We start from the raw sequence: 144,179 nt of genomic DNA, 5'->3' as shown, positions 1-144,179 counted from the left end.
ACAGATCATTCAAAGGCTGATAACCAAAGAAGCTTGCAACTAGTTCTTCTTGCCTAGTGGGTTAGAAAGTTTTTTCTCATGCTAAACAGAAGCTCTTTGCATTACGTAACAATTAGTTTGTCATATAGCCAAAGGCTTTTCCAATTGGAAAAACTCACAGAGCCTGTCCAAATTCTGTAGGAATCCCTAACCTTTTAGAACCTGTAGGTACCTTTGGAATGCTGACACAATGTGGTAGGCATAACCAGAAAATAGCTGCCTCAGAAGGTGGAGCCAAACAGACAGGGAAAGCCCAAGTGCAGTGGAGAAGAGGGTTAATTTAAAAATACACTGGGAAAGAGCGGCAAACACAGCGGTGGCAGCTGCCACTGCAATAATGTTATTTTAATTTGCATACCAATCATATCTTCAATGTCAAATCAGAAGCTCTGCTGAGCAATAATTCCACCTAGCCCCACCCACTTTCTGCATACACTTGGTGGATGTCAAGAAAGGTGTTGGCAGGCACCATAGCCCCCATGGGCATGATGCTCTGAGGTATGCTGAAAATAGGAATGTACAGTCAGATTATAAGAAAACTGAACTCAAAACAAAAGCACTGGTGTTCTTTAATACATTTAATATATAAAATTGACTGCTCAAAATAATGTGATTTGGAAATTACCATGATGCTGGTATGCAGGCTGCTTCCACACAAGGATATTGAAGAGTCTCCACACAATGCTGAGCTCTTTTTGAGCAGATTCACAAGGCTCCTGGGGCTTTCCTTTATTTGCTCTTTTTGCAGGCCTCCTTTGCTCCAACATAAAGGGGAAAACAGTGTGCCAGCTGCAGGCAGAGGCTTCCCCTTTCCACAGCAAATCCATGGGGAAAGGGACTGGCATTTAGCATTGCCTTCACAATGGCAACACTCAGCTCCAGCATTTCCCCCACTCTTTAGTCCTTTGACAGGACTTTGATTTAAAAAAAAAAAAAGTTGCAGCTCAGTGGTTGGGGGAAGAGGGGCTGCTGATAGGGGTGGTGGTGGTAGGGTTGTGCTAAGGTCCTCTCTTCTCTGCTGATTCTGTGAGGAAGAAGGGAGTGCAAACAGCTGGCACCAGCAGTGGGCAGTGCAATGACAGTATATGTGTATATAGGATGAGGATAATTTGTACACACATTTCTGCTTGTAACATTTCTGCCTTCTGCCAATTATTGCATTGTTGCAAGGGCTTTAATAGAACTTTCTTGATTCTGTACAAGCAACAGTGGCTCATTGAGTCTTTTGCTTTGGTGCTATGTCTGCTATAAAGATACAGATACTTTCCTTGCACTCTCTGGAATACAGGTAGCAATATAGACTTGAGGAAGAAGGACATAATCAGGCCCTACATTTCCTTCACAATGTGTGTCTGCAAAGCTAAGAATCCTTTAAAAAGCTAGGCAAGCTCAAGCAGCTATGTTGTAAACTGGGGAGGAATAAAAACAAATAAATTATGGCTACATAAAATGGTCCTCCCTCCCTCCCTCCCTCCCTCTTTTATTGGGCTTGAATCTTGCTCTTTTACTCCTAACATTTTTTTCACTTTTCCTGGAGAAAATGGTACTTTGGAAGATGGATTGCATGGCATTATACCCTACTAGGGTCCCTCCCATCCCTAAACCCCCACCTCCATGTTCCACCCTGAAATCCCCAGGTATTTTTGGAATTGGCAACCCTAACAAATACCCCCTTCCATACCAAGGAAAGGTAATCACAAAGAGAGCCAGGAAGAGCCAGACGGTATGACACAAGAGATCCATGATGAGGAGAAGGTCTGAGAACTTTCTCTGTGAGAAGTCAGTGATAAAGATCACTCCAGACATCTTTAACTTTATTCAAAAGCAGCTGGAAGGAGCCATTTAAATAGGGTCAAGGTGCTGTACAGCAGGCGAACATGAAGATACCCCTGGATCCCGCCTAGTTATTTATATAACTGTAAGATAGCACCAAATGTATTTTTATGCTTTTATGCTGTTCTTTTATGTTATTATGCTATGTTATTTTTAATGTTTTACACTGCTGTCTGGCTTGTGAACCGCCCTGAGCCTGCTTTGGCAGGAGTCACGGGCTGGGGCCAGGCCAGGCGAAGTCCAGGGGCAGTCCAAGGTCTGTAGCTGGGTAGCAAGGAGGGTCCAAAGCGCCAAAACCGAATCACAGTCCAGGTATCGTAGGTCAGAGGTTCAGAAGCCGAAGTCAGGGGGTCCAGAAGTCAATGCCAGAGTCAGGGGGTCCAGAAGCCGAAGTCAGAAGCCGAAGTGGATGCTAGAACGTCAGGTAAGTGACTAGTTGCTTCCACAAAGCCTTCTCTCAAAGCCCACAGCTATATAGCCCTCTGCTGTCTGTTGCCCATTTGGGCTAATTGCTGACTCAGAGGGCAGCCAGGATCCTGCTGAGACTCAAGCACCCTCACTCCTAGAAGGGCCAGAATCCTTTCAAAACTCAGGGCTCAGGGAGCGTCTTGCTCGTGAGCGTGCCGCCCTCCTTCGATCCCTGAGGTCCTGACGAAGGCGGTCACGCACACGAGCCACCCGAGAGGGCGAGGCAGGGGGGCTTGGATCTTCTCCAGAAGGAAGCAGAGGCACTGGTGCAGGTGGCAGGGGCACAGTTTCTTCTGCAGGCTCGGCTTTTTCTGCAGGGCCCCCAGCACCCATGACACTATCCGCCCCCCAGGGCCCCCCTCCGTCGAAGGGCCTGGGAGGTCGGGGTGGTCGGTGTGGAATTGCTGCACCAAGTCCAGGGCATGAAGGTTGTCCACGGGCTCCCAAGACTGGTCTTCTGGGCCATATCCCTCCCAGTCCACAAGGTACTGGAGGCCTCCATGATGGTACTGGGAGTCCAGGATTTGGCGCACCTCATATTCTTCTTCATCATCCACCAGCACCGGTGGTGGTGGCGGTGGGGAAGGAGGCCGAGCTGGGTCAGGGGGTGCAGCCGGGACAAGGAGGGAGCGATGGAACACAGGGTGAATGCGGAGGTGGGGTGGCAACTGGAGCCTGAAGGCGACGGGGTTTATTTGTTCCATGGCGGGGTAGGGTCCAATGAACCGCGCATCCAGCTTGTGAGACCGAGCAGGCCAGCGCAGGTAGCGATTTGAGAGCCACACATGATCCCCCGGCTGCACTGGAGGGCCCTCTTGCCTCTTCCGGTCCGCAGCCAGTTTATATGCCTCCTTGGCCCACTGTAGCTGCTCTCGGAGCAAGTCTTGGCTGGCACGGAGTTCTTGCAGGTAGGCATAAACGGTGGGGACATTCGTGGGTGGCAGGATCGCTGGGAAGAACCGAGGGTGGTACCCGTAGGTTGCAGCAAACGGGGTCATTTGGGTGGATGAATGGACCACGTTGTTGTACGCAAACTCCACTAGGGGCAACAGGGTGGTCCAGTCATCCTGCTGATGACAGGTGTAACAGCGGAGATATTGCTGTAGCGTGACATTGGTGCGCTCCGTCTGACCATCCGTCTGTGGGTGGTAGGCTGAGGACAGGTGCACTCGAGTACCCAGGCTGGAATGGAGGGCTTGCCAGAACCGAGAGGAGAACTGGGGGCCCCGGTCTGAGATTAGGTGGGCTGGGAGTCCGTGCAGACAAAAGATGTGTTGCAGGTAGAGCTGGGCCGTCTCCTGAGCTGTGGGAAGTTTCGGGCACGGAATGAAGTGGGCCATCTTTGTAAACAGGTCGACGACCACTAAGATACAAGTCTGACCCTTGGATTGCGGAAGTTCTGTGATGAAGTCCATCGAGATGGTATCCCAGGGTCCTGAGGGTGTGGGCAAGGGCTGTAACAATCCTGGGGGTTTGGCTGGGATGTCTTTGGCCCGTCGGCAGACATCACAGGAATTGACATAACGGGCAACATCGGAGCGAACTCGTGGCCACCAGAATTCCCGTGTCAGCAAGTGGGTGGTCTTATGCTGTCCAAAATGCCCAGCGGGTAACGCGTTATGGGTCAGGCGTAGCACTTCTGCCCGCAAGGGCCCGGGCGGCACATAGAGGCGTTCGCGGTGTAGCAAGAGGCCGCCTTGAGTCGTGAACTTGCCTGTTGAGCCATCTTGGAGTGCCTGGAGGTGTTGCTGGACCCAGGGATCATTGACCTGGCTAGCACGAATGTCCTCCACGAGTGCTGGTGAAGTGGAGGTGGCTGCAAACACTGAGGGCGGCAGGATGGGAGCAGCAGGCGCGGTCTCAGTTGAAGCAGGGGCGTATTCCGGTTTCCGCGAGAGCGCATCGGCTTTCCGGTTCTGGGTATGGGGGATGTAGGTGATCCTGAAGTCAAAGCGGGAGAAGAATAGGGACCACCGGATCTGGCGCTGGTTGAAATGGCGGGTGGCCTGGAGATGCTCCAAGTTCCGGTGGTTGGTGAGCACTTGGACAGGGTGGTGAGCCCCTTCAAGGTAATGTCTCCAAACCTCAAAAGCCGCCTTGATCGCGAGCAACTCCCTCTCCCAGATGGTATAGTTCCTCTCTGCAGCAGTGAGCTGGCGCGAGTAATAGGCGCAGGGCTGGAGTGGCTGGGACGGCTCCTCGCGCTGGGACAGCACTGCTCCTAGGGCCACGTTGGAGGCATCAGCTTCCACCGTAAAGGGAAGCTGGGGGTCAGGATATCTCAGGAGTGGCCCGGTGGCGAAGCAGGTCTTCAGGGTGGAGAAGGCGTTATCGGCCTCTGGGGACCAGTGGAAGGGTTCTTTGGGGCGGAGTAGTTGAGTCAGGGGCGTGGTCAGGGATGCATAGGCCGGAATGAATTGCTGATAGTAGTTGGCGAAACCAGGGAACCGCTGCAGGTCCTTGCGATTCTGAGGAGCCTGCCAGGTCAGGACCGCTTCCACTTTTCTGGGGTCCATGAGTATTCCCTGCGGTGACACAATGTGACCAAGGAACTCGATGGAACGCAGGTCAAATTCGCACTTCTCCAGCTTGGCGTAGAGGCCGTGGGCTCGTAGGCGCTGCAGGACCTGGTGAATGTGCTTGGCGTGCTGGGCAGGATTGCAGGAGTAAATCAGGGTGTCATCTAGGTATATGATCGCAAAGCGGTCAAGCAGGTCCTGGAATACATCATTCATGAACCTCTGGAAGACAGCGGGGGCGTGGTCAGTCCGAAGGGCATCACCAGGTGCTCGTACTGCCCGTATCGGGTCCCAAATGCGGTCTTCCACTCATCTCCGGGCCGTATGCGCACCAAATTGTACGCTCCACGGAGGTCCAGCTTGGTGTAGATTTGGGCCCCCTTTAAGCGATCCAAGAGTTCAGGGATCAGTGGTAGAGGGTACCGGTCGCGGATGGTGATCTTGTTCAGGGCCCGGTAGTCATTGCACAGCCGGAGTTCCCCACTTTTCTTCTTCATGAAGAGGACTGGGGCGGACAGGGGAGAGGTTGAGGATCGGATGAATCTGCGTTTCAGGTTCTTGTCCAGGAAGTCTCGCAGAGCTGCCAGCTCAGGCTCCGACATTGGGTACAGACGCCCCACCGGGAGTGGTGCCCCAGGTACCAAATCAATGGCACAGTCATAGGGCCAGTGAGGGGGAAGCTGATCAGCTCCTGTCTCTTCAAAGACATCGGCGAAATCCGCATACTTCTGAGGGAGCTGAGGACCACCACTCAGGATGCCGGCTGCTAGAGTGGTGGGAGGAGTCAGATGGGGGCATGGGTCTCGGAAGCGTAGTTCCTGCTGGGCCCAGTCCACGATGGGGTTGTGCAGCTTCAGCCAGGAAAGACCTAGAATCAGCGGGAAGCGAGGCATGCGGGCGACATCAAACTGCAGCTGTTCTTGGTGCTGCTGGACGTGGAAGGTGATGGGACAGGTCTCCTGGGTGACGGGGCCAGAACGAAGGAGGCGCCCGTCAATAGCCTCCACCAGCGTCGGAATCTCTTTTGTCTGCACTGGGATCTGGTGCTGCTTTACAAAGGCGGCATCTACAAAACAGTGGGTCGCTCCCGAGTCCAGCATGGCATACACGAACAGCCAGCGTCCATCGGGCAGACGGAGTTTGACTGGTAGCAGGAACGGGCCCAGGGTATCAGCCTGCTCTTTGGAGGACCCAGCTAGTCGCCCCAGGCTGGAGGGTCCACTTACGCCTGGGGCTGCCCTTTTGGCGGCGGTGGCAACGAAGTTCCGGGTATCCGACGTTTAGCAGGACAGCCAGAGGCATAGTGGCCTGCCGTGCCGCAGTAGAGGCACAGATTCTGCGTGCAGCGTCTGGCCTTTTCTTCTGGAGTCAGGCGGGGTCAAGCAGCTCCAAGCTGCATAGGCTCACCCTCGTCTCTGGTACTAGCTGGGGATGGAAGAGGAGCCGAGTGGCACGGCGCAGGGAGCTGGCGCCCTCTGGTCTTGGCTTGGCGGCGACTTTCCAGGCGGCCATCGATGCGGAGGCAGAGGGTGATAAGTCCTTGGAGCGTGGGTGGTTGCTTCACCCTGGCCAGTTCGTCCAGGACTTCCTCCGCCAACCCTTCGGTAAACTGGTCTATCTGGGCAGCCTCATTCCACGCCAAGTCTTGGGCCAGGAGCTTGAATTCGGTGGCGTACTGAGCCACTGACGATTTGCCTTGTTTCAGGGCCCTGATTTTCCGGTTGGCTGTAGCTGCTTGAACTGGGTTTGAGAAGGCAGCAGACAGGTGGGCCTCAAACCCCTGGTAATCAGTCAGCAGGGGAGAGGACTCAACCAGTAGGGGTGTGGCCCACTTGGCCACCTGCCCCTTTAACAGACTAATGATGAAACACACCTTTGTTTTGTCATTGGGAAAGTCCCATGCTCTTAGCTTGAAGTATAGCCGACACTGCGCCAGGAAAGCAGGTAATTCTTCTACAGCACCCCCAAATCTGTCAGGTGGGGGAACTGGGCACTTGGCTGGAGCACTGGCCGCAGGTTGTTGCTGCAAGTGCACTACTGCCTGTGTCAGCTGCTGTACCTGGGCTTGGAGAGCAGCCAGTAGTCCTGCGGTTCCACTTGCTTCAGCATCCATCCTGTGGAATGGGTGTTTGTGGGGGTGGAAGCAATCTGTCACGGGCTGGGGCCAGGCCAGGCGAAGTCCAGGGGCAGTCCAAGGTCTGTAGCTGGGTAGCAAGGAGGGTCCAAAGCGCCCAAACCGAATCACAGTCCAGGTATCGTAGGTCAGAGGTTCAGAAGCCGAAGTCAGGGGGTCCAGAAGTCAATGCCAGAGTCAGGGGGTCCAGAAGCCGAAGTGGATGCTAGAACGTCAGGTAAGTGACTAGTTGCTTCCACAAAGCCTTCTCTCAAAGCCCACAGCTATATAGCCCTCTGCTGTCTGTTGCCCATTTGGGCTAATTGCTGACTCGGAGGGCAGCCAGGATCCTGCTGAGACTCAAGCACCCTCACTCCTAGAAGGGCCAGAATCCTTTCAAAACTCAGGGCTCAGGGAGCGTCTTGCTTGTGAGCGTGCCACCCTCCTCGGATCCCTGAGGTCCTGACGAAGGCGGTCACGCACACGAGCCACCTGAGAGGGCGAGGCAGGGGGGCTTGGATCTTCTCCAGCAGGAGGCAGGGGCACTGGTGCAGGTGGCAGGGGCACAGTTTCTTCTGCAGGCTCGGCTTCTTCTGCAGGGCCCCCAGCACCCATGACAGCAGGGAGATCAGGTTATAAATCTAATAAAATAAATAATCTTTGTTTTAGTTCAAATGACAATCTTTGTATATTATTACGCATGAGTCTGTCATACAGACAAAGAGAGCTAAACCTTGCCTTTGCTTATGCCGTACCTTACTGCTCTCTGTTGACTGATTAAGGATGGTTCTTCCAGCCCATTGCCAATAACAGCTGATTTGGAAGAAGAATGGTTAAATCCATCAAGTGAAGCAAGATAAGGGGGCAGGCAGGGGGGCTGAGAACCTGTATGGTGTAATGACATGTCAGACTGGAATTTGAGAGACTCAGGTTCAAACCCCATGCTGCCATGGAGTTTTCTGGGTGACCTTTGGACACAGGGTTGTTGTTGTGAGGACAAAATGGAAGAAAGAAGAATGCAGAAAGCAAGATTTCAGTAGGGCCTTAAAGACCAACATGTTTTCTAGGGCATAAGATTTTGAGAGTCAAAGCTTCCTTGGTCATATATTCTTGAAAGCATATACCTGGGAAACCTTGTTGGTGCTACTGGGCTTAATCTTGCTCTTTTACTGCAGACCAGCTTGACTACCCACTTTAATTTGTCAAGGAGAAAAGTGGTGTAGTTCCCCTTGCCCATGTACCCATTCATGCTCCATGTGAGGACCCTGGGAACAGAGGTAAAACTTGCATGCCAATGTCATCATGTGCCCACTCTACAAAGGAGGAAGTTAATTATCTAAACAAATGAAAAACATTTTGCTATCTGAAATATGGCAAGCATGAGGATCCCTTGGGTGAAGGGGGTAAAATTCCTGAGAATTTCTGTTTCCCTTTGTGTTATGTATGCGGACCAAAGTGAAGACTATTAGTGTGTTCCTGTCTGGCTTATTGGAGCCATTAGGACTGAGGTTGGGACTCAGGAGCAATTGGGCAGCAGGATCCAAATACCTGCTACCCTGCTCCAATCACAGGCCCCCTGATGGTTTGAATAATCCAATAGCCTGCTAGTGCAGGAACCCTGTAGTGTATATAGTTGGCCCTTTTGACCCAGTTCTTCAGTCTTGAGTTCAGCCATCACAATGCTGTACTTGAATAAAAAGCTATGATCACTACTACTTCATCTCTTCCATGCATTGAACCCACTATATTATACTTTGAAATTGGTGAGAACGAGTGAAAAATATAATAAAGAAAATGACTAGGTTCATTAACTATAATCAAGAACAAGAATAAATATTTTGCAGTAACTAAAATGAATTGAAAAATACAAGGAATAAAATGTCAGTGCACATCTCTAACCAAAATTAACTTTTTGATCGCTATAATCGCTCCCAGAGAAGATGCAGCTATGGCAAACATGATTCCTGTCTATGTGTGGAGCAGCTTGTTTCCAGCTCATGGACAGCTTCTCAGAGGCTATGAAAGATTGTTTCCAGGTTTCCCCAGAATCTGATCTATCACTATCCACCAGTGCTCATCAGAGAACCCAAGGATGCACAGCTGAGCTGACTGTAGCATGAATCGATATTGAAAGCATTGTGGGGGGGGGGGGGACACAACCCTGCCACTTCTGGGTTCTCTTCTGCTTCTTGAAACTATTACAAGACTTTTGGAGCCTAATTTTTCTTGAACATTTCTGGTGTATCAGTAATATTGGTTTGACAGAGCTTGATCTTTTCCTAATCCTTTGGATTTAAGTTTATTTATATTTGTTCAAATGTAATACCTTTAGGCAACTGTGTCTTCCTTCTTGTTGTGACATGTGAGGACTCAGCTTTTACTGCATCCTCTTTTTTACCAAACATACTTCTGAAAATACCTTTGCATTTTGAATCCTGTCAATGTCTCTCACATTCACTGTGGCCTGGAAAGAGGAAGTGACTTTGAGGAGTAGATCTTATAGATTTTGATTAGGAATGCACCTATTGAACTGAAAACAGAGGGCTGAAATGACAGACAGGATGAAAAGGGGGAACACACTGTAGTGAGTTATGCCCTGGGTGCGTGGCTGGAAGGGAAGGAAGGGAAAACTGTTCAGAGAATGTGAGGAAGGGGAGTCTGTTGGAGAATGGGATCACAGCAAGAGGCAGTTGGACATGAGGCAGAGGGGGCAGTCAGGGTGGAGAATGGTTTGGGGTTTAGAGAAGGAACTGGTCTTGTATTTGAAATTTCCCATTGCTGGACAATTCCTTTAGGAAAAGAAGGATTTGTGAGATTGCATCCTAAATGACATTGCATTCTAGAGTTGACTCAACTGAATGTTTATTTATCAATGTTAACCATTTATATATGTTTATCCATATTTTTGTGAATAAAACCTGTTAAACTATTAGTAGTCTATTGGATTCATGGAAGAAATGTTCAAATAACCTCTATGAGGTAAAGTGATCAAAACAAGGCTAGTAGAATAGACCCTCACTTGGATTCAGCAGTCATTTACTATTCACATTGGTGCCAAGGCTCTCAGAGTGGTACAAAGCTTCCTAGAGTAGACAGCTCTGAGAGCCAGTTTGGTGTAGCGGTGAAGTGCACGGACTCTTATCTGGGAGAACCAGGTTTGATTCCCCACTCCTCCACTTGCATCTGCTGGAATGGCCTTGGGTCAGCCATAGCTCTGGCAGAGGTTGTCCTTGAAAGAGCAGTTGCTGTGAGAGCTCTCTCAGCCCCACCCACCTCGCAGGGTGTCTGTTGTGGGGGGAGAAGATATAGGAGATTGTAAGCCACTCTGATTCAGAGAGAAGGGTGGGGTATAAATCTGCAGTCTTCTTCTTCTCTATGACAGCAGGTGCCTATCAGAGAGAAGTTAATTTGTCCATGGTTGATTTATATCATTCATTTTACTTCCTAAATGTATAAACAAGTGCAGCTGTAAAACTGTGAGTTTTGTGGAAGGGATTGGTTTTTCATTACCTTTTCTTTCTGCTGTCATAGATGCTGTGATAGCAATCTATGCATTTAAGAGTCAGTTTGGTATAGTGGTTAAGTGTGTGAACTCATATCTGGGAGTACAGGGTTTGATTCCCCACTCCTCCACTTGCAGCTGCTGGAATTGCCTTGGATCAGCCATAGCTCTCATAGGAGTTGTTCTTGAAAGGGCAACTTCTATGAAAGCTCTCTCTCATCCCCACCCCCCTCACAGGGTGTCTGTTGAGGGAGAAGATAAAGAAGATTGTAAGCCACTCTGAGTCTCTGATTCAGACAGAAGGGCGAGGTATAAATCTGCAATTCTTCTTCTTAAAAGTGCCCATTCAACAATTTACCTCTTTAGATAAAAATTTCAGATAACTTTCAAACAAATGCCAATATCCTGACATACCCTAGAGGTATCTGCACAGCTCTAAGGAATGCCTAATACAATCATATCCTCTCAGGCATGAGCCCAGCAGACATTGAAAGAAGAAGAAACTATTCACGGAGCGGCCAGTAGATATTTAAATAAATCAACTAAGTTTTTAATTGTTTGAGTAATTGTTTTAATGAACTGTCCTACTTAATTAATGTATGGTTTTGTTGTTCAATATGTTGTAAGTTGCCCTGAGCCCACTTGCTGGGTAAGGCAGGATAAAAGATTATCCCAACTCTGTGGAAATTGTGTCAGGACTTCCATTACCTGGATACCCTAGCAATTACTTTGCAAGCTCTTCTTCTCCCCTTGATACTCTGCCCTTTGGACCTCTACAGATGTCTTAAGATTGTATATCCCTTTCCTAAAACTTCTCAATGTCCTCTCTCTCATAAGTGTGCCCTCTAGTTGGCGTGTGCATATGTGTGATTACTTAGGGAACTAGTTTTCAGGTGCATAATCTAGGTTCTTTGCATTTTCATTCCTTTCTATTTTGTTTTATATACAATAAAGTTATTTGCTTTTGTTTTGTTTTGTGAGTTTGTTTCTATCATTGAGCCAAACTAACCACACATTGTCAAAATCTTATTTGCCCAGGAATTTTTGAAGTAACAAGTGAGACAGTTGAATATATTCTTTAGAATCTGTTTGTTTGTTTTGACTCTTATAGCCCATTTGTTTTACATATCATTTTAAACATTAAATTGATTTTTATTCCACCAATCAGATGGCAGTCATACCAACCAACACTTAGTATGGGGGAAGAGGTAAGAGTGCCAGCAAGAAGGAAACAATTGCTGCCCTCAGCTAAATGTGTGGCAGAACATCTCTGCCTTACAGCCTGCAGAACTGTATCAATTCCCACAGGGCATGGATGTTACTTGACAGAGAAGTCCACCAGGTTGGAGCCAGGTCACTAAAATCCCTGGCCCCAGTCGAGGACAGCCGGATATCTCTCAGGCTGAAAACCACAAGTAATTTCTTATCAGTGGAGTGGAGTGCTCTCCAGGGGGTATACCAGGAGAGGTGGTCCCAAAAATATGTAGGGCCTGGACCACTAAGGGCCTTAAAGGTAAGCACCAAAACCTTGAACATGATCCAGTGCTCAGCGGTAACCAGTTCAACTGACACAGTACAGGTCGAATATGTTCCATTCACAGGGTCCCTGTAAGGACCTGCGCTGTTGCATTCTGGATTAGCTAAAGTTTCCAGGGCCCATGCAGAGCATGTTACAGGAGCCCAATCTGAAGGTAACCATTGCATGGATTACTGTGGCTCGGTCAGGGTGGGACAGGTAGGGGGCCATTTGACTGTCCTGATGCAGCTGGAAAAATGCCAGTCTGGCAACATTTGAGATCTGGGCCTCCATTGATAAGGAGGCATCCGGAATCATGTCCAAGCTCTTGACAGGTGGCACTGGTGATTTATGATGTAACCCACCCTAAGCCTCTCCGACAGGAAGGGTGGGCTAAAAATCCAATTGAATAAATAAATAAGGGCACACTGTCAATAGCTGGGAGTCAGTACCCCAGCCTGAATTCTCCCTGTCCAGCCTCAGAACCTCCGTCTTAGCAGGATTCAATCTCAGCCAGTTCTGTTTTAACCATAGTGTTTTTGTTGGTTGCTGCAACAGTTTTTGTTATTTAAGATCCTACTTTTCTATATGATAAATGTCCAGAACAGCTACCATGTAAGGAGATCATTAAAAAGCAGGATTTTTAAAATATAGACCTGAGAGCTGGTGGGTAACTGGCTAGCGTTTTCAAATGAATTGGATGTATAAAGCGGACTGAGGTGAGAGCATTTTTGTATATATGTATGCATCTTCCCCTGACTGCAAATAAGTGGTTGACAAAGCAGCTATGAGCATGAATAAAAGTATTGCTTTATTTTAACAGTTTGGCTTCAGCCATTGATAATCTGAAGCTAAAGTCTCTATGGGACAAATCAGGCTGTTGAGTTGTTTACAAGTAATGGGCTATATATTTCCAGTCATGTTCTAGCATCAAGGGTATTAATTCATACAGAAATATAATAAATAAATAAATAAATATTCCCAACAGACTTTATTTCCACATTAAATTAATTTGTATCCTTGGACTTTTTTGTTTAAGTATTTGATGAAATAGCTTCTTGTATATTTGGACAGTCCACAAAGCCTCTTAGGTGCTTTCATTGACCACAGGCACCATTCAGCCAAAATTGGTGGTGGAAAGTACCATCAAGTCACAGCTAATTTATGGCAACCTTGTATGGTTTTCAAGGCCAAAGATGAGCAGAGGTGATTTGCCACTGCCTGCCTCTGCATAGCAGCCCTGGACTTCCTTGGTGGTCTCCAGGCCTCAGATTCAGTTGGAGCTCACAGGAGCACAGCTCCTGAACCTTTCTGAGAGTTCCACCTCCTTGTCCATTGAATAGTATGTGCAGCTATATAACAATCCCTGGATGAGCTCCACCACCTATTTTTCTACAAAATGACCCCTGGTGGTCTCCCATTCAAGCACTAACCTGGGTCAGCCCTGCTTAGATTCTGAGATGTGATGATATCAAGCTAGCCTGAGCCATCCAGTTCAGGCTCAGCCAAAATTAAACAAATGGAAATACCATTTACTTCAATCAGAAAAATCTGAGGCTCTCTTAACAGTGTCTTTGAAATTAGTAGAATTTAAAAGTATTTAATTTTATTTAGATTATCCTTTCTGTATTTTATATGGTTTGTGCTCAAGGCAAATGTATTGCAGATTTCATTTTATCTCTATAAGTTAGTTCCCTACATTTTTCTATCTCTCTTTTGCACAAAACATCTCCAAATATTTTATTCTGGCTTCTGTGAGATGCTTTTTATTCCCTTAAAAAAACCTGCAAAAGCAATGGTGGACAACATGAAACTGCTTCAGGGCACACAAGGAAACCTGTCTTTTCCCATGATTGCAGTTGTCCTACTAGAGCTATGTTGGTAATTCTTCTTCCATTCTTTTGGGGTGACAGAAAAGATGACAAATTTGACAGTGACCTTGTGATAAAATACTCCACAAACTTGTCTGAAACTTCGTAGAGAAAAATAGGAGAGTTACAGAATGGCTTCACACAACTCTTTTGCTTGTTATTTTCTATATCTATCTGATACAGTGATAGAATGAAATTGTTTCTAAAACAGTGGCTAATTTTTATGACAGGACTGTCTCCTGCTGTTAAACATACACCTGCTTTATGCCCCATTGCTTTCTATGAGGGGAAAAACCCCTTTCAGATGTGTTTTAAATAAAATGGCTGAAACTTTATGAAATAGACTCATATCTAAGAAGATTCAGTAAAATAGCAATATGTTCTGTTAGTAGAAAGAAGGATGTATATAAAAAATAATAATGAAGAATATTATGGTCCAATAGGACAAGACCTTAGTATGAAATAAAAGACCCATTGCTGAATCAAAACATGGGTTGATACTGTGATTCAGTAGCCATTGTTCTCAACTGGACTGGACCTAGGGTTGCCAACCTACAGGTGGCGTGTGGAGACTTCTCGCTTTCACAACTGATCTTCTGCTGGCAGAGATCAGCTCCCCTGAAGAAAATGGCTGCTTTGAAGGGGAGACTCTGGCATTGTACCATGCTGAGACCCCTCCCCTCCCCTCCCCAAACCCTGCCCTCTCCCAGATCCACCCCCAAAGTCTCCAGGTATTTTCCAACACAGACCTGGCAGCCCTAACTGGACCACACAGGATAATCAAGTTGCAGATCACTGCTGTTTCACAAGAAGAATGAAATATGTGGATACTGCCAGTCATCAATACATCCAATTCTCAGTGGGGGCAAATATGTGAATAATTAAATCTGGAAACCCCTTTCTTTCCATCCTGCTTGCCATGGTGATGGGCATTTCACTATTTAGAACAGGGGTGTCAAATATGCAGCCCGGGGGCCAAATCAGACCCCTGGAGGGCTTCTATCAGGCCCCCCAGCAACTGGCTGTCATCTGCTTCCTTCTCCCTCTTTTGCTTCCTTCTGCATAACAGCTTGCTTTGCAAGGCTTGCTCAATCGCACAGCAGCTACAGAGGAAAACCTCTATTTTCTCCATTGGCTGAGGCTCCTCCCTTGGGGAGGAAGAGTGGGGAGGCAGAGCTTGCTTTGCCAGGCTCTCTCAACCACACAACAGAGCTACTGAGCCAAGTCTTTCTTCCTTCTATTGGCTGAGGCTCCTGGTCCTCTGGGATGGGAGGGAAAGATCCAGTTCCGTGGATCCCATGGGAGAAATACAAGGACCTTTAAGACTGAGTGCTAGTGTTTTATGCATGTTTTAATTTTTTTAAAAAACAATTTTTGTGTTTATCTGTGTCATTTATAAAGTTTACAAACCTAATCTAAAACAGGTACAAACATGGCTCGGCCCAATAAAGTCTCATTTATGTCAGATCCAGCTCTCATGAGTTCGACACCCTTGATTTAGAATATTAGTGGTCTTTTTTTGTTTGTGGAATTCACTGAAGAATTAATCTATAAACATCTTGAAACTAATACACATTGAACAAATAAAGTTTTATTTTGTTTTATATTAACCTGGAGTCCTATGATATTAAAATATTAGAATCCACAAACCAAAAAAGACCACTAATATTCTAAATCAAGGGTGTCGAACTCCCTTGATTTAGAATATTAGTGGTCTTTTTTTGTTTGTGGATAAAGTTCTATTGAAAGTAGATACACATTTTAATACAGCTGTTATCAAACAATTTCACTAAAAAAATGTGAAAAATGAAGACCTACATGCTCTACTTTGCTCTCCAGTGTTTTTGATTCTTCTTTGGACTTTTAAAAAATGCTTTGTCATTACTTCCTTCTTAATAAAGGTAATGCTGCCACAGGAATTTAATTCCAAACGTCTTATTTAATGTTCACCACTGAATTGTGCCCAAACTCCAAGGCTTTTCATTGAACTATGTGGCCCTGAGAATGAGACTCTGATATTTTAATGTCATAGGACTCCAGGTTAATATAAAACAAAATAAAACTTTATTTGTACAATGTGTATTGGTTTCAAGATGTTTATAGCTTAATTCTTCAGTGAATATTTTGAGGTGCCACACACTTTCACTTACAAAATCCTCACTCTCAAATTCTCCTGTCTCTTCCTAATTCAACTTTTTGACAGCTTCGTTCTCTCACATTCCTATAATACTCTGACAATATTAGGTTTGGAGTCCCTCTCTAGCCCCCAATATGCCATCTAAGTATTTCTCCTTTTCTTCTATAGACAGGGCTGCCAAGCCCCCGGTCTGGGTGGGGGTTCCCCCGCCTGGGAGGTTCCCAACTCACTGGCCCACATTGGGCGGGTGGGGGGATCCTCCCCTGATGAAGTTGGCGCAATGATGGCCACTCTAGGCATTTCTGGGAAAACTCTATGGTTTTCTATATGGTTTTCCCAGACACTCTAGCCATTTTGAAGGGGAAACTCTATGGTGTATCATAGAGTTTTCCCCTCCCAAATGGCTACAGCGCCTGGGAAAACCACAGAGTTTTTCTGGAAGCGGCTAGAGTGGCTGCGAGTGACATTGCCAGTGCAATGATGTCACTTTCAGGTGCCGTCACTGCATTGTGTGCACACTTTGCGTGTGTGCGAAAGTCCCTCACCAGAGAACGCAGGGGACTTGGCAACCCTATCTATAGAGTCTTAATGCTTTTCACAGCCCTATATGGGATTCTAAATAGAAGACTGCTTCTCAGACTCTGTAGACTGCTGTGACGGTAATGAACGGGTTAACAAGAAAACTAAGGACGCATAGAGCCTGCGTCAGGTGACCTGAGGGTGGGGGCCAGAGTGCTCGGAACTCTCAGAGGTGATTGACAGCTAACGGCTGAGGGCAGTTTGTGTCAGACAGAGTCTGAGGGAGGCCGCTGAAGAGAGCAGTTGGTCTGAGAAGGAGCTGAGACAGGAGCTGAGGAGAGTCTTTGAGAGAAGCAAAGCTCACTTTTCACTCTATAAAGACAGCCACAGGGCTGTGTGTGACTAAAGGAGAGTCACAGTAAAAGACCTGAGAGGTTACAGACACAGAGACACTTCTCTTAAGAGCTAAAGAGGTGGTTGAGGGAAAGATGTGGGTCTAGAAGTCTGAAGGGCTGGGAGAAGAGACACCAGTCGACTTAAGGGACTTGGCACATTATACCCAAGAGGTCAACCTAGAATAGTGTTGGAGAGTGAAAGCTGTATGATCTGTGAAACCTGAGAGCCCTAGTGAATTTGATATTATAAAGCCTGTACTACAAAGAAACTGTTAACTGCTTGAGATACAATATAGCCCATGTATATATTTCCCATTCCCCAGTTGAAAAAGGTGTGTGTACATTAATAAATTTCTGTGGTTTACTTTAAAGTTCTCTGGTGCCAGTATATTGGGAAAACTATCAAAGCTGCTGTGGTCCCCTACAAACTGAGTTTATATCCATCTGAAAGCAAAACAAAAACCGAAGAGACTAGTAGTGAGAAATCCATATTACACCCACTCCTTGAGTTTCATAGTCGTGAGGTAAAATTCAAAAGGAAGAACTGAGGCGGAAGAGGGGCTGGGGTAGCCATAAGCTGCATATAGAAGCGATCCAGTGAGACCACGAGGCGCGCTGTTATAACTGCTTACTGACCACAGCTGACCATTAACTGATGACTGACTTCTCTCTCTCCACACATACTTCTTAGCTCCACCTCAGTCACCAATCAATCACCCCACTCACTCATTCCCCCTCTTTCTCTACTGCAACTTACCAGCAATTAAAGGAACACACACATATAAATTCAAATTATTACATGCTTTTTCACCATTCAGCATCTGGCAATTCTGTTTGTGTTTCAAACTTCGTAGGCAGAACAATGAGAGAGTTCCTAAGGAAACCTATAATTCAACAATGCTAACCCCAATGTGTCACAAGCACTATAACAGAATAGTAATACACTGTTTCCCCCCTCCCCCCATCCACATTGGTAAGAATATCTAATTAATTTGGCAGAGTTCTCCAGTCCTCAATTATGACATCTGTTGTGCCACAGAATGATTCAGGGCAACCATCTGTCTTTCTACATGTACAATGAATAGATGAGCAAAGATATAATTTTATTTTAGCAACAGAGAATACACACAAGCATGATACCCAAATTGAAGCTGTGCACTTCAAGTTGTCAAGGTTAATTACCAGAGAAATACACAGAACTGCATACTGGGCTGTGTTAGGCTAGGAACTCATATGCCAAAGCACAGTTGGAGGATGATTAGCAGCAAACAAGTTATCCCAGATCATACAGCTTTCATTATATTGGATATATAAATCTTTTTATCTCTTCCAGCTAATCAGTGCTGCCCACCTGAGGCACTTATTTCTGCCAAGAGTGTCTTGTGTGAAAAGCAAAACAGAACCGCATAAACCACTGCATGTGGATATAAGGCCTGTTTCTTATGACAGCCATTTTGAGTGCCTAGGTGGAGAAATGCAATAGTTTGGTCAAGGTGCTGAAGCACTGTGTGTGTCATATATAAAAAGAGCAATGAATTGGGGAACTCATACAGAAGAGGAAAGTGCACTGAACACCTGTGGCTTCTTCAAGCTGTCTTGAGTAGGATGGGACCAACTATCTGTATGGGCAGGAAGGGGAAACAGAAGGCTGAATTAGATACTTTTTCTCCTTCCACACAGGTGATGGTGTCCAACACAATGTGAATGAAGCTTCAAAACACAATCCTGGTTTTTGAGCTGTTTTTTTTCATGCTTGATATAACATAAACAACCATTAAGATCAAAGCTGTTGTTCCCCACCTTTTCTCCATGGGCTCGGAGGCAGAGAGTCTTTTTCCTCAACAAGAAAAGATGTGATATATGCTCTTGTGAGCTAGAAAGAATTAAAAGGCTTGATTAAAAATGACCTACTTTAGCACGGTAAATATATCTAAAACTATATAACTAGAGTTCTGCTGCTGCCTTCTAGACTAATTCCCCATAATTATTTACATTCAGGGTGCTATATTACAATGTAACTTCCTATCTGTAATTGGCACAGTTGTTATATGTTCACGATATATAGATTGCCAATAGGTACATATCGTGTACAGTATTAAAACATACCTAACAGTGGTAGTGGGTTAGTAGATCTCAGAAACATTAATGTATTATTCAAATTTATGACAGCTTAATATTGAAATGTATTTTCTAATTTGCAAGAAATGATTATTTTCAATCTAATCTTGGTGAAGAATGCTACCAGACTCTGAAGAGGGGTCATTTGGCTTGCTAAAAGCTTGTAATTTTTTTTATTTCTATACCATGCCTATTTAATGCATAACAATATACCTTTTTCCCTCTGCCATATTTGGAGGCTCTGAGAAAACCTAATCTGGCAAAGAAAAAAAGTTGTAGAAAGTCAGAGAAAGCAACAGTGGCATCCTAAGCACAGTTATACCTTCTATATCGATTGAAGTCAGTGGGCTCAGAGGAATGTAACTATGTTGACTATGATAATTAACTATGTTAATCTCATAAATATTGGTTTGCACTGGAACATATGGATATTCTCCCCTCTCATTCTGCTGTGTTTAAAGATGTCGTGTGTTAGCATATGCAATACTTGTCAATTGTCAGTGGGTGTCACTGTAACACAGTTTGTACAACTTAGCCAACTGCAGTTTAATAACTAATGACACAAATAAAGCATTTGGTCACAGAAACACCAAGAATTTGTCCCCCATCACTATCCAACATTCTCTATGAAACTTCACCAGTATTGTAGAACAATTTACTGTGGAACAAACGAGAACCACAGAGAGATGAAATGAGAGATCTTCAGGGGAAAATTGCAATGCGTGGCATGCATTTTGACTAAAATAGCCACCACTCCATCTATGTATCATTCAGTTGGCATGTGTCTTAACTGCACTACTGGTAAAGTAAGATGCTTCTTGTTGACAAAGGTTTGGGGGTTTTTTTCCTGAGAAGCTACATGCCAAAACCATGGTAGAAAAATAATTGATACTCCACATCAGTTATATATTTCTTACCAGTTCCAGTGCTGGTCTAAATCCAGCCTGACATTTCATATTTGGAAAACAAGTTGTCTTCATTACTTTTCAAATCATGGCACTAAGTGACAACCCTGCAGCTGATTAGTAGCTATTCCAGGTGAGTCTTCTCCCAAATTCTGATTAAAAATGTGTAACTCACTGTAGACTGCTTCTGTTGGGCCAACTTGTTTCAAATTCAGGGTACAAGTGAGACATTGCCAATGTCCAATCATGTTCCCAGAAGAAACAGTTGAATTCTGTGAAGGAGGGGGAAAAACGTATATGAGGAAAGCATTATAGCGCAGTGCTTTTAAAGGAATGTAGGGAATTACAGAGTGAAGGATTTTAAAAAATCAGGAAATTCCCCATATAACACAAAATTGTGTAACTGTTAAGCTCCAGAACTAATTCCTTACCCATCTCAACCTGATCCTCAGCAGACTAATACTATAGTACATTGCCCTGGCTACTGAGGTTCACAGACAGGAGTGAGCCAGAGACTGTTCATGAATCCCTGAACTTCAGCAAGTTAATGAATGACAATTATTTCTTTTTTTAAAAAAAATCTGTGACAAAAGGGAGAGCTTAAGGGTCATTAGCACGCCTTTCTCAATTTTCATTCCACATACATACCTGTTCCAGAATACAACCAGAAAGCGATTCTGCTTTCTCCACAATTTAAGAGTCAGGGTGGGGGAGGTATTTCAGATCAGAGGAAAGAAGCACTTTTCCAATCCTAATCACCCTGGAGAAGAATAGATAATTAGGGCTGGGGTACATGAGCCTTATGGTGTCCATCATCTGACCCTAATTTCCTTTCCTGTATACTAAAAAGTGCCAGAGGGGTTTCAAGCAGGTCCATTTCTTCCCTTTTCTGATTTCCTTCTCGTCCTCGATTTTAATTGCTTCTCAGCTCCCCACCCCCCCGTGTCCTGAGGCTCATCAAGAATGCTCCATATTCATCAAGGTATCCTCTTCCTTTTCTCAATTTACAAACTATTTTTTCTGAACACCTGGGGAGTTCTGCTGTGCATGCAGGAAGCCCTCCCTTACCTTGGGTGAGCCCATTTTCCTACCCTATCACAGGAGCTTGACCATCTTCTTCATAAGAACATAAGAGAAGCCATGTTGGATCAGGCCAATGGCCCATCCAGTCCAACACTCTGTGTCACACAGTGGCCAAAATACACACACACACCCTGTGGCTAATAGCCACTGATGGACCTCTGCTCCATATTTTTATCTAACCTTCTATAACCCTCTCTTGAAGCTGGCTATGCTTGTAGCCACCACCACCTCCTGTGGCAGTGAATTTCACATGTTAATCACCCTTTGGGTCAAGAAGTACTTCCTTCTATCCGTTTTAACCTGACTGCTCAGCAATTTCATTGAATGCCCACTTCTTGTATTGTGAGAAAGGGAGAAAAGTACTTATTTCTCCATCCCATGCATAATCTTGTAAACCTCTATCATGTCAACCTGCAGTCGACGTTTCTCCAAGCTAAAGAGCTCCAAGCGTTTTAACCTTTCTTCATAGGGAAAGTGTTCCAAACCTTTAATCATTCTAGTTGCCCTTTTCTGGACTTTTTCCAATGCTATAATATCCTTTTTGAGGTGCGGTGACCAGAATTGTACACAGTATTCCAAATGAGACCACACCATCGATTTATACAGGGGCATTATGATACTGGCTGATTTGTTTTCAATTCCCTTCCTAATAATTCCCAGCATGGCGTTGGTCTTTTTTATTGCAATCACACACTGTTTTGACATTTTCAGTGAGTTATCTACCATGACCCTAAGATCTCTCTCTTGGTCAATCTCTGCCAGTTCACATCCCATCAACTTGTGTTTGTAGCTGGGATTCTTGGCCCCAATGTACATTACTTTGCACTTGGCCACATTGAACCTCATCTGCCACGCTGACGCCCACTCACCCAGCCTCAACAGATCCCTTTGGAGTGTCTCACAATCCTCTCTGGTTCTCACCACCCTGAACAATTTAGTGTCATCTGCAAACTTAGACACTTCACTGCTTACTCCCAACTCCAAATCATTTATGAACAAGTTAAAGATCATGGGACCCAGTACTGAGCCCTGCGGCACCCCACTGTTTACCGTCCTCCACTGCGAAGACTGCCCATTTATACTCACTCTCTGCTTCCTATTAATTAGCCAGTTTTTGATCCACAAGAGGACCTGTCCTTTTACTCCATGACTCTTGAGCTTACTAAGGAGCCTTTGATGAGGAACTTTATCAAAAGCTTTCTGGAAGTCAAGGTAAACAACATCTACTGGGTCTCCTTTGTCCACATGTTTGTTCACCTCCTTAAAGAAATGTAACAGGTTAGTGAACATATGAACATACGAAGCTGCCTTATACTGAATCAGACCCTGGGTCCATCAAAGTCAGTATTGTCTTCTCAGACTGGCAGCGGCTCTCCAGGGTCTCAAGCTGAGTTTTTTCATACCTATTTGCCTGGACCCTTTTTTGGAGATACCAGGGATTGAACCTGGGACCTTCTGCTTCCCAAGCAGATGCTCTACCACTGAGCCACCGTCCCTTCCCCGAGGCAAGATCTTCCCCTTACAGAACCCATGCTGAGTCTTCCTCAATAACTTGTGCTCATCAATGTGTCTACTCATTCTATCATTGATAATGGTTTCTACCAACTTTCCCGGAATTGAAGTCAGACAGACTGGACTGTAATTTCCCAGATCTCTTCTGGAACCCTTTTTAAAGATGGGGGTGACATTTGCTACCTTCCAGTCCCCAGGAACGGAGGCAGATATCAATGAAAGATTATTTTTGTCAGGAGATCCACAAGTTCAACTTTGAGTTCTTTCAGAACTCTTGGATGTATGCTATCCGGACCTGGGGACTTATTAGTTTTTAATTCGTCTATCAGTCTCAGAAGGAGCAAGCTGAAGGAGCAAGAAATCGTAGGAGATAATAAACTATTTGGAAATCCTCATCCCTAAATCTTCTGGATTCTATAAACAGAGACTTGAGATGGCCAAGCTGGTTAATTTTCACGGCTTCCTCTGTTCTTTACTATCTTTACCTCACTCACAACTGCTCCCATCATACCACTCCATTCTATAAATCTATTTTAATGTTTTTGGTGAGGGGGTAATTTATAAAATGCTATTTGTGTTTGTGTATCAAAAGAGTGGGGACGAAGGCAACATGATACAGTCTGATCTCATCAGATCTTGGAAGCTAAGCATGGTCGATACTCAGATGGGAGACTACCAGTGTTCCCTCTAAGCTGAGTGAGTGTGAGCTAGCTCACAGTTTTTTAGCCTCCGGCTCACATATTTCTGTCTTAGCTCAAGAAGGATGGCCCCAGAGCACACTAATTTATGCAGTAGCCAAATCACTCACTCACAATTTTAATGTCAGTAGCTCAAGAAGTAGAATTTTTGCTCACAAGACTCCACAACTTAGAGGGAGTGTTGGAGACCACTGAGGAAGATTCTGTAGAGGAGGCAATGGCGAACCACCTCTGTTTCTCACTTGCCTTGAAACCCCTAAGGAGTTACCATAAGGTGATTGAAACTTGACACACCAGGAGAATCACCTTAATATGTAGAAGCCCTAGCTTGTCTGTGGGTAACCTGGTTTTGCTGCTTTTGTGATGGACACAGGCCAACCACTTAACTATTAGATATGGTAATAATGATCGTATGATTGAAAAGTGTTTTGGCAAGAGTGAGGTGTATATATACACAGATGGCATTATGAACTTCATTAACTTCATGATGAAATCCATACTTGGCAATTAAGAATGTTAAATAGTAATATAACAAAGTGCAGTGTGATGGACAGGTTAGTGAGAGACAATTGGAAAACAGCAGTTGGGAGCTGGCAGCAAGGGAGTTAGAGAGGGAGAGAGCATGTCTGACAAAGTGAAGCTGAGGTGAAGAGCAGGTTAAAGCCAAATGAAAAGTCAATTTGTAACAAAAGATCCCAAATGCTGGAACAGAGAAACAGCTCAAAAGTATGATAGAAAAGAAACATTGTAACCTGCACTTTACTTTCTTCAGTGCCATGTTAAAACTATAAATCAAAGTTAACTCCTTGCTTGTTTAACCCTGTGAGCAGTTTGTCTCAGAGAAAGAAACTCACACAGAGAAGTTAGGATCTTGTTGTATATATATTTTAGAAAATGAAAAATAGTGGTGTAAATGTAAATGGAATAGTGTTTCGAGTCCCCAACTCCAGTAACTGTGGTGTCTGAGGGAGCAAGAGAGAAAACTTGAAGGATGAAATGGTCATGGCCAATGTTCCCTCTAAGGTGAGTTAGTGTGAACTAGCTCACCATTTTTTAGCCTCGGGCGCAAACATTTTTGTCTTACCTCAGGAAAAATGGCCCTAGAGCAAGCTAATTTACACAGTAGCTCACAACTTTAATGTCAGTAGCCAGGGCTTTCTTTGTAGTAAAAGCCCAATGGGAACTCATTTGCATATTAGGCCACACCCCCGATGCCAAGCCAGCTGGAACTGCATTCCTGTGCGTTCCTACTTAAAACAAAAAAACAAAAGAAGCCCTGCCAGTAGCTCACAAAACAGAATTTTTGCTCACAAGACTCCACAGCTTAGAGGGAGAACTGGTCATGGTTGTCTACATATTTTAAAAGAAACAAGGATAGTGATGTGTCATAGTCTGACCTACTTGTAACCATGCACCTGTGGGAGAAATTGTATAGGGTGGTAGGCATGCTGTGTGCATAACAGGAATGTCACATGTAGTTAGCAGTAAACATTCCTGTGCCTATCAAACATACAGGTGTGTATGTTCACAGGTTTTGTTAAAAATTCATGGATTTGGGGGCTTATGTCTTTTATGGATAGCAATGAGCACCTTGGTTTATTGTTTTGAAATACACCAACAGAAGATTTAATGAGCTAGCAATCAGAGAAAACAAACTTTTCAACAAAATGTGACTGTTTGGTCGTTTTCGCACTCACCTTAATCAGCAGCGACGACCCTCTTCACCGCGCAGGATCTGCGCGGATTTCGCACTAATTGCCGCGGAGCACCCAGAAGAGCCGGAAAGTCCCGGCGCTTTTGCGGCGCAAACGTAAACCGCCAAAAACCAGTTTCCGTTTGCGCCGCAAAAGCGCCGGGACTTTCCGGCTCTTCTGGATGCTCCGCGGCAATTAGTGCGAAATCCGCGCAGATCCTGCGCGGTGAAGAGGGTCGTCGCTGCTGATTAAGGTGAGTGCGAAAACGACCTTTGAGATGTTTTTCTTGCTATATTCTGCAAAAACAATAATGCCTTACCTAGGGGTATGCATCTGGATATGCCTGAGTAGAAAATATGACCTAAATTAGCCATTTCAGTTCTGTTCAGAAATACTCAGATGAGAACAAACAACTCTAAAGTAATGAAAGAAATGAAAAGTGATCTTCCAGCATTTCAGGAGTCCCTCCCTAAAATGGCAATTTAATTTATTGAAGTAAAAAATGGGAAGGAAGGCATGTTTAATAGCTCTCCCAGGCTACATTGCAGCTGGTGGCCCTTCCTTCTGTAAGAGACAGAACCCACTTTGGCCCTAGGGTTGCCAACTTTAGGCTGGGAAGTTTCTGGAGATTTGAGAGTAGAGCCTGGGAAGTGTGGGGTTTAGGGTGGAGAAGGACCTCAGCAGTGGGGTTGGCATGTTGGTGCACAACAGATAGATTTCTCTATTTTTGTGGTATGTTCCCCAGCTAGCCGGCTGATCAGTGGTGAGGTGAGGCCTGTCAGCAGGGGATCTCACCAATCTGCCAACATGCACCCAAAGAGCTCCATTGCACCTGACACGCCCAGTGTGATGTCACCAGGGCTTTTTTGTAGGAGCCCAGCAGGAACTCACTTGCATATTAGGCCACATCCCCTGATGCCAGCAATGTTTCACACAGGAATTTTTTGTAGAAAAAGCCCAGCAAAAGCTCATTTGTATATTAGGCCACACCCCCTGACGCCAAGCCAGCCGGAACGCCGTCCCTGTGTGTTGCTGCTCAAAAAAAGCTCTGGATGTCACCCAGAGATAATGTTATCATGCCAGGCATGTTGCATGGAGGATGCTGTATCATTTTGGGAGAAATCTCTATGATGACCATTGTATTTTCTCTCAAATGATAGGGCATCTTCCAGATCTCCCAAGCAACCCTAAATATTAAAATAATAGTATATTGGTATTCCATTATCAATTTTTTTTTGGGGGGGACCCTTGGAGAAAACACATGCATACACTCCACTATAGCATGGGGGGTGGCCACTGTAAAGACTCAGGCAGAGAAAATGCAATGAAAGCTGCCACATGTAGGCCCCATTGCCTCTGTGCTGCAGCTGCAGCAACCCCTAGCCTCCACAGAGAAGCACTGCCATGTAAACAAAGCTAGAATTTGAAGCAGGAGAAGCTGGAAAATATTTCCTTGCCTAATATCCTGGACAGCTGCTGCCAGTCAAAGACAAACAGTACCGAGTCAGAGGGATCAATGGCCTGACATGGTGTAAAGCCTTTTCTTGTTTTCCTCCCGGCTGTCTTCCCTACCTTTGCCCTTGCCTTAGCAGACTCTGGGTTTTGGCTAGGTGCAGGATTGCCATGATAGCAGGAGCAGCTGGCATTTTTTCCCAGGGAGATTTTGCAAAACCAATCATAACATAACAAAGAGACAGGCAAACAGACTGCTAAAGTGTGTGCACTCAGTATCTGAATGACACACATAACAGACATACTCTTATGACACTGCAATCCTATGCAGAGTTACAAGCCCATTGCTTTCAATTAGTTCAGACTGGGCTAACCTGCAGTGGATTGTACTGTTATGCTTGAATTACATTGTACTCTAACTGGCACTGGGAGGGAAGGGCATGGTGGGAAAACAACAGAAAACTCTCTCAAGATGCCTTCAGTAGGCACTCACAGACAAAAAAAACTGCTATGTACAGGACACCACAAATAACTTGTAAATGCATAGTCTCTATGGGAAACATGAGCACAGGCTATAAGAACAGAGAGTTGAGAATTGTATATGGTCAAGAAAACCCTCCCTAACCAGCAATAATTTGAGGGAAAATTGTGAAAAGAAATACCTTTTATGAAACATCTACTGTAAAATCTGAATGACTGATAATTGGAATGCTTAGATATTAGTTTCATTTCTCGTTTTTCTTGCCAGCTCTGTCTAAACTGTGAATTTTCTGAAGAAGCAAAATGAAAATCTGTGGAAATAAAGGAACACAAATGCCATTACAAAACCCTTTTGTTTTAATTGTATGATGGTTGACAGTTAAAAGATGGGTGTTCATTGCATTTCCCCCTCCAGTATAAAAATGCGTGCATACCCCTAGAAGTCATCCTTGTACACCAATTCTTCTCCTGTCTAGCAGCTCTTAAAAGGACACTCAGTGTTCTTACAGAACACAGTGATTTATCCTAGAGTTTCAGAAAAATCTCCTTTTGGTCCAGTTAAATTAAATCAACCCAATGATATCAGAATTGACATCAGCCACTTGCTGGTATAGGGGGAAACAGAAGAGGAGCATATCTGAGACAAAAGGAAGTAGATATATAACACTTGATGCTGTTTGATACCACTGGACAGCCATCCCCCAATTCTAAAATCATCTTGAATAAAGACAACTGTGAAATCTGGATCTAAACCTTTTTTTTTCAGGGCAAAAATCAAGAGGTGGCAGCATGCAGGCTACAGAAGAATAGATGCAAACTAGCACTTGGGACATACATGTTATTTTTATTTAATGGTTGTTTGATTCCTGCCAATAATCTTAGGTCACATTGTACTCACTGATCACCCAGTTTTACTAGGTGAAAGCAAGCATAGAGAGAACATTCTGCACCTTTCAGGGCTGTCTTGGACCTAAACCCATAAACCTTGCTTCAGATTGGAGAGATCAGTCTCAAGCATCAACATCAGGGGGTGCAGCTCTGAAAGAAGAATTCCTTTGTTCTAAATCAGAATTTTAGAACTGTGAATTCCAGAAATGCAACAAAACTGGGGGACTCTATGACTCTCCATTTACCTATCTGCCAAAACACGCCCGTCATAGTTGTAAAATGTCTCCCACAGTCGTTCAAGACAGTATTGTATGGAAAGGAGGACTTCACAAAACCAGTGATTAAACTGGGCCTGGCAAATCTTCTCACACATGATTGATTGTGGCAAATATGTAGAGGTGTGCCTGAGACTTATAATGCTGCAGCTGGGTTTCCAGTGGAGCTGTGTTGGTGAACAAAGATCTTGTGGAATGACCCAAAAGGGGTGGAGAAAGAAGGATAAAACCAAAACTTTGGGAGGAGTTGGAGCCTTTGCATCATGAATAATCACAATACATTCATTGAAGAATTCAAAACTTCTCCCTGGTGTCTATAAAGAAAAAAGGCAAATGCATTCTAATTTTAAGGAAATAGCCCAACTCCATAAAAGCAAGAAAACTTGTCTCCAAATGCAAAAGAAATAGCTTAGATTCTTATAGACATTTATGACAAGGTAGTGAAATATTAGCAAGATACAATTTCCCTCCCTCTTCTCTGGATGGCAGTGTATCTTCACTTAGGACTGTCAGTTACTTAGTGCAATGTTTGAATAGCTAGCAAGAAGTGTGTTTTAAAATATGTAGTTATGTAAGTGTGTTTTAAAATATTGCTGTGAGCATGAAGCCTCATTCCTAGGAGCGTAAGCCAAGCACTAAGCAAAGGGAGAAGTGTCCCTCATGGCAAAGTTATTCTAGAAATGCCTTTTTCTAAGTCTATAAAGTAATTTGAATGCCTTTAATGAAGAAGTATGCAGAAATATGAGGGAGGGGAGGAGAAAATATTGATTGGCTTATTATGATGACAAAAGCCACTCCACAAATGCCAGTGTAGATGTTATTATAGGACTATGTTACATGGTATAGGCCATGCTATACTATTTAATTAACAAATAAATACAGTTGAAAGGGGATTCCCAAGTTTCATCACAGTTGAGCTGCATGTTTTCTATAACATTTGGAAGACATTTGGTTTGCAAGTGAAAAGCCTGTCTTGGTGAATTCATGAGTTAACATACATGGGGTCACATATGGCAAAGAAAGATTTGCTTTGGATCTGCTCGTAAAAAATAAGGGTAGACCAGATTGTACAGAAAATCATTAATTAGCGGCTCTCTTTCAAATTTGCTAGCTCACGTCACATAATGCTCTTGGAATTTCAGACAAACAAGGAACATCTTTGGTGAAAGATTAATCCAAAGTATTTAGGGAATGTTTAATTGGAGGTTTCACCATCTTAAAGCAATCTCATCAAATGCACTCCAAAATGAACATGATTAAAACTTTATAATCCTCAGAAAAGAGTTTTGGGTATCTTTATCATTTTAAATGAACTCTAATTTTAAGATGAGAATGAATGGTAACTGAGGATGCAATCATAAACAGAGTTACTTCCTTTTAAGTGTATTGATTTTAATGGGCTGAGAAGTAACTACTTAGGATTGTATTGTGTTTTACTTCTTTAAGGGAATTAACTAAAGTAAGTGATATAGAAAAGATAGTGGGAACACATATATAACTCCTGCTGGCTGGGAGAAGAAAAAAAATCCCATCTGTGAGTCAGCATGATGTAAGCAGAGGACTGGGAAATCTCAGCTTCAAATCCCTACTCTCTTAAGCACACACTGGGTGCTTTCACACAGCAACTGTTTACAAGTGGATTTTCCTATTCTTACACAGTAAAAATCCAGTTGCAAAGCATGTTATTTAGAGTATGTGAATGCACCTACTGTCTCTCATCTGTAAAACTGAGCCACTCACTCAGTAGGGGCTTAAGTATAACAATACACTTTTTCTTGTTTGCAAGTTAGGGAGAGATATTGCTTGAGAGCTCCATGCTTCCCAGCCCAATTGGAGCCCATCTGGATCAGAAGTGTGGTATGTAGGGAAAAGAGCCTTCCCCCTCATATCATTTTCCTGACCTGAAATGGCCCCAGGGAGTCACTATTTGTATCTTTAGCATAACTTAACATGTACCCTATCATTACAGGTACTTTCCCCCAGTGCAGAAAATAGTAAATCCCCAGGGCCAGTTCAGGTGTAAGGCTTAAACTCCTCTCTGTGTGCCATTGTTCTGATCTGAATCAGGACTCTTATGTTCCTAGGAAGCGTGGAACTCCCAGATCACATTTGTCAACTCTACCCAGGGAAATTAGGGTTGACAACTCTGATTTTTTTACTTTATAAAACATTCCAGATCCTAATCTGATTTTGAGATTTGTCTGATTATACTGTTGTACTGATTACCATGACAGTGAAATCGATGGCCTTGAGCCAGACATCCTGGAGTGTGAACTCAAATGGGCTTTAGAAAGCATTACTAACAACAAAGCAAATGGAGATGATGGTATCCCAGTAGAGCTATTTAAAGTCCTAAAGGATGATGCTGTTAAAGTGATGCACACATTATGTCAACAAATTTGGAAAACACAACAGTGGCCACAGGATTGGAAAAGATCCAATCCCAAAGAAGGGTAATGCCAAGGAATGTTCAAACTATCACACCATTGCACTCATTTCACATGCCAGCAAGGTCATGTTAAAGATCCTACACGCTAGGCTTCACCAGTATGTCAATTGGGAACTACCAGAAGTTCAAGATGGGTTTCGGAGAGGTAGAGGAACTAGAGATCAAATTGCCAACATTCGATGGATTATGAAGAAAGCACGGGAGTAACAGAAAAAAAGTCTATTTCTACTTCATTGACTATGCTAAAGCCTTTGATTGTGTGGATCACAACAAACTGTGGCAAGTCCTTAAAGAGATAGGAGTACCAGACCACCTCACATGTCTCCTGAGAAACCTGTATAAGGGTCAAGAAGCAACTGTCAGAATGGGATATAGAACAACTGATTGGTTTAGAATAGGAAAAGGAGTTCAACAAGGATGTATATTGTCACCCTGCTTATTTAATTTATATGCAGAGTACATCATGCAGAATGCTGGCCTGGATGAAGCACAAACCGGAATTAAGATTACTGGGAAAAACAACAACAACCTCAGATATGCAGACGACACCACTCTAATGGCAGAAAGTGAGGAGGACCTAAAGAACCTCTTGTTGAGGGTGAAAGAGGAGAGCACAAAAGTAGGCTTAAAACTCAACATAAAAAAAATTAAGATCATAGCATCTCGCCCCATCACACCTTGGCAAATAGAAGAGGAAGACATGGAAGTAGTGACAGACTTCACATTCTGGGATCCAAGATCACTGCAGATGGTGACTGTATCCATGAAATTAAAAGACATTTGCTCCTTGGCAGGACAGCTATAGCGAACCTGGGCAGTATAATAAAAAGTAGAGACATCACATGCCAACAAAAGTCCGTATAGTTAAAGCAATGGTATTCCCAATAGTAATGTATGGCTGTGAGAGCTGGACCATAAGGAAGGCCGAGCGCAGAAAAATAGGTGCTTTTGAGCTGTGGTGCTGGAGAAGACTCTTGAGAGTCCCTTGGACTGCAAGAAGATCAAATCAGTCAGTCCTAAGGGAAATCAACTCAGACTGTTCCCTGGAAGGTCAGATGCTGAAGCTGAAGCTCAAATACTTTGGCCACCAAATGAGAAAGGAGCACTCCCTGGAGAAGATCCTGATGCTAGGAAAGATAGAAGGCAAAAGAAGAAGGGATGGCAAAAGATGAGATGGCTGGACAGTGTTACTGATGTAACAAACACGAATTTGAGCAGACTTCGAAGGATGATGGAAGACAGGAGGGCCTGGAGTAACTTTGTCCACGGGGTTGCAAAGAGTCAGAATCGACTGTGCAACTGAACAACAAAAACTGATTTTTTAATTGGTGCCTGAAATCTGTCCTAGCTTTGGTCTATGTTGCTTTGAAGTTTCTGATTGTGAGTGGAAAAGCAATTTGTCAGTGTTTAAAATACAGAACATTGAAAAGGGGGTGAAATAGGGTTGCCAAGTCCAATTCAAGAAATATCTGGGGACTTTGGGGGTGGAGCCAGGAGACTTTGGGGGTGGAGCCAGGAGACATTAGGGGTGGAGCCAAGATCAAGGCTGTGACAAGCAAAATTGAATTCCAAAGGGAGTTCTGGCCATCACATTTAAAGTGACAGCACACCTTTTCAATTCCTTCCTTCCATAGGAAATAATGAAGGATAGGGGCACCTTCTTTTGGGGCTCATAGAATTGGACCCCCTGGTCCAACCTGCTGTTTTTATACCTTACTTCACATTCAAAATGGCAAAAATAGCTATTAAAATAGTTTCTAGCAATCTTGTGACACTCTATAAAGGAAAAGCTCCTCTACTGTGAATGTGAAACAAGAACTCTGAGGGCACAAAATAGGGCACAGACTATTTTCATATAACTCTTCATTTACATATATGTCAAGCTAAAGTTGCTTATTGCCTATTCTAATGTTAACCCCCCCCCCCGCCCAAATATTAACCAGCAGCTGGCAGAAAACAAACAGCCCTAATCATGCCAGAAAGAAAACATGTTTCCAAATCTAAAACTTAAAATAGCCCTTGGCCTACTATATACAGAAGGAAATATAGGAAGAGAGGCATAGTTAAATTTTAAAAGGCATTGTAGCTTCCAAACAGATCACTATCGTGTAGCACACAGAAAAAACCATAAGAGCTCTGTGTGTGTGTGTGTGTGCTTGCTCTCTTCACATACCCCCATCTAATTTCATCAAGAGACAGGCATCTGTGTTCATGGCTGACAGTCACAGATCCCAGGGACGACTGATTCCACGCTGAGGTGCCGTGGCGAGGGCGACGACTGCGCCGAGGAAGGCGCGGGGAGCCCGGTGGAGGCGAGGAGGGGAAACTTAGGGAGCGGAGGGCGGCGCAGGGAGAGCCACCGCTGAGGAAGCCAGGGAGGCAGGTCATAGCCCCGGGGACTCTGGAACGTCCTGCGGGCGCCGGAGCCGCCACAGACCGAGGCCAGGCAGCCGCGAGCTGGCCGACCCGCCTTCCCTCAGCCTGCGCCTCAACGGCATGGCGCGCTCTCTCGAACAGAGCCTCAGCCACTGCGCATGCGACAGAAACCTGCGCGTGCCGCTTCACACACGCACGCACACCTCTTTCTCAGAACTTCCTTCTGCAGAGTCAGATTCGTTTCTGAATCTGCAGAAGGCGCCGTTTCCCTCCCCTCCCCTCCCCCCGCTGCCGTTTTTGGGGGGAGCGGGGGAAGAGACTGGAAAACCTGGCGTCTCCCGCCAGAGCGGGAGGATTGGGACCCCTAGGGTGAAATCTGGCAAACAAATTCTTTTGCAAATAGCTTATGGACCCCTCTCCTAGCTTTCTTTCAGTTTCCAGCCGCTATGAATTGAAGATTTGAAATATTATTTTCAAATATTATCTGGGATGAAACACAGAATTCAAATTAAACACCTGCTGTGAAAACCATGTAAACATTTTAAAATAACCAGAGTTAGTTCTCATTAACAGTAAATTAGTTTAAGTATCTCTGCCATCTCATTAAAAGCATCTTGTGAATTTTTAAACTGTACCTACCTACCAGAAAATATTGAGTTTATTGTGTGGAGTTAAACCTGGTAATAATAAATCTCAAGTCACAACATTTTAAGTGCTACATTTCCTTGATTTTACCTTATTTATTGAAGATGCACTTGTCCACTTGTCTATAGTCAAACAATGACTGTGTGTGTAGGCAATATTTCTATAAATGGAAGGCCAAAATAAGCGGCATGTCAGTAGTGACTTTAATATAAGGAGAGGTTATACTTTTAGGAAGAGCCCCGTGGTGCAGAGTGTTAAAGGTGCAGTACTGCAGTCCTAAGCTCTGCTCATGACCTGAGTTTGATCCCTGGCAAAAGCTGGGTTTTCAGGTAGCTGGCTCGAGGTTGACTCAGCCTTCCATCCTTCCGAGGTTGGTAAAATGAGTACTCAGCTTGCTGGGGGGAAAGCGTAGACGACTGGGGAAGGCAATGGCAAACCACCCCATAAAAAGTCTGCCGTGAAAATGTCGTGCAACATCACCCCAGAGTCGGAAACAACTGGTGCTTGCACAGGGGACCTTTCCTTTCCTATACTTTTAGAGAGAGCATTTTTATTTTAAAAAGATATTATTTCCCCCACACTAAAGAGACTTACTCCTAAGGTAAAATAAAAAACAGCTTCTGTTGGTTTTCCAGAAGCAACATGGCCCACAATTTGCTGGAGAGACAGAATTAAAATGGGCTTATTGACTACCAAACATCTGAGAGCCACTTCACAGGAGACAATATCATGAATGAATAGCACTCCTGTGCAGGAAAAATAAGCTTATGCCTAAATAAAGTAAACAAAAATAAAGCCACACATGAAGAATGCACACAATTCTACGTTTCTGTCCATACACAAGGCAAAATAGAAATGTGTGTTTGTGACTTTGCCAAATCTCAGAAGCTAAGCAGGGTCCGTGCTCAGAAAGGAGACCACCAAGGAAGACTGCAGAGGAAGGCAATAACAAACTGCCTCTGCTTCTCATTTGTCTTGAAAGCTCCTTGTAAGACAGATGCGACTTGCTGCGCACACAGAGAGTACTGCAGCAAACTTGTATTGTTTATATTGTTGTTCAGTTTAGCCTGCATGACAAAAGAAACAGTAATGTGTCCTAATGACTGTGGGTGTCTCCTTGGTTGAACCTAATTTTGTTAGGAAATTGGCTGTTTAAACAGTTTACCAGGGTTTGGGATGGATGACCTCCTCCTTCTAGGCTGAAAGGAGTGAACAGATGTGTGCCTGGGTAGAAAAGGAAGTGCAGTTCTGATGCTGGAAGTGAGAGGAGCAGATACTGCTGGGAGCCAAGGCTAAATGAGATGTGATGGCATCCAACCTCCTAACACCACCCCTATTTTAAAGCAATGTAAAAATGCCATGAGGACCCAATCACTGCCCCTCCTTGCAAATGTTTTGACATCTGAAAAGGCATTGGGGGTGGGGTGGAGAGGGGAGAACACCTAAGCCTGCCAAATGGCAAGACCCTAAGCCTAAAAAGAAAAAAAAAAAACAGTATGGGATCACAGTTCATAATAGAGAAATAACAAACTACCTTACCAAACAGTGTGATATGCTGGCTAACATATTGTAATTTTTTATCAAAAATATAAAATCATATAAATCTGTTTATCACATAAGAAGGAAGTACAATGTTACAAAAGAGTCCATCCAGTGTAATTTTACTAAAGTGTCCATCCTTTTACTAAAGAGTCCATCCAATGAGTACCTGGTTTAGACTCAATTCATCAAATTCTTTCTCAAGGATGTTTCTGTCCATATCAAGGTTATCAGCCTCTTGCTGTATTTCAGTGTGCCTCTTTATTTCTTTCAAACCTCTTTGTTTCTTTCCAGATTAACATCCTGGAATAAACTATGGCAGTTATAATAAGATACAACATAAAGCTGAATGGAAGTCAGCCCTTCAAAGCAGCCATTTTCTCCAGGAGAACTCATCTCTGTCATCTGGAGATCAGTTGTAATTCTGAGATACCAACAGGCCTCACCTGGACGTTGGCAATCCTGATAGGCCCTCATGACTTCCGGGGCTGGAACATGGTGAGCTGACCTGCTTCTTTCTGGAGGAGCAGACCGGAATCTTTGTTTTGGGCATAAAAGGCATTCTAACGTCTGCTGCCTACATTTTCAAGTAAAGGAATCTATCTAAGACATGCTTGAAAACTTTGAGGGGACTTATTTTGGCTGACGAGAGATCCCAGGAGGGGTTTCTTTTTGGCTTTGAAGAATCCCCAATGAAGAATTGCATTCCATCGTCTACAAAGAATCTCCGGAGTCATTAAATTGACATAAACTCATCAAGATTCCAGCTTTCTATGGACTAAAATAACATCTGAAGGCAACGTGAATGGTGTAAAGAAGAATAGACTTCATTAAGGTAAAAGATTCTTATCCATCACTCCGGGACTAAAATAAGACTGTTAAAACAAAAGATTTAAGATCTGGAACTATTTGCAAGAGCATAAAACCAAAGAGAAGTGTAAGGGGGTAAAAGTGGAATTTTGGCGTTAAGAGCAAGTAGAAAAGTGCAGAAAAATAATTATTTGAAATTCTTGTGGCTTTGAAAAAAAACAAACAGCCATAACACAGCTGCAGACTCTGAATACGAGACAGGAAGTGACGTTTTATAACTATCACAGGATCTACAACCATCAAGAACGAGACTTCACGGCCAGAGAGTCAGGAAGTAAGCACTGAAAGAAGAGGAATCTTTAAGCATCTGGGTCTTCTCTAGAGCCAGGAACCATAGAGAAACATCGGCGGCCATTACAGAAAGGTCAAAGATTTTACATAAAATAAATTGGAACTGGACTTTAAAAATTTACAAAACTGACACAAATCATCCCCAAAAGGTAAAACAGCTTGGACTATATGTTCAAAATAAATAATAAGCCCTAGGGAAAAAAGGAAAACTTTTTGAAAAAGAGGCTTGGAAATATTGCGGCCGCCATTTTGGAAAAATTAGGAACTTTAGAAATTAATATCTGAAGCTAGGAAGCTCAGAAGATGGCGATTTTGGGCTTGCTGGAAAGGGCATGCTCTATTGAAATCTGGCATCAGATTGTGGTTTGGTAAGGTCAGCCTAAGAAGCCATTTTATGCAATGGGAGGACAGTGATGTCTGATCAAAGCTGGAACCAAGGGTTACACATCTAAGAGCAGCCTCGCTGGGAGAAGGGAAAATGGCTAAACAAGTTCAAAAACAACTGGATGCTATGGAGGCAAGATTGGTGAAGGTAATGAAAGATTTAATAACTGGAAGTGAGAAGAAGCTAACTAAAGAAATAAACTCCAGTGCTGAGGAAATCAAGAAAGATTAAAAAAGAGATTGATGATCCCAGAAAAGAGTCTCAAGCAACAGCTAAAAAGTCAGAGGAGATAGAAGTTAAAATTAAAGATCAAGATGCTACTATTAAGAAGATGTACGACAAAGCAATACTACAAGATTGCAAGTTAATGGAGAATATAATTCGCCTAAGGGGAGTGCCTGAAAAAGACCAAGAGGATCTAAAGTAGTACATTGCTACAATCATTGCTGAATTTATGGGACATTTGTGTGACTATGTATACAGGGTCAACTCAGAATTTGCTAGAAAGCGCAAGTTACCAAGGGATGTGGTAGTAAAGTTTACTTCAAGGGACATGGTGGGAAGGATCTGTCAAGCATGCAGTTTCAATGACGAGTTGAAGTTGATACAAAACTACGTTTATTGATAAACTTATACTTTCAGTGTAACAGAAATGTATGGGAAGGTGCTGATTACTTCTTCTCAAATTAGTTTCGTTTCTCTCTACTTCTACTTTGCAAGCAATAAAGCAGGAAGGGGGGAAGGGAAAGAATAACAGAACGAACAGACCTTGGTCCTCCAAGATACTTCACAGACCAGTGTTATGGAGGACCCTAAAACAATCAATTATCAATGGAATTTTACCATGCTTGACAGGATCTTAAGTCAACAATTTGAAAGCCCAATGGTTGTGGAGGAAAGCAGAGTATGGATAATGAAGGAGCTGCTGAGGAAGGTTATTAGTGACAGAAGACAATTCAAGAAATTGACAGACAAGCTAAGAGAGAAGGGAATAAGAGACAGATGGATTTTACCTGGACTTAGCTTTGAGTATAAAAGACTGAGAATGACAATAATAGATCCTCAAGGCATGGAGAAGTTTTTTGCGGACCTTTGTACTGAACCCGGAAGCTGCAGCTGGTGCAGAATGCAGCGGCTAGGCTGTTGTTAGGGTTCCCGAAATGGTTGCGCGAGCTGCACTGGCTGGCAGTTGTGTACCGAGTTCATTACAAAGTGCTGGTTATTACCTTTAAAGCCCTATATGGTCGAGGACCTGCCTACCTGAGGGACCGTCTCTCCCTATATGAACCCCAGAGAGTACTGAGGTCAGCAGGAAAGAACCTGCTGAACATCCCTGGGCCGAAGGAGGCCAAATTGAAGAACACACGGGAACGGGCCTTTTCCATCGCAGCTCCACACCTGTGGAATCAACATCGGGATGAAGTACGGGCCCTGCAGAGTCTAGATCAGTTCCGTAGGGCCTGTGAGACGACTGTTTTTAAGATGGCCTTCGCCGAACATTGTACCAAGATAGATCCACTGTAGACGTATCCGCCATTAAATTTATTAAAGACCTATAATTATAGCACCACAAATGTAATTTTAATAAATGTGGGTTAAATGATGGTTTTATATTGTAGTATTTATTGAATTATATGATTTTATTGTATATTGAATTCATGTTGTAAGCCGCCCTGAGCCTGCTTCGGCAGGGAGGGCGGGATAGAAATAAAATGTATTATTATTATTATTATTATTTGGAGTGGACTCTCGCAGGGAAGCGGATGTGCGCTTGCAACAAGTTGGCTACAATGGAGCGTTCAAACATAGAAAGTACACGCGAGAGTCATTGGAAGCATTCTTATTCCGGATTTAATGTACTATCAAAAAAGTCCGCATCTCAGTCGTGGCAATTCGGGACACAAACAAGCCAACGACCATTGCCAGATGCTGATGTTTGGACAGCCGCATAAAATCCAACATGCATCTGGCTTTCATCCATGCCCATCTCATCAGTTTATGTGCATCTTACCTCGGCCTTTGTATACTTTGTACATAAAGAAAATGCTACAAAAATACTGTAAGTCTCCAGTGATCTCTAATCTAAGGGGCACCAACCCCAGTTAACACCAATCACAGGAACTTCCTACTGCTTGGAGAGATGGGGTTTTCATAACATTATTTACGAGACTCTTAAATCAAAGTAAAAACCAGAATGTACATCTTACTGCCTCTGCTCAGAACAGATTTGTAATTTCACAACTCCTTTCCTCCTACTAACGACTCACCTGTCAGGCACTTAACTGTCCAGCTTCTATAGAGTGTCAGTTGTACTCATACAACTAGTTGCCTGGCAAATTTCATGAGAAGCAGCCTATAAATTAGAATGATGGGGGAGTAGGGCTAAGCTGAATTTTTGTAAGGTTTCTGGGTTTTTTTCTGCAGAAGTTGATGTTTTAGTGAGGGGGAATGAAAATGTTTGCAGAAGTTCTATGCATTTTGCAGGCTTGGTTGTATTCACTTTCTGCCTGATCTGCAACTGGAACTGACAGTTTAAAAAAAACTAGTAAGGCTTTCATTACCTTAATCAATCAGGGTGCATGCAGTGAACATGCTAATACCATAGGACTGTAACCAATCTGAAATGGCTACACACTATTTGGCAATCAAAGACTTCTCATAAGCCTCACTCATAAGCCGACGCGGGGATTCAGGGGCTGGCCTTACAATGGCTTTCCTCTTTCCTTGACGGTCGGGAACAAAGGGTGGCGATTGGGGACGTACTGTCCCGGAGACACACGCTTGATTGCGGAGTGCCTCAAGGGGCGGTACTTTCCCCGATGTTATTTAACATCTATATGCGCCCCCTTGCCCAGATTGCCCGAAGGCATGGGTTGGGCTGTCATCAGTATGCTGATGACACCCAGCTCTATCTACTTATGGACGACCGGCCTGCCTGCGCCCCAGAAAATCTGGACCGGGCGTCACAGGCGGTGGCTAGGTGGCTTAGGCTGAGCAGGCTGAAGCTGAATCCGGCGAAGACAGAGGTCCTTTGCTTGGGTTGTTGTGGCCCGGGAAGGGAAATCCCCCTGCCAGTCTTTGACGGGGCGCCGTTAACAGCGGCGCACAGGGTCAAAAGTCTGGGGGTACTATTGGAGCCTTCATTGACAATGGAGGCTCAGATAGCAGCCACTGCCAACTCTGCATTTTTTCATCTTAGGCGGGCGAGGCAGTTGGCCCCTTTCCTGGAGCACGACGACCTAGCAACGGTAATTCATGCCACGGTCACCTCGAGGTTGGACTACTGTAATGCCCTCTACATGGGGCTACCCCTGTGCCGAACCCGGAAACTGCAGTTAGTGCAGAATGCCGCTGCCCGGCTGTTATTAGGGCTCCCAAGATGGGAGCACATTCGGCCCGGGCTTCGGAATCTGCATTGGCTGCCAATAACATTCCGAGTCCGGTACAAGGTGCTGGTCATTACCTTTAAAGCCCTATATGCCCTAGGATCTGCCTACCTTAGGGACCGTCTCTCCCCACACATTCCCCAGAGAGTACTAAGATCGGGCTCACAAAACCTGCTAGTAATCCCCGGGCCAAAGGAGGCCCGTCTGAAATCCACCAGGGATCAGGCCTTCTCGGTAACAGCGCCTTACTGGTGGAACCAGCTGCCGGAGGAGGTGAGGGCCCTGCGGGACCTAGGCCAGTTCCGCAGGGCCTGTAAGACAGTCCTCTTCCAGCTGGCCTACAACAACTAACTGACACTGAGAATTTCTGGATGGAGCTAGAATGCATTTGACAGACCGCTGGTTTTTATGTTCTATGTTTTATTAATTTATTGTTTTAACTGTTACTATGTAATTGTTTTTAAGCTAAACTTATGTAAGTTTATATGTTGTGAGCTGCCCTGAGCCACTTCGGTGGGAAGGGCGGGATATGAATCGAAATATAAATAAATAAATAAACAAACTAGAGTTGCCCCCATCCAGGTGGGGCCTGGAGCTTTCCCAGAATTAGGACTCATATCCAGATTAGAGAGATCAGTTCCCCAGGAGAAAATGGCAGTTTTGGCGGGTGGACTCTATGGCATCACATTCCTAGTGAGCCCCCTAGCTTTCCTAAACTCTGCTCCCCCAGGCTCCACTCCCAAATTTTATAAGCCAAAATGCCCTCAAAACGAGGTTGGGGAATTAGTTAGGTGGGCACCTGGCTCACTAGGGATCTTTTCCCAATGTATACAAGATCAACCATCCAGAAAGTAATGCACAAGAATGTAAGAATTCTAGCCTTATTTCTTTTATTGAGAAGAATATAGACTTTCATACAAGTAAGATAATCATAGAATCACACATACAGTCCTAAGAAATATAGATAGATCGATAGGGGAACATAAAGGGTAGACGTACAGGGTGATATTTACCTATCGTAGCTTCCAAGGAAGACTCCAATGGCGACAAGCCCGAAACTGATCAGGAATCGGGGATGGATCTATGCAGCGGGAATTGGGGTACTGATAGATACACACACGAGTGAAGTTGGGTCAGAGGTTAAATAAACTATTGCTGACCCTCAGGGGATGGGAGGTACAGGGAGGAGAAAGGGGAGGCTCTGCAATGACCATAAGGGCTGGACTTCTGCAGTAGCCAATGGTGAGTTGATTGGTGACACCTTATTGGATGTTGGTGACTGACCAATGAACTTGCTGGATTGGTTGGTACCTGGTGAGGCTTTCATATTGAAAGTTACCCAGGGGAGGCCCGAAGTGATCGCTGGGAAGAAGAATGGGTACGATGACTGAGTAGAGGGGCTCTTCAGACTAACACTACAGTGACAATAGGTATTCAAATTAGTGCCTAGGTAACACCCGGTTTAGACAAAAGTCTTGGCTCTGGCTGGAGATGGTCGTCCTCTTCTCTAGTCTTCTTCTTGGCACCAGTCTTTGTTCTGGGTTCCATTGATCAAAGGAAGTGACTGCTGAACACTTTAAACAGTCTTTTGGGTTGATGGATTGCAGGTCAGCCAAAGGTGCCATCTGGTGTGTACGAGAGCCTTTGGTATTGCTAGAATGGGAGCGAGCCTGTTGGGAAGATGACTGCATGTGGTGTTAGCCTTCCACGGTGGATTCCATGGTCAGTGCTTCATAACCGTTCGTCTGGACAGCTCCTTGGCGGCGCAGTTTCTTCCGCTCCATGGCTGATACTCTGAACGAAGGGAAGACGTCCTTCTGCTTATAAATACTCTATACCGGTTTGGAATGTCTATTTGACTCATGACTATTTGTACAACACAAGTCTCTTATATTCCCGGTTAGGTGTACCCACACTCCCTGGCCAGACGAGCGTGAGTCACTTCTCCCGGTGCGCTGACACCCATGTTGGTAGCTACGATGTTCATAAAGGGGGCTTTCCCTCACAATTTTCAGGAAGGAGAGAGAGGAATGTTTTCCGCTCACCAAGAACCTCAGATGATGTTCCCTGACTTGTCACACTGCATTGGCAGTAAGACAGTATCGGTGGATGACACCCATATTCACATATACATCTGAATGTGGCTGTCATCCATTTACATACTCACTGAAATCCTGTTCCAATTACTTAATTGAGCATGATTGCAAAAGGTGAGAGTCAAGTCCCGTTATGCCTCAGTAATGAATACACCCTCATTCTGCTTTCAAAAACTTTTTTGCAGTTTTTTAAAAAGTATTTTTGCAAGGGGTATGAAAATTTTCCAAGGAGTGGGGGTGGTCGCATCCTATAGAACTTCTCAAACGCAGTTAACTCTTTTGCCAGGCTTGTTATATTTTTGCAGCCACGGTTAATCTGATGCTTGTAATTGGCCAGTAAATTCAGAACATCTGAGGGCTGGCTGTACACAGCCATTTTCTTATGGACTGAATGAGCACTCCATAGCTGGCCCTTTCTGCATTTGTATTTTGCGTCAGTTTCTGAGCACATCAAAGTCTTCCCTTCTACACTGTATTTCACTTTCACATTTGTCTTGCTGCACTCCATTTCATGTCTTCTTGTTTCCCATCATTCAGACAACTTCCAGCACTCAACTACCCCATGATAAGGAAACTCTTTTTGCTGAGGTTCTTTGTTATCATCCGCTTTTGAATTGCTAATACTTTCTAAAGTAGAATTGTTTCTGTGGGTATTTAAGTGCTGCCCACTGCCCTCCTATTTCTGCCTCTCTCTCTCTTTAGATTGATGCCCCCTCCCTTCTATTTTCTTTCTCTCCTTCTCCAAAGAATAACAGAAGGAGGGAGGGGTTGGGTCTGCAGTTAGAAGTATTGAAAGATGCTTGCCTTTCTCTTTAACTTAGACAAAGCAGCCATTTGCCTCAGTATGTTAAATTTTATAGTCATTATACAAAGGTTGTCTGTTCAAGCCCTGTATTGGACAGATATATTTTGCAAAAAAGCTTAACTCAGGGATCACTGGTGAATTTTTTTTTACTGAACTGCGAGGTCATCAGAGTGACTTCCTGTTTTCCTTTCGTCTTAAAGGTACACTGTCCTATTCTCTGTTCTCATGCCCCATCAGAGGAAAATGCCAGCAACGTTCAACTAGCATCCTCTTGAGCTCTTCTCACCCTCATTAATAGTTTTATTGATGGTTTGTGGGATGTAGGCATAAGGGAACCAGTACAAGAACCATTTGAAAGGAATCAATTGGGTTGCCAATCTCTAGGTGGTTTTTAAAATTGCTCTGCAAGCTAACAGCTGCAGATTGCCCCCCCCCCCAAGATGGGGAGGAAACACAGAAATCATAATCCACAGAGTGATACTCCAGGCATGAAGTACCAAGGCAATTCAGCAGATACAGAATGAAAGCAAATGATCCCAATCAAAGGCATAACAACTCAACTGCTCGGAACTATGGAGTAAAAACAATGCAGAAAGGGCCTCTATCTGACACATACTATCTGACGCTATCCCTGTGTAGAGTAAGTCCAAGGCCTAAATGAGTGTTGTTTCATAGATCTTTGGGAAGTCTCCTGGAGCAGGCTTTAGGCCTCCAGAAAGCAGTTGACAACACTGGAAGAAAGAAACAATCTGTGTTTGGTCAGCCTAATTAGCTGTCCACAAACTATACAGTACAACGATAATGAGCTGTCAAAATGGGAAATGTATTACATTTAAGTTTCTGAACAGCCAAAATTAACTTGGCAAAATGTCCTTTCTTTGTTTGAGGTGAATTGAAGTGTAAATCTCCAAAATGCTGTTTATAGCCCATAAAATTTTAATATTAGCTAAGAAATCTGTTGCTTATAGTTTAGATTCTGAGAAAGTTTATAAAATAATAGTTTTAAGCATCATGGATTAAAAGTAATTCAATTGAGAGTCTCTGAATGAGCAAACAACAGGAGAGGCTTTGCTAGTTAATATGATTTCTTAGCATTCAAATGTGGAATAGCATTTCTCTACTGCATGTTTAACACAAAGCTTTAAAACGTTTAATACTGTGTTATATTTAAGCTAAGGAAATGCATGGTTTAAGCAGTTTAATCATTTAATTCACAAAACTCTATGCTGGTAGCAAGGAATTAAAAACCTGTTGCAATCAGCATTATTGTTTTTAACAAGCAAAGGTGAACCTTGTTATTGGAAAGTATTTTCAGCCAATTAAGCTAGGATAAGATGCCAAGGTCAGTATACTAGAACTTTTGCCAAGCAAAGATACTTCTAATAGAGCAGATGTTTTTAGATTTAGGATTCCTGTCTAGAACTTTTGAACCAGGTGAAAAATAAATTATCAAATGCTGACAATTAATTAGAATAATGAGGAGAAGCAAAAATGATTCCTATACAAAGAGGATCCTCAAGTGGTTAAGAAGAAAAGTGTTTTATTTACATTTTGTATAAGACATAAATGTAAATATTTTGAAAAATAAGATAAAAGCTTCCTGATCAGTTAGAGAATAAACAAGAATATGTATTCAAGAGAGAATTTTTCCATAGTAAATGTTATTTTAAAGCTGAGAAATCCATATAAAAGTTCAATTTTTCTAAGAAATGGCTGATGTGCTATTATTATCAATTATTTTCATATATTTTGTAGGAATACTTAATAAACAAGTGTTTTTATGTCTTTATGTAGGTAGGCCAAGATTATAGCAATATAAAGTTAAGTTTTGCTTGTAATATGAATTTAAGGTTGTAAATTCATAAGAGATGGAACATCTGGGAAAGTAGTCAATTAACAGGAAGGTGAGTGTCTAGAAAGATGTTACATTTCATTAATGAGGAAGTTTTAACAACATACCTGTGGATGAGAAGGTCAGTAACGTTGAAAATAAGCCAGGAACATCTTGTTTGTCAAATGTAAGAATAATGAATGTTAGAGACAAAGAAAATCCGAGAGCGCATGCCTGATGACATCAGATTAATGATGTAAAGCGAAGGCATGATGCAAGGTATAAAAGTTTGAACACAACTGGAGCTCAGTCAACAACTAAGCTGAACCTTTGGCTGTATGTTGTTCCTTAGTCAAATAAAACTTTTGTTACCTCTTTTTACTGTCTGGATTTTGTCTCACTGTGTGACTTTAATTGCCTAGCGCCACAAGTCAAAGAACCTTGGTGCCCTGAGGGCATTGCTTTCACCTGGATTCAGTTCCAAGTTAATTTCTTGCCTATCTACACTATAGGCAGAGAAAAAGGCAGAAACCAGTACAGCCACGCCACAGGCACATTCCACCATGTCACATCATTTCACAACTTGCATAGTTTTCTAAAACATCAAACAACAATCACACAAATCTTCACCTCTATGTGTTCCTCTCCTAGCTTCCTTTACCTTTCTGGCTACATCTGCATCACTGTTACTAAAGAGTTGTGCAAAGACAGCCAAATTCCAGGCTTGATGAAGGTCTAAAGAGACACAGGGACGTAGCCAGGATTTTTTAGGTTGGGGGGACTTTTAGAAAATTCAGGGTGCACTTGAATGTTTAAAAAGCTCCCCCAACCTAAAAGAGCTGGGCCCATAGGCCAAGTATTTCGGCTTCTCACAGCCAGCTGGCTGCAAAAAGCAGAGAGACCACCACAGCCTCTCCCCATCCCCCCTTGCTCCTGAGCAGGAGGGGAAAGAGAGGTGGGGCCAGCAGGCTGGCTCTCTATGCTTCTGGCAGCCAGCCAGCTGTGAGAAGCATGGAGAACTGTGGCCTCTCACTTCCTATTCAACTGAGGGGAAAGAGAAGTGGGGTTGGCAGGCTGGTTCTCCAAGCACCTGGCAGCCAGCTGGCTGCCAGAAGCACAGAGAATGGCTGCCTCTCACTTTCCCTCTGGCTCAGTTGAGAAAAAGGGCAGGAGAGGCAGGGCTGGTGGCTGGCTCTCTGCACTTCTGCCGCCAGCTGGCTACAAGAAATATGGAGAACCGCTTCCTCTCAGTGCTGGCCTGAGGGCACATAGTGCCCTATTCAGGCTTTCTGCCCACCTCCCCCTGCTGCTGCTGCCCTCTGGCCCTTGCCAGTGCTGCAATGCAGCACCGCGCTCTGTCGGCCCCCCTCCCCGCACAATGAGGCTTGGCTCCACTGCTGCCTGCCTTCCCTTCCTCCCCGGCGCTGCCTTCCCTTCCTCCATCACCCACCCCCCTCAGAGCATGCCGCACTGAAGCGTGCCCCACCCACCCCCCCACAGAGCATGCCCTACTGTTTTTGATGTGGCTGGTGCACCATCTGATGCTCTGAAGCCTGTGCAGGAGAAGGCTTCTCCCCCCTCCTTCCTGGAACCGGAAGTGAGGGGGAGTGAAGCCTTCTCCCTCATGGGCTTCAAATCATCAGATTGTACACCGGCTGCATTGAAGCCAGTAGGACCCAGCATCAGTGCGGTACACTCTGATGATTGGGGGGGATGGCAGGGCACAGTGCTGCATTGCAGCCCCGGAGAAGGAGGAAAGGCAGGCAGTGACTGAGGGAGGGCCTCAGAGGGGGGGGCAGACAGGCAAACTAAGCAGTTGTTGTGGGCACCGGGAGGGGGGGGAGCCCAATTTAGTGCCCCTCCTCCTGGCGCTATAGGCAAACACCTAGTTTGCCTAGTGGGCGAGCCAGCTCTGCTCTCACTTTCCTGTCCTGCTTGGCTGAGCAGGAGGGGAAAGAGAGGTGGGGCCAGCAGGCCCGGTCTTCCTGCTTCTTGAGAAGTATGAACACCTGCTGCCTCTCACTCTCTCAGAGGGAAGGGAGAGACACAGGGCTGGCTCGGGGACCCTGAGTTGGGGGGGGGCTACCCTATATGTTGGGGCAGGGCCCCTAGAGGCCCCCCATAGCTATGGGTCTGGAGACACAACAAGAATTAGGTCCCACAACATGTCATCTCTGCTATGAAAGACAGAGCACAAGAAGGTGCCCTTCTCATTGCAGCCTGAATTCACATGACCATTACACCATTTGGGATATGTGACACTTTCCTCAGGTACACATGAACCTACTTATACTGACTGTTAGGCACATCTTTCACTTTACTTACCACTTGAACTTTTCAGCTGGGGATGCCAGAGTTTGAACTTGGGACCTTCTGCATGCAAAACAGATGCTCTACCACTGAGACATGGGCCCTCCTTCCACAAGAAAGGACTGCTGGGGAGGCCTTTGTCTGTTTTTTTAAATCCTTAAAACCTTGCTGCACTCTTCAAACTATTCAAGTATGAATAGAAGCACTGGATCAGATGAGATCCATCTAATCAGTATACTGCTTCCGATTGTGGCTTGCCAGATGCTTCTGGGACTTTCTGCATTCTGCTCGTACACATGCACACTAACAGTCCTAAGTGCGGTCCTAAGCAGAGTTATACCTTGCTAAAGCTCCTTGACTTCAATGGACCTAGGATGGGCCTGTGATGGTGGTGGAAAGTGCCATCAAGTCACAGCCATCTTATGGTGACCCCACAGGGTTTTCAAGGCAAGAGACATTCAGAGGTGGTTTGCCCTTACCTGCTTCTATGTCACAACCTTGGTATTCCCTGGAGATTTCTCATCCAAATACTAGGATGGACCTAGAAGGCTATAATTCTGCCTAGGACTGTACTATAAAACACCATACCAACAGCAGAAATGACTCTCTCAGTGTCTATAAAATGTTACAGAATGTCTACCTACCATTTTCCTGATTTTATGATTGCATAATTCCCATTTTTGTTGCCTGCATTTAGATATTTGGAGCTTGATTTTACAAGACTTGTGACAGTCTGTGGGCAGCTTCACAGAATATACAGTAGCAAATATGTGTCCTCTGTGTGTGTATTAATATTATTATACACATTAAATATTTTGCACACAATTCTCAAAACTATAATGTGTAAAATCATCTTGCACCTTCTGTGAAGTGTGTTTTGAACAGGGAAACACTGTGATCACAACCACTTTACTATACTAGCTTAACAGCCATCACTTTCTGTGTTCTCTCTTGGTCTACAGTGTTCATCCATTCCCATTAATTGATATATCATGAGAAAGTAGTCTCATTCAAATCTATGTGAAAGCACATTTGCCCAATGCTGGAACAAGTGGAAGCATTCCCACTCCAACCACATTGCTGATCACTTTGTCCCACCTTCCTCATTTAGGAGACCTGGCTATCCTATGAACATTGGACACAGGCACAGTAGTGCCATGGGTCCATCCTTCCTCAGACTCCTGCTCCACAAACATTGCCATCATATCTTCCCTTGTCCTTCTTATGCCTCCTATCCAGTAGTGGAATTCTAGCAGGAGCTCCTTTGCATATTGGGCCACAAACCCCTGATGTAGCCAATCTTCCAAGAGCTTATAAAAAAGAACCTTGTAAGCTCTTGGAGGATTGGCTAGATCAGGGGATGCGGCTTAATATGCACAGAAGTTCCTGCTAGAATTCCACCACTGCTCCCATAATACCTTCAAATACCTCATCAGATCCATTTGTTCTGTGAAGTTGTCTTCTTCCATGACTGAAACTAAGGGCCAACCATACTTATGTATAAATTAAATTTATGGATCGCCCAGTCCCTGAGTTCACAGGGCTCTGGGCGACGTACAATAGTAAATAAAATATAATTATTGTGACTTAATGTTTTATTATTCTGACTCAATAGCTGTGTGCTACACAGGCACAACTATTATTTTGGACATCAGATTACTGTATCAAATAATTAAAGAATGTTCTCTCTCTCTCTCTCTCTCTCTCTCTTTTACAAATTGTTTTCAAAGGTATAATTCTGTGCCAGGTCATAAAGGGTAATGATTCTGTCTGGCTATGTAGCATTGGCCTGCCCTGTGAAACACAAGCTATTAATACCAATGGGAGTGCCATGCATTATGCAAACAGAGAATTACAAACCATATAATTAGAAGCTGGAAGTCAGCCACTCATAATTCTATGAATGCTTTAAAGTTTAAAGAGGGAGCTGAGGTGGCAATTTGATCAGTGCCCTTGCTAATCCATGGCATCAGTTCCTTTAGCACCGAAACATACTCTGCCCTTGAAGCCTTGAGGAATAATGGAAAATAGTTTCATAAGGAGAAAAAGTTACAAAAGGATTTTGTGGAGATAAAAGTCCTGTTTACGGTTTGTCACTTTTCAGTAACTCATATGGGGTAATTAAAAACAAGTCACCTTGTCTTCAGGGGGGAAGTCAATGGCACACATTCTCAGTTTAATCTATCTCAAAGTGTTGTGAGGATAAAAAGAAGAGGAGAATTATGTAAGCCACTTTGGGGAGAAAGGCAGGGTATGAATGAAAATAATGAATTAATTAATCAAAGGAATGTTTGCATCCTGTTACAAAGGCATGCAGTCTTTGCTGAAGGATTTCATATCACCAAAAATGAAAATGTTGCAACCAGAATCTAAAGACTAAATAGTCTTCCTAAGCATGGTCAGTAACATTTTGATGAATAACAGGCTCCAGTGCAATATCACAGTTCCCTTTTGAAAACCCTATTTCAGAAGAGGGGCCCTGTCCGTCCATGTTGCCTGAAAAACTGTTGCTTGAGAAACACAGGTTCAAAGTTCCCGGGGGTGGGCAGAACTAGGCCTACAGTCCACAGAATATTCAACTGATTCTATAAAACTAAGGAACACTCTGCTATAGAGCTCTAATTACTAGCTCTTCAATTTTTATGGCTAGTTTTACAAGTTTGGGGCATGATTTAAATATGTTCCTCATAAGATTAAAAAAGAAAACTTGGCAAAGTTTCAGTGCCTCATTTGTGCTATGCTGCAAGTCACGCAGAGCAGCTTCACATGGCTCCTTTGCATGCCAAGGATCCATAGCCCTTATGGATATTGTGCCAGGCACGCTAAGTGAGCCTGTGTAGCTGTTTTGCATAGGGACTTCTGACCCAACTCCGTAGCTAGGAATTTTTCCCCCGGAGGAGCACTGGGGTGCTAGGGGGTATGTGCCAATTAAATTAACGTAAATTAAACCAAACATTTCTACTTCACCTTTTCTGGGCAGTCTACAAAGATACCCCCGTCTACTTTATCCTCACAACATTTTGACTGAAGGCTTTACAAGGCAACAATAATTCACCTTGCAAACAGAGCCAAGGACATGGTTGTAGAACCAGAGCTGCCTGTGTTTTGTGAACCTTGCAAACTGCAAAGCTTCCATTCGGCTGTTCACAAGCTGGATCCAGCGAGTTATGGGGCAGCAGGCAGGATAGGAGGTCCCTGTGTTGCTTCCAGGTTCGCTCTGCCTTCCTTTCTGGCTTTCTGCAGCCTCCCTCCCCCGTGGCAGCCCCGAAGCATGTTTCCTCATCAGCAGCAGTGAGATGGGCTCTGAAAACAGGTGGTTAGCACAGAAGAAGAAATAAACAACACAATCACAGCAACTGCTTGAATGGAGGGGTGCAAACTGCACCAGCTGGAGAAGCAGGAGGCAGTCCAGAAGCCACCAGAGAGGCTGCTTCCAAATCCAGAATGGATGGCCTGGGCTTTGGGCTGGCATGGTAGGGGGTGCTGCAGATTCGATAGCAGGCACCAACCCTGTGCCCCAGCATTGTCTATTGCCCTGTCCTGAGCTGACTTGTGTCTAGGGTTGCCAACTCTGGGTTTGGAAATAGCTAGAGATTTTGGGAGTGGAGCCTGTGGAGCGGAGAAGAACTCAGCAGGGTATAATGTCATAGAGTCCACCCTCCAATGCAGCCATTTTCTCCAGGAAACTTGTCTTGGTCAACTTGAGATCAGCTGTAATAGAGCGAGATCTCCAGGTGCCACCTGGATGTTGGCAATGGCAACCCTGCTTGTGTCATGTGATCGCTGCCCCCCCAAGTCATCTGGCTGTCCTCAACCAGAGTCAGGGCTTTTTTGGTCTGGCTCCAACCTGGTGGAACTCTCTGCAAAATAACACCACGGCCCTGCAGGATTTAATGTAATTCCTCAGGGCCTGTAAAGCAGAGATGTTCTGCCAGGCTTTTGGTTTTCTCCCTACCTGCATGTAAGGTGGCAACACAGTCCAGAATCTGGTTTAAAATTTGATTCATGGACACCATCTGGGAGCTATTTTTAAGACTACATTGAATGATTTTATTATTGTGACTTAATGATGTTAAGTTCCCACTGTCTGGGAACATCCGACAAAGGGAGCTTGGACTCTTGAAAGTTTGTACCTCCAAAATCTTGTTGGTTTCTAAGGTGTTACCAGACTGGAATCTTATTGGGAGCCTCAATATAACTCAAATAGGAAAGTTTTGCCCAGTTCTTTCAAACGTAAAATACACCATGAAACATTAAAATGGTGGCTGGTTTAATTGGATGCTATTTCTTGCATATTTACAGTGCCATTCCAAGCAGAGTTTCAACCTTCTAAGCCTTTTGACTTCAGTGAAGTTAGAAGGGTATAGATCCATTAAGGATTGCACAGCTAATCCTTTGGGGTGTTATGAACAGCAAATCTCTCTCTCTCTTCCATCAAAAAGGAAAGCATTACAGCCAGTACTAAAGCACTCAAATACCATTGGAGAATTGAGCCCTGCCGTGCCACATTCCATATTTTTTTTCAGCAACATATGAATGATTCCTTCCAAACAAGACTACAGCCATTACAAAATATTGGTATATTAGTCAAATAAGGAAGCAACTGCTCTGGGTCTTTATTTTGACATGGACAACAGAACCTGAAAATAGGCATAATTGATCTAGCCAAAACTAAACACTCACTGATTTCCACTGGGGAATGAAATTTATTGTAATTCTCCTCATTGTATTCAACGGGACACTTAAAAATGCTAAAATGTGGCTCTATTGGACCAAGAGTTGTTCAAATATTCTCCCTCTTCATATACAAAAAGAAATCTTGCTTTTCTTCTTCTGCTTTGCAACATCTCAACTAAGCAAATAATCAACAAGCTTAATTTAAACATGATAATCTACTGGCAGTAGCACATAGAATGTAGATATGGCATGTATTTATATAACTGTTTAGCTAAGAATATAATTACTCAGTCATAAAATTAAGAGCAGCAATTCCCAACATCACATGTGCTGATGCCTGCTTGATTCTTGAGTCTTGGGCATAAAAGCCAGAGTCAGAGATGGAGCAGGAAAAAAAGGGGGGATTCAGAGTACTCCCTAGTACCACCTAGAATTACTAGACTGAGTAGGGTTGCCAAGTCTCCTGCTATAGCAATCCCATTTGCTGCCCACTAGCACATAAAGTGTCAGCAGGAGTAAATGGAGGAGGATGGGGGGGGGGTGCACTAGCATTGTACTGGTGCACTGATATCACTTCAGGTGAAAACTGGAAACAACATCATGGGCATTTTAAAAAGTTGCAAAATCTCTATATCAGGGCTCCAGTCCCTACCCCCAATAGCAAAGAACTGACCTCTCTCATCTAGGGACTTCAACTTTCATATGTATTTGGGTTTGGAAGCCCAAGCAATATTTCTTCCAGAAAGCAGAGTAGACCCTGGTTTTCATCTACTTCCTCAATACAGAAGTTGCTTCAGAAAAGCTCAGGGATATTGCTTTTGTGTCTAAAGAGAGCACCCACTGAGAAGCAGCTCCCTCTGTCAGGGGAGGACGCATGGCTTGGAACAGTTCAGAGTTTTGTGATGCATCAGCCCATGTTGCATCTCCTTTGAGATTAGCTCCACTTCATGACAACCATTTTGTGAAAGGCCTTGTTGCAATAAGAAACTAATTTAAGCGCAATCTCCCCCCAGCTTAAGTGGCATCTTGTTCTCAAGAACAAAAAAAAACCGTTCAGTGCTAAACTCCAAGGTATGCCCAATACAATCATCTTCCTTGCTCCAAGGGATACTTCATCAAAGCAATGTGAACAGCTGGGCAACCCTTAAATATTGCTAATTTAATCCAACCATTAATAAAGACTAATATCTGATGAGTGTCATGACTTCTCTCAATATATGTAATGCTGCCACCAGGAATTTAATCCCAAAACACTTAATTGAATTTCCCCACTGAATTGTGCCCAAGCTCTAAGGCAGGGGTGTCGAACTCATTTGCTATGAGGGCTGGATCTGACAATAATGAGACCTTGCGGGCTGAGTCATGTTGTGCCGGACCATGTGTGTACCTATTTAAGATTAGGTAGCAGAGATAGAAACTTTATAAAGGACACAAAGATTTTTTAGAAGCTTAAAATAAAACATGCTTAAAAACATTAGCACTTGTTAGTCTTAAAGGTGCTTTCTTTGTATTTCTTCAGGGAACTGGGCAAAGGAAGCTCTGGCTCTTTCCTTCCTTCCCTGGGGAACCAGGAGGGGGAGGAGCCTCAGCCAATAGAAGGAAGACAGTCTTGGCTCAGTAGCTCTGCTGTGCGATTGAGAGAGACTGGCAAAGCAAGCTATCCCTCCCCCCTTCCTCTCCAAGGGAGGAGCCTCAGTCAATGGAGAAAATAGAATGTTTGCTCTACAGCTCCTGTGTGATTGAGCAAGCCTGGCAAAGCAAGCTGTGATGCAGAAAGAAGCAAGAGAGAGGGAGAAGGAAGCAGACCACAGCCAGTTGCTTGGGGGCCTGATAGGAGCCCTCTGGGGGCCTGATTCAGCCCCAGGCCGCATGTTTGACACCCCTTCTTTGGACTATGTAACCCTGAGTATAAGACTCTTACGTTATACTAATATATGAATCCAGGTTTTAATGGAACTTTGTTTTGTATGAAGTGTATTGGTTTGAGGATGCAAAACTACTTATAATTTCAGTGGAAATTAATAATTGCTAACTGAGGTGACACACTCATTCACTTCACTACCACTCTTCTCTCAATTCCTTCTTAAACTCAAGTTTCTGTCAGCTTCTTTCTCTCACACTCTTATTATACTTTTGGCAGTACTAGGGTTGACTCTCTTTAGTCACTAATATGTCCTCTTAGTATTATCAATCTCTTCTTCAGAAACTTTAAACCCTTTCATAGCTCTAAATGGATTTCTAACCAGAAGACTGTGATTTCAGACTCTATAGGCTGCTGTTTGACAATGGCCGACGCTCAAAACAGCTAACGCTCTGCTGAGAGTTAATTGCTGATCTCTCTCTGGAGAACCAGTTTGGTGTAGTGGTTAAGTGTGCGGACTCTTATCTGGGAGAACCGGGTTTGATTCCCCACTCCTCCACTTGCACCTGCTAGCATGGCCTTGGGTCAGCCATAGCTCTGGCAGAGGTTGTCCTTGAAAGGGCAGCTGCTGTGAGAGCCCTCTCCAGCCCCACCTACCTCACAGGGTGTCTGTTGTGGGGGAGGAAGGTAAAGGAGATTGTGAGCCGCTCTGAGACTCTTCGGAGTGGAGGGTGGGATATAAATCCAATATCATCTTCTTCTCTCTCTCTCCACACACTACTTAGCTCTGCCCACACTCTCTAGTCACCAATCACTCATCCCTCTGCTTCATCCTCTTCCTCTATTGCAACTTTCCAACAATTAAAGAAACGCATATGTAAGTTCAGATCATTACAATGAGCCATCATGAAGACATTTAAACCCATCATTCACACCCAGTTCTTGGACATTCCACCATGGAATGTCAGGTATTTCCCTAAATCTTCCTGCCCAGTTAAATTTAAGCTTAATATCTTGAACCAATCATGTTCCTGGAAAAGTTGGTTCTCATGTCTAGTTATGAGACTCCTCCCTATAAAAAAGAACATCCCAGCTCAGTGAAAAGTGTGTCAGGTTCTCTCTGGACCTCTCCAGACCGCAAGCCCAGGATTTCATGTCATATCTCCCTTCTCTAGAACTTCCCAGTTTCCTCTCTCCTACCTTTTTATAAGTATGCCCCCTTGTTGGTTTGTGTGTGTGGTTTCTTAGGGAATTAGTTCTCAGGTGCTTAGTGTAGGTTCTTTATGTTTTTATTCTTTTTATATTATTTTGTATACAATAAAGCTATTTGTTTGTGTTTACATTCTCTCTTCTCCCCTCCCTTCCCGCCCAAATAATTTTATTTTGGAATATCCTTGCTGAGATCCACCCTGGTATAAGTAGACCTACAAGGACCTGAGTTATTCTTTTCTGGAACCCTTATTAAAGCTATTTTCCCCTTCTCTGGGGATAACACAGTGCACAGGATGTCCTATCCCTGACCTCCAAGCCTTCTGATGGTTGCCAGGCATGGCCTCGCACCCCTATCAGTGGTGGCCTGGGTCTAAAAATATTGGTTGCCAGGAGACAAAGGGGACCCACCCACAACTTTAAGGCTATCATTTAATTTTTATAAGAAATAAAATTTTCAAAAAATACATAAGTGGGAAAAGGTACAATTAAAACTTTTGCAAAATAAATGTATATATATATTTAGTAATTACAGTGTACATATATTGTACATTTTACTGGCAGCATGCAGTAGATATTAAATGTAAATATTTAATATCTACTGTAAATTTTAGTTGCATTAGTTGCATTACAGTATTAATACTGGGATTTCTATTATATTTTCAAGCTACTAAAAAGACATTAACATTTTAAACATATTGTCTAATGTTTAAGGGAGTCCACTTTATCAGGAGCCCACTTGCCATCGGGTAAACTGACACCCTGACCAGTTTGCCACCGACCCCTATCTAGAGGAAATGGCAGCTTTGTAGGGTGGACTGTATGGCATCATTTTCCCCATTCAATTGCCTCCCCTCCATAGGTTTTGCCCTCTCAAGGCCACACTCCCAAATCTCCAGGAGTTTCCCAAGCTTGAGTTGGTAACCCTGTTAATAAAGCGACAGTGCCAGGTTGGGGAATAACTAGAGATTTTGGAGGTGGAGCCTGAAGAGGGTGGCTTTTGGGAGTGGAGAGTACATTGGTATAATGCCATAGACCAGGGGTAGGGAACGTTGGCTCTCTAGATTTTTTTTTGCCTACAACTCCCATAAGTCCCAGCCATTGGTCATGCTGGCTGGGGCTGATGGGAGTTGTGGGCAAAAAACATCTGGAGAGCCAACGTTCCCTACCCCTGCCATAGAATCTACCTTCCAAATAGGGTTGCCAATCCCCAGTTGGGTAACACAACAAAAAATGCAAGCTTGTGACCAATTTACTAAGAAGTATATAGAAATCAGTCCAAATGTCCAAAACATGTATATTCACGTCCCAAAGTAGTGTGGTGACAAGCCAAACGATTAAGTACTTGTTTCTTTCCAGTCTTCATCAGACCTGGGACCACTAACAAAAGAAAATATTATACAAAAATATCAGAAGGACATTCAGACACCACCAACCCTCTTCCAGTGAAAAACTACATCATACTTACATATTGATGCAATTATATAGATTTTTAACACAATTTTCAAAGAAGAGGAACACGGAGCATCTCCAGCAACAATTTCACCTCGGCTACAGCTCAGTATGTGGCTTCTTGTGCACCCTAATGGTGCAACTAACATGTTTAAAAAGGCAAACATCTCATTTACAGCTGCCATTACACAAACCTCTTAAAGGTAAAGTAACATGCTAAAAGACACAAACACCACAAACTATATCACAGCAGATACAACATACAAAGTATTCCATACAAAGAATGTCAAATCCCATAATTTATACAAAATTATGTTATCACACAGGCAAAATATGCACAGCACTCATAATATTATAAAGAAGACCATTCATGTCAAATCATTGGTCATATTCAGTCCATATGGAGAAATGCAATTCAACTGGTGTATCCACTATGCCTCTTTTTGCAGCAGGATCTTGTGCACGTCTTCATTTCTATCTGTTTGTTCATATTTGTATAAGGTGAAAAAACAAAAATCTTCACAGTCATGATTCTTTTGCATAAAATGGCTGACCATAGGAGCTTCAATCACATGGTTCCTAAGTCTGCTCCTGTGTTCCAGAATATGTACTCTAAGGGTTCGAGTAGTGCTGCCAACATACTGTAGGCCACAGCCACAGATGATCAAATACACAACACAGTGGGTAGCACATGTAGAGTAATGATTTAGGCCAAATGGTCTAGTCTTTTCAGCAAAATAATACTCTGACATTCATAGATAAATGACAAATTGCACACCTTTTACAAGCAAAGTGCCCTTTAAGAGTATGCTTGACTGACTGGTATTCTCTAGAGCTTACCAATTTATCCCTGATGGAATAAGTGCAACGCAACCCTATTTGTGGTGGCATTTCACAACCTCCAATATCACTTACAATGTGCCAATGCTTCCTTACCACATTACAAATTCTGCTAGACAATCTGCTAAATTCTAGTCCCCATTGTAATCTAGTACTTATCCTGGGATTCTGTTTTAGTAACTGTGTTCTATCTAGATTAGAAGCCCTTTTTCTAGCCATCCTAACATATTTTTCTGGATAGCCTCTACCAACAAAATGAGATGCCAACTTATCACTATCCTCAGAATAATCAAACATTAGGGTACTATTTCTTCTCAGCCTTACAAACTGGCCATATGGTATATTCTTTTTCAAGGCACGTGGATGGAATGATGAATACTGTAATAAAGCATTCCTATCAGTTGGCTTTCTGTAGGTTTTAGTTGCCAACTTATTCTCAGTAGTTTTGTACACAACTGTATCTAAAAAAGGTACATCATTAGTGCTTTCCTGGTAAGTAAATTCCACCTTGTCATGCATTGTGTTCATCCAGTTCATGAGCTCTGCTACATATTTTGTGTGGCTTATCACAAAGAAACAATCATCTATAAATCTGGTGTAAAAATTATCTCTTTCAAAAGAGGATTGCAATTTTCATTGAAATTTTTTTCCATCTCAAGTTTGTTCATAAAGAGATTTGCTATGCTAGGGGCACAACTTGACCCCATCGCTACCCCAGACACTTGCAAATAAAAAGAATCTCTATATTGGAAATAATTCTTATCCAGGATTATGCCTAGCAGTTCCATAAGGAAATATGTAGGGGGCTCTTTAATTTCCCTCAACTCCAAAGTTTCTTCAACCAACAACCTTGCATCTTCATGTGGTATAATTGTAAAGAGTGATTTTACATCTGCTGTGATCAAGACAGCCTCTTCAAGAACCAATAAATCTTCAATGTTGTTAATAAACTGAGTTGTGTCTTTAGTAAAAGACCACATTCTGAGGACAAAGTGTTGTGGAAAATAATCTAAATACTTTATCAAGGGTTCTAACACTGAGTTTGTGCCTGATAAAATTGGTCTCCCTGGTGGTGGGAGTATCTGTTTATGTATCTTAGGCAAGATGTAAAGGTAAGGAGTCCTGGGAAATTCATTGTATAAGTATTTATGTAACTTATTATGTAATCATTTCAGCTTCATTCAGGACAATTTTAATCAATCTCTGAATGTTCCTTGTTGGATCACTCATCAAGCACTCATAATGTGTGGTAACAGCTAGTTGCTTTTCAGTCTCTTGATGATAGTCATTACTGTTCAGTATCTGTTTATGTATCTTAGGCAAGATGTAAAGGTAAGGAGTTCTGGGAAATTCATTGTATAAGTATTTATGTAACTTATTATGTAATCATTTCAGCTTCATTCAGGACAATTTTAATCAATCTCTGAATGTTCCTTGTTGGATCTCTTGATGAAAGTCATTATTGTTCAAAACCACAATGGCCCCGCCCTTATCAGCGGGCTTCACTATGATAGAATCATCCTGTATCAGCCCTTTAAGAGCTAAAGCCTCCTCTCGAGGCAGATTACTCCAAGGTCGCTCTAAATTGCTTTCCAGCCTTTTAACATCTCTCAAAATTAAACTTTCAAAAGTTACAATTGTTGGATCCTGAATAGAGGGATTAAATGTGGATTTGGGGCAGAACATTTCCCTGTTGCCCTCATCATTGCCAAACAATTTTTTAAGCTTGGTCATTCGGATTAAAAAGATCAATTCTTGTCTGAAAACTGTTGTAATCAGGTACAGGCATAAAACCCAGCCCTCTATTAAGCACCCTACACTCCTCAACTGTCAGTAACCTGTTCGACAAATTTACAACTAAGTCTTCTTGCAGTTCCTTTGGACCTGGCTCTGTCCTAAAAAATCATCAGTTCTCCTATCCCCATCCTTCCTATTGTAGCTCTTAAGAATTCTCTTTGGTTTTACTGGGGCTTTATCCTCCCCTGATGTGGATCCAGAATCAACATCAGAGGAGTCCACATCAGAGTACACCAGTTGGGGGCAGGGGAACCCCTAGTTAAGAGGCCCTCCCTTCTGCTTCAAGGTTATCAGAAAGCAGGGTGGGGGAATGTCTGCTGGGCACTCCATTATTCCCTATGGAGACTGGTTCCCATAGGGTATAATGGAGAATCAATCCATGGATATCTGGGGCTCTGGGAGGGGGGCTAGGTAGAGGCCCCAAATTTTCACCATAGCATCTGGTGCTTCTCCTCAAAATAATCCCCCAAGTTTCAAAAACACTGGACCAGGAGGTCTAATTCTATGAGCTTTCAAAGAAGGTGCCCCATCCTCAATTTTTTTTCAAATGGAGGGAAGGCATTTAAGAGGAGTCTGATGTGATGGCCAGAACTCCGGAGTTCAAACATGCTTGTCACGCCCTTGCTCCTGGCTCCACCCCCAAGTCTCCTGACTCCACCTCCAAAGTCCCCAGATATTTCTTGAATTAGACCCGGCAACCTTATTTCCAAAGCAGAAATATTCTCCTGGGGAACTGATCAGTCACCTCAAGAGCACTTTTTTTATTATTGGTTAAAACAATTTTATTGGTAACATTCATATCTTACATCTTTAAAAACTTTTTATCTACCCCATATATTACTTTCTACCCACCCCTCCCCCGTTACTTGACCCTCGCCAGTGTTATTTACTTAAAAAGCAAATATTTAAAGGTACCCTTAACTATTAAAACAAAAATTTATATTCTTCTTTTTAAAACTTAATCATTATCAAAAATTGTCCAATGTCCTTTTATTTTCCACTCTTTTTCTACATATCTTCTAAACTTTTTCCACTCTGTCTTAAAAACTTCTAAGTCATAGTCTCTTAAAATTCAAGTTCACTTAGGATCCCAGGAGATTGCCAGCCACCACTTGGAGTTTGGCAACACAACACTATGAGGTATGCACCTTTATTTAGAAGTTAGCCCTATTTATTTATTTACTTACTTTATAGTCTGACTTTCTCACTGAGACTCAAGGTGCTATTAGACTGTAGGCACAGAACAGGAGCCCAAATCTTACTTCAGCTGAGAGTATTTCTACTTCTCTAAAGGCTAAAGGGAAATTCTGCTTGCATATGAACTGAACATATACAGAGCCAGACACTGCTGGGGCAACAAAATCAGAGGACACAGGGCACTGGGCCTTCTTTGATCTTTGTCTCTTCCTCCCTAGTTGTTGTCATCTCACTACAGAGTTTGTGCTAATCCTAGCATGAGCCAAAGATCACGTAAAGATGTTTGCTATGATCCTAATCCTACTTTTCTGTAGTAATTAACAGGAGGCTATGAAAAAAACACTGGTAGATAACACTACAATTATGTGTGCTTGATCCACACAATTAACAAACACTTTACATAATATACAAATTAGGTTACCTAGATTCAAGAAACTTGAATAAGGCAACCCCTAGGTGGAGTAAGAATGCCATATCCCACTTTTTTTGTGATTAAAATACAAAAGTATTTTGTATGTTTGTTTTAGAGGCACTTGAAGAATATGATGTGACGTTGGAATTTTTGATAGGTGGCTTCAGCAACTTCTTTTGCCATCAAGACCATTTTTACCATGGCTCTTTTGTCTTTAGGTTGATAATTTAGGGATTGTTGCATTCCTTCAGGACATGTATGGTTCAAGTGCCTTCAGCCGTAGACTGGGTTTTTAAAAAAATGAGTTTTTTCTTTTTCTTAATTAATTATTCTGTCTTCCATTCTTATTGTCTTACGAATTATATGTTTCTGAAGGAGGTGGAACTCTTTGCTTTCATTGCATTTATAGCACTACAAGTGCTCTTCTCCAAGTAAAGGACTCTGCTCTCTGACCCCTTTACAGAATACTTGGCTTCATAGAACTCTTGAGCTCTACCAGTTGGGCTTAGAAGCTGCCTCATTTCTTCTCTTACAGGGAGCAGTAAAAAGATGGAAACAGCCCACACAACAAAGAAAACAAGAAGGCCATGGAAATCATCCTAAGAACAAACTCCAAAATATCTTTTTTATCGGTGCAGGCTCTTAAACGGTTGTGTGACTTTGGAAAGTATATACCTTTGCAGTTTCACTTTCTGCCTTGTTTATAGCTGGAGTCCCCAGCCCTTTGAGCCTGTGGGAAGCTTCTGAATTCTGACACAGGGTGCTGGTCACAACCACAAAATGGCTTCCACAGGAGGCAGAATCAACAAAAAAAATGTAAGGAAGCAAGATTCTGCATAACTCTCATAATAAATCTTCAGCATTTAGGATAGAACCTCTGTTAACAGGATGACTTTTGATCTCCACAGCCAATCAGAAGCCCTGTGGGGCATAAACCCCACCTAATCCTGCCCACTTCCTAAGAGCACTTGATGTGTGCCAGGATACCACAGTGCCTCTGGGCACCATGTTGGGGACCTCTGGTTTATAGCACACTTTGCCTTAGACAATTTGTTATTTGCATTAATTCTGTAATCCTAGTCCTACAGTATCATCCATTGTTTTACGGTATCTGATTGTATTGTTTGAATCCTAATAACATTATGTTGTTCACTGATTGTCTTATGCTGCCTGATTGTATACTTTCATATTCTGTAATACAGTCTGAGTCTAAAAAAGAGAGTGGGCTACAAATACAGTAAGTAAATCTATAAATAAATAGAAGTATATTTCAGGTGACATGAAGCTGCCTTATCCCATGGATTCCTTTAACTCTGTACACTTGAGCACTGCCTCTTAAGGGTTTCAGGCAGAGAAAGGTCACATAAGAAGCTTTTCATCAGAGGAAGAAAACGAAAGGTTGGATTCGATTAGTAAAAAAACCTCCTGGAAGTTCTGTTAGGTTCAAATCCTTTTTACCTTTAGGGATTTGAACCTAACAGAACTTTCAGGGGGATTTGAACCTAACAGAACTTCCAGGGATTTGAACCTAATAAAACTTCCAGAACTTCTAGTCTGCCATGATACCCACTACCTTTCTTCTGTATTTGTTTTTGGTCTGAGATGAAGATATGTGTTCAAAATCCAACCATGAGTTTTCCTTATTCTGCTTTTTATCATTTGTGAGAAAGAGTACAGTAATGCATCATTTATGGTGTTTTACTTCATGAAATAAATTGGTCCAACCTGTCCCCCTATAGCAGCGCCCGCCTCATGGCCTCACTGGATCTCTTTATTTCAGTCTTTTCGGGGTATTTTACTTGTTTATTTGATGGGACCACAGCAGCTTTGTTTGTTCTTCCCACAAAATATAGGCTCTTGAGAACTTTAACTTAAACCACAGATTTATTGTAACACAAAGTTTTAATTTGGGGATATGGGAGATATTTACACAGGCTAACACGTTGCTCAGTTGTTTCAAGCTTTACATTCACTTTGTCTTTTGAGTCTTTCACAGTTACACAGTTCACAGTTTCCTTATAACTCACTCTCCACCTCTAGCCAAGGTCTGGCCTCTTGGGATTGATGTGTCAAGTCTCACCCCTCGACTGGAGTCTCTCCTCTCAGCCCTTCTTGGTGTCTCAGACCCACATCCACTCCCTCAACCACCTCACTAGATCTTCAGAGTCGTCTATAGGTGTTTGTGACCGTTCAGGTCTTAACTGACTCACACACACACAGCCCTCTTGGCTGGTTTTGTCGAGCTTGCAGTCTCTGGAAGACTTCCCCGCATCCGCCTCAAGCTCCTTCACAGGATCAGCTGCCCTCTCAGCCCTTCTGGCAGGCTCGAACTGACCCTCTCAGTCTCTGTCAGGTCCCCACTGACAGACTTCTCTGACAGGCACCTTCTCTGTCAGAAGCCAACTGACTGAACCACTGCCTCAGCAGTTTCTCTCACTCCACTACTTTCCCTCCCTGAGAGCTCTGAGCACTTTCCCCCCACCCTCAGGTCACCTGACGCAGCCCTGTGTGTCTTCAGCTTATGGTTAACCCATTGCTTTCCGTCACACCCCCACATGTCTTCTTTCCAAGCTCAATGCCTAGGGCTGCCAGCTCCACGCTGGGGAAATCCTGGAGTTTTGTGAGTGGAGCCTGAGGGCACGCTTTGGGGAGGTGATGGACCTTACAGGGCTACAGTACTAGAGTCTACTGTCCCAAACAGTCATTTTCTCCAGGGGAAACTGATGTTTATATTCTAGAAATCAGTTGTAATTCCAGGAAATCTTCAGACCTTGCCTGGAGTTTGGCTATCCTACCATGACGCAAAGTATTTTTAGAATGAGTTCTGTGATCTCAGAAAGTCTTTTACATGTTTCTGGAACAGAAATTTCCTCATGCCACAGAATTCTAGGAGCTCGACACCCTAATTTCTATCACTCCTTTCTACATCATAAGATTATTCTCTTTCTGTGCCTATAAAACCACATTCCTCTGAATCCATGTAGTCCAGCATCCTGTCATACAGTGGGCAACCAGTTGCCTAAAGGGCCAAGGGGCAGCGCACAGGAGCCAAGGCATTACCCTAATGTTGCTGCTAGCTCTGGGTTTCAAAGGTTCATGTGTATGTTTTGTGCTTCTGATTTATAGTGACCCTATGAAAATGACCTCCGAAATGACTGTGATGGAGAAAAAATGGTTACTGCTGTAACCTGGTCTGAGAACCTTGAGTGACAGGGATCAAAATGGAATTCTTCAGTTGAGAAAATCAGTTAGGGGTAGCAGTTAAGAAAACAGGGCTGCACTTACCTGTAACTGTTGTTCGTTGTTGTCACTGTGCAGGCACACATGGGTACTGCACACATAGAGGCCAGCCACTGGAAATCTTTTTAGCTAGCAGTGCAACAGAGCAGAACAAACCCATCCCATCTGAAGCCACTAGAGCCATTTTCTGCCTAACAGTCACATGCTCCAGGGAAGGGTTCTGCACACTCCCTCGTTTCTCCTATTCTGCTGCCATGAGAATGACTGCAAGAAAAAAAAAATGTTTTGCTCACAGCGGGAAAGGAGGGAGGGATGTGTGCCTGCACAGTGACAACTTGACAAACAACAATTACAGGCAAGTGCAACCCTGTTTTCATCACTGTTGTCCTGTGCAGTCCTGCATGGGAGACTACCAAGCAGACTTGTTTGATGAAAATGTCCAAAGATGACCAAGTGGCTGCCTTGCAAACTTCCATCAATGGAACATCATGTTGAAGTGTGGCTGAAGCCAAGTATGCTCTTGTTGAATGTGCTGTAATTTAAAAAGGGCATTTGGATGGATGCCAGATAGTAGGTCTTCTTGATCGCTGAAACAATCCATCTGGAAATGGCTTGTGCTAATACTGTGTTCCCCTAGAACAGCCGGCAAAGCAAACAAACAATTGCGCCATTTTCCTGAAATCATGTATTCCTTTAAAATAAAAGTGAACGTTTTACATCTAGAATGTGCAGGGTTTTTTAATTAGCCTCAATGATGGGTGCAGGAAAAAGCAGGCAAGGATATGTCCAGGTTTAAATGAAATTTTGATACTACTTTAGGTAAAATTTTTACACTTGGTCAGAGCACCACCCTCACATGGTGAAACTTTATGAAAGGGTAGTCAAGGCTGTTATCTGTCATGAGCCAGTCTGAGACAAGCACTGCTGGGGACTCCTCAGGAGAATTTTCAGGTGATGAAGAACTTTGTATAACCAGCCCATGCAAAATGAAGAGCTGCAGTCTAATCAAGGCTCACAGCCAGCAGCTGATCCAGAGCCACCAGCACTTTGCCCAAGTGCAGCAAGTGAGACTCAGCTAATTGAGACCAGCCCACCCTTTGAACACCAAAGACAGAGGCTCAGAAGGGAACCACAAATAAGAAGACAGAGTGCGCATCTCCTGCCCCACTGCCAGCTGCTTGCTGACAACCTTTCTAAGGTTACTATAGATGTCTGATATTAGCAGGACAGGACATTTAGGATTTTTAACTTTTATAGACCAAACTGCATACATTATTTAATATTTATATTAATGCAAATATTTTGTTTTTAATATATCTCACAGTTGGTTCAGTTTAGATGGCTTTTATATATAAATGTATCTATTAAATTGTAATTTTAAGTAGTATTTTTCATATTTATGAGAAAAATGAACTAAATAAGCCAGTTTGGTATAGTGGTTAAGTGCGCAGATTCTTATTTGGGAGAACCAGGTTTGATTCCTCACTCCGCCACTTGCAGCTGCTAGAATGGTCTTGGGTCAGCCATAGCTCTCATAGGAGTTGTCCTTGAAAAGGGAAGCTGCTGTAAGAGTTCTCTCAGTCCCACCTACCACACAGGGTGTCTGTTGTGGGGTGGGAAGGTAAATAGATTGTGAACGCTCTGAGATTCAGAGTATAGGGCGGGATATAAATACCTTCTTCTTCTTTATGGAATACTATATATTGATTATTGTTAATGTAACTATTAATTATACTTCAATAAAGAAAATTAATTTGTAAAAAAAACAAACGCAACCCAGCTCTGGGAGTCTGTATGTTGTGGAACCAAGAAATCACCAACCTTGACACCATGATCACAGCTCTGAAACTCTGCTCCTGTGACACTTGGACTAGCTATCGACTCTGACTCTGGAGTCTTCCTCCCTACACTCTTGAATGACCTTGGACTGGAGGATCTTGCTTCCCGAATAAACTGGACTCTGCTTTCTCAATAACTGATCTTTGGATTGGACTCTGGAATTCAGCTTGGACTGACACTAATTCTGACATTATCAATTCAATATCAATTTCATACCTATACTGGCATAAAAAACCCCACTGGTAATTTTCTGACATTATCTCCTTCACTAGTAATTCAGCTTGGTAATAACTTATCACTTGCTCAAGTCTTGTAAACCAAATGTCATGGCTTCCTTTGGAAATTCAATCCATCTTGTGTGCGATCTTCCCCTTTTCCTGCTGCCTTCAGCTTTTCCTAACACTATTGTCTTTTCCAGTGAGTCTTGTCTTCTCATTATGTGAACAAAATATGATAGTTTCAGTTTAGTCATTTTAGCTTCTAGGGGGAGTTCAGGCTTGATTTGATCTAGAACCCACTTATTTGGCCTTTTGGTGATCCATGGTATCCATAAAACTCTCCTCTTAACACCAAAGATTTTTTGTTGTTGTTCAGTTGCACAGTCGAGTTCGACTCATTGCGACCCCATGGACCAAGTCACGCCAGGCACTCAGGTCTTCCACCATCCTCCAAAGTCTGCTCAAATTTGTGTTCGTAACATCAGTAACACTGTCCAGCCATCTCATCTTTTGCTGACCCCTTCTTCTTTTGCCTTCTGTCTTTCCTAGCATCAGGATCTTCTCCAGGCAGTGCTCCCTTCTCATTTGGTGGCCAAAGTATTTGAGCTTCAGCTTTAGCATCTGACCTTCCAGGGAACAGTTTGGGTTGATTTCCCTTAGGACTGACTGATTTGATTTTCCTGCATTCCAAGGGACTCTCAAGATTCTTCTCCAGCAGTTGGAAGGCGGTTTAGACTTCAGGAGGACTCGATTCAATACTTAGGAATACAAATTCCCAATCGAAGTCAAAACTTAGTGGGGATGAATTTTAGAAAGCTCCTGGAGAAAACACAAGCTGACTTCACCCGATGGAAACCCATCCCATTGTCATTGTGGGGTAAAGTGAATGCCCTTAAGATGGTTACATTCCCCCGCTTCTTTTATGTTCTCCGAGGTCTCCATCAGTATATTCCGCAGAAGTGGTTTAAAAGAGTCAATACTCTAATAACAAACTTCTTGTGGGAAGGGAAAAGGCCACGACTTTCCTTGGCTAGGCTCCAGCTCCCAATTGATCAAGGTGGCTTTGGTATGCCAGACTTAAGTGTATACCATAGGGCCTATATGTTGGCAAGTGTTAGTAAGTGGAGGCAAGATGTAGGGAAGGAATCTCCAGACTGGGTGGCCCTCGAGGCTTCAACAGTGGCCCCTCTTTCTACGCTAGAGGTTTTGGGTTCGAAGCACTACCAAGGGGAAGTATTGCTTCCAGCAATTCAGGCCACCAGGCGATTATGGCAGCTAATAGGGTCCAAGCAAGGCTTTAACGCCTTCTTACATGGATCAATGACTCTTTGGGGAAACCCAGAATTGAGGATCGGAGGGTGCCAAGTGGTTTGGAAGGGTTGGATTGAAAAAGGGATAACAACTCTTGATTATCTACGAGACCCAAACAGAGAAGAATTCTGGACATTTAAGGAGCTTCAAGACAAGTATAATCTTGAATCTAACCAATGGCTACATTATTACCAAATAAAGATGGCGCTGACGCAGCTGCTGGGTCCGGATGCCTTGGCTGCCCCTGATCCACCATCCCTTTTAGCTGTATTAAGGCGGACATGGCAGCAAGATAATCCAGTGCAAGCCCTGTACACGTACTTTCGATATGGGACGCAACAACAACAGTTAATTGAAGAATTACGGGTAAAATGGGCAGATGAACTGAACCTTAGTATTCTACCATTCCAATGGTTCACAATCAACAGGGCGATCCGAAAAGTTTCTAAAGACCAACGCTTGATATTAATTCAGCAAAAAATTCATTTCCGTATTTACTGGACACCTGTTCGACTACACAAATTTAACCTCTTGACTTCACCAGCATGTTGGCGATGCCAGGGAGGTGAAGCGGGGCTAAGCCACATGATTTGGTCATGCCCGGTGCTGCTTGATTTCTGGGGCGATATACTCAGGTGGATAAACCGCGTATTGGGAGGTCAGCACAGATTCACAGCCATGCAAGTTCTTTTAAACTACTTCCCGTCAGCATGGGTGTTGTCTCGCCCACAGCGATATTGGGGATTTCGGGCACTGATGACGGCAAAGAGGATAATTATGCAGATGTGGAGAACGGAATTTTCAGGAACCGTAGCGCAATGGCTGGAGGACATGCTGCGATTGGCGGTGGATGAAAGGCTGGTCTACCGACGAATGATGCAACAACAACAATTCGAGGACATTTGGGCACCGTTTTTGGCGGCTGTCAATAATTTACAGGGTCCGGGATGTGAATTTGAACATAGTTCCCTCTAGGCTGTGGGGGCCAAGGTGGTCCAGAGAGCTATATCAAGTATTAGGCATACAATAGGCAGAGATAGATAAGTATGGGCAACAAGGGTGACGGGTCACAGGGTGCTGGATGAGTGGATAATTGTGAACTACGTAATTTTTTGTTTGTTTAATTGTTAAATATTTATTATTACTATGGATCTGTTACATATACTAATTTCAATAAATGATGAATATATAGGGAAAAAAAAAAAAAAAAGATTCTTCTCCAGCACCACAGCTCAAAAGCATCTCTTCTTCTGCACTTGGCCTTCCTTATGGTCCAGCTCTCACAGCCATACATTACTCCTGGGAATATCATCGCTTTGACTGTGTGGACTTTTGTTGGCAGGGTGATGTCTCTACTTTTTATTACACTGTCCAGGTCCACCATAGCTGTCCTCCCAAGGAGCAAACAACTTTTAATTTTATGGCTACAGTCACCATCTGCAGTGATCTTGGATCCCAGAAATGTGAAGTCACTACTTCCATGTCTTCCCTTTCTATTTGCCAAAGTGTGATGGGGCTGGAATGCCATGATCTTAGCTTTTTTGATGTTGAGTTTCAAGCCTACTTTTGTGCTCCCCTCTTTCACTCTCAACAAGAGGTTTTTTAGGTCCTCCCCACTTTCTGCCATTAGAGTGGTGTCATCTGCATATCTGAGGTTGTTGATGTTTTTCTCAGAAATCTTAATTTCGGCTTGTGCTTTATCTAGGCCAGCATTCCATATGATGTACTCTGCGTATAAATTAAATAAGCAGGGTGACAATATACATCCTTGTCGAACTCCCTTTCCTATTCTAAACCAATCAGTTGTTCCATATCCTGTTCTGACAGTTGCTTCTTGACTCTTATACAGGTTTCTCAGGAGACATGTGAGGTGGTCTGGTACTCCCATCTCTTTAAGGATTTGCCACAGTTTGTTGTGATCCACACAATCAAAGGCTTTAGCATAGTCAATGAAATAGAAATAGACTTTTTTCTGTTACTCCCGTGCTTTCTCCATAATCCATCGAATGTTGGCAATTTGATCTCTAGTTCCTCTAGCTCTCTGAAACCCAGCTTGAACTTCTGGTAGTTCCCAATTGACATACTGGTGAAGCCTAGCTTGTAGGATCTTTAACATGACCTTGCTAGCATGTGAAATGAGTGCAATGGTGTGATAGTTTGAACATTCCTTGACATTACCCTTCTTTGAGATTGGAATATAAACTGATCTTTTCCAATCCTGTGGCCACTGTTGCGTTTTCCAGATTTCTTGACATAATGTGTGCATCACTTTAACAGCATCATCTTTTAGAACTTTGAATAGCTCAACTGGGATACCGTCATCTCCACTCGCTTTGTTGTTAGTAATGTTTTCTAAGGCCCATTTGACTTCACACTCCAGAGTGTTTGCTATGACCAGCTTGTTCTCTTGAGAAAACTCTATTAGCCTTTGCCTGGTTTAATTTTGTTCTCCAAGGCCAAACTTGTCAGTTGTTCCGGTTACCTTTTGACTTCCCACGTTGGCATTCCAGTCTCCTATGATGAGGAGGACCTTTTTTTTGGTGTTAATTCTAGAAGGTGTTGTAGATCTTCACAGAGCTGGTCCACTTCAGCCTCTTCTATATCAGTGGTTGGGCATAGACTTTGATTACTGTGATATTGAATGGTTTGCCTTGGATACGGACCGAGATCATTTTGTCATTTTTGAGATTGTATCCCATTACTGCCTTCCTCACTCTCTTGTTAACTATAAAGGCCACACCATTTCTTCTACGGGACTCTTGCCCACAATAATAGATGTAGTGATCCTCGGAGCTGAATTCACCCATTCCCGTCCATTTTAGTTTGCTGATTCCCAAGATGTTGATGATCAGTCTTGCCATCTCTTGTTTGACTACAGCCAGCTTACCTTGATTCATAGATCTTACATTCTACATTCCAATGCAGTATTGTTCTTTGCAGCATTGGAGAGTTCTTTCACCATCAGACACATCCACAGCTGAGCATCCTTTCGGCTTTGGCCCAGCCACTTCACTCTTTCTGTGGTTACCTGGACTTGCCCGCCGCTCTTCCCCAGTAGCATATAATAATAATAATAATAATAAATTTTTATTTGTACCCCGCCCTCCCCTGCCGAAGCAGGCTCAGGGCGGCTAACAATACGGTGACCAATGGTGCACCAACAATAAAACAGCTACATTAGAAACATTAAACATTAATTGACCTTAAAAACCTGATTAAAACAATTAACTAAAACATATTATAACGCTATCCTTGACGCTCTTCTAGTTGATGCTGATGGCGGATTTTCTTCGTTATGAGTATAATTCAGTTATTCATAAGCTAATTTAAAAAGGGTGGTCTTGCAGGCCCTGCGGAACTGATCAAGCACCTTCTGACCTGAGGGGCTCATTCCAGCACCATATCTTTTAGCCTTTTGTTACTGTTCATAGGGTTTTCTTGGCAAGGATACTGGAGTGGGTTGCCATTTCTTTCTCCAGTGGATCACATTTTGTCTGGGTTCTCAGCTGTGGCCTGTCCATCTTGGGTGGCCCTGTATGGCATAGCCCACAGCCTCACTGAACCGCGCAAGCCCTCTTGCTGCGTCAAGGCAGCAATCCATGAGAGGGTTTACTCCCTCTGAATAGGGATGTTCTCTTTACTCACTGTGGCTAGCAACCACTGATGGATCTATCCTCCATGAATCTAATACCTTTCAAAGTCATCTGTGTTAGTGGTCATTACTGCACCTATTGTAAGCAATATTCACAATTTAATTACTTCTTGAGTGAAGGACTTACTTTTGTGCACCCTGAATCTACTGTACACCAACTTCATTGGGTGCATGCAAATTCCAATATTAGGGGGCAGAGACACCCCTCTATATCCATTTTCTCCAGCCCTAGTTTAATTTTATAAACTGGTATAATGTCTCCAGCATGATGAATTGGTTAAGAATGGCAGACTCTAGTCTGGAGAACCAGGTTCAATTCTGCACTCCTCCACATGAAGCTTGCTGGATGAACTTGGGCTAGTCATGGTTCTCTCAGAACTCTCATCCCCACTATAGCAGCGCCCGCCTCACGGCTTCACTGGATCTCTTTCTCTTAGTCTCTTCGGGGTATTTTACTTTATTATCTGATGAAAATATAATTCACTTCATAGGGGACCACAGCAGCTTTATTTGTTTTCCCCAAAAATATAGGCTCTCGAGAACTTTAACTCAAACCACAGATTTATTATAACACAAAGTCTTTAACTTGGGGATATGGGAGATATTTACACAGGCTAACACGTTGTTCAGTTGTTTCAGGCTTTACACAAACTTTTTCTTGCTTTAAGTCTCTCAGTTTCAGTTCACAGTTTCCCTATATCTTGCTCTCTCCACCTCTAGCAAAGGCTGGCCTCTTGGGTATGATGTGCCCAGGTCTCACTAGTCGACTGGAGCCACCACTACCAGCCCTTCAGACTTCTTAGACCCACATCTGCTCCCTTAACCACCTTTCTAGTTCTAGTTTCTAGATGTATATAGGTGTCTGTGACTGTCCAGGTCTTGACTGACTCACACTTGTTCCTCACACACACAGCCCTCTTGGCTGGTTTTGTTGAGCTTGTAGTCTCTGGAAGACTTTCCCGCCACTGTCTCAAGCTCCTTCACAGAATCAGCTGCCCTCTCAGCCTTGGTCAGGCACGAACTGACCCACTCAGTCTCTTTCAGGCTCCAACTCTGACAGACTTCTGACAGGCACCAACTCTGTCAGACACCAACTGACTGAATGACTGCCTCAGCAGTTTCTGTCACTCAACCACTTTCCCTCCCTGAGAGCTCCGAGCACTTTGCCCCCACCCTCAGGTCACCTGACGCAGGCCCTGTGCGTCTTCAGTTTCTGGTTAACCCCTAGCTTTCCGTCACACCCACCTACCTCACAAGGTGACTGTTGTGGGGAAAGGAAGGGAAGGTGATTATAAGTCACTTTGAGACTCTTTAGGGTAGAGAAAATTGGGGTATAAAAACCTACTCCTCTTCTCACCGTAGTCATCTTTTTTTTAATAAAGCAAAAGGTTCCAAATCTTCACGCTCAGTAAGAAGAAATGTAAGAAATGTGCTCTAACCACTTCTCTACATTGTCTCCAGTTTACGATATTGTGGGGTGGGGAGAGGAACAACAAGTAGAAGTGTATATCCCCCCTTGCTATATTCAAGATGGAGCTGGAGCAAAGATTTGGATTTTGTTTTTTGCCTTGATCTCTCTCTTGCTCTCTCGGGTTGACACACAGTTTTTTAGGGTTGACATGCACAGTGTTTCTATGGATGGAAGGACTTCCGTCCATAGAATGTACTTTTTCTGCCTTAAAAAGCAATTTTAAGCTAAGAATCTGAATTGTCTTCATTAAAAAGTAATAAGGTCTGAGGTGAGTTATAGAGGCGGTGTTATTTGTAATGTCTGTATTCATAAACGTGAGTCATTGCTTGATATTGCACTGTGGCAGATTTCAGCATAACAACTAATGTAGTCATTGAAGCAAATAGTACTGGACAATTAAGGGGTGGGGTGATAACTGGTTGTTTGTGTACACAAGAGCTCTTAAAGATCTCAGCTCACGAACTCTGGAAGTTCATGTCTGGATTGAAGTGGCGAGCTGTATCACTATCTGCTACCAATGCAATGAAGATTGTTTAAAAATACCCTACTGCCAACAGGTATGGTTGATACTGAATCTGCTGTTGCTCCCACACTCCTTCTAGAATATATTTAGATGATTAAGCTGTAAAGGTACTTGAAATATAATCCACTTTCTCCAAATATGGGACACTCTTCCATTGAATGTAAGACATTTTATTGAGGTATTGACCATAGATTTTTCTGCATTAGCATAAGAGTCAAAGGGAAGGGGCTGGTATTTATAAACTTTCTTTCAGTGATTACTGTACAGCATGTTGTATGTATGTTGTACATCTTGTTCCACCAGCAAAAAGTGATGATTTTCATAGATCCCCCCCCAGCATTGCAAATCTTTACCTCAGTGCTGTTCCACCAACCCCGGGAGGGGAAGTTCTGGTGGTGGAGCAAGAGGGCAAGGCAGGAACATTTGCTTCTATGAGGACTGTATTGCTTTGCCTGTGCTTGATAGGTTCAAAGCCACTATATCTTTGGTTCTGTGAATGTCTGTATGCCCTCAGTTTATGGCCTGAAGGCACAAAACAGCAGCCCCAGAAATGGTCAATGCCTGGATGGCAGAACATCTAAGAACTTATGTATGTCAGCCTGAGTTCCAAAAATGTCAGGAGATAAATGTAATAAAATAAAATGCAAGTATAAATCATATACCATGTTCCAAGAATTGTAAAATTCAGAAGAGAAGCTATGCTGGGTGCCATTTTTGATTTTCAATTGCTAAACTGTCTTAGGGGTTATGAACTTTACAAAAATATAAGCTTGTTAAAGAGAAACCCACACAACATCCAGCTAGTCTAGGTAGGAGGTAAAACAAGGATATGAAGGATAATAGGACTTTCCTCCTTGCAAAAACTTGGGAACCTTTTGATTGCTAACTCCTCATATCTTTCTGAGTGCTTTTGTTACACCTTGCTAGTAGTAGTAGATTTTATCGTGCCTGAACAAGTCTCAGTTGTTGCCTTCCATGATAGGAGTGGATGCCACCACTCAGTTTCCTACCACATAAAACTGCAACATCTTTGTACAACTTTTCTGTCTGTATTCCCAAGGCATGCTTTGAGGCAGCAGCTTCTCAGAATCTAGGTTGACAAGCTTGTTTTTCCTCTCTTAATGCTCATCATTATAATTTGAGGAAGTATCTGTCATAGGACCTTGAATATGAAACATATGAGAGGAGGAGATGACAATTACTCAAGGTTGTTTTTTTCCCCTTACAACTTCATTACTCCTCCTACCAACCACCTTATCCTGAAACAATCAGGTAATTTAGCATTTCCATTGGGATAGACAAAGCAGTGTTCCTTCTGCTTCCAAGCCTCTCTTTCCATGCTTCTCAGCTGGAGTCTTGTCACTATGCTTGTTCAGGTAAGTTTTTACAAAATAGATTCCATTTATGGTGGATTTGTTTCTCCTGTGAGCAATTTGTCAATCATGGCATGCTAGCAAGAATGAATGAAAATCTTGGCATTCTGTTTGTGCTTTCTTTGTGAGCTGCCATCTGTATTTGTTGAAATGACACTAGCAATTTCTTACTTTTTCCCCAGGGCTTGAAGAACAGGTGTTCAACTCGCTTCAAGCTGTCAAAGCTTGGAAGTAATTTTTGGAAAGGGGAGTTGGTGTTAGGGAGAGAAGAAGCTATTTCTAAATTGAATGTTTCTTATGAGCATTTTGAGAGCCAGTGTGGTGCAGGGATGCGCAAGAAAAGAAACCCTGGTATTTCTCAGATTTGGGGGTGTTTGGACCCTTAAAAATTTGGTATTGTCTTGAAAACCTGAATTCCAATATTGGCATTATATTGGAATTTGGGTGAAATTTGGGAATCCTGATTTTTCCAGCTCCGAACAGTAGAACCCAGTGCCAATGTGGCAGCAGCAGAAATAACCAATGTCCCACCAGCAAATCCCAGCTTGATTTGAAATTTAATTTGGCAGGAATAAGGGCAGTAGAAGTCCGGTAGAAACTCAAAAGTGCATGGTGGGCAAGCACCAAGGCCAGCCCAATACAGAGAAGCCCAGTAAAGTTGAGTTGCCTTTTGCTACAATGGAGACCCTGGAGAGCCGCTGCCAGTCTGAGAAGACAATACTGACTTTGATGGACCAAAGGTCTGATTCAGTATAAGGCAGCTTCATATGTTCATTGGAACTGGGTTCTGCTGCTGGGCATTAGTAAGTTGGCACTGGGTTCTGTTGCTGGCAGTCACTACTGCACTGGTTTTGCTGACCTGCAACACCCCTCTCCCATACTTGGATTCTATGCTGGGCATTAATCCTATTGAGCTGGCCTGGCATTTTCCGCAATGACAGTGGGTTCTGGTGCTGGGCACCAGTAGGTTAGCACTGGGTTCTGCTGCTAAGCACTAGTACATTGCACTGGTTCTGCTGCCCATGCAGAAATGCCACCCCTTCCTTCATAGCTTCTCAGATCTGACCTTAAGTCCTGTTGGGTTTGGGTACACAGGAACGACAGTTTGGTGTAGTGGTTAAATGCGTGGAAGACCTTCCTCTTCCGACTGGCTTTCGCTGACGAAGAAAGAAATTGCTAATGATAACCGCCATCCTAAAAGAACAGTATTAGCATTTTTATTAACTTAATTAACTAATTTTTAAACTTAATCAGAATTTTAATGCTTAAATGTAATTTTGTGTCTTTTGCTTTCTTTGTATAATTGAAATTTGTATGATATTGTTAGCCGCCCTGAGCCTGCTTCGGCGGGGAGGGCGGGATACAAATAAAATTATCTAATCTAATCTAAAGACTCTTAATCTGGGAGAACCGGGTTTGATTCCCCACTCCTCCACTTGCACCTGCTGGAATGGCCTTGGGTTAGCCATAGCTCTGGCAAAGGTGTCCTTGAAAGGGAAGCTGCTGTGAGAGCCCTCTCAGCCCCAGCCACTTCACAGGGTGTCTGTTGTGGGGGGAGAAGATAAAGGAGATTGTAAACCGCTCGGAGTCTCTGATTCAGAGAAAAGGGCAGGGTATAAATCTGTATTTTTTCTTCTTCTTCTGTAGCTACCCTAGCAAACATGCCCCCTCTCCCACCCCTCACTTTCAATTAAAACAATTTTTTATTTAGTAACATATGGTAACAATATCTTATTCCTGCATCATTAATAACTTTTTATCTATCCAATATATTACTTTCTAACCCCCCCTCCCCCGTTACTTGACCCCCGCTGGTGTTATTTACTTATAATACTAATATTAAAAAGTACCCTTAACTAATAATAAAAAAATTCATTCTTCTTCCTTCTAAGACTTAATCATTATCAAAAACTGCCCAATTTCCTTTTATTTTCCACTCTTTTTCTACGCATCTTCTGAACTTCTAAGTCATAGTCTCTTAAAATTCTTGTTAATTTGTCCATTTCACTCCATGTCATAACTTTTACAATCCAATCCCATTTCTCTGGTATTTTTTCTTGCTTCCACAACTGCGCATATAATGTCCTAGCAGCTGAAAGCAAGTACCAAATTACAGTTCTATCTTCTTTTGGAAATTTTTCCATTTGTAATCCCAACAGAAGTCTCTGCAATTTTCTTAAATTCATATCCCAAGATCCTAGAAATTTCTTGTTGAATCATCTGCCAATACTTTTTTGCTCTTTCACAAGTCCACCACATATGGTAGAAAAAACCTTCATGTTTTTTACATTTCCTACCTCTGTCTGGCATCTTATTGTTCATCTTTGCCAACTTTTTAGGAGTCATATACCATCTATACATCATTTTAAAACAGTTCTCTTTAATACTATGACACGTCGAAAGCTTCATAGAGTTCTTCCACAAATATTCCCAAGTTTCCATCTGTGTTTATTTACATTAATTGCCCACTTAATCATTTGAGATTTTACTACTTCATCTTCCGTAGACCATTTTAAAAGTAATTTATATAGTTTTGAAATTAATTTTTCAGTGTCTCCAAGCAGAACTTTTTCCATTTCTGTTTGCTCTTTTCTTATTTCTTCTTCCGTTTTAATATCATTATTTATTTGTGCATTTGGAACCAATCATATTTATTATTCAGCTCTTCAGCAGTTTTCAATTCTATTTTGCCACTTTGTATTTTTAATAGTTGATTATATGACAACCACTTTTCTTCACCCGTCCCAGCTGTTATTTTTATTACTTCTGCTGGCACTATCCATAACGGTTTTCTCTCATCTCCATATTTCTTATATTTCATCCATGTATTTAGCAAATTATTTCTTATATAATGGTGAGAGAAATGAATTTCCCCCACCATTTCTTTTGTCATATATCTTATAACCACATCTCTTGGTAGATTATTTTTTTTGGCATATAGTGAGTTCACTCTATACATATAGTCATACATGTTTCTAGTCCCTTCAAGATCTTCCTCCAAAAATTCTGCATTTTTATTTTATATTCTTTCAAATCAGTTTCTTCATCCACAGGTACTCCTTTCAGAGTCTCCATCAATTTGCAGTCATGAATTGCCACTTTTTCTTTTATTTTTAACAAGGTGGAATCATGTACTTTCACTCTCCCTTCCACCTCTTGCACTTTTTTCGATGTCACCACAGTCTCATTTCTGAGATCCTCTATATCTTCTCTTAGCTCTTCAATATCTTTTCTAATTTCTTTTTCCCACACCTCACATTCTACTACAGTCTCTCTGGGAGAATCTGCTGGACTTGTATGCCTGCCTTACGCCCTCAACTGGAAATAGAGGGTTGGGTCACCCTCTTAGGATACCCATAGAATTGGACCCTCCAGTCCAAACTTTTTGAAACTTTGGGGTTCTTTTGGGGAGGGGCTCCAGCAGCTATGCTGCAAATTTGATGCCTTTACCTCCCTTCCCCCCCAGTACACTGAATGCACCCTAGAATTTGTCATTTACTATAATGGTCCCAAAGGGAATAATGGTGGTGGTTCATCATCATGAACATAATTTCTTCAGTGCCTCCTGGAGGAGGTTTACAGATAATGTGGTGGGGTGGATGTGAGTGTGCCACACTGTATCATCACTGCATCAACCAAATGCCTGGTTGAACATCTCTGCCTTATATGCCCTGTGGAAAGGAAGTAGAGCCTGCAAGGCATTGATATCACCTAGCAGAGTTGCACCAGGTAGGGGCTAGGGCTGAAAGCCCTGATGTTGGTGAGGACAGCTGGATCTCTCTCAGGCTAGGGACCACCATTAAGTTCTTATTTTCAAGGTGGTCCTGAAAGTATGTAGGTCCCTGACCACTCAGGGCCTTAAAGGTCAAAACTAACACCTGGAATCTGATCATACTCTACCAGAAGCCAGTGCAGCTCACACAACACAGGCCAAATGTGTGTAATTCAAGGGGTACCAGTAAGAATTAATTCAGGATTCTCTTATCAGCAAGATCAGATCACAGAATCAGATTCATTTTAACTAATGCTTGAATCACCCTCAAAAGGCATGATTTGCATATTAATTTGGCTTGGAAATGCTGAGTGCACATCCCTAGTGTGTAGTGTGGAGCATCAAACCAGGATCTGGGAGATCCAGGTTCAAGTTCTCAGTCTGCCATGGGAAGATAATTGTTGTGAGAATAAAATAATGGAAGGGAGAACACCACTGTAAACCATTTGGGAAGAAAAGTGGCTAAAATATCTAAATAAAATCAGCATATAAAAATATTATTTATTTTAATTCTCGTGTTCATTGTTTCCCCCCTCTCCTTTATGTAGTAGACATTACAGTTCCCACAGTAGAAGAGGTAAATCTTCATGTACATCCTTGTTGGCCTGGCAAAGGCAGACATCAAAAGGTATCCACAACGATGGTCCCTGTAAAACTGTTCACATGCCAAGTTCTCCACTGACTTCAGTAACTATGACAACTTCACATGACTAAGATCATTGCAAGGTCAGTGCAGACTATACATTCCTTAGATGCTGTAGTGGGTGGGGCTAGGTCTGTAGCGCCACCTTTCTCTGAAGGGAACAACTACAACTTCTGTAGATGCACTGTTTAATTGTGAACATTTAACATTTTATATGCTAAACTATAAACTACATTTTATGCTTTTAAGCAGTGAAAAAAAGTTTAGGCTTGGTAAGAAAATTTTGCTTATATTCTTATTTAATTTCTCTAGCAACAATTTGTACCAAGCAGCAGAGCTGGTGTGACCATATCCCTTGCTGTACTGGGACCTCACCACCACCACTTACTGTACATAGATGGATGCTTGGCCTTATGGCCTTGGCCACAAAACTTCTAAGAGAGTATGTGAATATATTTATAGGAAGGCCTATCCTGAAGGCCCATAATGAAACGTTGCTGGAATTAAGCGGGTTTGAATCGGGTAAATGCCTGGATGGAAGACCATTTGCAAACCTATGCATGCCATACCATTACTTCACACCCCATCTTTCTCCCCAGTGGTGACCAAAAGCAACTTAAATAATTCTGGCCCATTTTAGCCTCACAACAATGCTGTGAGGTAAGTTAGGCTGAGTATGTCACTAGTTCAAGGTCACCAAGAGAGCTTTCATGGCAGAGTGGGAATCTGAACCTGGGTCTTCCCAAATCATAGCCCAGCACTCTGAACTACTACAGCTCACTGGCTCCCAGCTCTAGGGATTGAAAGGCAGGATCTAAATTTAATAAAGTAATACCAATAAGCTTATTACTGCACTACATCATCCTAAAACCATGAAGGTACTGTCATGAGAACAGCTATGACAGACAATGCATATTTTGGGCTTTTAACCCTGATGAGTGACCCGATGAGCATGTTGATCCGCAACCGATTCTCACAAAACTGACACACTGTCAAAGGTTGTGGTTTCCATTAAAATTTTGTGGATCTGGACTTTGGGAGGGCCAAAATACTAGTAACTTGGGGGTATTCTGGTCCCCCAATGCCATTTCCAGTTTGGTTTATTTTGGGGGATTCCAGAAATTATTCCAGTTCCATTATCCTGTATGAGGGACTTCAGGTGGGAGTGGCAGATTTTTCAAACACTTGACACAAAAGTTGCAGGAGACCTAATGCTGTCTGCCAACACTAAAGATCCAGCTCTCCCTGAACAAGGTGCTCTCAGCCATCCTATTTGTCTCCATTGTTTCTTAAGGAGGGAAAATCAAGGAAACCAATAACAAAACATATGAATAACCACAGGCCAAAAGCCTCGAAATGTAAACAGAAGCAACAGACCCAGTAAAACCAATATCAAACCAGAGAATCCTTGCAGGGCCACAAACCAATGTGACAAGTCCAACACAACCAACAGCACTTCATCACTGTTCCTCCCAACCCATGCAGAAGAAAAACAGCAATACAACACGCATGAGTTTCGTTTTAGGTACTTGTGTGCGATCTATTTTTTTTTTAAAAAATTAATATACTCTACTTTCCTAACATTTCTTGTACCAGTGATATTTGTTGGGGGTCCTTCATGAGAAAGGCAAGAGCAACCATTTTGGCACAGAAGTGCTCCCCCTAACGTGTTCCTATTGCCTGGACAGCTGCCTCCTGCCTGTAACCTTATTAAATTGAAGAAAATGCCATACCTGAATATTTTTGGATATTCCCAAATATTTTCAGAATTAATACTTGATATCCAGTATTTCCAAGAATTCCAAATATCAGCCAAATATACCCCTCGAGCACCATTAAGTATTTTTTCAGATATATTCAGACAAGAAATTCAGACAACATCTAGTCATTGGTGCAACAATACACTAAGGCTGTGTGCTGCTACACTCTAGTAGTTACTCATTTCACTGGAGTTAGTTGAATTTACCTACACATAACTCACCAACAGGAAGATAAGGAAGTTGAATTGTCCATTCTAAATTACATGCTTCAACTAAACTTTCTCTCCAAGAAGAAAGTAACAGTCTTGAGGGAAAAAAAATACACAATTCAGTTTGTGACTACAAGTTTTTTATTTCATAAATTGCAGTTATTCTTCTATAACATATTAAAATAGAAAACATTATCTGCTCAAATACACATAGAAAATATGAATACAGTAATAAAATACTGAAAATATTCAAGCACCAGAACACTGAGTCTATTTATTGGCATAGATACTAGGAATATATTTTTGAAAGTGTTCAATAAAGTGCAAGTCAGTCTTCAGATTAAGTGATAACCATTTTTAAAAACAGGTCCAATTTTGAGACTGGAATGAAACATTATTCAGTTTTAACATGTTAACACAGACTGTAAAAAATTTCAATTGGCTTTTCAGATCTCAAATCTGATGAGACCATGAACTGGCTTCTCTTTTTAATGGACAGAAGAGAACCCATCCAAAATAGCTGAGAATCTTGCAACAACTTATGACTTCAGTCTAAATCAGTACAGCCCTATGAGCATAACAAGAATAATACAAAGATATATCATGCCTACATGAAGTCTCAGTTGCACTGCACTGAGATCATCCTGCATTATAGAAGTCTATAATGTGTAATATTATAATCCTCGATCATGGCTGCAAACTGATGTGATGACAGCAGATCTGTTCATTTAAATCCAAACCTTTCCAAATAGCATAAAGTGAGGGTAACAAGGCCCACTGCAAAAGCAACCAGGTGACTAGTGCAGAGCTTGCCTCCCTCAGTTTTTCTCTCTCATATTCAGACCTGTTATTCCTTTTCCCACCAGCTTGATACAGACCAATCTTGGCTGAGAAAATATTCCTGGAATAATAATCAGGAATTAAGCGGGGTGGGGAGAAGCATTCATTTTTTCTCACCCACATATTTGTTTTGTTCTTAAGACTATTCTTGGCCATTTTAAATACAGTTTAAATCTCAGCAATGAATATTCATTCTGCAGTGAATATAGTAAAACTTTTTCACATTAAGGCCACAATTCAATACAATTAAGCACACTTAACAGTAATGATATCAATATGCTTTACTGTGCTGAACTGCAGCTTAACTTTACATCAATAACTACTAATCAGTTTTTACAAACCTGAGACAACAGCCCAGAAGAGTGAATAGTCCTATCCAGTTGAGGCACTTTGTGGAGAAATGGAAAAACTGGGAATGATACTGTTTTTGCAAAGGATCTTCTAACTGGAAGCAGAACTGCAAATGTAGTACAGAGGGCAAATCATGACTCCAGTTATTCTTCAGGGGAAATGAGCACTCCGAACTGATCTCAGAATTGCATTTCCAGATATGACTTATTTAATACATTGCCTGAACTCAACCAAATTAAAAAGGTTTAATGTTGTCAAAGACCACTGCAGCAATTTTACAGTTTTTAAATTTTCAAATGACATGACCATAGTTAAAGTAATGTTTATTCGCATTTCTGCATTTCTCAGGCAAATTTCTGTATCTTTTAGACCACCACTGAAATTCTTTTAAGTGATGTCTACTATTTTCACAGTGCCTTTAATGTCCCTGCAGCTCTCTCTTTCATATCACATTACTTAGAGCAAAGGTCCAAAAATATATTTATACTAGCCTCTTAAGCTGGCAGAAGGATCGTTGTGCTGTAGGAAAGCTCTACCTTTAGCATTACCAACATGTAAGATTCAGCCCAATATCTGAAGCTTAACTAAACAACAATTTATGACACTATTTGCTGCCCAAGAGTTATGAGACTGTTATCCATTACATGTGGCCCTTCAGAAAGAAATTATTCTGGTTCCATTATCCTGTATGGTGGACTTCAGGTGGAAGTGGCTGTTTTTTTAACCACCTGACACAAAAGTTGCAGGAGACCTAATGCTGCCTGTTAACACTAAAGATCCAGGTTTCCCTGAACAAGTTGCCCTCAGCCATCCTATTTGTCTCCATTGTTTAAGGAGGGAAAATCAAAGAAACGAATAACAAAACATATGAGCAACTACAGGCCAAAAGCCTCCGAATACAAAGAGAAGCAACAAGCCCAGCAAAACCCATATCAAACCACAGAATCCTTGCAGACCAATGTGACAAGCCCAACACAACCAATAGCACTTCATCACTGTTCCTCCCACCCCATGAAGTTGAATATTGAGGCCCCAAAGCCTCTATTTCTGACAAAGCAGAGTTGTAATCCTACCGATTGATTCATGGTGCAACACTAGTCTGACTAGTATAAGCTTTTAATCGGGTATCTTTGGAACTGTGGCAAGCATTTCAGGGGAACTATGGCTGTAAGATTAACATTGGCTGAAAATAATTTGGCATAAGATAGCTATAATAATTCTGGAAAATATGAACAAGACCCCCTCACACACCGTTCTTCCATTCTGAACTGCATCACTGCATATTATGTACACCCATACACTTTATATACAAATATAAGTAATTCTCATTTCACATGCATGTGAAGAGAAATGTTACATTTTTTGTATATAATTAAGTTTTGATACATGTTATGTAATTTGCATGACAGAAATAAACCTGTTAAGTTATAAAATGTCTTTAGATCTAAATTCTTACAGTGTCCAGTGAAACTGACTACTTTAATATCTTATTTTTCCCCTTCCTCTTGAACCATTAAGGTCTATTTGTGTTGAACAGCATGGCTCAGTCTCGTGATTTTCAGCTTCCAAGGAAGCCCATACAGATCTCGTTTTGGGCAGTTTCACAGTTCATCCAACCACTATCAGTTCCTCTCACATTGAATTATATAGGCAGCATTTATTGTACAGGGCATTGCTATTTACCTTCCCTGAGTGCATAACATGTAGAAACAAAAGGCAGCATTGGCAACTAGAAGCAACACTAACACCATAGTCAATTGCTGAAGCCAGACACAGCGATCCATCTGTTCTTGAAGTCTTTTATTACTGTGCAATACTTGTCTTAGCTGGGGGGAAAAAAAGGAAAGTACACAGATTAATATAGTCTTATGAATCTGTTCCCCCCCCTTTCCATTTGCCGTTAGGTGCTATCATTCTACTATCTCACTCAGACCCAGCTATTCCCCCCTCCCCAAAAAACTGTGATGCTAATGCAATTTGCCAGTCAGTTTCAACACAATATATTCTGTATACCCCAAACTAACATGAGAAGGCCACAATAATTCTTAGGCACTAGCAGTAACACAGCAATAGAGTGAATTGAAACCTTAGTAGAGCCTGCACCACAAAGCCTACATTACATCTTTTCTACATCTTTTTGTTTACAGTAGACAGATACAAAGGTGGCATGTTAGCTGAATATATGCACTTGATTTATTTAGACCCACTTGCAGGAGAATTTTCCTTCCCCAGCTTCAATTATATAAATGAAATACTTCTGTGAAATGTCTTCCTATGGCAGCTTGTTGCACCCAGCACAACAGAAGATGATCTGCATAGAATGTGGGCAATACCACACCAGGAACCATCAATATTGACTAGCTGGGTAAGGGCTAGCTAGGGAAGGAAACAGAATGCTTCTCCGGAAGGGTGCCTTGACCTTAGGACTGACTGCTGAAGGAAGTAAAGTGAGATCCTGAAAAGCTACAATTGGCTGCAAACCCTTTGATGCCAGATGCAAGCTATAAGTCAATATGTGCAAAAATTACCTGTAGGTGTAGATCTTCATTTGTTTTTGCAGGAACATTAAAGGCATTCTCATTTATTGTTAAAGTCGAAGGCTTGTTGCTTTCTATAACATGACATCTTAATCTGAAACATAAAAATGATACAACAGTAATACTTAGTACACTTATGGGAGCCTGTACAAGTATTTGTCTTATTCTGAGCCTCTTCCACTGCATGGTTCTCTTCTAGTCAACATATTCAATGATGAAATCTTTATTTTTGCTTCTCCCCACCCCCTTCTGCAGGCTGAGCAGACAGAAGAGTACCATCTACTGCAATAGTTCTTGAACCACAGGACATCTGCACAGGTTGTATAACAAGCTGCTGAGGAATCAACTAGCACAACAGCAAGGTGATCTGCAGAGAATGTGGGCAATATCAGGCTAGGGACCATTAACACTGGCTACTTGGGTAAGGGCTGGCTAGGGGAGGAGATAAAATCAAACCAACATAGTTAGGAGGAAGAGCCTGCAGTGTATGAAAAGGAGCCAACAGGGTATATAGCAGAGTGGGGAAAGAGTACTACAGAATCTGCAGGCAAATACAGAATATGCAACAGGCTTCATCCCAAAGAAACAAGGTGGTGAGGAGGAGCATCTGTTGCCCTTTCTGTGCAATTCCTTTTCTGTTTAATAGTAATCCATAGCCTCATGACAGAGAGGATCAGTTATGTGCATACTGGAAACTGTCTAAACAGCAAAATTTCCCAAGTGCTTGTTTATCTAATAGTTGACTAGAACCTCATAATATGTATACTAATCACCAGTTACATTTTAATTGTTTTTATCTGTGCCATTCTGAAGTGCTGAAGTACACACTAAATTTCCATCTTCCTGAAACAAATCAACATTTGACCACTTCCTAAAATACATACGGAACGCATTCACATGTGTGACCACATTTTAAGCTACACTGTCATCTGAAGGTATCCTCTAGGTCAACAGGAAATTCTTACCTGTGCTCCATCACTTTGTTTCTTGGAACTTCCTTCCAAAACTGAGCCAACTCTTGAGTTCCTGTTCCAGAGCACTGATCCATTTCTGCTGCCATAATCAAAAAGCGGTCTTGCAGGGAAGCTGTACAGCCTGTCCAAAAGTTATTGGTAATATATCAATCTCACCTCATTCGATTTAACCAGTAGTGAAATTTAATAAACTATGTGAAAATTTTGGAAAGTTAACAAGCGATACAAACTGCTAGCTTGCTAGAGGAGGTGCAATAGCTGCTAACTTGCAAAAATGAAGAAGGATGGGAGAACAGTTTAGAGATGGAGTACATTTAATAGCTTGACAACCGATACTTTGTCCAGTTAACAGATCATAAGAAGGCTATGACTTCTACTGATGACTCAAAGAAGAGACTGAATTTCTTTCTACTTAGGATCTTGCACTGGGTTGCAGGAATGAAGAATAAAGTGTGATTACTCACAAAGGAATAACACTTTTTGTTCCGAACACAAGAGGCTAGCTCCCAACGCACTTGAAAATATTATTGTACCATAAAACATGCAATGAGGTTCCATAACACAAAAAGTGCATATTTCCATACAGTCTTGGCAAGATCAGAAAAAAAACTGAAATTACACCTCCTTTAGGTGCATCTATAAGCAGGTTATTTGAAATCTTTGTAAATTATATTGTCAAGCAATAGACCTGGCCACAGCTGCACGTCCAAACAGTGAAAAACTTAAAAAACACAGAATTTCCATCAGCATCACTGATATTTGGAAGCCAGAAGCCACCCACTTGGGTATTTGAAAAAAAATGGAAGTTAAAGATCAGCAAGTAGGCCAATAATGAAGAAAGCAGCATATAATCGATTGTGAAACTGGACTCTATATGGAATGTGACTCAGAGCAAGCCTATATTCCCTTCTCCAATCCACTCTGCAGAAAAGAGTAAAAGACTGAGAGATCACAACAGGCCCTCAGAGGCAGTGATGTAAAGGTGGCTTCAATCCGACTTCCCTCCTAGTACAAGTACATGGGATTAAGGTGGAGGAAGAATAGCACAGAACTGTTTATTGCACCAAAGAAATCTTGTTTACAAACTTGTTTTCTCACTTACCACCATGAAGAGACACTATTATATCAAGTGATGTGCCTGGTTCACAGCTGCTGTTACTTGGCTTTACTCGGTACTTGTCAGGAGCAGTTGTTCTCACCTAAATATAGGGCAATCATAATTACGCTCTCAGGTTGCCTATTCAATGACTTAATTTGTTAATACATACTTGGTAGTCTGACTTCCAACATTATACCAGAAACATATTGAATTAAGGCTTGTTTCCCACTACACCACTTGGAATGTCTGACATGACTCCCAATATTTTAAGGACACTCAGAAATGAAGGACCTTCATTCCAAGTGAATTTATAACTAGTGGCTCAATCAGCTAGATCCAGTTAAAAAGGGGGATAGCTGTTTCCCATTTGTCCTCAGAAACTTGTATTGCCTTTCATACTGACAGAGGATTTTTCAGAAGAGTTATATGTGAATAGCTAATCACCGTATTTCATAGTAATGAATTCTAATTGAAGTTACTTTTTATGTGCACCTTGCAGTGTGATGAACACTTCTTTTGCTGTTGTGTCCAAAACTTTACTTTCACATGCAATGATCATAGATTATATAAACTTCCTGGATTTGGCACACATCTGTCTAGGAAAAGACAACGGAGAACTTATTTATGCTTGATGACCCATTGCAGGGAAATTTCTACCTGTTTAATACCTCTGCACACAACACTGAAAGTACTAAGTGCAAAATCCCCATGATCATGGAGAAATAATACTTTGAGTTAGAAACATTTGCATAACCCCCATACTTTGATTAGTTGAAGACACACTCTTTTTATGGAACTCCTAAAATAAGGATTAGAAAGGAGGCCTCTATCAGCTTACAACTATGACCTCTGGAAAGCCTGTTCCATTCACAGCAAACGTTAAAACCAGAGAATCCCTATAAATTTAGTTAGCTAGAAACTATGCTTTTTGCTTTAAGTTCTGCATTTCATTTCCAATTTGTCTCTTTTGTCTGCCTTGATTTTTGGTCAGAATACGTTTTTTTAATATCGTTATCTTAGCCTGTAGGGAAAACTTACATTTAAAAAAAAAACTTTCAGAGCAATCTGTTCAGTTCACACTACTTAAAGTTCAGGAAAGGCTAACAATGGGGAGGCAATTAGACTAGCTGGAGAGATTGGAATTCCTGATTCTTTCTCATGGGATCTTTGCCCCAGAACAGGCCTAAAATTCAGCAGTTGAAATCAAGGCCACAAAGAATTAATCTACTCAGAGAACTACCTATCAGCACAGGATCTTAAGGAATGGCATGTTGTGCATAAAGCCTCTTTAGAAGTGTGCACCCTACAGGTGATCCAGGGCTTCTTCAGAAGTATCTCCTTTCTTCTGGTCTGAACTATCAAAATTCAATGATGCAAGGGGTGAAAGGAGCCTTTTTGCCCGTTCTTTCCAAATAATCGCTAATTGTAATATTTTTCTAAAGTTCTACAGGCAGCACTATAAAATGAGGGAAATGAATAAGTTAATGAAAAAAAATTCTACAATTGAAGAAACTACTAGAAAATGCCTCTAAGTGGTAAAGACTGAGATGTAAAACATCAACAAATTTGCAGTTATAGCCCATCCTTGTGCATATTCTGAATAAAGAAATGAAGTATTTTTAGCCACATTGAATACAACATAAACAGAATGTTATTTAAACAGTGTTATTTACCTTAAATGCCACTGTATTTTTAGTCACATTTGTTAGAACAATCAAGCATTTCTTTTCCCCTGTTTCTCTGGACCCAAAATACAGTTCTTCTGCTGGACTAATGGAAAATAAACACAGGGAAATGTTTTTACACTGCGGTCTTGCAAACTCCCAGGCATTTCCAAAAAATAAAAGTTGCATTTATAGCAGTCTATCAGTTACATCAGGCTTTAAGTTGGATCCTTAATCCAAGGATAAGTTTGCAAAAACATTTTAGGACAGCAGATACAACAATACTCCACCTCACTTGCTTTTAAAACCCCTTGCTGGTGTTGCCATAAATCAGTTGCAACCTGATTGCACTTTACACACACATAACAGTCTTTATTGGGAGTTTCACTTTACAGCATTTTGTACTTTCACCCACTGATTACGAGAAACTTATATTGTATTCTAGAATCTCAAGATGTATTGAAAAATATGCTACTTTTACAAATATATATATATACACACACACATACACACACACACACAATATATATGTGTGTGTGTGTGTGTGTATGTTTCTGACACTAGTCAGTAGGAACACTTCCAGGGGAAGGTCAGAGGCAGCAGCAATTTCGTTCAGTTTCTTCCTCCACAGTAGCTTCTCCCCTCCATGTCATGGTGTGTTCATTCATAAAAGCTTCTTCCTCAACTCTAATAATCAGAAGATTTTTCAGGCATGCAGGGAGAAAGAGAAAATTGCTTCTACAAGGTCTTTTGTCTTGCATTTCTACAGGATCCCATGGGTAAGTATATTTTGAAGGTGCTTGATACTAAGATGCACCACTGGTATATTTAATCTAGCACTACCTATTTGAAACAACAGCAATATCTTTCATAAGCCCTTCCTCTCACTTTCAGCTGATAACTGAGATTAAACCTAGGATCCAATTTTTATTTATAGTGTGTTTCAGTCAGGAACCCTCAAATATTGAAATGGTGAACCCTCGGGGAAAAGGTTTTTTCCCACACATTCATCTAGGCAAGTGGGTATCCATATTACATCATGTACACCAATTAAACAAAGCTAGAAAAAGCATAAAATGACACAGAAGAAATCTTCAGATTCTAGAACATTTGCTCATTGTGAGAATATCCCTTGCTCCTTACCGTCCAATCCTAAAAGACTTTCAACAGCCTAAGATTTTGAAAATGTCATACATCATATGTTCAAGCAGCATGACATGACTCACCACCAAGACCACATGGAACAATGGAGAATCCTTACTTTTCAAAATAGAAGCAAGCAGCATCTATGGCTCTTGCAATGAACCTCTCATTTATTTTACATGAGCAATTTACTTAGATTTACACACGCACACTAGAGGAAGTCTTGAATTACACTTTAATGTGATGCACATAGGTAAATTAGGGATTCATGATCAAATAGATCTGCCTTATAAATGTAATCTTCAGGTACACAGTAAAACCTGCTCATAGTTACAGATCTGAAAATGTAGTTTAACTCAATAATGTGGAAGTAAGATTTTCAGCTTTCCCAAAACAAAGGCTTTTTTTGTAGCAGGAACTCCTTTGCATATTAGGCCACACACCCCTGATGTAGCCAATCCTTCTGGAGCTTACAGTAGGCCCTGTACTAGGAGCCCTGTAAGCTCTTGGAGGATTGGTTACATCAGGTAGTATGGCCTAATATGCAAAGGAGTTCGTGTTACAAAAAAAAATCCTAGCCAAAATCATAATACACATATTTTATCAGCAGAACAAAGTCTGAGTCCAGTGGCACCTTTAAGATCATCGAAGGTTTATTTTGAGTATAAGCTTTCATAAGCAAACACGCGTCTTTAAATATTCATTTTGTATAAAAATAGTTTACAGTTCCAATGAAACTCTTGGGAGTTTAAAAAACACTGAACATTTTCAGTACATATCACTTATTAGGAAGCTTTAGACACATTTCATTGAACTTGATCACCTAGCAGTTTTCATTGTCACAGACACACTTTGACACATTGAAGCAGAAGATTATTTTACAGGCATTTCCTGAACTATGCAAATTAATCTACTAATTAAAGTGGAACAATCTGCTAAATCTGTATTTGCTTTTGGTTAAATGGTATCACATAACTTTACTTTGGCAGTGACCACATTCCTATCTTATAATAAACAGAGTGAAAAGAATGAGCTGTTCTCCTATCTGCTTGCTGGGAAAGGGAACTTCTGTGAGGTTTGCTCCCAACAGTTGACAGGTGGAGTTACCTTTTTATCCAAAAGGCCAAGACAGGAAGTGATAATAGATTGTATCCAGATCTTGGTTTGTTGTATTTGTTATTAGAGCTCAGAATCCGATAACAGTTAAGTCATTCTTAGAAATTAAGTATATAGCCCTTTCAGTCCTGATAAGTTTTAAATGATATAGATGTAAGATGTGCCCAGCTATTAAAACTATGACAAATGCCTTAAAAGCAGATGTTATTATTGTGTATCATTTACCTGATGTGCAATAAAAGTCCTTTAAAAGTTGTTAGTGCCTTCTTTGCATTTTTTGCTTTGGAATCCACTTTATCAGTCTCTTCTGGCTTGGCAATTTGGTCTGTGAGATTTGTCTAACCAAATGCAAACAATTGAACAATAAAAAGAAATGCAAATAATATATGGACTTTACTTCTGTAATTAGCTGTAACTAATCATTTCATAATAAAAACAAAGTATCCCTGTGTTTCTAGAATATGAATGGCATATTTTTGAACACTTTCTTTCAGCCCTCAAGCCAATACTTTTAAGCCTCCTACAGCTGGAAGATACATTTAAAAAATAAGGTATCCATGGCTCTTGTCCTTTCCTACTTCCTTTCTTTTGTCCTGTTTTCTACCCTATCTCAAAAATATTCCAAATTCTGCAAAGCTCCAAATATTGCATTTTGAACTATACAAATTGCACCTGTGCACATACATTTGTGATCTACCTACCTACCCAAAAAGCAACTGAAGATTTTTAGAAGGTATTTAGCTGGATGAAGAAAGTTGGATATTTTAGTTATGGCTTTATTTCAAGTCAGATTAAAACTCAAGAATTCATGTCCAATCTAAAAATAATCCCAATAAGGACTAGTTCATGATGCTGGTATTGACACATGACGACTGCCCTGCATTGAGTTCCACAAATCTGAAACCCCGTTTCGAATCTACATTAAGTCTTCAGACTAGTTTCCCAGTTATCTAGTAAACCTAGTCACTCTAGATTACTTTAAATTATACAGCAATGTCATTTTTTAGGCAAGACTATTATTTATTTTAGGATTATTCATTGTAAAATGCAATGATATTTTTTCTAGTCTACTTTTGATTAAAAGGCAATAATCATTAGTGAAAATGTTTCCACCCAGGGTTCATTTCTTCAGTATCACCTTTCCATTAACACTTCATACTCTTCCTCAGGACCAACAGTCTATTTTGTAAAACTTGCAAGTTCCCTGCCCACAATTATGAAGCATGAGGTGCATGGAATGAGACAGGGACATATATAGTGGAAGTTATTAAATAGAGAAGGGACACGGATGTACACTTCTGTGAACAAATTTTCCTTCCCAGTTCAACACTGCACCCAAGTGCACTTCTGTTTTTAACACTATCCTCAAAATACTAGTGGGAGGGGCTGTGGCTCAGTGGCAGAGCATCTGCTTGGCATAAAAAGGTGCCAGGTTCAATCACCAACATCTCCAGTTAGAAGGACTAGGTAGGAGGTGATATGAAAGACGGACCTTGGAGACTGCCTGAAGAGTTCAAGTAAACAATACGGACTTTGATGGACTGAGGGTCAGATTCAATATAAGGCAGTTTTATGAATTCAATACAATGGAAGTAATTAACATATACAAGGTGGGGTGGGTTGAATGGGAGGGGATGGGAGAAGGAGCCTGACCCTAGCCAACTCAGTGTCTGGGATAGGTGTCAGGTGTTTTCTTTCTTCTATTTTTGCCTCAGATTATAATCAGTTTATTTGTGACCACAGAATTTAATGGAGGCATTGAGAACAGCGACTGCCCTCACCACCATAGCTTCGCCTTGAGTCATGCTTAAGTGTGATGGAATGTATCCAATAGGAACAATGTGGTGGAAGCCATAGTGCATAAATGAGAAGTATAACATCTGATGAAGCAGACATATTTAATAGCCTAGGAGCAGCATAGCAGACACAGCAGCAGTGCTTGCAGTACAGTGAATACAAACATGAAAGATCTTGAATATGTACTCTCAGGTGAAACAATTGCCAAGCCATTGAGGAAAACATGTGAATGATACAGGTATACCTCAGTGGATACCAAGTTCAATGACTAAAGCGTGGCATCAGTATAAGCAGGTAGGGCATGAGTATTTTTGGAAGGATTAAGACCAACAGTAAATGGCGACAAGAGCAACCGCAACATGGCTACTCAGAAGACAGTGACATAGTCAAAGTTCAGGATAGAATCACACTGTAGCTCAAAAGGATACTCTGACTACTACAGAACCAGAACTTGAATTCTGACAGGATAGAATCACACTGTAGCTCAAAAGGATACTCTGACTACTACAGAACCAGAACTTGAATTCTGACAAGAGGGCTTAGTCAATCACTCCCAGATTTAACATTCAAAGTAAAAATTGGGATAATAAAGGAAAAATAAAATGACATACAAGCAGAAACTTCTTTCTGCTATCCAACCAGGGCAGCATTCTGTGCAAATTAAAGTAGCTCGGCAGCAAATGAGAAGCAGTTTTATAGATCACTTACAGAACATTCTAAGCATGTTTATTCAGCATGCTTATGACTTAGCCTGAGGACTGGGTTGATTAACTATGAAAGGAAAAGAAAAAACCATACAGTTGCTCCTTATACTTTATTCAGCTTTCTAGATTAACAGTAATCATTTAAGATTGTCATGTTTTATATGTTCCCCTCAGTTCAAAGATACCTTTTTTGAACTGGATCCTTGCTCTTCATTAGCATCTGCATTCTCCTTATTGTCCATGTCTATCTCTTCTTTGCTTTCAGTTTCATCTTCACTAGTAATAGGTCCGTTTTCACACAATGGAGTTTGAAAATCATCATCCACCAGTGGAGGGTAACTGTACTTGAAGGTGTCCTATGACATGAGGAAATCAGAGTATGGTTCAAGGGTGTAGAACCACCATCTATCCAATAGTGCAGAAAAGTGCTATCCTACACCTACTTTAAGAACCATTTTGGATCTCATTTGTACATTTTAAGCAAAATAGTATGTGCCTAGGAGAGGTTTAAGCTCTGCAGATAATAACCTGCTGGTGATCCCTGGCTCTAGAGATGTCTGGCTATCCTCAACCAGGGCCAGGGACTTTTTGGTCCTGGCCCAGACTTGGTGGACCTTAAACAATTCCACAGGACCTGTAAGGCAGAGATGTTCCACCAGACTTTTGGTTGAGGACAACAACGGTTTTCTACTGTGGCTGGCACCCTCTCTTCTCCTTCCCATAATTTCTGACTTTACGTTCCCTCTCCCCTGCCCAGATAGTGGCCAGGTAGTCCAGAACTAGGTTGGAAAACGTACAGGGATGCGATCTCAGCCTTCTTTTAATCTGGTTTCTTCAGTTTTTATCCAATTTGTTATATTGAATTTTAATGCTCTGAACATTTGTTTTATGGAATTATGCCTCCTTCTGTACATTGCCCTGAGTCTGGCATAAGCTGGGATAGGGTGATTAATAAACTGAATAAATAACAATATTGTTACATCCAGTTTACTTACTGATTGTAGATTAATATTACAAATAATTCAAAACATTTTACCCTGCCATTGATAGTAGGTCCGAATTTCAAATACATACATGTATCCTTGGTCAAAGGCTTCCACCCCAAACCACATTTGATTTGCATTTGACCATTTTCCATTATTACATAAATGTCAAATAAGGAAAATAATCCTTATATTGTTTTTTTAATTTGCCATCAAGAGCAAATGAGATTTGCAGCCAGAATGCTGCTTGATATTTTCACTGGAGAGGTTTCCAGTCCTGAAGAGCTAAATCCCTGTTCTTGCCTCTTCAAGAGCAGAAATTATTGCCTCAGAAACAGGCGAAGCTCTGGCTATGTGAAGCATTCAAATGAGCTGGTCCTGTCTTCCCTAGTTTGAAGCCTACATGTGCCTATGCACCACCTACTGCTGATTTTCAGCTTAGATGGAAGAAAATCAGGTGATCAAAAGATAAACTGAGTATGGGACTGGGTTTGTAGGAAAGCCTGAGGAAGAGCAGTAAAGTAGGGCACAAAGGGAAAGCTATATAGAAGCTAAGTTTAGATAACTGCTGATCTTAATCAAATACTCTTTGGTTTCTGAAAGCATAACAGCAACATAGAAATAGCTATTTACTGAATGTCTTTGACAGGACTCCATTCATAACCACACCCCACTTATTCGAGTGCACTTGTAAGTGCTTTATTACTAGTTATGTAGAAGTGGGTTGACTGTGGTCATTCAACCATATGTTTCCATTAAGGATTTGTTATACCTAATAAAGGAGTTTGCTCCAATGATTTTCCGCCAAATTTTACAGAATCTTAACCAAGAAAGGGTACTCTTCCCCACATTCCCAGTGACTGAAGATCAAACAATGAAGGGGAAAATAATTTGGTGCACACTTCCACAACCCCTGAAAACCAGACAACAAGGGACATCTGCATCCATTTGTTGTTGCATTATGAAATAGAAACCCCTTTCAAAACTACCATTCTGTGGCAAAAAAGAAATGTTTTGGGCATATAGTCATTTAAAAGTGGTTCTGTTATTTTTTGTTTGCTTCAGCATTCTAATACACTTCCTGGAATCCCAAAATATCAGGGCATACCAAGGGATTTTACAGATCACAATCAATGGATTCTTCAAAATCAGTTTGACAGGGAGGTGGGGAGGATAATATCCAATTTAAAAATCCATCCTAACAGGAGTTGCAATCATCCTTGCTAAAAATAAGTACATTTTATCACAATCCTAATGTTAAATTAATTACCTGCACTCTATGAAGATAATATACTGTGTCTTGCAACTCTACTCAGCTACATTTAACCTGTTCTACTGCTGCAAGGTGTCTCCTGCAAGTAGAAGAGCCTCCTGCATCAGTGGACTGTGCCTTGCACTGAATGACAGAATGTATCATCTTCAAGTGACATGAATAATAGGACACCTGACCACCTCAGTTGTATGGTTATCACTGCCCCTTCCATACATTATCTGCAAAAAAATATTATTAGGAATTGCACTAAGAAGTTCTGACACAGTAATATACTTACAGTTCCTCCCATATGAGGTGGCAGATATTCAGCACTGATATATTCCTGGACATCATTCTTACTGACTGTCTTCAGAAAACCTACTGCATCTGGACCAAGCCAGGTTTTCACAAGCTTAAAAGCAGCTGGATAAAAATAAAGTAGGAAAAAGTTTCCTTTACTCAGTTCACAATGCACAGTTATTTATTAATTCATTTATTTAATTGAATTTCTAGCCTGCCCTTTTCTGCATAGCAGGGCTCAGGGCAGCTTACAATGATGTTTACAAAAAATTAAAACAATTGAAACAGTCAATACAATATATAAAACCTATATATGTATGTCAGAGTATTTAAACATGAACCGCGAGTACTGTGCTAACAAATAATAGGCAAAACTATTTTAATAGGGGGCGCATGTAGATGTTAAAATTTCCTATGACTTGGATTTTATTTAGTGCAAATGGAACAATTCTTACAGCTGAAGCAAACTTTCCAGCCTCTATTCTCCCACTGCCACCTACTGGGGGAGCATGTCAGAGCCCATAACCCCCAGATCCCCAGAACCAGGAGAGAGAGATGAGGGGATATGCAATGGGAGGGAGGAAACTTACAAAACAAAAAAACACTCAATTTTTTTCAACTAGTGCAAGTATCTTTCACAAGCAGAAAATGGCCAATCTACTTGGAAAATTAGACTTTTAAACTCACCATTCAATATCCAGGGCAATTCAAAAATCACAATTTTTGCTGCAATGACAAAAGAAAAGAGTTCCCAACTCAGTTAGTTTATGCATACTGCCCCCTTCTCACTAGTTAGTAAGCAATACATACTGCGTTGAAAACTCATTTAAGAATTAATTTGTTTTAAACAAAGACATAAACACACACGCCTTCTTCCACTTTCAGATATAGGCATATATGCATGCATATGTATGAATGAACACACATAGAAGAATACAATAATAATAATATTTAATTTGTAATCTGCCCTCCCCGCCAAAGCAGGCTCAGGGCAGCTCACATAGCATAACAAAATACAAACATTACAATAATAAAAGCACACTGGTTATATAATAAAATTACATATTACGGTTCACTTATATATATTATTACATTAAAACCATCTAATTAAAACCATCAAATTCAATTCCAACCATTAGTTTGGTGCTACAATCTTGATGTTACTCAACTTATAATTTTACGTGGCGACGGTACAATAGGTTCCACATTAAGAAAAAGCCAGCTGATAGAGGGTAGTCTTGCAAGCCACGCGGAACTGGGTAAGGCTCTGCAAGGCCTGCACCTCTTCTGGTAATTCCACCAGTGGGAAGCTGTAATTGAAAAGGACTTTTCTCTTGTAGCTTTCAGTTTGGCCTCCTTCGGCCCAGGGATTGTCAATAGATTTTGTGAACCAGATCTCAGTACCCTCTAGGGAACATATGGGGAGAGACGGTCCCTAAGGTAGGCAGCTCCTCGGCCATATAGGACTTTAAAGGTAATAACCAGCACCTTGTAACGAATCCGGCACACAACTGGCAGCCAGTGCAGTTCCCGCAGCCTCAGCTGCATGTGCTCCCACTTAGAGTCCCAATAACAGTCTGGCTGCCGTGTTCTGCACTAGCTGCAGTTTCCGGGTTTGGCACAGGGGAAGCCCCATGTAGAGGGCATTACAGTAGTCTAACTTCGAGGTGACCGTTGCATGGATCACTGTTGCCAGGTCGTCGCGCTCCAGGAAGGGGGCCAAGTGCCTCGCCTGCCTAAGATGAAAAAAGGCGGATTTAGCAGTGGCTGCTATCTGGGCTTCTATCGACAAGGAAGGCTCCAGTAGCACCCCCAAGCTCTTGACCTTGCACGCCATTTCCAATGGCGCATCATCAAAAGCTGGGAGGGGATTTTCCTTCCCAGGCCACCACGGCTCAGGCAAAGGACCTCTATCTTCGCTGGGTTCAACTTCAACCTATTCAGCCTGAACCACCCTGCCACAGCTTGCAACACTAGGTCCAGATTTTCTGGGACGCAACCAGGCCATGCATCCATCAGTAGATAGAGCTGGGTGTCATCAGCATACTGGTGACAGCCCAGCCCACACCTCCGGGCAATCTTGGCACGGGGTGCATGTAGATGTTAAACAATATTGGGGAGAGCACCACCCCCTGTGGCACCCCACAATTAAGTGGATGCCTCTGGGACAGTTCTCCCCCAAATGCCACCCTTTGTCCCTGACCATCAAGGAAAGAGGAAAGCTATTGCAAGGCCAGTCCCTGAATCCCCGCGTCAGCGAGGCGGCAGGTCAGTAACTGATGGTCGACCGTATCGGACGCAGCTGATAGGTCTAACAACATCAGCACAGCCGAACCACCTCGATTCAGATGCCGTTGGAGATCATCCACCAGGGCAACCAGCACTGTCTCCGTCCCATGGCCTGGGTGAAAGCCAGACTGGTGGGGATCTAGGATAGAAGTGTCACAGAAAACTGCAACTGTAACGCTACTGCCCTCTCAATAATTTTGCCCAAAAAGGGCAAATTTGTGACCAGCCGGTAATGTGTCAATTCAGTCGGATCTGATGTAGCCTTTTCAGAAGAGGGCAGACCACAGCCTCTTTAAGAGGTGTTGGAAAAAGTCCAAGAGGAATCTATTTACTATGTCCTGTATAGGACATCTAAGCTCCCTCTGGCAAGCTTTAATTAGCCAGGAGGGGCACGGGTCCAGATAACAAGCTGTTGGGCGTACAGCAGAGAGGATTCTATCAACTTCCTCCAAACTGAGTGTGTCGAAGTGATCCAGAACTGGACCAGAACACAGAAATGGGGCCTCAAGTTACATACTGTATCCAATGCAGCAGGGAGGTCGTGGCGGAGCAACACAATCTTATCTGCAAAGAAATTCCGCAAAAGCCTCACAGCCTATCTCTAATTCCCTAGCATTTGGCCTGCCTTGCGGCACTGTTGTAAGATTCCGAATCGTGCTAAACAACTGCGCCAAGCATGAATTTGCAGATGCAATCTTGGCTGCAAAGTAAATCTTTGTGGCTTCGACTGCTATCTATAGGACCTCAAACTCTTTACAAGATGTTCTAGTCGCTTCGTCTCGAGTACGCTGCCATTCCCGCTCTAACCATCTGAGTCCTCATTTCAGCTGTCGCAGCTCCGGGGTATACCACAGGGCCAGCTTAACGCAAGGGCGCAGAGGGCGTCGAGGTGTGATCTCATCAATGACTCTGGAGAGCTGGCCATGCCAGGACTCAACCAGATCATCAAGGGAGTCGCCAGGGGGCCAGAGGTCTCGTAGAGCCATTTGGAACCGATCAGGGTCCATCAGACTCTGCAGGCAAGCCGAAACAAGCTCGCCGCCCAAACAGGCTTGGGGTGGAACATCCACATGAGCCTTGAGGGCAAAGTGGTCCTACCATGGCACCGCCTCCACAGTAATATCGTCCACCAAAACCCCAGCCGCAAAGATCAAATGTGCCCTACCTGATGAGTGGGTGATGTAAGGAATTGGGAGAGTCCCAGTGTCACCATAGATGACACTAGGTCCATTGCCTAACTAGAGGCCACATCGTCAGCATGGACAAGGAAGTTGCCCAGGATCACAAGCGTTGGGTACTCCAATGCCCTGCCTGTTACGGCCTCGATCAGGGATGGTAAGGCGCTGGCTGGTGCATTATCAGTAGTTATGGGGAATGGAAACTATAAAGAAGAGATCTAGAATTTACAGTACATAGTGGATGTGCTTGTAAAAGCCACACACTTCAGAGCTGAACACTGATGATGCATTTTGAGAAGTGTAACAGGAGAGACAGCTGCATGTTGGTTACATACATCTACCTGTGGCATGCACACATCCTGATTTAAGTGGCTTGTGGCATATGACAGCACTCTACAATCAATGCATAAGCACACGAGTTTGCATATTCACCTTGGTGGAACAGGAAGTACCTTAATTACAATTCTAGGCACTCCTTCCATTAAAACAAATGGGGAAGCAGCTTTGCACATGCATAATTATAGGGATGAATATTAGTGGGAAACACAATTTAGATCAAGTTTTCAGGCTAATTTTTACAACTATTTGGCTTTTACAGGAAATTACTTATACACTGTATTTGCTCACACTCGCCCTGTTGCCCTTTCAGAGTTTAAACATTTTTTATAGTGAAGAACATTTTTTGCTCAGATAACTCTGTGAAGCAAGCAAACAGATTCATCAAGTATGTACAGTATGTCACAGAAGTGAGTACACCCCCTCACATTTTGTAAATATTTAAGTATATCTTTTCATGTGACAACACTGAAGAAATAACACTTGGCTACAATGTAAAGTAGTGAGTCTACAGCTTGTATAACAGTGTAAATGTGCTGTCCCCTCAGAATTATGCAACACACAGCTGTTAATGTCTAAACTGCTGGCAACAAAAGTGAGTACACCCCTAAGTGATAATGTCCAAATGGGGCCCAAAGTGTCAATGTTGTGTGGCCACCATTATTTTCCAGCACTACCTTAACTCTCTTGGGCATAGAGTTCACCAGAGCTTCACAGGTTGCCACTGGAGTCCTCTTCCACTCCTCCATGACATCACGTAGCTGGGGGATGTTAGAGACCTTGCGCACCTCCACCTTCCGTTTCAAGATGCCCCACAGATGTTCAATAGGGTTTAGGTCTGGAGACATGCTTGGCCAGTCCATCACCTTTACTCTCAGCTTTAACAAGGCACTGGTCATTTTGGAGGTGTGTTTGGGGTCGTTATCATGTTGGAATACTACCCTGAAGCCCAGTCTCCGAAGGGAGGGGATCATGCACCGCTTCAGTATGTCACAGTACATGTTGGCATTCATAGTTCCCTCAATGAACCGCAGCTCCCCAGTGCCGGCAGCACTCATGAGCCCCAGATCATGACATTCTCACCACCATGCTTGACTGTAGGCAAGGCACACTTGTCTTTGTACTCCTCACTTGGTTGCCGCCACACACGCTTGACACCATCTAAACCAAATAAGTTTATCTTGGTTTCATTGGACCACAGGACATGGTTCCAGAAATCCATGTCCTTAGTCTGCTTGTCTGCAGCAAACCGTTTGCAGGCTTTCTTGTGCATCGTCTTTAGAAGAGGCTTCCTTCTGGGACGACAGCCCTGCAGATGGTTCAGATGGTGTCAAGCATGTGTGGTGGCAAACAGGTGAGGAGTACAAGCAAGTCTCCAGACCTAAACCCTATTGAGCATCTGTGGGGCAGTCTGAAACGGAAGATGGAGGTGCGCAACGTCTCTAATATCCACCAGCTATGTGACATGAAGTTCTGGTGAACTCTATGCCCAAGAGGGTTAAGGCAGTGGCCACACAAAATATTGACACTGTGAGCCCCATTTGGACATTATCACTTAGGGGTGTACTCACTTTTGTTGCCAGCAGTTTAGACATTAATGGCTGTGTGTTGCGTAATTCTGAGGGGACAGCACATTTACAGTTATACAAGCTGTAGACTCCCTACTTTACATTGTAGTCAAGTGTCATTTCTTCAGTGTTGTCACATGAAAAGATATACTTAAAATATTTACAAAATGTGTGGGGGTGTACTCACTTCTGTGACATACTGTATGTAGAATAGCAAGCTCTGGTTGCCCTGACCAGGATAGCCCAGGCTAGCCCAGTTTTTGGTAGTTAAGTTGGGTCAGCCCTTGTTAGTACTTGGATAGGAGACCAAAGAATACGAATACCCGAATCACTATGTAGAGGCAGGCAATGGCGAACCACCTCTGAATTTCTCTTGCCTTGAAAACCCTGCAGTGTCACCATAAGGTGACTGCCCATTGATGGCAAAAGAGCTTCTGGGGGCATCGTAGTGCCTGATGATGCATTGCCTGGTACCAACTTCTCTTTTGGTGATAAAATAAAATTTTAAAAGTCTTAATGGAACAGAAAATTGGTGGTGGTCGGGGAGGCTTTAGGTTATTCTCCAACAACTTACTAACTAGAAAAAACTGATCTCATCCTTGTACACTGCAGCTGTATGCTTTTGGCTTGGGATACAGCCTCTCTTAATTTCCTGGGCTTGAAAACCTTTTACTGTAGCCACACAAGGAGCACTGTAGCCTTTCTTGGGAACCAAAGCCAAACAGCACTTCTTCTCCAAAGCAAATAGTATATCCCAAATTTCTTCCACTTCCTCGGTGTAGTAGGCATTTCAAAAGGAGGCTTGGAACTTCTCAACATGTGTCATTTGTATTTTTCCTTTGAAAGTCATTTTGTGGTGATGCCCAGTACTGATTGGAGCTTCCCAGTCAACAGTATTCCAGTGTCAGACAAACTACATGCTGCTCTGGACCATACACCAATCTCAGAGGTAACTCTTTAGGGGGAAGATGGGACTGGAAAAGCCCTAGTATAAACATGACACAGTACATTTTTATGCAAAGTTTAGCTAGCACACATGGGTGGCTTATCAGAATAATTCAGGAGATGGCCATCCTACAGGGAATCAACAAACCAACTGGAGTCAGAACTATTTGGGGAAATACACCCCCTCCCCACTGCACTGAATGGCTGTCTGTTAAAATTTGTGACAGGGTGTACTTAGGGGTGTACTCACTTTTGTTGCCAGCAGTTTAGACATTAATGGCTGTGTGTTGCGTATGCTCAAAAAAAGCCCTGGATATAAATAAATTAAAACATATGGTACTGGGCTTAATTCATTAATACTCCCTTCAGTTGTACTTCTTCGGGAGAATGTATATAGAAGTGGCTATACAACTTTCTCCTGGTCACTGGACATCAATCAAACATTGTCTCCGAAGGACAGCAGGAAGATGTATGTTAGTTATCTAATGTTTTAGGTTCCATCCATAGTTTCAAGTTCCATCACTGTTTCAAGAAATATGTATAACTCTGTAAAGGCAACTGTACTGGTGTCTGTTATTCAACAGGCAGATATCTGAACATGTGAGCAGTGACTCATGAAAGCTCATACCCTGCCACAAATTTTGTTAGTCTTTTAAGGTGTTCTTGCTCTTTTCTACTGCTACAGACTAACATGGTACCCATCTTGTTTTTGCTGTTCTGTTAGTCATCTTGTGATTAAACAAGGCCATCAGCAATAACCTAGCAGGGTTTTTTCCCTACTGCATCATTACCTTTGATTTAAGCATCAAGCAAACGGTGATAACCAAGCACAGGTAGAGAAACCATCCATTTGTGACAGGTAATATTTCAAGGCTATGCTGCAGGCATGACACCTATGAAGAATAGTTTCTCTTGATCGAAGGAACTGTGATTGCAAAATACTACGGAGTCATTTTGTGCATGAATGAATGAGCAAAGCTACCTCTCAGAGAGAGCTGAGCCACCCTTTTCCCACTCTTACATGTTTGCTGCTCATTTTACAGACACAATCAACAGCCTGGATTTGGGTACTGGCAGTTCAAGTGCAGGGCAAGAAAGAGACTACTGAGGCATTCAGACTGATCGGACCCAGAAACAGAGATACTTAATCCAACTGCAATTGACTGATGATGAATCATGTGCACAAGCAGGCTGTAAAGTATTATGCCATTAGGGGCCAATTTGTTTCTCTGGTGATGAGGATACCTTGGGTGTTGTGTTCAGAGGACAACAGATGGGTAGGCAGCATAAAAAGCTACAATAATTTCAACCCTGCTCAAGAAATATAACATATATATACAAGCTAAAAGAAAGCTACCACCCCATACCCAGCCTTGCTTTTTCTAGAACTTTAGTTTCGTTATTTTTAGATATACTATATTTGGATAAAGGAACCTGTTTTCTGACATATTTTCCTTGATATTCTAGGCATGTGGTAAAATGATGCTATCATACTTACAGAGAAAATTAGGATAATAGACTTTAAAACAGCCAATGATGTACCGGACAAAATCCAAGTCCTGAAAAAAACACACTGTCTATCAATTTAAGCAAAAATATTTAAAACCTACTAATAAGTAACTTTAAAAACTGTTAAAGGTTAAGCACAGTAACAGTGATAGTGTATTATCTTCAGGCACATATGCAATTGCCTGTGTGTGCTGAACCCTCTTTCAACTTACAAGTATATGACACTGTGGACTGGAAAAAACTGTGTGGGATTTAATTGATCTTTGGGTATTGAAACAGGACAGATCACAGATCTTCATGATCGTACATAATTTACAATGAGGCACCAAAAGTAAACGTAGAATGTGCAGTCAGGATGCAAGCAACTCTTCTGGAATACAGTAACATGGCTGGAAGCTAGTAGGGGCTTGCTCTTTTCCCAGGGCTAGTGAAGTGCTCAGATGAGTTCTGAGAACAAACTAAAAAAATCTGGAATTTCAGTGGGATTCAGATGCAAAGCAGAGGTTATGGTTGCTGTCACTTTGTTATTTAAGTGCTTCAATTAGTCTAGCTTTATTAAACATTACTGAAGACCTAGTTAAGTCTGTGATCTCTGAACTGGTTAACCCAGAACACTGAGTTTTATGCCACTGGGAAATGAACTCATCTGTAGTACTTTAGATAAAGGGCTTGCAAAAATTGGCTGTTCATGAAATTTCTACCTAAAGAGCAATTTTCCAGACATGCAAACAAAAAAGACACAATAAAAAGTGCTCACCATGTTACTTAGTCCAGTTTCAGCCATATCAAACACTACAGTCAATGGTTTCCCATGTTCCCTCCTGGCATAGCGCTCTAGCCAAAAGGCTACCAGTTTCTTTTTCTCAAACTGCGTTTTAGCATCTTTTGTATGCAGTTTCACTCTGAACCAAACTAATCAGGGGGAACCCAACAACATAACATGTTTGTTAATTACTTTCTTTAAACAATATTTTCTAAAAGAAATTCTCAAACGAGAATGCAGAATATACAATTTGAAATTATGACATGAAAATGTTAAAAAACCAAATTATTAAATATGAAACTATAAAAAACATTTCCCTTGTCACATTACACACTGCTTTAACATATGACAAATACTGAGAAGGACACAGATAATCCAAGCTCACTGAACCCCTTTAGGAGGGACCTTTCTGCTATAAACTGGGCAAAAAAATTTTTGTATCCATTTGCATATGATCTGAACAAACACCAGACTCCTAATGAAACTGCAGCTCTCTCAAGCATAACCCACTTCCCACTGCAGTGAATGAATCAGACTTACTTATTCTAATGTAATTGGATTGTACCATCAAGCAGCCTGGTTTAAAAAATCAGTGATTCAGACTTCAGCAGGAAAACTGCAATCATCAGGCAAAAGATGGACTTAGTATATTAAAGTCAAAACTATATAGGTCAGATCAATATGAGTACATTCAGACCTCAGAAAGATCTACAAACTTACATATACTGAAGGCATCTTAAGATCTTTTGTAACCTGCTGAAGTTCTTTTAACCGGTGCTTCTTTATAATAAAATCTCATTATTTGTTCTTATATATTTCAACACTGCCCATAAATTTAGGACCCCACAGTCAATTACTCTTGGTGCTTGTTTTAGTTTTCTATTCTAACAAAATGTGGTTTTTTCCCAAAGGAATAAGCACATGAAATGGCAAATATGACTTACATAATTTATGGCCTTCCTTATCATAACCATGCAGATAAAGGGTGCCAATTTCAAACAGCCAATTTGGAAGTGAAGATTCTATCAAGTCTGTAGAAAGACAAAATTTGTAAAAGTAGTTTCCATCAATCATACTATAGCTGCAACAATAAATACAAAGTGAAATAGAAAGCATTCTATATTTGTTGAAAGAGCTGCGAAAAGGGGGGGCACAGTTTCTTCTATATCACAAAGTTTAGAAACAGAACTGCCCTTCTCATTTCTGTACAAGAGTATTTTAGATCCCCAAATCACTGAAACATGGGAAGGGATTAAAAAAAATGTGATTGCATCTAACCAGTCATGAGATCCCAAAACGGGCCCTTCTCTATCTGTAGCCAATTACCCCCAGAATTCAGAGGACCCCCAGCAACAGCACTAGGCACAATGTGAGGCTGTGAAGAGGGAGGAGGGAGAACTGTGGAAAATCACCCTCTCTTCTGACAGCCCTTCCATCAGTTGAAAATGATCGCTAAGACACGAATTCCGTGTCATCTGGAGTTACGTGAACCAAAAATGTAAAGAGGATTCATGCTCAGTTCTCTATCTAGCAACGATGTCTTGAGCATGTCCTAAAAAGTAAGGTGCCAAACATGGAACAACACTCTATCTGCCAAATGCATTCATGTAGCACCAAAAAATATGGTTTGAGCATACTACTAAAGCGAGCCAGAAAAGACACAGGCAGAGATGAAAATATAAACCCACAGTTCCATATAAAGTGATTCAGACTACCAAAAGAACTAAATAAAACAGGACCACTTAAACATTTCAAAGGAAGTTGATATCCATGAAAAAAGTTAAGTATTAGGAATTATTTCCAAGTAGAAAATTTTGGTCTGGCTTAACTACTTTACTACTACAGAGAATGATTAAAATGTGGAACTCACTTCCAGAGGATATAGTGAGGGTCACAGGAATAAATAGCTTTTAAAAAGCATTAGATTGATTCATGGAGGAAAACACTATCAATGGCTACTAACCATGGGAACTGAAAGGAATCTCCACAGAGGCACTAAATCTCTGAACTCCAGAGCCAGGAGGCAAGATCAGGGAAAGTCTCAGCCTCTATGCCCTGCTGCTGGCCTTCCAGAGAAACTGGTTGGTCGCTGCGTAAGATAGGATGCTGGCCTAGATCGACCGTTGGTTAGATCCAGCAGGGTTCTTAAGTTTTTATGCTTAACCAGGTCTACAGGATTTATGGTAATATTGCTTCTGTATATATTGGGATCTATATCTATACACAAAACTATTATACGTATTCAACTCTTTGCCCTCCCTTTTGATGCAATGACTGGATACATTTTCTCATTTTATAACGCAATTCAATTGGATCAAGGAATGGCTTTTCTTATATTATATAATGTTTTTGCAGTAACCCAGGAGAAATATGTATAAGTTTATATGCTGATGGACAAAAGTTATTAAGGAAGACTCAGCATGGGTTCTGTAAGGGAAGATCTTGTCTCACTAACCTGTTCTTTGAGAGGGTGACCAAACATGTGGACAAAGGGGACCCAATAGATATTCTTTACCTTGACTTCCAGAAAGCTTTTGATAAGTTCCTCATCAAAGGCTCCTAAGTAAGCTCAAGAGTCATGGGGTAAGAGAACAAGAGAGCCAGTTTGGTGTAGTGGTTAAGTGTGCGGACTCTTATCTGGGAGAACCGGGTTTGAATCCCCATTCCTCCACTTGCACCTGCTGGAATGGCCTTGGGTCAGCCATAGCTCTGGCAGAGGTTGTCCTTGAAAGGGCAGCTGCTGTGAGAGCCCTCTCAGCCCCACCCACCTCACAGGGTGTCTGTTGTGGGGGGAGAAGATATGGGAGATTGTAAACTGCTCTGAGTCTGATTCAGGGAGAAGGATGCGGTATAAATCTGCAATTTTTTTTTTAATCTGCAATTTTTATAAATCTGCCATTTTTTTTTGGCTAATGTCAAGTCTGCTGTAATTCTCTGTGTAGTTAGATAATTTCTTTGGTTCAGGAAAAGGATCCTGGGTAAAAACCACACTGTATGCCAATGCTGCTAGCTCGAACTCTCCTCTCCCCACTCCCTCCCTTTGTTATGTAGCAATGCTTTGAAATGGGAATATGGGAACAAGATTGTGGAGCCTTCTCAGAGGAGCGTGGGGGGGAAGTGGTGCCAAGAAGACGCTCAAGGACGACCTGAGCCTGAGAACGAAAAAGTAACATCAATGTGTGAATGTGCCTTGCATAGTGTGCCCCTCCCTTAAGAATTCCTTTGATGTACACCTTATATGATTGCTTTGTTTGTATACTCGCCAGTCTCTCAACCTCGTTCTATAGTCTAACAACATGTTACAATAAACTAGAAACTTTTTATCAAAAAGGTCTCGTTATTGAAACATCAGACTTGACAGCTAATAGGAAACAGAGTGAAAATGGGAAATTTTTGCAGTGAACGGTGGTAAGCAGTGGGGTGCCATGGGGTTCAATACTTGGTCTGATGCTTTTTAACTTATTCATTAATGATTTGGAGTTGGGAGTAAGCAGTGAAGTGGCTAAGTTTGCAGATAACACTAAATTGTTCAGGGTGGTGAGAATCAGAGAGGATTGTGAGCCACTCCAAAGGAATCTGTCGAGGCTGGGTGAGTGGGTGTCAACATGGCAAATAAGGTTCAATGTGGCCAAACCAATGAATATTGGGGTCAAAAATCTTTTATAAATACAAGTTGATGGGGTGTGAACTGGCAGAGACTGACCAAGAGAGATCTTGAGGTCATGGTAGGTAACTCACTGAAAATGTCGTGACAGTGTGCGATTGCAATAAAAAAGGCCAATGCTATGCTGGGAATTATTAGGAAGGGAGTGAAAAACAAATCAGCCAGTATCATAATACCCGTGTACAAATCGATGGTATGGCCTCATTTGGAGTACCGTGTACAATTCTGTTCACCACACCTCAAAAAAGATATTATAGCATTGGAAAAAGTGCAGAAAAGGGCAACTAGAATGATTAAAGGGTTGGAATACTTTCCCTATGAATAAATGTTTAACGCGTAGGGCTCTTTAGCTTGGAGAAACGTCGACTGAGGGGTGACATCATAGAAGTTTACAAGATTATGCATGGATAGAGAAGGTAGAGAAAGTAGTACTTCTCTTTCTCACAATACAAGAACTCGTGGGCACTCAATGAAATTGCTGAGCAGTCAGGTTAGAATAAAAGGAAGTACTTAGTCCAAAGGGTGATTAACACATGGAATTAACTGCCACAGGAGGTGGCAGTGGCTACAAGCATAGACAGCTTCAAGAGGGGATTGGATAAACATTTGAAACAGAGGTCTATTAGTGGCTATTAGCCACAGCATATTGTTGGAACTCTCTGTCTGGGGCAGTGATTCTCTGTATTCTTGGTGCTTAGGAGGGGCAACAGTGGGAGGGCTTCCAGTATCCTGACCCCACTGATGGAGTGCCTGATGGCACCTGGGGGTTTTTTTGGCTGCTGTGTGACACAGAGTGTTGGATTGGATGGGCCATTGGCCTGATCCAACATGGCTTCTCTTATGTTCTTATGTTGTAGCAAGCACTCCAGTAAAAATGATACACTTGCAATTAGGTTCCAGGCATCTTACCATGAACGGCAAATTCCTTCCTCCACTGAAAGCTTTCATCAATCATCTTCAGTGTTTCATTCACTGAATCATGTCGCCATAGCAGAAAGTTATCAACCCAGGCATCATCTTGCTGCAATCTCTCCACATCTCTTGAATCATATGTATCTGATTTTTCTGATGAATAAAATATATAACATGAGCATCTGGGACATAAGGCAAGTTTTCTAATAATTTAAGGGGTAGTACAAGGAGACAATCTTAACTTGATGAACCTATGCCAGGAACAGCAAAGACGTGATGGTCCTGTTCTACAATTTTTTACAACACTAAATAACAGGATGACTGTACATAAGGATAACAGCAGGATGGGTCCATCCAGAAACACTCAGTAACACTCAATCTCGCACATTCCCTTCCTTACTAGAGCCCCTGTCCTGCAATTCCCAGAAGAGGTCTTTGGTGCGGACTGGTTTCTTACCAGCTGAAAAGCTGGTTGGATTCCCTAGAGAGATCAGAGCCTTCAGTGTGGAACGAATGTGTTGGTTCAAATGACCTTGAAGTTTTCTTTTTACACCCCAGGGTATGTAAAATCCACAAACTAAGAATGTGCATGAAAATTCCAATAGAACAAACACCAAAATATAGAAACACAGTATTTAGAGACAGATAATCTTGCACATAGGAGGTGGGCAAATTATTTCATCAGGAAACCACCAAAAGAGTTGAAGGTAATCCACTAAATTTATATAATCTAGTATCATTAGTATGGATTGAAGCGCCATTAGCATGGTAAACATCAGATCACGTATGTTTATGTAAATATGAATCAATGAATCTCTCATCTAATGAAAGCTATAAATGGCTGATTATTGCACATCATCTTGATTTACCCTATGATGCTCAAAAAGGGTTCAGAAAAGCAAGTTTCAGAAAAGAATTCCATGTTGAAAAATACAGTAAACCCTCTCTAATTGTCAAACATTTCTGTTACTTATAATAATGTACAAATGTAAAATTGATATTCAAAATTATAAGCCAGTATTTCAAGGTAAAACATTTAAATAACCTTAAATTTAAAAGTAATTACACACAGCTCATTCTCACCTATTTTCCAAGCATTTGGAGCACAACATTAATATTATACACCTGATTCCAAATCAATTTAAATGTAGAATTCTTTAAAATGAAGCCTGTAAAAATTTAGGTTGTTTGTGCCAACAAGTAACTCTGGAAGCACAAGCTGTTTATGGACTTTGAGAATACCCACTCTGACAAAACCTATGCAAAAGATAAATCTGGAACTGAATGACCATGAACAATTTTAATTCAAGTTTCCCCACAAATCTAAAAAAAAACCCCTCTTGAATCCTCTCTCCTATTCAATGAGTACCAAGCAACAAAGCACAACTGCATTGTAACTTGCTGACAAATACATGCACGAACCCAGGGGCAGGGGTCAGCCAAGATTAGCTATTACCAGTGGGACCCAAATAAACTTACTCTAGCATTTATTTGGAAGTTCTTAAGTAACCTAAATCTTTGTTTGTTGTTCAGTCGCACAGTCGAGTCCAACTCTTTGCGATCCTATGGAAGAAGTCACGCCAGGCCCTCCTGTCTTCCACCATCCTCCAAAGTCTGCTCAAATTCGTGTTTGTTACATCAGTAACCCTGTCCAGCCATCTCATCTTTTGCCATCCCTTCTTTGCCTAGTCTTTCCTAGCATCAGGATCTTCTCCAGGGAGTGCTCCCTTCTCATTTGGTGGCCAAAGTATTTGAGCTTCAGCTTCAGCATCTGACCTTAGGACTGATTGATTTGACCTTCTTGCAGTCCAAGGGACTCTCAAGAGTCTTCTCCAGCACCACAGCTCAAAAGCATCTATTCTTCAGCACTCTACCTAAATAGTGTGGTGCTTTCAGAGCAATTGACTATTAATTTTCCCTGATTTTTCAAAAATTGATTCTTATGGGAACAAAGTTTGAATCCAGTTGTACCTTTAAAACCAACAAAGTAGGGATGGGCACGAACCAGTTCACAACGCAAAATCTGGCATGAACTTGGCCCAGTTTAGAGCCCCTGGACTAATGTTTGGGGAAAGGTGCCTTCCCCAAACATTCACTAGACTTTTGTCTGATTCAGCTGTTTGGATCATTTAAACCTAACAGCTGATGAGTGCAGCCTCTCTGCTGTTAGGCTGAAATAGCTGTTGAGCCATTTAGCCTAACAGCTGATGGGTGCACCTCCCCCACTGTTAGGTTGAGATGGCTGCCAGCTTCAAAGGGTGGGGGAGTGAAACCAACAGGCATTAAATGCCAGTCATTTAACCCTTCCTGGGAGATCCCTCCCCATTCTCCCAGCTGAAAGGGGATCTGAACTAGCCAGTTTGGTTTGGGGTACTTTTGGTTCAGTTCTGGCCTTGGTTCAAGGCCCACCTCGAAACAAAACTTTTAGGTTCATGCCCAACCAAGTCAGTGCATGCATATGAAAGCCTACATCCAGAATAATACTTTGTTGATCTTAAAGGTGCTACTGAATGGAAACTTCTGTTTTGTTGCATTAGTCTACCCGTCTGAACAATTCCTTTGTGAACATCTGTGTCACAACTGAATGAGCAAAAAACAGCATAACTTATAATCCATGACTGCAAGCAGGAAAGGCAATACAAGACCTTACCTCTGAAAGAATAAAAATAATTTGGAGAAACAGTGCAGGGAGAAATTAAAAACACTGCAATTGTATTTATTTAAATAACATGACTGCGTAACATTAACAGTCAATAACCGACAGCCTCTGATCCAAATCTCTCCCAGTCGTCACTGCAGGGCTAAGTTAGATAAGATGCAGGGATACTGTTGATCACGTCTTATGTCTTAACCCAGTTTGTCCATTCTATAACTGCTTCTGACATTTAGAAGGCAAGAAACACCTTTTTAGATGGAAGAAGCAAGAGTGCCATGCTCTCAGGAAGAGATAAGGATATATTCTTGTGTCCTCAGATCCTTTTCTCTGCCCCAGAGAGAGAAAGGAAAGGGATTGATGTACAGCCAAAACAGGCCTCAGGGGTGTCAAACTCATTTGTTATGAGGGCCAAATCTGACATAAATAAGACTTTGTCAGGTTGAGTCATGTCAGGTTGGGCCGGGCCATGTGTGTACCTATTCATGATTAAGTAGCAGAGATATAAACTTTATAAAGGACACAAAGATTTTTTTTAAAAAAAAAAACCTTAAAACATCCTTAAAATATTAGCACTTGGTCTTAACAGTGCTTTCTTTGTATTTCTCCCATGGGAAGCTCTGGCTCTTTCCTTTCTTCCCTAGGAAACCAGGAGGGGGAGGAGCCTCAGCCAATAGAAGGAAAAGAGGCTTGGCTCAGAAGCTCTGCTGTGCCTGGCAAAGCAAGCTATCCCTCCCCCCTTCCTCCCCAAGGGAGGAGCCTCAGTCAATGGAGAAAATAGAGGTTTTACTCTGTGGCTCCTGTGCAATTGAGCAAGCCTGGCAAAGCAAGCTGTGATGCAGAAGGAAGCGAGAGGGAGAAGGAAGCAGATGACAGCCAGTTGCTCGGGGGCCTGATAGGAGCACTCCAAGGACCTGATTTGGCCACCAGGGTCACATATTTGATACCCCTGCCTTACAGCTTCCATGAAGAACTTGGCCTACAAACTAGGTCAAAATACTCAATCCCTTTTAACTCAGAACTATGCATATCTCCAAATCATATATCCTATTACTTCATTAGACACACAGTAACAAGTGCAACTGTATCAACCTAGTTAACACATTTCTCAACCATGTTCATGGAAGTCATTAACAAAACTGCCACTGGACTATTTTCAACTGCAGATGAATTGCAACATGAGGGAAAATACTTGGAGACTAGGCATTGCAAAACTTTTCTGAAATTTAGTTCAAGTGTAAGCAGCAAGATGAATGAAAGATAAGACATTTACATTTTCCTTTCTTAGTTTTCTAAAAACAACTTAAATATCTTTAAGGTTATAATATTGATAATCACCAAGGGCAAATCCATATATACGAAAAGAATACTAACATGAAAATAACTAGTTTATTTCATAGATGCGACAGAAAAAAATTAAATCGGTTGCTACCACAGGAAAATTTCTAAGACTATTGTATAAAAGTGGCATATGCTGTTACCTTAATATCAATCATTATTAGAGATTAAATGTTCCATATTGACAACTGACATGTAATAGAAGATATCTGATTACAGTAGACTTCAGGAAAAGGGAGAGAAGAGGCTTTTACCCCCTTTCCCAAACTTACATCTCAGGTAACTTGTGAAAATCACTTTTCACTGCATATAAAGAGGGGAGGCAAGCAGCATCACACTTAAGCCACTGCCCTTCAAAAATGGTGGGACTGTTAGAGCACATAGGCTGCCTCGACCATCCATTCCTCAACTCCACAAGTTGATTATGACAAAGGAACACAGAATCCATTTGGTGCATCCACCTTCTGTTCAAAAGAGGTGCTAAAAGGAAAAGGGCAGGTTCCTACTAGTAATTCTACCTGAGCAAAAGTAGTTATGGGTAGCACCCTTTTGTGACATGACATCAACTCTTGAGGCCTATCTGGTACCACCTACAATGGCATCTGGGTGGCAGGCCGGAGAACTTCTGTTCACACAAGCATGAAAAACGCCACCTTAATGCAGAGCTGATTTCCCACAACCAACCAGAAAATGGAGTGAACAGCAGCTTCATATGGGATAGTCCGATCACCAAGTGTCCTCAGGCACTTCCAAGCCAAGTACTGTAATAAGTAGTGACTTTGTCGGAGCTTTCATTAAAAGAAAAATCAGAAAGGAATTCAGGTTTATACTTATGCAGGTAATTTATAGACAGAAAAACAGGACAACATACACGCATAATTAGGACTATCAACAGGCCTGCAGAAAAGGTTCCTGTCCCTTTAACAGGTTACTTACTTCCGTGACATGAAGAGCTTCAATTGGGCATTTCCATACATAAAGTCTCTATTAAAAGAACAGAACACTTCTCTTGTGGCTTGTTGGCAGTCCTAATAATGGCTTACAAAAAATCAAACAAAACACAATACTGCATAAATACACTAACCTACAACACAGAAACCTTAAAAAGGCATGTTAAAAAACAAATAAAACAGAATGATTATACTAGGGGCTTAAATAGGTTCTTGAAGCAGGGAGTTCCACAGTTCAGGGGTGGCCACCAAGCAGGCCTTTGTGTGAGCCTCTCCCAAACCTACATCTCAGGTTTCCACAGCAGAGGTGCACAGCCAGCCTCACAGCATTAGGAGAAACACATGAAACCAATTCAAATACTATAGATGGTAGTCATTTAGGGCTTTTGAGGTCAGAACCAGCACTTTGTATCAAGCCTAGAAAGCCTACTAAACAGCAAATAGGCTGAATGCGTTTTTTGTACTGAGCCCCCATCAGCATTCTGCTGCTTTCTGCACCATTTTCAAAAGGCAGCACATTAGGTAAATCCAATCTGGACGTTACAAAAGCATGTGATATTTAATACTTTAATTAGGGAACAGATTATGCACATTATTCTGAGGATTTCATCATTAAGAAGAATGAGTTTGGAATTTTTTTCAAGCTGGCAGAGGTTTAAAGGAATTAATATGTCCACATAATGACCTTAAAAATATCCAGGGGCTGGATACAATGACTACTGTATATTACATATCATTAAATATGCACACCTGCTGTAATTTTCACACTAGTGAATGTTGCATTAAGCACAATGATTTTTAACATGTACAAATCAAAGCACGGACTTGCTGTGGATCCCATCTGTGGCACCACAGGAAGGGAGGAGGCTGAGAGGGCATTATGAGTAGTGCTTGCCAGACTGAGGGGGGCTAAGAGCACTGGCAGCTGGGACCTACCCAACCTGACACCAGACCTATCAGCGATTGTGATTTAATTTCTCACTGCAATTTATCAAGATAAAAAATCTTGTCAATTAATTGACCTTGGTTATAACAAGTCTTGATTCAAGGTGCATGGATTTTAACGTTGGCAAAGTCTGCGCCTTCCGTTCTCCCTTCAGCAAAAAAAAAGTAATCCAGTTACAATTTCCACTCTGATTATTTTCTCTCTCTGCACAAGAGTAAGTAAGTAAAATTTTATTTGTATCCCGCCCTTCCCGCCTAGGCAGGCTCAGGGCGGCTAACAGCATTTCATACATATATAATAATTAATATAAAACTTTAAATTTAACCATAAAAACTTTAAATTTAACATCATTTAAAAACCAGTTAATGTACTTAGTAGTAACAGTGTTTATTGTTTAAGTAAAATGCAAGTGAAAAATTAATTTCACCCTTTCTTTTTTAAAAATCTGATACAGCAATATGAAAGGCAAGCCAGACAAGTTTTGGTGAGCAGACTTACCAGAGGGGAAGAGATAACAGCAGAGGACTCTTAAGGAAGCTAGCAAGAGTGCTATAAGCTGGGGCCTAATGGGAGGTGTTGACCAGACCAAAAAACAAAACAAAAACCCAGGGAAGAGCCATGATGCACAATGCCACAGACAACCCACTCCCACACAAAATACTTCCCCATGAAGTTGGATTACTGAAGTCTTATACAATCACATGGTACAAGGCCCATAATTTTCTTCAAAAGACATGCATGGTAACAAAAGAGATGAGATGTATGGCAGAAAGGAGAATTAAGAACAATTCTTAGCCTGATTATGATAGCCATGGAGGCTACTGAAGTGGTAGATGATTAGAGTGAGAGGTCATTCCATTTATTCTCTACAGAAAGCAAGTTTCTCTGACAGAATCTCTAACAATACTTCAGCTGTTAATATGGCAACAATAAAGAAACAAATGTGTTGGTATAATAATGCACAACTTTCCTGTTCTAACCAAGCACTACTAACATACACTTCTGTGTGAAGATAAATCGGATCACAAAAATTTAATAATGGTTTGGCCCAAACAGATTTTTTAAAAATCTCAATTCAAGTGAAATACTAAGAACAAATATCTTGCAGAGAAAGCTAGGTTTATTTACTGCACATATAATTTACTACTTCAGCACCTTAATTACTCTTTCATGTAAAAACAATCCTGACAAATTGAAATTTATCTTTTAGTTTCAATTCTCCTTCTGTTTCTCAACAACATACCAAACAGGTACCAGATATCAGAAGTTATTTCACTCATTTAGACATTCATTTGCCTTACTGTCACTGATAAGAATAATTTCCAGGCAAGGAAGCTTTAGGCTGCAGTTCTACTAAATTATACCCCACTGAGATCAATGGGGCTTGGTTCCAAATAAACTCAAGACATCACTGAGCTCTTTTAAGAGGTGGCTTTTTCCCACAAGCAACACATTACTATGATAATTTTGTGAGCAGGTGGGATTTATTCAGATGGCTATGAGTTGGTTATGAATTGCAACTGGAGGATCCCTGCAGGGCATCTGCAAAATTAGATGGGTGGAAGAAACCAACAGCCACCTTCAACCTAAGCAGTTCCTCAGTTCAGCTGTCTAATAGTAGAATCAGGACATAAGAGCACATAGCTTTCTTCTTACTAAGTAGTAGCTAATTAGTGAAGACTTTGCACATGCCATGATGGATCACCTGAAATAGAGCAATCTTTTAACCATGCAATTGATAGCAAGCACCTGAAAAATTGCTGCTGAAAAAACAGCTAACATGAATGACCAACATGAAATCTCTGCATTTAAGGCACTTTCAGGTGGGTAACTATATTGGTCTGAAGCAAAAGAGCAAAATTCAAGTCCAGTGGCACCTTTAAGCCCAACAAAGTTTTATTCAAGGTGTGCAAGCACATTTCTTTGGGTATATTGAAATGGAAATTACCAGTCTGTATATAGAGGGTGAGCAGAAAATTAGAATACAAAATAATGTTTTAACAGATACAAGAACCAAACAGGAATAATGAGAGAGCCAGCATGGTATAGTGGTTAAGAGCAGTGGACTCTAATCTGAAGAACTGGGTTTGATTCCCCACTCCTTCACATGAAGCCAGTTGAGTGACCTTGGGTCAGTCACAGTTCTCTCAAAACTCTTTCAGCCCCACCTACTTATCAGGGGATACATTGTGGAGACAGGAAGACAACCTTAGATTTATACCCCACCCTTCTCTCTGAATCAAAGTCTCAGAGCAGCTTACAATCTCCTTTATCTTCTTCCCCCACAATAGACACCCTGTGAGGTGAGTCGGACTTAGAGAGCTCTTGCAGAAGCTTCTCTTTCAAGGACAACTCTGCAAGAGCTATGGCTGACCCAAGACCATTCCAGCAGCAGCAAGTGAAGGAGTGGGGAATCAAACCTGGTTCTCCCAGATAAGAGTCCGTGCACTTAACCACTACATCAAACTGGCTCTCTATAAGCCACTTTGAAGTTCTTTCAGGTAGAGAAAAGCAGAGTATAAAAACCAACTCTTCTTCAAGCTAAGTTTATATACATTAACACACACACACCAGACTTATACTATTTGCTGCATTACATTACAATCACTACTCCAAATCTACTGTTCTAAATAAGAAATACAATAAAATAAAGATGTATGGCCCTTTTTTGTGAGAATACAGATGTAAGGGCTGAATGAGATTAGCATATGCAGTGAGATAACAAGCCAATATCCTGTTAAGTCCTGGATTTTGTTTTTGTTCTCAATTTTGGAATAACTTGTAATTCAACAACCTGCAACAGTAGATTGGAATATATTTATGTGGTTTTGTGTCAGAGAAGACATAACACTGCACAATAAATCGTCCCATCTTAAAGAAAAGGATGCTGTTAGTTACCTCCATGCTTGAGACAAGATGGATGAAGTGCAACAAGGTCTTGGTTAATTACTCTCAATATTCCACAATTAAGAAGGATACATTTACCCACCAATCTCCAATTTTGATATATTTATTTACTTCACTATGTTTTCCCCTGGAATTAAACCCAAACAAATTATGATCATATAAACTAAGCTTGTTATTCTTGTTTGGCCTTTACATCTGTTAAACATCTTCATTATGGTATATATACTAATTTGCTGCTCACCTTCTACCTATATGTATGGACTGTTAACTTCCATTTTAATGTACCTGAGGTGTGGAGGTGCATGCACATGAAAGCTTATACCAGAGGTGGCCAAACTTGGTTAAGAGCCACATAAAATAAACATCAGATGTTTTAGTGCTGCAAAACATACATGTCAGATGTAAGCAGGTAGGTAGAAAGAAAGAGCAACTTTAACTTTAAATGCATTTTCCAAGCTGGTTGTCTTGGCTTGGAAAAGTGATTTAAAGAGAGAAATGCCTTCTCCTAGCTGGCTGATAGGGCTTCGAGAGCCACATGTGGCTCCTGAGCTCAGTTTGGCCACCCCTGGCTTATATCTTGAATAAAACTCTATTGGACTTAAAACTCTATTGGATTTAAAGGAGCCAGTGGACTCAAATTTTTAGGCACTTTGTTACACAACTGCACTTCTTCCTGATATAACAGCTGGCTTTGCAATACAACTTTTAAAATTACACTTGTAGAAAGCACGTTCTCTTTTGTAAAAACTTCTGCTGTACAATTGGTAAACCAACAATCTCAAGGTCAAGGGCTTTACATCCAAAAGATAAGCAAAAGCAAAGTATCAGAGTAAAAGGACAGCAAAACATTAGAAGGAAACATCAAAGTTCAATTCACACAACTACATTCTCTCCCCTTCCCCCCCCCCCCCCCCCCGCACAATGAAGTAGTCCCATTCAAAGCACAACATCTATGGATAATGGTACAACTCTGCCCACAGAAACAGCTATAAGCCATCTTATATTTTAATACAGTACCAACCTGGGATGTATTCTGTCTCAAAACGCTGTCTGGTCTCAGTTATTAAAATAGCCCTATTGGCTTGCTAAAAAAGAAGAAATATAAATCATTCAATGGCAGGTACAATTCACACATTTTTATTATCCTCCACTGTACATAGTGGGTACTTAAAAGAGGCAGGAGATCTTCCTTATTCCTGCTTCTAGTAATACCCAAGTTAAAAACAGGAACAGATTTTCCATCACAACATAAATGATCACCAAAAGGTTCACCAGTGCCATGAGTCTCAGCCTCATTCCAGTTTTAGAGTTTGTTAAGACGATACCAACAGGTTATTATTTATTAGCTGAATTTATATTCCACCCTCCCCAGAATGGGTTCAGGGCAGATTACAGTCAGGTTAAAACATTAGATATAATTAATTAAAACACAACATGTACAGCAACATAGAAGAAGAAGATATTGGATTTATATCCTGCCCTCCACTCCGAAGAGTCTCAGAGCGGCTCACAATCTCCTTCACCTTCCTCCCCCACAACAGACACCCTGTGAGGTGGGTGGGGCTGGAGAGGGCTCTCACAGCAGCTGCCCTTTCAAGGACAACCTCTGCCAGAGCTATGGCTGACCCAAGGCCATGCTAGCAGGTGCAAGTGGAGGAGTGGGGAATCAAACCCGGTTCTCCCAGATAAGAATCCACACACTTAACCACTACACCAAACCAGCTTCCACCTGGTGTCACTGGGCCTGTAAAGACCCTCGGATTTAAGCAAATTTGGTCGTTAATTGAAGATAGCTTCAGGTTGTCAAACTTCAAATGAAAGTAACCAGAAACACTGCGGAGGTGTGATAACTGAACTACCAAAAGAACAGCAGAAGTCAAACCATTACAACATTCTCTTCTACAAAAAGAAATTTCGACAACAGGTGTTTTGAAGAAGTTTCCCCCAAGTGGAGGTGCAGTGGACACTTCAGTGTATGCTGCCAGCAAGGGACATTACTAAAAACTTCTAGGAAAAGATCCTAGGACAGCGAAGAAATCAAAAGTAGTTGCAGTGCTAATCTATAGCAGCAAAACAAGACAAAAATCCAAAAGCACCTTAAAGACTGACAAAATTTACCCCAATGTAAGTTCTTGACAGTTAAAATTCCAGTCCTCATGGACAATTATCATGAGCTCTGACTCACAAAACCTCATGCTGTGATAAATGATGTTAGAGTTTGAGGTACCACTGGACTTCTGCCTACTTTTGATGAAATCCAAATTTTTAATGGAACAGGTTTGGAAATCATTGTTCAAATCCAGGGCTACTGAAGGCCTTAAGCAGGCTACACAGAACATACGGCCCACCACACCTTTCTAACACGACAGATGCGGCGTGATTTTTGAAATACTATGGGAGAAGAAAGGGGAGGGAAAGGAGAGAAGAAATACTACAACACTTTACGTTGCTTGAGTAGCTGGCCTCTCTGCCTTGCAGGTCCACCCTCACATTCTCCTAAAAGCCATCAAATCATTTGTGCCCCAAAAGAGCACCGTGTCGAATGGCAGCATACACCTGAGCCTTCCTTACTCTCCTGGGACGCAAAGAGAGAAATTAAACAAATGCAAAATAAAAAATGGTCCGTATCCTACCGCCGCACCCCCAGATATTGCTTACCTCCGCCATGGTCTTGTCCGCACCGGATTAAAAGCAGCAACAGGACCGAGAGAAGCAAACGAATGAACACAAGGGCGCGCGCCCGAGGAGGGAAAAGAAGGGGGAGGGAGGAGAAAAGGAATCGCGTGACTATGACTGAGGGAGGAATCGATACCAACCGGCGCCGCGTCCGCGCGCCACCCTCTGCGGCTGCCGCTCCAACAACAATCACCCCTCCTCCCTTGCCCAGCGGCCAACCTCTCAACTCAAGCCGGCTTTAGCTCTACGCGCAAGCGCAGCCACCAACTCTCCACACACCCCGTTACGTCTTTCCGTACGAGTCCACCCCTTCCCTTTGCCTTCTCAAGGCCCACCGAGCACGCCTGTCGTGTTTTGTCATCCCGTCCAGTTGCGCCACTCTTTTCCCACAATGCTCCGCGTGGCGCGAAGGTTCAGACTCATAAACCGCTTTTAACTGTGCTTGAGAGGGCTAGTTTGTGAGGCGCATGCTCCGGAGAGGGTTCGTGATTTCCGATGTGGGGGAGGTAATGAAAATGATTTTAGAGGGACCGTCTTTGTTTTACCACGCATCTTGTTGAGATTAAATTATCCTCTTGGTTTCCTCAGAAATAAATCCTACTGAGTAATCTTGAGACTGATACCTCAGTAAGTATGCTACATAGTGCAGCACAGGGCTTAAATTGCTCGTTTAGCATCCAACGGGCTGAGTTCCCCCTTCCCCCCTCACAATCATACTTGGGAGAGGGCCACAACGACACGTTTCAAGCTCTCCGCAACTGTATTCTTCCCCGTTTGGGGGCGGTCAGCTTGCCGAAGTTCTTCCTAGATGCTAGATACATCCTGGTCTGAATGCCGGTGTAGCGTAAGAGTCTGTCGCGGAGTAGCCTTTATTTGAGATGACCATTATGGCTTTTAGAAGGCTGCTGTTTCTTGGTTTCCGTTGGGCTCTTAAAGTCCAGCACAGTGAGAAGGTAGAGTTCTTAGGAGGTAAAATAAACTAGCATTTTAGACAGTTGAGAAGGGGTCATCTTTTTCAGCGTTGTCCTAACTTCGTTTTCTCTAAGTGGAAAACTAGCACAGTGTATTTTAAAAAAAACCTTGGTTAGAATTTGTCACCCTGATGTGAAAAGTTTTTACATGGGATGTGTGTGCAAAATATAATCTTGCCTTGTATTCAGAAGTAGCACCAACTAGTATCACCTTAGGATTCTGTTTGAGTCCAGTGGCACCTTTAAATCCAACAAAGTTTTATTAAAAATATAAGCTTTCATATATATGCACACTTCATCAAATACAGTGTGTATACACACAAAACCGTATACCTGAATAGAACTTGGTTAGACTTAAATGTGCCACTGGACTCAAAGTTTATCCTGGTGGGCAGCTGTGTTGATTTAACGTAATAAAGTTAGTGTCCAATAGCACCTTTAAGACCAACAAATTTTAATCAGAGTGTAAGCTTTTGTGTGCATGCACACTTTGTCAAACAGCATGGAATGAGAAAAATCTGTCCATACATATAAGGCAGACATTGAACACAAATTAGTGCACAAGCATGTAAGATAATGAAATGTTTTAATAGATGCAACCTTTGTTCTGCTACTTCAGACCAGCATTTGTTACCATCCTGAATAAAGCTTCAGGATTGGATTCTGCGTCTTTATTCTGTTGTATGCGTAGACCAGGCCTCAGTTTGAACATTCCATGCCTCAGGTGTTGCCATTTTAAACATACTTACCAGAAAGTAAGCCCTGTTGAATTCAGTGGCACCTTACTTCTGAGTATATATACTTAAGATTTGATTGAAAGGTGTTGCACTCTTATTTGTTATAATGAATTGGCCATTTGTGTGAATGAGCCTGTTTGAATAGATACTAGCCAACTCTCTTCTTTATTAATGTACTTTTGTCTGGCTTTTCAAGTTTCTAAAAAACTAAGTTCAAAAAACATGTCTCTGCAAATTTCATGATTTGTTGAAAAGCGGTTTAAATTGTATATTATAATATTGATAGGACTTTTTTGTTTTTCAGATTGGAAATATGCTATTCACATCAAGTATTCTACCAAGCAGAAGAATCATGCTAATGGAAACTAAGAAATTAAGCAGTCTTCATGCTGTGGTAGATCCTTAAAGAAAAATGTTAATGGATCAACCAGAGAAGTTGCTGTCTTACAATGGGGAGCTTCTTATTTTCCAGTTATCAAAAGAAAAATCCTCAGAGAGCAGAAACACCAAATTATGTGTCAGAAGAATGATATTCAGAAGTGATACCAAACTGTTTGTTGAGAAGAACATTGGATCATTTAGCATGTGTGGAGAAGGTGTTGAAATAATTCACTGCAGTTGTGTATCTGACTTCAGAACAGGAATAATTCTTCCTTGTATTCTAATGAAAAAGATAAAAAAGAAGAATATTAAGTATATTTTACTGCTGCTTCATAACTTTAACAAATTTGAATTTGTCTTGAATTTTAAACTAGACTATGAACTGAAAGAACCCATAAAGCTACTTGATGGTCCAACAGTCTTATGGGGCTGTGCCAAAAAAATATTTTATATTTCTGCTCAGACTTGCACTGTCTTATGTGCACCTATTGAATTTTCTTCCATTAAATGGGTGGGTCAGGTTAGAAGTGAGGGTATTGTTGTTTTGGGAACAAGAGCTCCTTATTTGTCAGAGGCAGATGATGGGAAAAGTGTTGCCGAATCAGAGGCAGTCATCTGGGGTAGTGAGTGTCTTGCTTATGCTGTGGAGAAACAGAAAGTCCTAACTGGTGCCAGTTTTTTGCCTCATGCTTACAGCAGCATGGTGTCTTGTGTACATATCTGCAGAGCTGAGGCAGTGAGAAACACATTAAGGACATCTGCTGTTGCAGTCACATGCAAAAGCCAGTTGATAGTCTTTCAAGACGGTCTACCCAAAGATGTCTACAAGCTTCCATATGACAAACCCTGTTCCATACAAATAGCTATAGTAGAAGGAGGTCAAGAGCTGGTGGTTGTGTCATTCTCTTCAGGAGAGGTGTGTTCTGTATGGAAAGACAGCTTGCAGGTATTGAGTTACTCTCTTAAAGCTATGTTTGTCCTTAGAAATGCAAAGGCTTGATTTCTTCACCATTGATAATAAGTACATAATCGTTTCTAAACTCTGTTGGAACTTGCGCGTACACAAGTTTCAATGCTGGGACAGTTCTAGACCTATGTGTGTTGCATTGATGCAATTGAAAACACAGTGGAGCTCCCACAAGCATAAGGAATACTTTTCTCTGTTGGTGGCGGAGGGGGGGGGGGACTCAGTGCCAGGGTTTAAGCCAGCTGTGATAATCACCTGTGTTGAAAGTACTTCTCCTTAGTTCCCATAATCATGGCATTACAAGTATACAGTGGCAGTTGAGGAACTCTGCAAGCTCACTTAAATTACGGAACTTGTTTCTGGCCTGAGCTTTTCCCCTGAAAATGCTGAGTATTCAAAGATGGCATCCTTTCATACCTGAAATAAATTTGGTTTGCATACATGACAAATTGTCCTGAATGAAAACTGACTAATGAAAACCCCTGAGACATCTCTTTCATGGCTAAAACATAGCTAATTTTTGTTTGTTTATATATCTTTAATTTACCTTTAGTTTGACAACTGTGATTTAGTTACTTTTGCACACTGTGTTTGAAAGAGAAGTTGATTTTCAGAAAAAGATATCAGACATATGGTATCAGATCTGAAACTAAAAATGGGTATGTGGGTTTTACCCAGATGGTGCCAGAGTTTTCTCCTTTCCTGCTGAAATAAATATTTAAAGAGATGACAGTAAAAACTCTCAAACTTCTTTAGATTTAAGCTTAAATTGGGTACAGTATGAGAAATAGAATTTCCTTGTTTTTTCTTTCTAACCATCATTTTTTCTTTCTAACCTTCTGATTGGTAGTTCCACTGTACAGAAATATCCTTCTGCTATTTTAATTGATGGTATTGTCATATGATTTCATTTAGATATCACATTTGTTAACAATCTGGTCCAGTGGGCATACTTCTTGTTCATTTACTTTAGAACGCTGGACAGGACTCAGCTGTATAATTTATCACAGCTTAAGTAGAAAATGTAGAATTAAAATTTGAACTGTATTAATTCTCCATCCAGGTGTAAATATTAGTCCTTTTTGAAAATGTGAAAATCATGTGAGTGTACATGATTTATATGCATGCATGCAGGTGTGGCCATAAACCTGCATGCATTTGTGCAGCATCATAATATGTGGTGGTTGTTCATTCCCATGAGCCATCTGCTGTTTTTCCAGTGGGGACAATTGTATGGATCATACAGGGATATTCATCCTTACATGTTATGGTGTATACATAGTTGGGGCAGAAATGTTTCAAAGTAATTCATGTGTATAGTGTAGTGTATACCTTTCTTGTAGACTTTTTTCCTGACTTAAACCAAATGTCTTTAGAAATAATCTAATTTGGGTTGCTGGTTAAAAAAATGACTGAGAGTCTTTAAAAAGATTTAATGTTGTGGGTACCTAGAAAATAATAATGATTTGAAAATGAGTCTTACATGCCATTAAGTTGCTTCTGATTTATGGCAACCCTATAAATTAATGACCTCAAATATCCTATCATTGTCATCCTTGCTCTTTCAAACCATAAGCTGTGGCTTCCTCTGTTAAATTAATCATGTCTGTTTTATCCATCTTAAATCAATCCATTTTAAGTCAATCCTCCTCCTTCCCTACTGCCTTCAGATTTTCCTAGCATTATTGTCTTTTCCAGTAAGTTTTGTCTTGTTATAAAGAATATAAACATATTAATTTGAGGCTCAGTTCATATACTGTCTGATGAACAGAGCATTGACTCTTGAAAGCTTATCCCCTTAAAATATTGTTGGTCTCTAAGGGGCTACTGGATTTGAATCTAGCTGTTCACATACTATATTAGTGTGTGCGCCTTATAAGTCATAGGTGTGGCATGCATTTGTACAGTATCATTTTATGTTCTGTTTCTTCATTCCCATGATCCATCTGTTTAAAAGTAAATAGTAGAATAGCTTCCGCTATGCTGTTGAGCTTTATTTCCATCAGTACTACATACGCTTATGTTGATGTTATTAGCAAGCTGATTTAATAAGATGTTACACTGGTGAATATCAGATCATAATACACTTGTGCACATTTTCTTTAGAATTTAATTTTATTGCTTTAAGTTTCCATCTTGTAGCAGCACTGCACAGTGCTTAGCACAAAATAGTCTTAACTGCCACCAGGCCATAGAACGTATAAGCTACTTGTCTAGCCAATCAATGAACCTTAATCTTATCACTTAATAATCTCATACAAGTCCCTGCTAGGCTGTAATCATTCCTGACTTTAAGTATATAAGATGGTCTTCTGACTAAATATGAGAATAATGTGCATGTTTAGCTAAAGTTCAACATTTTTAGATTTCCATTGATTTGAAAATTGGCGTAATGTAGTGACTGCCAATGTGAACTAGAAAGATCCTGACTTGATTTTGACTCAGCCAGGTGGCATTTAGGTAATTCATTAGCATTTGGTCTTTGTTCCCACCCTGAAATAAGGGAGAAATGTAATGCTGACATATCTAACAAGATTTTTGTAAGGATTACTTGTTCAGATTACAGGCAAACATGTTAATGCACAGAAGTGGAAGGGTTTTTTTTTCACCCTTGGACTCCCAGGAGCAGAATTTCAAGAGACTCTGGGAGCTATCATGGGATGAGGGAAAGTCAGGCTCTGGGAGTTCTGCTACACTTCATGATCTCATAGAGTACAAGCTAATATATGTTAAGGACTGCAGAACAATCAAAGTGCTGTATACCTTTTAAGCATTTTTTAAAAGATACAATTAGGTTTATGCTTAGCTTAACTATTAAATCAATGCAACTTAATTTTGCCTGGAGCATATCCAAATATGTGCAAATTGATGAGAGGTGTGTTTGTATGTATTTAAGGAAAGTGTTTCTAATGCTATTTTGTGTTTCAGGTTGCTGCTTGCTGGCAAAATGTGAGCTCTGTTCTGACAGATGACTTTGTTGGCGTTGGAACTGATCAAGTATTAGCGTTTCCAAAGACTGAGTCTATTTCAGAAAAATTAACTACATTTCAAATTACAGACTTTGGAAAATATAATTATGTGGTGAGATGTGTGCATCAATTGTTGGAAAATATTTTAGTAAAAGGGGTATATTAGGCAAAGAGTATATTTTATAGCCTTTCTTTGCAGTTTGACCTGGCACATAACATCCATTAGCTAGATCCTCTCATGCATCTTTGAATCAAACTGGTGGAGTCATCTGAAGCCTCTGCTACAGAAACAACCTTTTCTAGCTCTCAGTAACCTCCTTAGTTTCAGAGGAATTGTGTTATAAAAGGCTCATAGTTTAGTCAAAGATTTGTATGTGTAACACAGTCCCTCTTTAGAAAAAGCAATATGCTTGAACTACTGTTTTACAATTATATGTAGTTTATTTTTAAAAAAAATTACTCCATTTCCATTAAAATTGTTAAGCACCTTGTCATAATTAAACAAAATTAACAATAAACAATATGTAATGATGAATTAGGATAATTAAAACTGTGAATGGATACAGAAACAAACTGGAAAAACAAAATCACAAAAAACCCTGGAAAAATAGAATGGCCTTTGCCTGCTATCTATATATGATATAGCAATATAGTTGCCTGGTGAAAATCCATGGGGAAAGTGTTCCATGGTCTTGCAATGCAGAAGGCCTTATTTCTTATCTGCCTAGTCTCCAGTGGCAGGAGCAACGTGAGAAACACCTTAGCAGATGATCTGAACAAACGAGTGGTTCATAAGGCAGGTCCTTGAGATACTCTGGGCCAGACTGCTTAGGAATTGATAGTTCAAAGGTGGCACTTTGAATTGTGTCCTGAAAAAGAAACCAGTGCAAATCTTTCAGCATATGTGCCTTGTGGCTGCTGCATTTTGAACTGCTTGTGTTTTTGAATGGTTTTTTAAAGGGATCCCAACATACAGTGCATCACTGTAATATAATGTAACCAGAGTGTATGTAACCAGAGTGTAGATAACTGGTAGGGTCACCTTTTCTAGAAAAAGCCATGCCTGGCACATTTGTTGAAATCAGTAAAAGGTCCATTATGCCACAGTCAAGTAGCATCTAAAATACCTCTGCAAGCTGCTACCCTGGTCATTTAAAGAGAAGGCAATCCCATCTAGCCTCCTTGTCAGTGATATCTATCACCAGCAGTATTTCAGTCTGATTGGACTGAGCTTTGGTTTTTTTAGTTCTTATACAACACATTACAGGCATCTGTTCAGTATATTTACCACTAAACCTGAGTCCGGTAAACAAAATAAATAGTGTTGGGTGTCATCAGCATATTTCACCCTGGATGACCACACCCAGAAATTTCACAAAGGTATTAAGCAATATGGAGGAACGGACACGTCTTTGTGAAACTGTGTGGTATAAATTCAGTGTATCAGAGTTTAAAAAAAACCCCATCAGAGCTGTTTTTTGGAACTTGCATCCTGGTTAGGAGATGAGTAATTGGCAGAGTGTGTACCATGTAACTAAGTGATCCAGAAGGACTAAGTTATGACTGACACCAACGTCATTGAGACATCTAGGGTTTTATTCTCTTCTTTTTTGGGCATAGGTAATTTGTTCAGAGCAACCCAGGTAGTTGCAGTTAAAAAATCAAGCTAGAACCCATATCAAAATGAGATTAGGTATCCAGAAGTCATTGGAGTTGAGCTGCCACAATCTCTGTATGTTGCTCAGTTTTTGTGACTGGATAAAAGTTGACAATGGTTAGATTCAAAGAGGATTTCTTTAATACTGATCAGATATTTGTTCTCCTCAAGGCAACTGGAATAACTGAACCCAGCCCATTTAACACAAGAATATTTTATTTATAGCAAGAATATTTGTATCTTTATAAAACACCTGGTTTGAAGTCCCCCATTGAGTGTCCTGGGAGGCTGAAATGCTTTATTGTTTGTTTCTGTTTATTTCAGAAACAGATTGGAATGGGAGATTGCTGAATTCCAATTCAGCCGCAGGACAACCCTCAGGACAATAGAACCTGCAGAGCTTAACAGAGATATTGGGTTCTTGTCTGACTACACATGCTAAGTCACTCAGTTCTCACTTATACCTGGAATTAAACTTTGTTGGTCATAGAGGTGCCACTGGACTCAAACTTTGTTCTCGCATCTCTTTAACTCTTGTATTTATGTGCTGATTTGCTGCCATTCACAGGTCTTGCCAACTGCTTAATCCAATCTCAGCAATACTTATCACACAGTTACTTATGCATCTTGACTTAAAAATATATATTTTGTTGGTCTTAAAGGTGCCACTGGACTGAAAGTTTGTTCTGTTGCGTCAGACCAACACAGCTACCCACCTGAGTTTGGCTTCTTTTAAGTGCATCTTCAAACTGTTTTGTACCAATATCCAGTTCCTTGGGAGATCAGGGCTATTAACTGCATGTATTGGGCTCCGTGGCTCTTACTATTGACAGTCCCCTATACTTGTGCATCATTTACTTTCAAACATTGCATTAATATATTTTGGCTTTCTGTAGAGTAACATCAGCTGTCATGATTTATTTTCTACAAAAGAAGTAGAAGAGAATCGTTTTTTTACCATCAAAGCACTTGAAGCACGATTACAGGTATGTGTCCAACATCTGTCTTTTACTAGTTCTTGGCAACAGCATACACACTTTGTACTGAATGAACTTTTACATGCGATGAAAATTGATTTTGGTTCACTTAACTTTGCATTCTTGTGGCTTGATTTGTAGATTTTGGTAAATGTGAAGCAATGTAGTAGTGTTGATTGCTGAGGGAACCAAGGATGAGTATAAATGATGCTGTTTTAAGGTGGTATAACTATCACTTTGACAATGTATGACCTAATTCCTTTTTTAAAAAATCATGCAGATTTCTTTTTTGTAGGCATTTATTCATTAAACAAAGTGTTGTACTGCATCTGTTGTTTAAGGATTTCATTTCACAAGATTTTTATGGGCAATAAACAGGAAAAGAAAAGTACAAATTGTTGACAATAGTAATTTATCTCCCAATTCAAACAGTTCATGTTTTTAAAAAATCCTGTTATACCTTGTTGGGCTTGTTTCTCAAGCTTTTTTTGTTCAGCTTTAGTAATAGAAACCTTTCAGTTCTGGGCATTTTCCTACTGTGTTTGTCTTGTTGTTTACCTGAGTGCTACTGCAGTTGGGCAGATTTTTTTTATTAATTTGTTCTGAGACAACCCTGATGGGAGATCCTGGCATAATCTCCATCTCTTGAGGAAAAAACTGTAGTTTCTATCCTTAGCACTGTGCATTTCGTGTTATTGAAATTTTTAAACAGAAAAAGATTTAAAAAAGAGAAAAGAAAAAGAATCAAACTATAACAACTGCGAAAAAGTAGGAATAAATAATCTCCAATTTTCTCTGTGATGGAAAAATATACATTTACATGTTACAGCCTTATTCTAAAATTGCAGTAAGCTTATTATGTTTACCTCTTAATCTTCATAACCACAAATCACCGGTTCACTTTTTCCATTTCACACAAGAAGTGCATAAGCAGTTTCCATATAGCCATACATTTAAGTAATTTCCTTTATAAAAAAAAAAGTAAGTTTGGCCATCTCTTTAAGCTCCATCATCTTCACCAGCCATTCCATTATTGTAAGTAATGTCACAGCTTTCCATTTTTGGAAAGCAAAATTCCATGAGTGTTTTCTAATTGTTTATCCATTAGTCCCAACAAAAAAAGCCTGTAGTTTCATTGTTATATTAGTCTTTAAAATTTTCTGGATAAATGGTATCCAGTTGGTATCCAATATTTTTTAGCTTTGTTAATATATCCAACATAGATTATAAAATGTCCCTTCATGCTGTTGACACTTCCAGCATTTATTGCAAACAATTTTAAATATTTTTGCTAATTTATCTGGTATCATATACTACTGATACATCATTTTATAAAAATGCTCTTTCAAATGAGAACTTAATGTAGATATATTTATTTATTCATTATATTGGATTTATAGCCTGCCGAATGGGCTCTGAGTGGGTAACAACAATAAAAAATACAAAGTTAAAATCCGATTCATTTAATAAAACAATATAACGGTCTAAAAACAATAATTCTGGAATTGGTGGTACCATTTAAGCCCCTTTGGCCACAAATCTTCCCATTGTTCTATTTGTATATTATATCCAAAGGGTTTTTTTGCTATTTTGTCCTAAATTCTTTCACCTGTTCTTCTGTCTTCAGTTTCAGCAAAAGATTATACATTTTAGCAATAACATGTTTCAAATACAGTTATAGATTGACCAGAGCCATACAACCTTTTATCAACTTTAAACCTTTCCTGTCATTGTGCATAGAAAAACCATTGACAGCTATATCCTTGTGCTAGCAAATCCTCTCTCGCTTTCATTGTAGATTCTCCTTGTGAGAAGTCTAATATATACCAATATGTTAACCACTTGTGCTTTAGTTACATTTTTCGTTTTAAAAAAGAGGCTTCTTGTATTGAGATCCACAGAAGTATTTTTGGACACAACCTAGGCTTATATTTGTTCCATATTCTCAAAACAGCATGCGTAATATAATGATTTTTTGAATCCACCTTAAGTTTTATTTTATCATACCATAGAAAGGCATGCCCTTTTAACTCCAATAACCTTTTATTTTTCAACAAAGAACCATTCTTTCAACTATACCAAACAACAAGCAGTGAAGTAAACTTTCAAGTCAGGTGACCTCAAACCACCTCTTTCTTTTGCATCTTATAATGTTTTATATTTAACACTTTTTTTTCCTTGCATACAAATCTTGATATATCCTTCTGCCATTATTGAAATGGAACATCAGATGTCAAAAAAGCCATGTCTGAAACAACAATATCATTCTACATAAAATGTTCATCTTAGTTACAGATATTCTCCCCAACAATGCCAAATGCAATTTTTCTCATCTAAGGAGATCTTTTTAAATTTCTTTTCAGGTGATAAGATAGTTATTATGAAATAACATACAATTCATATTTGACAATGTAATTCCAAAATGTTTTACTTTATTTTCAACCTTAAAACCTGTTTTATTCATTGACACTGCTTGTTCTTGTGAATTTATATTTGTTAACATCTTTGTTTTCTGTTTATTAATTTCAGGGTCTGCTAGTGCACTAATTTTTTTTTTAATTTAAGCATCAGTCACCTCCTTTTAAAGTGTTCAAGACTAAAACCAGGTCATCGGCAAAACCTCTCAATTTATAATTCTCTTTTAAAACCTTTATTCTCCCCTCTCCCATTTTTTCATCTTGTCATATCTCTAATTAGAATTTAAAGAACTAAGATAAACAAGAGAGGAGATAGAGGACAACCTTGTCTTGTTCCTTTTTGAAGCTCACATGGTTTGATTAAATCTCCATTGATGATAATTTTTGCTGACTGAGGTGTCAGTTGGTTTTCCATTTTATGAAGTTCTCATCAAAGTTTGTATTTTCTAAAACTTTAAACATAAAAACCCAATTCAAATACTCTATAACTAAGAAAATTAAAGCAGCTTGTTTTATATTATGTTTTCCTAAAAAACTCCTATCAAGAACAGTTCTGACATTGCACTTCAGCTGCCTCTTAGGTAAAGATTCATATGATCTTCGTGAATAAAGTCTTGTGAAATTATTTCAAGTCTTTCTGATAATATTGTAGTAGAAGCTCTCATGGATTGCTGCCTTGACGTGGTGAGAGGGCTTGCGCAGTTCAGTGAGGCTGTGGGCTATGCCATGCAGGGCCACCCAAGATGGACAGGCCACAGCTGAGAACCCAGACAAAATGTGATCTGCTGGAGAAGGAAATGGCAACTCACTCCAGTATCCTTGCCAAGACAGTAACAAACCCACTCCAGTATCCCCATGGACAGTAACAAAAGGCTAAAAGTTATGGTGCTGGAAGATGAGCCCCTCAGGTCAGAAAGTGCCCAGTATGCTACTGGGGAAGAGCGAAGGGCAAGTCCAAGTAACCAAAGAAAGAGTGAAGTGGCTGGGCCAAAGTCGAAAGGACGCTCAGCTGTGGATGTGTCTGATGGTGAAAGAACGCTCCAATGCTGCAAAGAACAATACTGCATTGGAATGTGGAATGTAAGATCTATGAATCAAGGTAAGCTGGATGTAGTCAAACAAGAGATGGCAAGACTGAACATTGACATCTTGGGAATCAGCGAACTAAAATGGATGGGAATGGGTGGATTAACTCAGAGGATCACTACATCTATTATTGTGGGCAAGAGCCCTGTAGAAGAAATGGTGTGGCCTTTATAGTTAACAAGAGAGTGAGGAAGGCAGTAATGGGATACAATCTCAAAAATGGCAGAATGATCTCTGTCCGTATCCAAGGCAAACCAATATCACAGTAATCCAAGTCTATGCCCCAACCACTGATGCAGAAGAGCCTGAAGTGGACCAGTTCTGTGAAGATCTACAACACCTTCAGGAATTAACACCAAAAAAAAAGGTCCTCCTCATCATAGGGGACTGGAATGCCAACGTGGGAAGTCAAAAGGTAACCGGAACAACTGACAAGTTTGGCCTTGGAGAACAAAATGAAGCCAGGCAAAGGCTAATAGAGTTCTGTCGAGAGAACAAACTGGTTATAGCGAACACCCTCTTCCAACAACCTAAAAGGCGACTCTACACATGGAGATCACCTTATGGGCAACACAGAAATCAGATTGATTATATACTCTGCAGTCAAAGATGGAGAGGCTCCTTACAGTCAGCAAAAACAAGACCTGGAGCTGACTGCGGTTCAGATCATGAGCTACTCATTGCAAAATTCAGGCTTATACTGAAGAAAACTGGGGAAGCCATCAGGCCATTCAGGTTTGACCTTGATCATATCCCTTATGAATATACAGTGGAGGTGAAGAATAGGTTCAAGAAACTAGAGTTGATAGAGTGCCGGAAGAACTATGGACAGAGGTTTATGCATTGTACAGAAGGCAGCAATCAGCACCATCCCAAAGAAAATGAAATGCAAGAAAGCAAAGTGGCTGTCTGATGAGGCTTTACAAATAGCTGAGGAAAAAAGAACAGGGAAAGGCAAAGGTGAAAAAGAAAAATTCACCCAACTGAATGCAGATTTCCAGAGAACAGCAAGGAGAGATAAGGAGGCCTTCCTGAAAGAACAATGCAAAACAATAGAGGAAAATAATATAATGGGAAGAACAAGAGATCTTTTCAAGAAAATTAGAGAAATCAAAGGAACGTTTTGTGCAAAGATGGCCATGATAAAGGGCAAAACAGTAGACACCTAATAGAAGCAGAAGAGATCAGGAAGAGGTGGCAAGAATACACAGAAGAATTATACAAGAAGGATCTCAACGTCCTGGACAATCATGACAGTGAAATCGCTGACCTTGAGCCAGACATCCTGGAGTGTGAGGTCAAATGGGCCTTAGAAAGCATTACTAACAATAAAACGAGCGGAGATGACGGTATCCCAGTTGAGCTATTCAAAGTTCTAAAAGATGATGCTGTTAAAGTGATGCACACATTATGTCAACAAATTTGGAACAGGTCACTTTATATTCCAATCCCAAGAAGGGTAATGCCAAGGAATGTTCAAACTATCGCACCATTCCACTCATTTCACATGCCAGCAACGTCATGTTAAAGATCCTACAAGCTAGGCTTCAGCAGTATGCAGATCGGGAACTACCAGAAGTTCAAGCTGAGTTTCAGAGAGCTAGAGGAACTAGAGATCAAATTGCCAACATTTGATGGATTATGGAGAAAGCACGGGATTGTCAGAAAAACGTCTATTTCTGCGTCATTGACTACGCTAAAGCCTTTGATTGTGTGGATCACAACAAACTGTGGCAAGTCCTTAAAGAGATGGGAGTACCAGACCACCTCACATGTCTCCTGAGAAACCTGTATAAGGGTCAGGAAGCAACTGTCAGAACGGGATATGGAACAACTGATTGGTTTAGAATAGGAAAAGGAGTTCGACAAGGATGTATATTGTCACCCTGCTTATTTAATTTATATGCAGAGTACATCATGTGGAATGCTGGCCTGGATGAAGCACAAGCCGGAATTAAGATTGCAGGGAAAAACATCAACAACCTCAGATATGCAGATGACACCACTCTAATGGCAGAAAGTGAGGAGGACCTAAAGAACCTCTTGTTGAGGGTGAAAGAGGAGAGCACAAAAGTAGACTTGAAACTCAACATCAAGAAACCTAAGATCATGACATCCGGCCCCATCACACCTTGGCAAATAGAAGGGGAAGACATGGAAGTAGTGACAGACTTCACATTTCTGGGATCCAAGATCACTGCAGATGGTGACTGTAGCCATGAAATTAAAAGACGTTTGTTCCTTGGGAGGACAGCTATGGTGAACCTGGGCAGTATAATAAAAAATAGAGACATCACCGTGCCAACAAAAGTCCATATAGTCAAAGCGATGGTATTCCCAGTGGTAATGTATGGCTGTGAGAGCTGGACCATAAGGAAGGCCGAGCGCAGAAGAATAGATGCTTTTGAGATGTGGTGCTGGAGAAGAATCTTGAGAGTCCCTTGGAATGCAGGAAGTTCAAATCAGTCAGTCCTAAGGAAAATCATCCCATACTATTCACTGGAAGGTCAGATGCTGGCGCTGAAGTTCAGATACTTTGGCCACCAAATGAGAAGGGAGCACTCACTGGAGAAGATCCTGATGCTGGGAAAGACAGAAAGCAAAAGAAGAAGGGAACGGCAAAAAATGAGATGGCTGGACAGCATTACTGATGTAACAAACACGAATTTGAGCAGACTTCAGAGGATGGTGGAAGACAGGAGGGCCTGGCATGACTTTGTCCATGGGGTCCCAAAGAGTCGTACTCGACTGTGCGACTGAACAACAAAGAAGCTTATTGTCATTGTTCGCTAGTGAAACTGGTCAGTTGTTTTTTGTTGAAGCCAAATCTTGAGCTTTTTTGTGTATTAAATGTTTTATTGTCCTCTCTCCAGGTTTCTAGCATCTTGCGCCTGAAAAATGAAGTTAATTGTACTTTGCAATGGCTGCACAATTTCATCTTCAAAATACTTACAGATCAGTTTCAGTTTCAGAATACTCACAGATCTGATAAGCTATCTAGTCTTGGAGCTTTTCCAGATGTAGTCTTTTTAATAGCCTTTTGTACTTGTCTGATGGTTATAGGACTGTTCATAATTTGTCTTTGTTCTCCTGAAATCTTGGACAAATTTTATTTTCTAATATATTCATCCTTCTCGAGGGTTTTTTATAGGGACCTTGTGGTTTTTGTATAGATTGGAATAATATTTATAAAAGTTTTTGAATGCCCATATTGTCTGTTAATACCTTATTTTCTTCTTGTATTTTCAATATCATTTTTTTTCCTCTTTCTTTTCTAAGCCAGCCATTTCCCTGGTTTATTTGCAAATTCAGAATTTCTTTCCTTAACATAATTCAATTTTGTTTTCATCTGTCTTGTTGCCTTTACTGCAATACATAGATCCTCTTTGATTTTTTAGATGATCTTTATATCACCAGTTTAGTTGTCCAGTATTTAGGAAAATCCAGTTTCTAAGTTAAGGGATCAGATATTTTTTATTGATGAAAGTGCAGTTTTAATGGTTACCTCACACTGGGCCTTTTATGCCTTGCTTAAATTATCTATAACGTGCATCCTTTATTTTGTTCTCTTGCATAGGTTGGCTTCACTTCTGTTCATGAGCTGCAGCGGCATTTAAAGCTCAAAGAGAAAGTTCTGATGAAAAGTTGTGCAGCATTAATAAACCTAGTTCAAGGTCAAAAACAGAGTTTTCCAAGCTCAGAAAAGGTAAAAATTCATGAAGAGGTATTATATTTTGCAGGAAGTAGTATTGTTCTTGAAGGTGTTGCAAAGACATTTAACTGACCTTCAGTGAATTAAAACTCTTGTGGAAAACTGGAAGACCTCTCAGATGTTTCTGTTGTACATAAAGAGCACACCTATAGTAACTTTATCCCTACCTTCCCCCGCTAAAAAAAGAAAACCGTATTGTTTGTGTCACAAGCCATTGCTCAAATTCTTTTTCTACAGCTTTGGGAACATGTTTAAATATGTATATGTATATCTTTTTCATGTAAGGAAGGACTTGTTTCTCTTTGGGATGAAACTCCGAAGCCTTTTGATAATGGCATATCAACCCCACCTAAAGACCCAGAACAATTTGTAGAGGAGGTTTGGTACCATGTAGTGGATGACTGCTTAGTGGTTGGAGTAAAACTAATGGAATCATTTGACTCGTAAGTAGTTTAACTTATCTATGGTGATGCTGGTACTTAAAGCCTACAACTGCAAAAGCATCAGGCAATTGAAGCACCAAAAATAAATGTAAAAACCAGGGGTTTGATTTGACCAGAGATTTTTCTTCCCCCTTTGGAATGCTATGTATTACTCCAGTCGTCTGGAAGAAAAACATTCATCAGGACACCATTGGATTTTCTGAATTTTATTGTTTTACTGTTGCATCTCTGTTTTGTTTTTTAGTCTGTGTATTGTTTTATCTGAAGTAAATTGCCCAGAACATTGCTTGGACCGAGATGAGGCAATTCAGTAAATTAATAATAATAATGATAGAAGTATAAATGCTATGTCTTGACATTCTGTATATTTTAAGCATTAAAATAACCTTTAAATGTATGTTCTGTTTTTAATGTATTTGTAAGGTCACACTTTCTGCATTAAAAAGTGAGCTTGAAACTGGGTGTGGGAGAGGCATGTTCTGCATTTTATGTTGTTTTTTGTTTATTACACAGGCAACTCTGTGATGTCACCTTATCACTAGTAATGGATCATAAATACCCTTCATTCTTTCCAACTAAGTGCCGGTGCAGTGTCTTTATGTTGAAGAAAGTCCTGCTAGCAGAGTCCGCATCACACTGGCAACCACAACCAGTACCTAAAAGGATAAAGCTAAATTACTATAGTGGAAAAGGGGGATATGGAGAACCTTCTCAAATAAAGGCAGTTGGGACAAAAGTTTTCACTGCAGTTACTGCTCTTTCTCCTTTTTTGGCATTCCATCAAGTGTGGTGTAGGGTCCTGTTGCATGCAAAGGAAAAAAATTGCAAGGATGAAAATTTCCAGAAAAACAAAGCACGAACTTTATTATGTGGGAGAATTTTCTTAAGCATGGAGGCAATTTCCACTGGAAAACACTCAGTAAACCTTAAAAATTTCAGATATGCAGGTAAATCAAAATCAGAACAGAAAGAAGAGATATCTTCATGTAACTTCTATTTTTTTATATATGCGATTAGTAACTATGTTGCTACTAACCTTGGTAATAAAGTATTAAAATCTGAAGCTTACTTTTAGTTATATCATTTAATATAGAAAACAGTTTACAGTCCTGTTTAGGAAATGAACCTGAAATATGTAGGGGTTTTTTACATTGCTCATTCCAAAAGTCACAAAGGACAACAGTGGTTTTTCATAAAATGAAAATCTGCTAAGACACAGGTTGTCACGCCCCTGTTGCCCCCTGGGGGGTCCCCTGGCGGCCAGCCCTCCCAGTGGACCCTCGAAACCAGCTGTGGAGGCCTCAGAATTGGATAGGGGTGGAGTTGCGTCACCCAGCCTCCTATCCCTGGTGATGTTTAGGACTCCTGTCTTTCTGAGTGGGCAGCCCTGTCTTCACATCCACCATCCTTCCTCCCTGACCTCCCAGCATGGCTTCCTTTTATTCCCCTGGGAGCCCCACCCCTTCCCTCCTGCTTTCTCCACAGGCTGGCCCCACCCTTCTTCATAAGCCTCAATGCCGATCTCGGGCGTCCTGGGGCGAGGCCTTCATCCGGCTCACGTGCCGGCCACCTGGTGGGCTGGGCTACTGGCGCTGCCACAGTTCGGGCCAGGCCTCGTAGGCTCCCTGGTGGCCAGTTGGCTCCTTCCATGTCAGGCAGCCACAGGGTCTAGCACGGCTGCCACTCGATCCTCCAGGCTCCTCGGGCCGTGTGGAGGTGAGTGGGGATGTTGTGGGTGGCCCTGGTGCCCGCCGGGGAGGTCCGTCGCTGGCGGGGCTTGATTGGGGGGTTGACCGAGGTGGAAGTGACTGTGGCTGGGGAGGCGGTTGTGGGGGGGCCAGCCCCCATCCCTTCCGGCCAAGTTCCAAAGCAGGACACATAATCTTGTCACTGGCTTTCCTTAAACAGCAGGAATTGAGTATCTGTGGGAAGGATAATTTCAGACGTGAATTAGCCACCATAACAGCTGGTTTGGGTTGATGTTAGAGATGTTGCATAGGGTGGTATCGGAGAGAATGGTGGCCCTGAACAAGCAATGCCAAAGTAGATTTCTACTACAGAATAGCATATTAAATTTAAATTACTTGCAAGCAGTAAAGGGATAGGGCAGCAAACATACACAAACGATTTCTTGGTTTTTTTAACAAAAACTGCTAGAAATAGTACTTTTCTAGGTGACAAGAAATAGATTTGGATCATTCAGATATTTCACTAATGTATTTTTATACTTTTAAAAATATTGTTAATATCTTCTGCCCCTGCTGTAGGCTCTGTGAAAGATATTGTTGCTCTTTGTGCAGCATCGCACAAACTGTCCTTTCAAATAATCTCCCCTGACTGCATGCTGACTCGTGTGAACACATGGCTATTGGAACAAATGGAGTGTACACCAGTTGAAGAATATCCTGATTTTAAATTCTGCTGTAAATATGGAAATCTGAATGGTACACTCTTCAACTGGAATCTAGAAACACCGTTTGAAGGAACTCTAACAGTCTTTTGCAGGTAATAGCATTTAGCTGAATTATCTTGCTGTCAATTTACTGAGTTGTGACACAGAAGGAATGCCAACTTTGCTGTCACTGCAGTGTAAAACAATTTTGGAAAAGTTATTCTGTGCAGGCTAAAGAGCAAACAATTTGATAGTCTCTTGTCACTTAAATGATTTGTGTAGGTGAGCATAGCCATGACCTGGATAGCCCAGGGTAACCTTATCTCATCAGATCTTGGAAGCTAAGCAGAGTCAGTCCTGGCCAGCATTTGGAAGAGAGACCTCCCAAGGAATAGCAGGGTTGTGACACCAGAGGCAGGCAATGGCAAAACCACCTCTGAATGTCTCTTGCCATGAAAACCCTACAGAGTTGCCATAAGTCAGCTGTGATTTGATGGCACTTTCCACCAGGAGGTGAACATATTTTTCAAAAATTGCAGTTGCTTAATGCATTTTGGATAAGGTAGTGTTAAATTCTGCGCCATGTCAGTGCTAAGGAAAGGGGGGAAAGCAGCTGCTTGCTAATGTCAGGGAAACCTGATTGAAAGCAATGGGCTCAATCAGAGGGAATCAGTGGAGTGTAAACGTGCCCAACTTCTTCTGAATTTTCCTAATACTTGTAAAGATATTTGGCATAGCTTTGTATGAAACATTTTTGTTCAGCACAGATGTTCATGCTGAACTTGATCAGCAAGTATTATTCAGATATGCCACCCACCGGGAGTTTTTGAAAGAAAAAAGTCAATTAATGAAACCTATATAACAAATATCCTATTTCATCTACACAAAAGCTTTATCATACTCAGTAAACTCACTGAAATCTTCAAAAGAGCCTCCTTTTCTAAAGGCTGCTAATGCAGAACAGTGGTCTCCATTGCAATGCATATTTTGATTTGATTAAAGTATTTAAATTAGAATTACAATATCATTCAAAACTGGTGGTGGAAAATGCCATCTAGCCCTAGCCAAGTTATGAATCCCCATAGGCTTTTCAAGGCAAGAAACAAACAGGTAATTTGCTATTATTTGCCCCTGTGTACCCTGGACATCCTTGGTGGTCTCCCATCCAAGTACGACCCAGGGCTGACCTAGCTTAGCTTCTAAAATCTGACCAGATCAGGCAAGCCAGGGCCATTCAACTCAGGGCCCATTCAAAGCTTTACTTGCAATGTACTGTCCTCCTAGAGAAGTATACAGTTTACATAACTGTTGCTGCTGATGTCTTTTCAGTATGTCTTCCTTGCTCTCATACTTGTTATGTGCTCCAATAGAAACTCCTTTTTCAGCTTTCAGTATCTGGAAATATATTGTTTTGTGAACAATCTTCTGTTGTATATTTAAGCCTTTCTAAATTAATTTTTTTTAGTACACAAAAATTGATCTCACTAAAAATTCTTCTACTTCACAGACACCAAACTGCCTTGTTCCAGTGTCTTCATAGCCTCTTTGGATTGTTACCATCAGCTTGTAAGATAAAACCCTTGAGATTAAGAAGCAAGAAAGTACTTGTCGAACAGCTTGCATTAGCTTTAGAAAAGGAAATGGTTTCTCTCCAGCTTTCCCTTTCCTCTGCTTTATGCAAAACTGAAAACAACTTACCTCTAGATGATGAAGAAAGTAAAGAAACAGACAGTGTCCCTGCAGTGCAACAATTCAGAGAAGCATTTAAAAAGGAGCAAAAACAAAGCGTCGTGGATACAAACCGAACAGTGGATGGTACCATCTACAGAAGACTTATCTTGAATGTAGCTGAAGCTCAGCTGAATTCTGACCCAATCGCATGGCAATGCTCTTCTTTCTAACTGTATTTTCAGTAATTTTTTTATAATGAAAAAGTACATAGTGATTCTTCTTATGCATAATTTCATTTTATGATGCAAATGAGCTCTGTAAGTGTTGTAATGTCTATTTAGGGAGTGCTTGATTGCAAGGGAATTCTTTTGCTAATATTCACAAGACTATGGCAAACATCTGTTTGAGTTATGCAAAAGTATACTTGCTGCTATAAGTACTTCTTTAATATTTTGTACCCCCCTGCTATGTTTGGTATCTCACTTAAAACAGACTGGGAGTCTTTGAAATGGGAAGGGAGAGGAAGGGGTCTGTCAAAACCTTCATAAATACCATTGTTTGACAGCCCTTACACTTAACTGTAGCCTGTTTTACAAGTCTGCAATGGCACACTAGATGAAGTGGTACACACTTTGTTCACTCTGTTGTAGCCAAAGCATCTTCTGAAGGCCACCGCACAGTACACCAAGGGTACCACACAGTTAGAAAAATCACCCTACTGTAGGTATTTACAATAGGATGCATACTGTATTTCTGTATGCAATGGCATGCGCTCAGGACAAACTGCTGTGGCTTTATTTTTCTGTCTGCACAAAAATGTAATGTATTGGGATAATTTGTCACAGCAAAAATAATCTATTGTTTGAAATTAGTGAAGTTCGCTGTGAATGTAGTCTCGGCTACTAAATGCTGTGGGTGGCTGCTGGCATTATATATGGGTAGGCTGAATGGAGCCCTCTAGCTGAAACTTACGGAACTATTGAATAAAGGTACCAAACACCCCCCTCCATGCAATATAGATGTATTTTTCTTATGAAATTACAAGTTATCAACATAACTGCCTCTATCTTAATGTTGATTTTTTTTTAATTCTGAATTCTTATTCTTTATTTTTTAACTGTCAAAATGTTAATTGCACTTAATCATGCTATGACTACAGCAGGAGAGTCCTTTACTCTGCTGCTGCATCTTGCTATAGGCAAATACATTTCAAAATGTCATTGGGATGCCAATATTTATTAGTTGGTCTTTAGCCAAACCTACCTCACAGGGTTGTTACGAAGCTTGTAAAGTACTTTTTATATGGTAAAGTGCATACAACTGATGGTTGGATTTACTGGCAAGTTTCACAAATACGTTTCTCAGACTCAAGATTTATGCATTTATTAAAGACCCAATTTAAGTGACAATCTGATGTGAAAGCTGATCACTGAGGACAAGTGAGGGGGGTGAATGCAGTACAATTTAGTGAGTCAAGTCGCTGAAACATGGACAGAATTTTCACTGGACAAGAGCTACATTTCTATACTTTTACAAAACTGAAGAAGTTTACTTTTCCTTTCATGGGTAAACTTTTGGTGTTCTATGGCCATTTTTTTTTAAAGTCTAGATTCTTGATTCTGTAAAGAAAAACTTCAATATTATATCTAGAAAAGGTAGTGATATGTAACTTTCTGGCATTCTGATTATGAACGTGTATGCAAAATATATTCTTGCTGTGGTAGTTTATGTCCCCAAGTACAGTTCAAGTGTGCATGCTCACACAACTATGATCATGTCGGAGAAGGTTCTAGTCAGTCTCTCATTCCTTATGTTGTAACATGCAAACCCTAAATTTCCCTGTCAGCTTCTCTTTTACATATCCCCCTTTCACTTGACACTATTCTCTTTTCTATAAGTGTAATTCAACATTTTTCCTTAGGCAGCCTCTGACAGAGAATTGTATTAAGCAAAGATTTTCTTTCTTCCTCAGAAACTGGGTTGAAAACACAGTGCTTCCTCATCTGTGCCCAGTAATCTCAAAAGATTCTTTGATCATACTGACTGCAGGTAGGCAATGTAGCACTCTGAGTGGTGTATTTACTGTTTTGAAACTCAACTGTTGGAGCAACTGACAGTTACTGCTGTGCCCTAGGGTCTCCAGCATATATTAAATGATTTGTATCCAGTGAAAGCTTCTCAATCTGGTTTCTACTTCAAGTATCTGAGGAAAATTAAAATTAGTCCAGTAGCCAGGAGATAGCATATTGGGGTATTTTTTGATAAAGAATCTTTAAAAAGCAGGATACTAAGAGTTACAATTGTATGTAGCTTGCTTCCTTTAAACCAATATGCAAGTCTGTGGATACTTTTTCATATGATGAACTCATTATTTTAATGATGATTCATAAAAGCATTGATCTTATGGGCATTTGGCGTGGTTTTTTGGGAGGGTTTTTGTATCTCGGATACTGGATTCTACTGGAACAAATCTGCTAATCTCATAGCCAATTGGCTTTTCATACTTTAAGGTGTTCATGCTCTGGGAAAAGAGAACATACAGGCTTATTGTAAGACTTCTACTCAGCCTCACAAGTGTGGTAACCAGGGTTTCTGTCTGTTCTTGTCTTTCTCGGATCTCCAATGGACTGAGCCCTTTAAGGGGAAGGCATATATGTTGTTCTCAGCAAAACTAACAGAAGCTGATTCCAAATCAACTGATGGTCTGTTGTGGAAATAATGTTGGCTTGACTACAAAGAAACAATCCAGTGGGAAGGCTTGTAGTCTGACTGATTCCTTACTCATTTTGGTTGTCAACATTCTAAAAACATTAATCTTCCTAAGCAGAGTTGTCTATGGAATGTTTGTTTTGGAATCATTAGTTTTGATATGAATAGCCCTGACCTGGATGACCCAAGCCAGCCTGATCTTGTCAGATCTCAGAAACTAAGCAGTGTTAGTATTTGGATGTGAGACCACCAAGGAGGTCCAGGGTTGCTACCCCAAGGCAGGCAATGGCAAACCGCTTCTGATAGTCTCTTGCCTTGAAAATCCTATGGGTCACCATAAGTCAGCTGCAACAGAATTTTCCACCAATGGATCTGAGCAAGTGGGAGACTTAAATTTGCTTTTTTATTCCTAGCATTCACTGAAGAACTTCATGTATATTAATAAAAATGCTAGTTTGTTTTATATTAGCTGACATAGCTGAGGTATTTTCAGCACATTGGACTGCTGAAAATGATATTCAAGAATTTGAAACAGCAATGATTTTAGTATTGGGCTTCAACACTCATTTTACCTAGCGATACTTCATTACCTCCTGAGTAAACATCCATAAGCCCAATAATCTCTAACTTAAATAGAGCTTCCCTTAGGCTGCAGAGCCCACTCCCTCCCTTACATACAGCAGTTCCTGTAAATGCTGAATTTAGCTGTTTAGTAAATATGCTTATCTCTTATTTTCTCAATTGGTAACTTCTGCTTTTGGGAAAAGTTTGCATTCTTGTAGGTGTGTATTGTGGTTGTGGGTTTATGTAGTCATCGATAGCTTCTTGATGATGTCATTGCACTTGGTCTGATAAGTCTTGGAACTGCACATTGGATAGGGTTTGGATTGTTGAAATGATTAGTTCCAATTAAAGCAGAAGCATATAGATAACCAGGGTTTTATGGTACCCTGATTCCATCCTCTGTTTTGCTTACATCGGGATTTCTCCCTTTTTTGAATCCAGTGCTAATCATGAAGTCATGTGACAAGTTCATACCTATAGGTCCTTGCATCCAGATGTGTGCATACAGCCAGTTCCTGGGTGTGAAGGTTGGGTAATAATCTCATGCTGTCATTAAAGGAGGCGAATAACAATATATTTTGACTCCTAAGAAACATAAGAGAACATAAGAACAAAGTAGCAGCTTTTTACTCAGTTGACATTGGGGTGACAAATCCATAAGGGTGCAACCATCCCT

The 144,179-nt window shown here is 41.5% G+C and overlaps 2 protein-coding genes across 4 annotated transcripts; one reads left to right on the top strand and one right to left on the bottom strand.

The window, feature by feature from the left end:
• Positions 1-80,579: 80,579 nt before the first annotated feature.
• On the bottom strand, positions 80,580-120,257 carry MOSPD2 (motile sperm domain containing 2). Its single transcript, XM_060233998.1, has 15 exons — positions 119,833-120,257; positions 118,196-118,259; positions 108,378-108,533; positions 104,749-104,835; positions 103,799-103,953; positions 103,031-103,091; positions 95,904-95,942; positions 95,215-95,339; positions 92,867-93,037; positions 90,406-90,518; positions 87,931-88,027; positions 86,261-86,357; positions 85,150-85,279; positions 84,176-84,278; positions 80,580-83,473 (listed from the first exon to the last, which is right to left on the bottom strand). The coding sequence occupies exons 1-15, from the start codon at positions 119,839-119,841 to the stop codon at positions 83,327-83,329; spliced, it is 1,554 nt and encodes a 517-aa protein (XP_060089981.1). The 5' UTR covers positions 119,842-120,257; the 3' UTR covers positions 80,580-83,326.
• On the top strand, positions 120,158-141,639 carry FANCB (FA complementation group B). Of its 3 annotated transcripts, none has more exons than XM_060233995.1 (9): positions 120,158-120,356; positions 121,863-122,885; positions 125,835-125,987; positions 128,429-128,518; positions 135,590-135,718; positions 136,010-136,167; positions 136,681-137,114; positions 138,435-138,672; positions 140,067-141,639. In XM_060233995.1, the coding sequence occupies exons 2-9, from the start codon at positions 121,971-121,973 to the stop codon at positions 140,458-140,460; spliced, it is 2,511 nt and encodes an 836-aa protein (XP_060089978.1). In that variant the 5' UTR covers positions 120,158-120,356; positions 121,863-121,970; the 3' UTR covers positions 140,461-141,639. The 3 variants fall into 3 exon arrangements, with proteins under 3 accessions (XP_060089978.1, XP_060089979.1, XP_060089980.1); XM_060233996.1 differs by having other exon boundaries at positions 120,266-120,477; XM_060233997.1 differs by lacking the exon at positions 120,158-120,356 and adding an exon at positions 120,557-120,803.
• The last annotated feature ends 2,540 nt before the right edge of the window (positions 141,640-144,179 follow it).

The sequence above is a fragment of the Heteronotia binoei genome, chromosome 3 (genome assembly GCF_032191835.1).
Source record: "Heteronotia binoei isolate CCM8104 ecotype False Entrance Well chromosome 3, APGP_CSIRO_Hbin_v1, whole genome shotgun sequence".
Lineage (NCBI taxonomy): Eukaryota > Metazoa > Chordata > Lepidosauria > Squamata > Gekkonidae > Heteronotia > Heteronotia binoei.
This window is presented reverse-complemented; position numbering and strand designations above follow the sequence as displayed.

Excerpts from the sequence above, each read along its gene's own strand:
- MOSPD2 (XM_060233998.1), bottom strand. Across the intron at positions 85,280-86,260 it reads AATAGTGTCTCTTCATGGTG|GCTGTACAGCTTCCCTGCAA; the intron begins GTAAGTGAGAAA and ends ACTTTTGGACAG. Across the intron at positions 84,279-85,149 it reads AACAAAGTGATGGAGCACAG|ATTAAGATGTCATGTTATAG; the intron begins GTAAGAATTTCC and ends TTTATGTTTCAG.
- FANCB (XM_060233995.1), top strand. The coding sequence starts at position 121,971 with ATGTTAATGGATCAACCAGAGAAGTTGCTGTCTTACAATGGGGAGCTT. Across the intron at positions 128,519-135,589 it reads CACTTGAAGCACGATTACAG|GTTGGCTTCACTTCTGTTCA; the intron begins GTATGTGTCCAA and ends TCTCTTGCATAG. Across the intron at positions 136,168-136,680 it reads CTAATGGAATCATTTGACTC|GCAACTCTGTGATGTCACCT; the intron begins GTAAGTAGTTTA and ends TTTATTACACAG.